This window comes from Spea bombifrons, chromosome 10 (assembly GCF_027358695.1).
Source record: "Spea bombifrons isolate aSpeBom1 chromosome 10, aSpeBom1.2.pri, whole genome shotgun sequence".
NCBI classification, from domain to species: Eukaryota; Metazoa; Chordata; class Amphibia; order Anura; family Pelobatidae; genus Spea; species Spea bombifrons.
In genome coordinates this window covers 33,364,988-33,496,856 of record NC_071096.1, presented here as the reverse complement: position 1 = coordinate 33,496,856, position 131,869 = coordinate 33,364,988, and the positions used below count along the sequence as shown (strand labels likewise).

The following is a 131,869-nucleotide window of genomic DNA, read 5'->3' as shown; positions in this document are numbered from 1 at the left end:
GAGAGGGAAGACGTGTCTCGTGTATGAGGGAAAGAGAAGACATGTCTCGTGTATTAGGGAGAGAGAAGACGTGTCTCGTGTATGAGGGAGCGAGATGACGTGTCTCGTGTATGAGGGAGCAAGATGACGTGTCTGGTGTATGAGGGAGTGAGAGATGTCTGGTGGATGAGGGAGAGAAGAGGACGTAACTGGTGTTTGAGGGAAGGACAAGACGTGTCTTGTGTATGAGGGAGAGAAAAGACGTGTCTGGTGTAAGAGGGAGAGAGAAGACATGTCTGGTGAATGAGTGAGAGAGAAGACGTGTCTGGTGTATGAGGGAGTGATCTGAAGTGTCTGGTCTATAAAGGAGAGAGAAGACATGTCTGGTGTATGAGAGAGGGAGAATTCATGTTTCGTATATGAGGGAGAGAGCAGACGTGTGTGTTATATGAGGGAGCGAGAAGACGTGTCTGGTTTATGAGGGAGCAAGATGACATGTCTGTTGTATAAGAAAGGGAGAAGACATATCTGGCGTATGAGGTAGCAAGCAGATGTGTCTGGTGGATGAGGGAGAGAGAAGACATGTCTGGTATATGAGGGAGCGAGAAGACGTGTCTGGTGTATGAGGGAGGGAGAAGACATGTCTGGTGGATGAGGGAGAGGGAAGACATCTGGTGTATGAGGGAGAGGGAAGACGTGTTGTGTATGAGGGAGCAAGGAAAAAATAAAAATACATCAGACATGTCTTTTCGCTCCCTTATACACCAGAGACTTTATCTTGCTCCCTCATACATCAGACACATCTTCTCTCTCCCTCATACACCAGACACCTCTTCTCTCTCCCTCATACACCAGACACATCTTCTCTCTCCCTCATACACCAGACACATCTTCTCTCTCCGTCATACACCAGACATGTCTTCTCTCTGCCTGATACACCAGACACACTTCATCTTGCTCCTTCATACACCAGACATGTCTTCTTGCTCCCTCATACACCAGACAGATCTTCCCTCTCCCTCATACACCAGACACGGCTTCTCAGTCCTTCATACACCAGACACATCTCCTGTCCCCCTCAAACACCAAACACTTCTTCTCTCCCCCTCATACACCAGACGCATCTTCTCTCTCCCTCATACAGTAGACATGTCTTCTCCCTCCCTTATACAATAGACTCGTAATCTCGCACCCTCATACATCAGTCACGTAATCTCGCTCCCTCATACACCAGACATCCCTTCTCCCTCTCTTATACAACACGTCATCCCACTCCCTCATACACCAGACACGTCTTCTCTCGTACACCAGACACATCTTCCCTCGTACACCAGACACATCTTCCCTCGTACACCAGACACATCTTCCCTCGTACACCAGACACATCTTCCCTCGTACACCAGACACATGTTCCCTCGTACACCAGACACATGTTCCCTCGTACACCAGACACATGTTCCCTCGTACACCAGACACATGTTCCCTCGTACACCAGACACATCTTCACTCATACACCAGACACATCTTCTCTCTTCCTCATACAACAGACAGTTCGTCTCTTTCCCTCATACACCAGACATGTCTTCTCTCTCCCTCATACACCAGACACTTCAACTCTCTCCCTCATATATCAGACATGTCTTCTTGCTCCCTCATATATCAGACATGTATTCTCCCTCTCTTATACAAGAGACACATCTGCTCACTCCCTCATACACCTGACACGTCGTCTCTCTCCCTCATACACCAGACACGTCTGTTTGTTAACTCATACACCAGACACATCTTCGCTCTTTATCGTACAAAAGTCACGTCTTCTCTCACCCTCATACACCAGACATGTCTTCTTGCTCCCTCATACACCAGACATGTCTGATGTATGATGTATGATGGAGCAAGAAGACATGTCTGATGTATGAGGGAGTGAGCTGAAGTATCTGGTGTATGAGCGAACGAGAAGACATGTCTGGTGTATGAGGGAGCAAGATGACATGTCTGTTGTATAAGAAAGGGAGAAGACATAGCTGGCGTATGAGGTAGCAAGCAGATGTTTCTGGTGTATGAGGGAGTGAGAAGACACGTCTGGTGTATGAGGGTGCGACATTACGTGCCTGGTGTATGAGGGTGCGACATTACGTCCCTATTGTATAAGAGAGGGAGAAGGCATGTCTGTTGTATGAGGTAGAGAGAAGATGTGTCTGGTGTATGAGGGTGAGAGAAGACGTGTATAAGGGGGAGAGAAGATGTGTCTGGTGTTTGAAGGGGAGAGAATATGTATCTGCTGAATGAGGGAGAGGGAAGACGTGTCTCGTGTATGAGGGAGAGAGAAGACGTGTCTCGTGTATGAGGGAGAGAGAAGACGTGTCTCGTGTATGAGGGAGCGAGATGACATGTCTCGTGTATGAGGGAGCGAGATGACGTGTCTGGTGTATGAGGGTGAGAGAAGACGTGTCTGGTGTATGAGGGAGAGAGAAGACATGTCTGGTGGATGAGGGAGAGAAAAGGACGTAACTGGTGTATGAGGGAAGGACAAGACGTGTCTGGTGTATGAGGGAGAGAAAAGACGTGACTGGTGTATGAGGGAGAGAAAAGACGTGACTGGTGTATGAGGGAGAGAAAAGACGTGTCTGGTGTAAGAGGGAGAGAAAAGACGTGTCTGGTGTAAGAGGGAGAGAGAAGACGTATCTGGTGAATGAAGGAGAGAGAAGACATGTCTGGTGTATGAGAGAGGGAGAATTCATGTTTCGTATATGAGGGAGAGAGCAGACGTGTCTGTTGTATGAGGGAGCGAGAAGACGTGTCTGGTTTATGAGGGAGTGAGAAGACGTGTCTGGTGTATGAGGGGGTGAGAAGATGTGTCTGGTGTATGAGGGAGAGAGAAGACATGTCTGGTGGATGAGGGAGAGAAAAGACGTGACTGGTGTATGAGGGAGAGAAAAGACGTGACTGGTGTATGAGGGAGAGAAAAGACGTGTCTGGTGTAAGAGGGAGAGAGAAGACGTGTCTGGTGTATGAGGTAGCAAGCAGATGTGTCTGGTGGATGAGGGAGAGAGAAGACATGTCTGGTATATGAGGGAGCGAGAAGACATGTCTGGTGTATGAGGGAGGGAGAAGACATGTCTGCTGTATGAGGGAGAGAGAAGACGTGTTGTGTATGAGGGAGCAAGGAAAAAAAAAAAAATACATCAGACATGTCTTTTCGCTCCCTCATACACCAGAGACTTTATCTTGATCCCTCATACATCAGACATGTCTGTTCACTCCCTCATACACCAGACACGTCTTCTCTCTCCCTCATACACCAGACACGTCTTTTCTCTCCCTCATACACCAGACACGTGTTCTCTCTCCCTCATACACCAGACACATCTTCTCTCTCCATCATACACATCTTCTCTCCCTCATACACCAGACATGTCTTCTCTCTGCCTGATACACCAGACACACTTCTTCTCGCTCCTTCATACATGCACCAGACATGTCTTCTCGCTCCTTCATACGCCAGACACATCTTCCCTCTCCCTCATACACCAGACACGGCTTTTCAGTCCTTCATACACCAGACACGTCTCCTGTCCCCCTCAAACACCAGACACTTTTTCTCTCCCCCTCATACACCAGACACATCTTCTCTCTCCCTCATACAGTAGACATGTCTTCTCCTTCCCTTATACAATAGACTCGTAATCTCGCACCCTCATACACCAGACATCCCTTCTCCCTCATCTTATACAACAGACATGTCTTCTCACTCCGTCATACATCAGACACATCTATCTCCCTCATACACCAGACACGTCTGCTCAATCCTTCATACACCAGATACTTCAGTTTGCTCCCCTCATACATCAGACATGTCTTCTCTCTCCTTTATAGACCAGACACTTCAGTTATCTTCCTCATACACGAGACACATCAGCTCGCTCCCTCATACGCCAGACATTTCTTCTCATTCCCTCATACAGCAGACATGCCTTCTCCCTCTCTTATACAACAAACACACCTATCTCCCTCATATACCAGACACGTCTTCTCCCTCCCTCATAAAAAAGACACATCTGCTCGCTCACTCATACACTATAGTTGTCCCATCCCTTTCACATACGACATGTCATCCCGCTCCCTCATATACCAGACATCTCTTCTCTCCTTCATACACCAGACATGTCTTCTCCCTCTTTTATACACCAGACACCTCAGTTATATCCCTCATACACCAGACACATCTGCTCACTCCCTCATACACCAGACACGACTGCTCACTCCCTCATACACCAGGCACGACTGCTCACTCCCTCATCCACCAGACATGTCTTTTGGCTCCCTCATACACCAGACACATCTCTTCTCCCCCTCATACACCAGACACATCTCTTCTCTCCCTCATACACCTGACACATCTCTTCTCTCCCTCATACACCTGACACATCTCTTCTCTCCCTCATACACCTGACACATCTCTTCTCTCCCTCATACACCAGACACATCTCTTCTCTCCATCATACACCAGACATGTCTTCTCCCTCTCTTATACACCACACGTCAACTACCTCTCTTATACAACTGACATGTCCTCTCACTCAGTCATTCATCAGACACATCTATCTCCCTCATACACTAGACACGTCTGCTCAATCCCTCATACACCAGACGTGTCATCCCGTTCCCTCATACACCAGACGTGTCTTCTCTCTCCCTCATACACTAGACATGTCTTCTTGCTCTGTCATACACCAGACATGTCATCCCATTCCCTCATACACCAGCGATGTCTTCTCGCTTCCTCATACACCAGACACATCATGTCTCTCCCTCATACAGCAGACACGTCTTCTTGCTCCGTCATACACCAGAGACGTCTTCTTTCTCCCTCATACACCAGACACATCTTTTCTCTCCCTCATACACCAGACACGTCTTCTCCCTCTCTTATACACCAGACACGTCTACTTCGTCTTATACAACATGTCCTCTCACTCCGTCATTTATCAGACACATCTATCTCCCTCATACACCAGACACGTCTGCTCAATCCTTCATACACCAGACTTGTCATCCAGTTCCTTCATACACCTTATAGAACGGCACTAAAGATCGTCCTACCTTAGCAGTGATCCACCTGAATGATCAAAGTCTGACATCTCAAACGCTTGTCATGACATAGAGTATTCCAATTTACCTCTGGATTGATGAATAAATATCCATCAACTTCTCTGAGACCTCTTTAAGCAACTGGTCAGCCACCGGCCGACATGGTCAACCTATAACCTATTGCGTGTCAATAGTGAGGTGCATTAATGACCATGAAATGCGTGTGTTATTCGAGCCATGGAACTCACCTGGGTATTTGAGAGACGGCGGAATAGTGTTTTGTATCCCATCTTCATCCAGCACAGCAACCTTCCCAATCTCTGCTGATGACCACCCCGCTGTTTTAAACAAGAAAAAATGGTAAGACATTCATAAGTATGTCTGCATTCGTGCCCATCTGTATTTTTAATCATTTGTCCTACATTCTGCCGTCAGGAACTGTACAAGATAAGATGAGCATGCGCTGCCGGAGAATTAACTAGGACTCATCTCCATGCCGGACGCGTTGGCAGGAGCGTTTTCCAGCACATCTCCACTGCAGGTGTTTCTCTCGCAGATGAAGTGAAGCACATGGTCATTCACATCATCAACATAAATGATCACATCTGTAAACCCTGTGAGGCCATCTCCTCCTTCATCTGTGGGAAGAACCACAGACCTCCAAAGAGCGTGTTTCTCGGGACCAGAGGCTTTTGGGCAAATATTCCTCCTTTCCTTTCATCTATGGTAAAAACATTATCGGCTCTGCTTCCATGCAGAGAATACTTCATGGTTCCTTGTTCTCAGTCATCTTGTTCTACAGCAGAAACCTTGACATGCGTCAAAGAGTAAACACAGTAGTATTGTTATTATTGGCCAAGAACATTGGATGAATACCCCGAATCCCCTTGTTCTGAGAGATGAGGTCAAACAAATTCTGGAAACATGTTCAAAGTACAAGAGAGGCCATTATGTGACCTTGGTACTCGTTCTGAGATTAAACCGGAGCCTCGTCATTTTTGTTCAACACATTGATCATGACCGTGGTATAACGTTCCTACTTCCCATCCGACGTCAGCACAGTGAGTTCATAGACAGCGCTGGTTTCTGGGTCCACATCCAGGGCTCCCCCGTTATTCCCAGCTGTGATCCCATAGCGGATCTTCACATTCATTCCTGTTATATAAACAAACATCCTGAGAGATTGTTCCAAAACAAACAGCTTCCCTTTAAACGGAAACCACTTGTATGTCGAGTCAAATGAATGACCTGCATTATGATAATACGGTTATTAAAGTACTAATCCGCACAGGTATGAGATATTACTAGTTAAGGATATTTCCTTTGCTCACCAAATTTCCCTTACATGGACTTTATGTAGATTAGCAATTTCTTCTCGGTACAAAAATTCAGATTATTACCATTCTCTTCACTCCTTTGAGAACTAGGGGTGGACACGCCTGGTCCAAGGGTACCAGTTGAACTATTCTTGGTCACATTCCTAGACCCAACTGAACTATCCTTGGTCACATTCCTAGACACAGTTGACCTATCCTACATGAATAACTCTTTGGGTGCAGAGCTCTATACCTCTCCTCTGCCACTCAGTCACACTTATTTCACCTTCGTCTGGATCGGTGGCAGCAATGGTTCCACGTCCTGGTCTTCCTGCACGTCAACATGGTAAGCGGGCTGAGCGAAGGCCGGCTGGTTATCATGACCCATGCACTTCACATTATCATTACGGCACTGAGTGCATGGCTGGCTCATATAACCTCTTCTGCCTATACGTCTCCAGGGGTCTCTTTAACATCGCTGATGAAAACGTGCACGTACTCAGAGTCTGCAGAGATGAGAGGCAGGAGATTAAAATAATTCACAGAGGCACTTCTGGCAGCCGCAATTCCTTAAACTGTCCGCCCGCACGTTAAATGAAAACTATTATGCAGACAATCCGTGGACAGACCCTGCGGCTCGGAATCAATTTATACAGCCGCGTTATTCCAAAGCTCTTGAAGATGAGATGAATGTGGACCGTAGTCATGCTGGTGAGGCTGTGAGGACCCCCCGAAGCGTTGTTATCTGTGGCGGTCACATACAGAACATACTCGGCTCCATGATGCTTTGGAAGCAGGGTAGAACCCAGACGGATTATTCCTGTTAAATGGTTTGAGGATAAATCAGTCCCATTGTTACAAATCCTTAACCCAGGGTAAGTGATACCTCCTACTCAACTACTTAGGAACTTCAAGTTACAGTTACTGCGACGGATTCCCGATGAGGAACTCAATTTTATCTGAATTTTCTTCTTAAGGTAGCAGAATATGCAAGAAATCGTCAGGTATCTGTAAAAAGCATCGGTGGTATTTTACAAAAGAAAGCTCCACGTACCTTTCTTGGAGTGAATAATAACGTTTCCTTCTCTATTTCCTTCCGAAATGTTGTAAGTCACATGATCTCCATCTGGATCAAAGGCATGTACGGTGGCAACCAGGGTGTTGGGAGCAGCTTTCTCCGATACAAACGTTCTGTCTCTGGAAAACAGTTCCCGGAGTCCATAATCAAGTCCCTCCGCAGAGAAACGCTGCCAAGAGAACCATTCGATGCTACCTCCTACCCCGAGGCTCGTCCAACACCAAACCTATAGGTGTTCTGAGCCAAAAACTCCGACACAACCCCGCAGAATATATGCCACGTGGGGCCCCCGACACAACCCCGCAGAATATATACCCCCGTGGACCCCGACACAACCCCGCAGAATATATACCCCCGTGGACCCCGACACAACCCCGCAGAATATATACCCCCGTGGACCCCGACACAACCTGCAGATATATACCCCCGTAGACCCCGACACAACCCCGCAGAATATATCCCGCGTCGACACAACACCGCAGATTATATGCCGCAGGGCCCCCGACACAACCCCGCAGAATATATGCCGCGCGGGGCCCCCGACACAACCTCGCAGAATATATGCCGCGCGGGGCCCCCGACACAACCCCGCAGAATATATGCCGTGCGGACTCCCGACACAACCCCGCAGAATATATGCCGCGTGGGGGACCCCGCCACAACCTGCAGATATATACCCCCGTGGACCCCGACACAACCCCGCAGAATATATCCCGCACGGACCCCCGACACAACCCCGCAGATATATACCGCGGGGGGGCCCCATTGCAATTTGATCTTCAGCCCATGATTTGAAATGAGAGCAGAACGCATTATGGAAATGCAGATATAAAGTTATAATATAAAGACGCAGATCTGCAGTTCTAAAGTTATAATATAAAGATACAGATCTGCAGATACAAAGTTATAATAGAAAGACGCAGATATGCAGATATAAAGTTATAATATAAAGATACAGATCTGCAGATACAAAGTTATAATAGAAAGACGCAGATATGCAGATATAAAGTTATAATATAAAGAAGCAGATATGCAGATATAAACTTATAATATAAAGACACAGATCTGCAGATATAAAGTTATAATATAAAGAAGCAGATATGCAGATATAAAGTTATAATATAAAGATACAGATCTGCAGATATAAAGTTATAATATAAAGACACAGATCCGCAGATATAAAGTTATAATATAAAGACACAGATATGCAGATATATGGCTACTATATAAAGAGCCAAATCCAGTGAAAGTAACGCGTGGCCGAGCCAACTACCCACAGCCATTAATATCACATTTGTTGCACGAAGTCAGAATTATCCGGGCAATTAAACACGGAACGTCCAGAACACGGCAGAGAACCGAGGGGCATCTAGGGGCGTGCGGGAGGCTTTAACTAACACATAGCAAACAAAAATGGCAGACGGCATTATTACTATTATTATTATTACTTATATACACAATATATACAACGTATCAGCACCAAGAACTTTACACACATGAGAGGGTAAACGGCACGCCGCGGCCCAGCGAGCGAATCAAACCCCAGAACACGGACATAAACTCTGCACAAAGAGTAAACGGCGCTACAATATTAACCCTCTGTGTTCCACAGCGGCGCGCGGCCCATCGCCAGGCAAACACAATCGTATTGTTAAAGACATATAAGCGAGCGGCAAACATCTCAGATGCTACATCACAACAGCATAAAACACAGGGTTTAACCTTTTCGGCCCAGCTTGTATTTTTTAAAAAAAACTATTTATTGATAAATAAAACCACATGTAAACAAGCCGGCCCTCCGTGTCCTTACTGTAACAGTTCAGCCAGAGTCTAAACAATCCCTCCATGGGGTAGATTTTGGTGTAATAATCCAGACCCCAGAGCTCCGCCGATCTGCAACCAATATTATATTCCAGGGCCTTGGCCTGCTGCTTGATTGAGCAGATAATTCCCCAATTCACCCCAAACAGGCTTTTCTGGGGGGCAGAAAATTGACAGCAGCCCCCCACGCAAACTTGTGGGGTCTTTTGGGTTTCCATTTCTTAATAGAAAGAGTGGATTAAGAGGCAACATCAAAGCAGCTCTTTGGAAATCACTGAACAGCCCAGCAGTCCTGACCCAGGTGGATCAATCAGGGCCGCCCTCTACCTGCAAGATCCACCTCCATTCCTACCAGGAGATCCTGACAGCCTGCGGGGGGCAGACCTCGCAGTAACAATACGTGAATAAACCGTGATATTCATCGGAGGACAGCTACAGGAGCTGTAACAGGGCACCTACCGCATGGAGAGGGGCAATAATAATCATTATTATGTGAACGATGTATAACGGGGCAATATCTGCACTTTATGCTATAAGATTGGACTATAGTATGTGCTATATAAGGTTTCAGACATGGCGTCTGTTCATCCTCACCCCAGCCTCAGGGGGCACCGGGAAATTAATGGGGTTCATTGTCAACCAACATATTCAATGATGCAACATTTTTTAAAAATAAATGATTGTAGTGATAACAATAATAATAATATTATTAACAACAATAACAGCAATACTAATAATAATAATCATAAAATATAACAATACTAATAGTAATAATATTATTAATAGTAGTGATAATATTATTAATAACAATAATAACAGTACCGTATTTGCTCGATTATAAGACGAGGTTTTTTCCAGAGCAAATGCTATGAATCGGGGTCGTCTTATAATCAGACCTCAAATAGGTCTGACTATGAGACTAAGATCCAGATCAACCGCAGCAATGCAGGGGACCTGGATCCTCCTGTGTTATGCCCCTCCCCCCAACTTACCGGTGCTCCTGAGTCCCTGGTGCTTAGTCTGGGCAGCGTGTAGAGCTCTACCCGATTTGCGTAGACAACTTCCACTTCAGCGGAACTTGTGTACGCGAATCGCGTAGAGCTCTACACGGTGCCCGGACTAAGCACCGGGGGCTCAGAAGCACTGGTAAGTTTGGAGGAGGGAGGGGGAGGGAGTGTTAAACGGGCGGCATAAGGCATTTCTGGAGGCAGAGTGCTCTGTGAATTGCCTTTTTACCCCCTTAATGCCACTCTGCCTCCAGAAATGCCTTTTAACCCTCTAATTTTCTTTGCTAAGAGGTTGGTTTATGGTCATAAATCTCTACTGTGTAATACATGTGGATACCCAAAAGGGATAACGGGGAAACCTTCAGCCCCCAGGATCCTTATTCCTAACTCCGCAATGTAAAACAATAAAGATTTCAAGTGTCCTTTAGTCTCTAAGTATCAACAAAATACTGTACGCGCGTATAGAGCGATAAAGTGATTATTATTCATTACTGATATATATAGCACCATCATATTCGGTAGCGCTGTACAATTGGCAGGTGTATCACCTAACAAGGTACTCTCTGTTTAATAAAGAGAGGTCTGGAAGGAGAACTGCATTTCACTGTTTATTAGGAAGGGTCCAATCCCGGGGGTTTCCTCCAACAAGAAAGGTTGAGCCCTGTATAATGTATAACTCAATAGGCGAGGAGAGTTTGGAGAAATCTCATAGATTTAACTATACATTATACAGACAGGATCTTCCTGCAGCAAAAGCACACCAGGGATGAGCATTTATAGTGTATTAAAATCTATTACAGAGCCACCCAGCTTTGAATATGAATATATATTGCCCTCAGCACAGAAATCCTAAAGGCAGGTCTGTGCCGCCATATACCTGCAGCCTACAGCATCAAACAACAGATAAGTAGCTTAGCAGAACATATTTTGTGCATGCGTGTGTTCATTCCTGTGAACATGCACCAGGCTATACAGTTAACATATAGCGCCGCCTTGTGGACATAAAATAAAACGACCCTTTAAGGCAAACCTGGAGGTGTTAATTGAATACATTTGAATTTGGGGGTGGAGATGGGGGTAGATTATATAAGTGGCTGTTTTCGTCAGCTTAGCTTACTTGGTTGCGTGTGTGTATGCGTGCGCTACTGGGCTTTAGCCGTCTGTCGCTTTCTGGCTTTTCTGTTTTGTTTTTCTGGCTTTCCTTCTCCCCCGCAGGTTGGTGGGTTGACCGGGACATGGAGGAGCTGCTCGCCGGCGTGCGGAAGGCTGCGTTGGAGCATGGATCTGCGTGGCTGAGGGAGCAGCTGGGCTCTGCACTGGAGCCGGTTCGAGGGTCTGGAAGGCCGGTGAGGAGGACTCGTCCGCCGCATCGGTTGAGTTCTGGAGAGGAGGAGAGGCCCGGCGAGGATCGTGGTGCGGCCTCCGGAGCCGGACCAGGCTGGAGCACCGGTATTTCCCAGGGCGGCTGGGATTTGGAGCGGAGGAGGAGGCGGCGGCGGATGGCAGGCGGCGGTGGGACGTTCCGGAGGTGGTGGAGACCCCGGCCGGAGCCAGCTTGCTCCCCAGACAGAGGATCCAGCGTCCGGAGCTGCAGGAGAAGGAACAGTCGTGCTAGGCCTCCGGGGCCTAGCGGAGGCCCGGATCAGGTGTCGTCTGGAGCAGAGTCCCTGGATCTGGAGACAGGGAGGAAGAGGAGCCGGATGGATGGCCGGGTGCATCCTGCATCGCGGTCTGCATGTGCTGGGAGGAGAGAATCAGTACGGCCAGACAAGTACTCAGGGCAGCAGGAGGTGGTGGGCTGTACTCTGCTGTGGGAGGGGGGGTGCTGTTGCAGGTGAGGGTCATAAGGGGGGTCATAAGGGGGGGTTGGTTCAGGTAGGGGGTCTGTGGGTATGTCTGTTTCTCCTGTGGGTAGTGTGCCTTGGAAGCTTTGTGGTGCGTCAGGTTCTTCTGCTGATTTAGTGGGGGCCGGGGGTGCTGGGCCAGCAGGTGATTCTCCCGGGTCTGGTGGGGCTGAGGTTCTCAGTCGCTCCCGTAGTCGGGCGAGTGGTGCATCTGGCCGTTCTCGGCGGGTTAGGTGTTCTCGTTCCCTGTCCCGGCGTAGTTGGTCGGTGCGTCGTTCTTCTTGTGATAGTGGGGGTTTGCAGTGTTCGGGTCGGGATGTTCAGATGGTGCGGGGTTGTTGTTCTGTGTGTCGGAGGGTTTCTCGGGACAGGGCTACGGGGGTGCAGGCTTGGGGGGGTTGTTTAGTTGAGGCGGCGGGAGAGGTCGGGGGTTTGTGGTCTTTGGCAGCACATTCCAGGTGTCTTTCTGTTTCTAGGAGTCAGCGGGATGCTGAGGATCGACGGCAGCCGGCCTTACAGCCTGTGAGCGCGACTTCGGGGGCAGCCGCTCCACAGGTTCCCTCGACGTCAGCGCAGGATTCTACGGCCCAGCGGTTCGGTGCAGCAGGTGGATCGGTCGGTGAGTGTCTGTTGCAATTGATTAGCGCGTTGCCCAGGGCGCCAGTGGGTTGGTTCAGGGTTTGTTGTAGGGGCTTCGGGTTTTGGTGGAGGCGTATTGAATATTTATTCACTAATTCACAGATAATCATTCACTCCTTCAGATATTCATTCATACCTAGATACTCATTAATTCCCTCATTCAGATACTCATTCAAACATTCATTCACTCACTCCTTCACAGATGCTCATTAATTTACTCACTCAATCTCACATTCTCCTTCATACAGCCTCCCTAACTTGAACTGATGTCCACGGAAGTCTGAGCGGAGCGTACAACCTGTTCTACTGCACAGGGGAAGCAGACGTGCAGCAGGGTCATGTGGCGATGGCCAGTCCGGGCCTGGATATGGGGGTCTCAGTGTGAGCTTGTGTGGAAGATGAGGCGTTTGTTGGAGCTGGTTTGTTTGGTCGGAGATGATTCCGTCAATTGGCATCATGCGAGGGATAGTGCGGCTATGGAGCGTAGCCGTGGTAAGGTTAATAAGCTAATGGCGAGTTTTGTGCGTCGGCGTTGTGAGGTGGTGGTAAGACATGTTGCATTGGAGGAGTTTTGCCCTAGTTTTAGTGGTAATGGGGTACATCTGTCGGACTTGATTTCTTTAACTTGGCTACTACAGAGGGGATAGAAAAGGCCTTGTTTTTTCTTTAGGGGGGAGTCCATCCGGCTTAAGGTATCAAGGGATGGGCTCTTGGCGGCAGCTTGCCAGGTATCCAGGGGGTTAATTTGGTGGTAAGTGAATTGTTGGTAACATCTAGTGGGAGGTTCTTGGCTGTCCTAACCTCAGGTCAGGGTGGGGGCATCTGGGTATGTCCCTTAAGTGGTATTTGGTTATGGTACCTGGATTACTTGGCAAGCTTGGTGTGTGCAGCATTGCGTTTATTGTATATATTTTACATGTTTGTGTCTCGAATCATTGTCCTTGTTAACGCACCTATGTTTATGGTTTTGGTGTGACAATGACTCAAATAAAATTGGCTGTGGCCTTTTCTCATCCATATTCAATGGTGTGTGGTGTCATTATTGGGGTTAATGGGGGGGGTTAAGCCTAGCCCGGAGAATCGAAGCTACAACTTCAACTACAACTTGAAATAATAGGCAAGGTGCGCGGTTCCATCCATTCATATGTAGGAACAAAGAAAAAGTATCTCTCACACAGCTCACAATAGTATTGTCTTACATATTTAGAGCAAATACTTTTACATAGTGGCATAAAAGTCAGGTGTCTTATCGACCCTTTAAACTTTCCATGATTCCTGACCTACACAGGAACTCACACATCCACACACACCAACACCACAATGTTTATTTGAGCTATCCCTGAACTACAGGGAGAAATGTAAAAGAGAGGTGCAGCTTAGTGAATGAGGGGACAAAGGGACTCTGGGGATGATTACAGGGGAGAGGACCTCCCAACGTTACAGTATGGTCACAACGGGGGAAGACTGCATTAACTCTCAGTCTTCACTTAGCCAGTGTGGCAAATATTTAATTTGTTTTTGGCGTGGGAGCAGAGGGAGTGATTGTATGGAAGGCCCAAGTTTTGTTAAAACATTACACTGTTACCAGTGTTTAATATATCACTGTACTTGTTTGCACTTGCATATAAACAATCTCTAATTTAAAATTATCGGTAGTTGTTTGTTACAAGACGTTTTCCTTACTTTTATGTGGGGTGACAGAGCCAGAGTAATAGTCTGCGCGGGGAGCCTGAACATTCTAAACTTAACCTTCAAACAGGGGGCAGAACCAAACTTTGATTGGGGTCAGCTGTCATTCAATTAACACCTGCAGGTTTGGCTTAAAGAAAAGTCATACAACAGTCGGAAGATAAACACGCCCTCATTGAGTTGCCGTGACTCAAATTCAATAGTTTGATGTTATTTTCCTTGTCTCCGCTACCATAATGGTGACAATGTAACTATATAGTTGGGGTTAACTGCACCGTTCCAGATTTTAAGGGTCGTTTTATATTATGTCCACAAGGCGGCGCTATATGTTCACTTTATAGCCTGATGAAGCCATTTTAAGGGCCAACTATGACATTTTTCCATTATTTTTTCAAAGAACTAATAGCTCATCCAATTTCCAATGAGCAGAATTATTTGTAGAAGGTGGCACAATTAAATACGCTTAATATGCTGAACGTATCTCACTCCGCCACTATTTAAAGGGCTGCCGTAAATAACCTTTTGATTTGGGAAGGAATAACTTTTTTGGCCTTTCTGGAAGCCACACACACACACACCATTCCTATAATGTTTATAAAGGCTCTAATTTTCTTTGCTAAGAGGTTGGTTTATGGTCAAATCTCTGTGTAATACATGTGGATACCCAAAAGAGATGACGGGGAAACCTTGAGCACCCAGGATCCTTATTCCTAACTCCGCAATGTAAAACAATAAAGATTTCAAGTGTCCTTTAGTCTCTTAGTATCAACAAAAATACTGTACGCGCGTATAGAGCGATAAAGTGATTATTATTCATTACTGATATATATAGCACCATCATATTCTGTAGCGCTTCAGGTGGTAATCCCGATCTTTGGCCACTATTTCTGTGCCCTTGGAACCGTTTAATGCCTCTTACTGTAATTACTGTTCCTTCTCTGCATGCTGTATGACCGTCCCTTGCAGGTGTCCTGTTTTTTGTTAAAGACAGAACACAAATGCTGTCACTTTATGTACTTTTGTGTTTTGCGCTACATTGTGACTGGTGTGTAATGTATGTTTGGTACTTGAATAAACTTGATTCATTGTTTCTGAACTAATCAGGATGCTGTTTAAATGTCTTCTACAAACCCAAAACCCATGAAATTAGGAAAGCAATCATTCAAAAGCAGCTGCCTCGCTCTCAGGCCGGGTGATAAGATAATTCAGCAACTGGGACAGAACCAGCAACCATCTGTTTTAGAGGCACCACACCTTACCTTGAATCCACCGGTGATTCAGATTGTCCTCCTCCCCACGGATATATGATCCTCAACTGCTCCACCTCTACGTACATGCAGCCGCTTTAAAAATAGAGACTATAACATTATACAAAGACATCATCATGGGATTGACCAAGCAACCTCCTGTATCGAAGATACTTCTTCTAACCTATACGCCACCAGATAGTTACACATTATTCCGCCCCAGGAATATATGATGCCTGACTGCTCCACATATACTCATTTGCACCCACTCTAAAAAATTACAAATAGCGACAACAACATTATACACTTCAAAGCAAATACATCACATCTGTATTTTTCACATTGCTTTTAATAAAAGTTAGGTTTTTACATTTTTATTTCTTGTGAGTTATACACAGACTTTACTTCTTCAATTGCTGTAAAGTGTCCTTAAGAAATGGGGTACCCCCTAAGTAGAGCCCCCTTCACTCATTGTTCGAGGTCATAATCATTATCCACTGCCCAGTTACAACATACGGATCATCTGCGTGGCACCAGGCGCATCTTATAGCGTTTAGGGGCCTGTGAGATGCCAAACACCGGCGTGAGGTCAGGAGTAGATTTGGGGTCTGGCCAGTGGACTTCAAAGTGAGTGAGCAGAGCCGTAAAAAAGAGGAAAATTTCCATGCGAGCGAGATTTTCTCCAAGGCAGCTTCGTGGGCCTGAGGAAAAACAGAGTCAGCTTTAACAGGAGAGTTCTGGGCAAAGTGTCTAAGTGGAACAGCACCTTTAACTACACACAAAGTTATTTGTAACTCTATTGTGTTAAGTCGTTTTTTCTTCAGGTGTTTTTTTTTTAGTTTCTATGTAAACCCCTGCTTGTGCATCACATACCAAGTGATCCCATCCAGAAAATGTGAATGAGGTCAAATTATTCGATAAAATAATATTTCTGGGAAAGAACCTATCGTTGCCTGCGTTTGTGTCACCATTTCCAGAAAAAGAAAAAAAAACACCTGGATCCAACAATTCCTCTAGTAAGGGTCTGGGTGTTGGACGGTGTAGGGAATGCTCCATTATTACATTGAGCCGGTTGGGTGAAGCAGAGCCTTCATAAAGAACATTCTGCTGCTTTCTCTGTGTTTTGTTTTGATTCCACTTACCTTGAAACACAAATGTTACAATGGTTACTCTCCCCTCGCTGCTATATATCGGGGTAAGTAATCTATACGTCTGTTTGCAATACATATAATGATCATTCCAACTTGTTACGATTCAGTCTTGATGTTACAAATTGGGTGATATGGTATGGTAATACACGACTTTGGATTCGTGTTTAACTTACAGCGGTATATTTCAACCTGCATCAATCTTATTAGCGGTATAGAAACAATATTATTACTTGTTTACTGTCCAAAACACACAATACAAAACCTTTCAGGTTTTACGCCAGCGCAGGTGCATGAGACACATTCTTACTAGCTGTTTCCACATCAGATTTGTTTAAAACAAAATCAAAATCTGGGTGTCACCTGAGCAGTAATGCTCCTAGATGCTCTATTATGTCCACCAGGTAACTTGGAGACCTTTTCATACACATACTGATATGCGTCCAAGAAACTGAAATGGCAAGATAAATATCGCACCTAAAAAAAAAATAACTATCTTTTTCTTTTTTTGCCAGAGGCCTATTAACCTACTGTGATCAGGGCCGGCCCAAGACAAAATGGCACCTGTGGTGAATTTTAAAATGCCCCCCCCTATCTACCCCCTTTATCTCCCTCCGTTTCACTTTATCATTTTGCTGTATAGAACATGCCTTTAGTCATTGACCGTTTCGGTTTGGTCGACATGATGCCAACAAAAAGGTCCTTATGTCACGCTTTCTCATCCGTCTGTATTTGTGGACTGGCTGGAACCTGCACATGTGCGATACCCAATACCACCAGTGTCCTACTTGAACTTTGGTGCAGCCTTTTTGTCTGCTTAGGACACGTATGCTGTATATCATAAGTTATAACACATAAAAATAGAACACGTGTGACAGAGGCACATACCTGCAGAGAAGGGTAAGAAGGATTCTTGTTTCAGTAGCTCCCCATCCTCGCTCAGGAAGTTCTCTGGATTAAACTCGTTTGGATACTTCCAGTAAGTCTCATCAAAGTGAAGTGAAGAGAGATCTGTGATAATGGTGGTTCCCTGGAGCAAGACAGGTAACGATTTATCATAAACAAAGAGCCTGCTAACTAAAAAAAAGTAATGTTTGGGGCAGAAGTACCATGCACGTCTCTGTATGTTAGCATACGGACTTTACATCTAATTCTTGATGACATAGGGAGCCTTAGTTGAGACGAATCGAAGCAGAAAAGTAGTCAACTAGAACTTGGTGGGTGATGAATAACTGCAATGTTACGCGAAAGTGGAGAAAATAGATTTATGGTATAAACTTCTAAATAACAGATGGAATACTCAGTATGAGCTGAACTCATGATTTGTAACAGTGCTGGGGTCCCTTGATAATGTCGCATTGTATGTTTGTGTGTGATATATATGGGTGGATACATACACACACCTTGGAAAATTACATTTCACAAGAACACATTTGACAAAACAGTCTACCAACTGTATAGCCCTGTGGTTTGCGGTAATACACACACCTTTGGGATGGTGAAACCATTAAGCTGTACATCTTTTGTTGTTCCGTGAAGTACTCCTAGAGGCACTATTGAGCTGTAACGTTGTACTTCGTGTAGAAAAGCTTGTGTGTATGGCATGTACACCCGGTCCTCATAATTAAGCCTGCCCCGGTCTCCATGAATCTTGTCTATTTCCTTTAGACATTTCTCTGAAACACAGCCAGAACGCACCTTGTTAAGAACGCTTTAGACTGTTCATTTCCACGGGGTGTAAAGGACTTACAGTACAGGATCTGGGGAGAGGGGTTGCCAGCCATTTTTTGTACATTAGACAACACAAGTATTATAAACGCTCCACGTGGCAAGTCCCTCTGGGTGGTGTCCCATGACATCCTCATCCTGGGACCTCAGACTACAGTGGGAGCGCCACACACATGATGGCCAAGGTGGAGCAATGTGTACAGAGTGAAGTCACTCCATTTTGAATGTGGCGCCAATGTCAAATTTGGTGCCTTTCCCTTTCTATTCCCTATATTAACCATCAGAGAACCATTACATATTGCCCTCTAAATGGCACACCTATGTTGACCATAGTGTATTCTATTGCTCTTGCTTAACCTAGATTGACCCATGGCCACTCAAACGCAAAAGGCTCAATGCGACGGGGAAGGGGTTGGAGAGTGAAGAACTCTTCTGAGACTTACATGGGGGACACAGCGCCCTATCCTGTACCAGCGTCTCCTCTATTATGCTGTGAGTGACGCATACCTTGAATATCTGGAAATGCCATCATGTAGAGCAGGCCCCACTCCAGGCTTGAAGATGTGCTCTCTGTCCCAGCCACAAACAGATCAGACACGCAGGTAAACAGATTCTCATGATCAAACACCTTCTTGCCGTTCTCCACTTCTTGTTCCTAAATAAGAGACCCCATGAAACAGACTGTGCTAAATAGCACCTGAATGCACAAATGTAGGTCGAGTTATTTTTTTCCCACAAATCATCAAGCACTGCTAGGAATTGTTTTCTTAATTCACTGTTTCACTTTGTAAACCTGTTCATGATCACAACACCTTGTCCAGCTCTTCCAGATAACAATCTATGTAGTCTCTGGATACACCGGGTGTCCTGGTTCTCTTATGCTCCTCCAAGATCCTTTCAAGAAATCCAAAAACAACATCTACGTTTCGGATAATCCTTCGGTGTGGCAGCGGGAGATAATGGACAAATCCAAATGCGTTATACAGCTGAAAGTTGGGGGGGAAAAAATGAAAATGCCTGCCCACATATACAATTACAGATCAAGAACAAGATATTTTCTCATCCAATGTGATTTTATATGCATGGTGTATATTACAGATTAAGCATCACAATCCTCTGCAGACAACAAATACCAGCATCTTTTGTATTATAGCATTGTTCTAGCTTCCTTCAGTGCAACAATGTATCTTGCTATACAGCCTAAAGATACTTCATCCTTCTCATCTACTCACTATAATCAGCTGACCACGCTCAACCAGTTATCTGTGGCACAAGGTGAACGCTTACCCAATTACCGCACAGAACTTCCTCACAAACTATTCTCAAAAATAATATTTTATCATTTTAGCAATGTTACTCATTTGATGCTGGTGCTTTTACATACCTGTGCCCAAAAGCTAGAAGCCATCTTCATGTTTTCATGGACGAGATTAAGAATGTCACGGAATGTAGAATCATCATAATCATACCGTCTCCCAAAGACAATGGAACAAATTATGTTGGACACAGCATTATCGATGACAAAGTGAGGGTCGACCAGGTTATCTGAAAAACACAGGCCAGGTATATCACTGAAAGGGGATCACTCAACCTCAACAAGTAAGAACAGGCCACGAACAAGGCTCTCTCCTCACATGAAGCAACAGCAGCCCAATCAAAAGGAATTCTTGAAAGCAAATGGGGTGCCACAACTACTACTGATTGGAAAACTAAGGATTGGATTAACCATTACAATAAAATCATTAAGTAAAGTTATAGTGGACTAAGCTGTTGAAAATATCAGATATGAGCATCAGATCTTTCAGCATCTTGTCCACCACATGATGCTGAAAGATTAAGCAGCAATTGATGTACGCCGTTACCTTTGTTCTGTTTCATATACTGGATTAAATGCACACTCTCCTCGGAAATCCTCTCTTCCATGGAATTTTTGCCCAGGCCAAAGTTCCTTAGTGTGGACAGAGTGAAACGTCTGTGCTCCTTCCAACCACGACCATAAGGGGAAGCAATTAAACCTGGATTGGCACCAGAGGTTGAAGTGGTGATGTTTAACAACATCCTTATCACAAAGATTATTAAACAACAATGCCCCAAAAAGATGACGCACAGTGTACCAAAATGAGGTCTTGTTAGCATCATGTTGGTAAGAGACAGCCTTGAACCAAGCAACGGCTGGCCAGGAGTCATCACACTTATTAAGGAGTAAGACTTGAAGTTGGTTCCTTTACTGATATATCTGAAATGTGTGCCTCCCTGGAATGGGGAGGTGTCACCCCTCTTGTGTCAAAGGATCCTCAAAACAAATATATACCGATCATCCGTAACATTATGACCAATGACAGGTGAAGGGAATAACACCGACCATCTTGTTATCATGGCACCTGTCAGTGGGTGGGATACATTAGGCAAGCGAACATTGGCTTCAAAGTGGTTCAAGTGGTTCAAGGAAGGAAAGGCAGTAAACGGGCGATAGGGTCACGGGCGGCCAAGGCTCATTGATGCACGTGGGGGACGAAGGCTGGCCTGTGTGGTCAAATTCAACGGGCGAGTTACTTTAACTCAAATTGCTGAAAATGTTAATGCTGGTTCTGATAGAAAGGTGTCAGAACACTCCGTGCATCACAGTTTGTTGTGTATGGGGCTCCGTAGCCTCAGACCAGTCAGGACGCCCATGCTGAACCCTCAACTGCCGAAAGCTCCTACAATGGGCACGTGAGCATAAGAACTGGACCACGGAGCAATGGAAGAATGTGGCCTGGTCTGTGAATCATGTTTTCTTTGACATCACATGGCACCAGGATACATCCATGGAGGCCGCGCCTCGCAACTTACAGTTAAAGGATCTGCTGTTTTCATCCCAAAACATTTTTTTTCTGTTTTCTGGGCCATGCCACTTCTTTAATCTCAGGACCTATGTCCATATGTATCTCATACACAGCAGTCTTGGTGCCAGATACCACAGCACATCTTCAGAGGTCTAGTAGGGTCCATGCCTCGATGGGTCGGGGTTGTTTTGGGGGGGGCAAAAGGGGGACCTACACAATATTAGGCAGGTGGTCATAATGGTATGGCTGATCGATGCATTTTATATAATATAGAAATGACATCCAGAGTTAGGCCACAAGGAGTGTATGGGGCTTACCTCGTGTACCAGAGAGGAGCTTAGTAAGTCTGTTCTGAGGTCGGTCTGCAAACTCGTTACCCCTGGTAACCAAAACTTCTTTCAAATCCTTGATACCTCGAACCACCACAGCTGGTACAAAACCCAGTTGTAGACTGTACACTGGACCATACACCTTGGAGAACTAAAAACAAAAAGAGAAGCCTTATATTAGCCTTTTATTAGCGTGTGCGTGTACAGTGATATCTTAGGATAAGCTTTGTAAGAGCACATGTGATTTTTAACCATGTGACCACCACATTCTATTTCTAGCACTGATGTAACTGATTGCATTGTGTGGAAGTAACACAATCAGTGTTACCGGTACACCATGACTACATGTACCGCCCCATGCAACTGGCTCCAACAGGAAAAAATCAGTCATTGCAGTCAGGCGTACAGTGCAGAGGACAAGGTCAGTACACAGCACGCATTGCTGGGATACAAAGGGGCCAAAGAACACTTTACATCATAGAACGACGGTAGTGTATTCACAAATACTTGTGCATGCACACCTAAGTGACAATGCAGGATTACCTATCAGTTGGCAAATAATGGATATTAAAACCTCATTGACACCATGTACATTCAGTCATGTAAAAGCATGTGCTGTTTGCCCCTCTTGCACTTATGTCCCCTCATTAGAGACGTTTCCCCGGCCCACTCCAATGTCTCAATACTTGTTAAGGAATAGCAACACTTAACTCTCTGGCTGTTGTCAAACTATTCTGTCGACTGTGTTTATTTACACTTCCATGGAATCATCTTTAAGACAAAATACAGCTTCTATGAACCTTGGCAGAATATATATATATATATATAACCAATTTCAAACGTCTGTCCTGGACTAACACATACGATGCATTGCGCACAACCCCAGAGACCTCTCACCTCCTTTATATCCTTTAGGGGATTGGAGAAATTAATCTGCAACAAGTTGCCAATGATGGGCAGCGCCAGTGGACCCGGAGGGAAAGACTTTGGTCGAGATATCTTCCACCACAGGAAGCCCAACAGGGCCAGGGAAAGCAGCAGTACTTGGCTGAACTCCATGACAGCTGATTCCTTCTCTTTCAAACAGCGAACACACCTTCCAGTTTCTTCTACAAGCCAAAGTACAGCCCACAGATTCTCCCACACCCAGAACGAACAATGAGAGTGACTGCAATTGAGTTGCACAATACCGTGCCTTACTTCCAGCATTTGGAATTTCAGTAATATCTTTCCAATGGGCGGCCCAGCGGGCGTTGGAGTCCACGGCAGACGAAGAGCCGTAGGCTGCCATTCCTGAAAGTGATAAAACAGAGACGTAAAGTGTGAACAGAGTTCTCTGCATTGAATATGATGTGTTCAGAGGATACAGCTCCGCTCAAAGCAAAGACATTATGTAATAACACATATAAAAATACTAAGTAGGCAACGCAACAGAGGACACATATGGACAGCAAAGAAAAGGTGCAAGAGCTACAACTGGTATATATATCAAACTATACAGTGTATAAAACCATCGATAAACATTAACATCCTGGTATTTTTGGAGAAAAATGCATTTGGCATGATCATAACTTGATAAGAAATTGAGATGGAACAGAACGTTTCGCTGTTCTCCTCTTTAACCTATCCTTTAAGCTATTTAAGGGGGGGCCCCTTGGCCTCGAGAGCTTTTACTTCCACCGATTTATCATTTTGCGTGGGACATTTCTGCTTTTCACGCTTTGCATGCCCTCTGAGTGGAGCAATGTTACACTCCGCAGACGCACAAATCTCTTGCTCCTTGCAAACATCTCCTAATCGGGCATGAGAAACAGGCAAACATTGGGGACAGAGGGTGCTTTTTTTTCTTAATTATCTCATTAGTAAGTTTGCCACCAGGGGGCACCATATCACCATGTACATGCAGGCATTAGCGTGTGTACGCGCACGCTCGCTCGCCACCATGATTTTCCCACGTTTCTCATATCTAACCGGAGGAGAACGGCCAGCAGATCATAGCTAAAAACAGAAGCCACGAAACAAGAACATGAAAGCAGAAACTAGGAGTTTGTCTGTCCCATTAAAATTAACCTTTTCAGTGCCTGAGTTCAGAACATGTTTTCCCCCATAGGAGTCTGGGCCAATTTTCACCATTTTTTCCTATAGTTACATTTAGGTGACAACCTTAGAAATAACTTATACTTTAGGGTAAAACCTACATATATTTTCAGGACAAGCTAAGCTATAAAATAGTTTAGGGCACATCGCGCATATAATGGTAAATATACAAAAATAAAATAATATTGTTTCCCTAAAAAAAAAAATCTTAAATGCACCTTCTTAACCCCTTGGGTGGTCCCCTAAACCCATTGAAAACAATGCATTTTGAGCCTGTATATTGTACGGGCTTTGTCATTAAGGGGTTAAAAAAAATATCCAGGGCTTGTGTTTGCTGTGTAGATATTGGGTAGTTTGCGCCTACACAAGAAAGGGGTTAAATTTCACAATACCGCTAAACAAACGAAATATAGGGGTCAGGGTTATTTCCAGCATTCCAGCCACATCATCTTTTATACCTGTTCCATAGACCCGACCGCCACCTAAAGTCAGAGATCAGATTTATTATTAACTTTAATATATGTTTTAGAGAAGATGCCAAATGGGTCACAGGCCTATCAGCAGCTTCTCTTCCAACTAGACAGAGCCTCGCGTTTAAGAGTAAATGAGGACATCTGTCTTTAACGGAAGTCTTGCATGTACTCTTAAACTTGCCAAATTTCCATCAGGAAATGGCCTTCCCTGGGCAGCTATGGAAAAGTAATTTTGGAGATCGCTAAGAACATGGCTGACAGCGCAGCTATGTAGGAGATACATATGGACATAGGTCCTGAGATTAAAGAAGTGGCATGGCCCAGAAAACAGAGAAGAAATGTTTTGGGATGAAAACCACATTCTTGCAATGAGGCTGTTTCCACTCTTCCATTGGACAGAATTGGGGACTGTACAGTAACGTCTGTCACCTACCACTCCCAAAATCAAACATTGTCCACCCCTTCTGTAAATATCACTTTAACAATACAGGGTCGACTGATTCTACTTCACGTACAATGGCAGAATCACGTTTTCCCGACATTACGATAAAAGGTCCTCTTTGTGTTTCAGAAGGTCACAGTGACCTTTAAAAACATGCCTATAATTGCAGACGATAAGAGAAGCGTAAGTTTTACATAACATAGTTATAAACTATAACACAAACAGAGTTATGCGTGGCAACATTACACACAAGACAAACTTCTAGCATAATCCCCAAACCCTAGGTCGTTTATGGCGAACTAAAACTCCAAGAGAGCCCACCATTAATTTTAAAGAAAATAATTGGCGGGTTATTGGGATTTATACATAACCCAAGTACCAGATTGCAGACAGATAAAAAAAAAAAGAGCAACGGGGCTATTAATAATTATGTATAATAAGTTATTTAAAGTGTTTAGTGTAAATAAAAGAGAGCAGAATACAATACTTAACGTATGTTTAGGCAATGTTTAGGCAGTTCTTATCTCCTCTATCACGGCGTCCATTCAAGACCTATTGAAACAGCTGTGGTGGAAGAAGGCACTATTCCAGACGTCTGTTAGGTCTTATCAATACACAACAAACTCAATTAACTCCAGCAACCTGTAATATAAAAATATGCTGCAAGTCCATAGGGATTATTATGTCATGAACTCTCATATTAGCCTCTTGTCATCAGATTTCACGCAGGAGCGTGCAGATCAACTTCTAAGCATTTGTGGGTTATTAGGGACATCTTCCCTGGACAAATTACTGGGCGCTGATGTTTTGTGTGGCATTCTGCTGTGTAACGGTGGTATTCCAACCAGGTAGATTTCTCAGCTATACTATAATGTTATATGGACGACCATCAGAGCGTCAAGTATCCCGAGTTTCTGAGGCTTATATAAAGCAGGGGAGAAAAGGTCCAAAATCAGAATTTCAAATGGATTGACGTCACTCCATTCAGGATGTTCATTGCGGATGTCTTGTGTGGCGTGGCCACAGCCAGCCACTGTAGTGTGTGGAAGGGGCAAACAAGGAGCAGCTCCCGTCGGAAGATGCAGGAGGATACATCAGACGGCGTGGGGCACAAGAAGTTGGATGTGCTGTATGGTGAGGCAGAGGAGCAGACCCTACTGAGATAGGTCTACCCCGGCGTCGGACCCGTACTGAAAACCGCTCTACTGTTTGAACCGAACAGAATGTATATATTCTCTTTGTGGTGCATGTCTCTCTACCTCTCGATAGGTTATACGATACCTGCCTGCTTCTGCACCAGTGACTCGCTATGGCAGTCAAGGGTCTATGAATACCTGGATATACTGCTAGCCAGGTGCCAGAGCATTGTGCTCACCGCCATGTTTGTATCCTGAGAATTGCTGTATTTCTACTTGGGCTTGGACATTGGGTTTACCCATTTGTACCGTGATTGAGCTGGACCATCTGGACTGAATCTATATTAAAAGATCTATGATATTTGCTAGCTTGGGTCTGGACTTTTTTTTCTGAAATAGGATTGCATTACAGTTTTTTCAAGATTACCTTGCTTCAGTCAAGTATCTCCAAAGAATTATCATACATAATTCATAATAATAATAATAAAGTAGTATCAAAAAACTCTTGAAAGTTTAAAGTTCTTTGATAGTATTTGACCTGTCCCAGCGTAGTACCAAGCAGATTTGCTTTTGATGGGACTCATTCAGAAACAACATTCCACTTGTTTGTATTTACCAGAGAGATTCCACATTTTCTTTCTTCACATTGGCCTGTTTTTGTCCACATCAGTTTTTGTCCACTACTGGAAATTGCAATATTACCAGCCAGCACAATGGGAATAGATCTAAAGCTGCGAACTGTCCCTGAAAAAGAATCCGGAATGTCTGGTTAACTGTGAGCATCCTTTCACTACACGATTTAATGGTAGTTATTTATTTTTAGGATAAAAACAAGACGGACATGACTGTGAATTCATAAGTATTTTGGAGAGATATTCACAAATAAACCGAGAACCAGTGTTATAGTTTCAAATGTCAGACGGCATTATGTGTGCAACCAGAATCTCTACAAGATTAAAAACATTGATCGCTTGCACAAACATTACGGATGGCATGATGTCAATACATGATTAAATAATCTGGAGATGAAATGGATACCTAAACTGCCATTGCATTGAATGCGGGGAAGCTCTCCAAGATGAATTACATTACCATTAATTTGTATAATTCATAGAAGTGTTTAGATTATTTTAAATGAAGACGTGGAAATCTATAAATCGACTTGGAAATCATTTGTAATATATGTAATTATGATTTATTATGTTCAGGCACTGGGGGGCTCAGGAACCGGCTAAAGCCTACTTTTAATTTTTAAAAAAAAGGCTATAAAAAAGGCATCTCGCTCTCTTATCAGAGCTGCAATAACCTTGAAAACTGGAAAGGCAGGGGAAATAGTTCTAGAAATAGCATGAAAAAGTACCTGAAGTATCTTCAAGGAAAGACACTGCTTAATGCCGTTTATAAAAATATTCTCTTTTGTATAGTCAAATGAACGTATAATTCTTCTTTCCGTAAAAATATATCTGCATAATGCATTGCAGACCAGTGTTGTTTGCAATTGTTTATTTGCATCTAAAAGTATATTCTACAAACAGGTCTTTCTGATTTATCTTTAATCTACTATTTTATTGTCTAATATCTTCTATAACATCAAAGAGAAGAAACGCAAACATTATTATAAACCGTTCCACATCACAAATGTTATAAACTAAGTTAAAAGAAACACTATGCTTGATTAACATATCTGAGAAGGCTCAGGGTTTGACCCAGAGTCTCGGGTGTTTGCCCCAATCTCAGGGTCTAGGGGGAAGGGGCAGATTACCAGGGTCACACAGCCTGAAACCGAACCGTTCCTTTTCTACACTGCTGTGATTATATATAAAGACTCCCAGTTGGTGCTTTTGCTACCAGTATGTTATGACCGAAACCCATGTGTGAATGCAGGTGACCCAATTAAATGTATCTTTTGAATAATGGCAAGCCAAGGTTTCCATGAGGACCGGTATTAGAGCCATTTGGGTTAATATTTCAGGAGTCTCAGAGTCAGATCCTTAGGAACGTTCCTAGGCATGGTGATTAGACGTTCACACCATTGTCTGCGACACTAGCACAAAAATGCCTCCAAAAAGAAAGAAAAAGGCACCGTGTAACGCTTAAGGACTTGAATAAAGATTACATCAGAGAACAAGCCATTGGCTTTCTGATTTATAAACCTGACATTTAATGAACAGGAAGCTACAGTCGCTGTTAACCAGCCAAGGGTTTAACAGACTTCATGGTGGAGATTTGTCTAAAAGTCACCATGACCTCCCACAGTCATTGACACGCTGCGTGTGTACAGATACTGCCCACCCCAATCTCCAGCACTTCTCTCCAATATCATAGCGCCAAGTTACCGGTTAAAGACACATGCGCTGCTCATACTGCAATGGGGTTCTACTGGCTGATAACATTTATTGTTAGCCAGACCACTGATAACTCGCCTAGTTTACATTTCGAGGCTTTTCGCTGTTTGAACATTTGAACTTTGTGTTCAGATAGATAATGTGCTAGTTAGTCTTTTTACTTTATTATGTGCAATGAAGCAACCAGAGATACCATAGTGTGAAATGACTTCTATAGAGGTGTAATTGGCCTTGGAGAGCCATGGAAGGCTGTCACAGAGAGATAGCAGGCAGACGCGCTTGATGTGCCTAATTGACCATGGAAGGGACCCTTTTTGGTCATATAACTGTAACTCCATAGTGATATTAGAGGTGTTTAAATGTACAGCTCCCCTGCAAACTCCCTAAGTACACACTACATAGTAAATGGAAGAACAAAGAGGTTTTTTTTTTTTTTTTTTTTTTAAATAATGCATAAAAAACAGATACACTATATATACAAAAGTATTGGGACACATGACCATTACACCAACAGGGACTTTTATGACATCGCATTCTAAATACATAGACATTAATATGTAATTGATCCCCCTTTACATGAGTTCTTCCACACCAAACTCATCCAACCATGTCTTTATGGACCTTGCTTTGTGCCCTGGGCGCAGTCATGCCGAAAGAGAAAAGCGCCTTCCCCAAACTGTTCACACAAAGTTGGAAGCATATCATTGTCCAAAATGTCTTATGTCCCCTTCAGCATTTGGGACAATGCTATGCTTACAACAAGACATGGTTGGATGAGTTTGCTGTGGAAGAACTTTACTGGCCACACGGAGCCCTGACCTCAACTGGTCGACCAACTGGAACAGAGATTGTGAGCCAGGCCTTCTTGTCCAACATCAGTACCTGACCTCCCAAACGCTCTACTGGATGAATGGGTGACAATCCCCACAGAAACTCCCCAAATGTTGTGGAAAGCATTCCCAGAAGAGTGGAAGCTGTTATAGCTGCAAAGGGGAACCAACTACATATTAATGTCTGTGTGTGACAGGTGTCCCAATACTTTTGTCCATATAGTGTATGTCATGGTTGCTTAAGGAGATTAAGTAAGCTATTGAAAAATCTATATTCTCTGCGAGAATTCCAAGAAGCAGTAACATTCATGTAAATGGACATGAAGAAAATTATCTTGTACTTCTTGGTAATGATGTTATGAAATGTAAACATATTATGCAAATATAAGCGCCTGAATCCTTTTAAGATGTTGCTAGAGCTTTAATGATGACTCAATTCAAACAACTTGATTTTTATAAACTTAAGAAGCAATCTTTGATCTCCCCAACTGGCCAATATACCCTATGGAGGGTGACAAGTGGCTGCCATTAATATATATTTAAATGTGATTATGTTGATAGAGGCAAAAATGCCCCAGTTGCCTAACTGCCCATGCCTACAATACCCCAGGCATGCCCATATATGTGGTGCAATTATGGCAAGGCTAAGGGGCATTATACAACTTATGATCAAAGCTCAATAAGCTAAACAAGAACGGAAAATGTCATCATTTATCTAAACCTATTATCTCTATTTTAATTGCTTTGGTTAGTGAACAGTTGAACTCAAGACACTATTTTGTTATATTTTACTTCCTTTTTTCCCCCTCTGACTCTAAAGGTCTATATGCTATATGCTGCCTTTTTATGGTAGGGCTATGCATTTGCTTTTACAAAATAAAAAAGACAGCAGCTATTGCGACAGCCTTAAGAGATTTCCCAAAGAGGTCGGAATAGATAAGAGCAGCAAACGCAATAAAATGAAATAACTTGATTATGGGAAAAACAGCAACTTTATACTAATAGCTTACGCAATATGAAATAATATTTTACATCACTTTCACACATTATATATATATATATATATATATATATACACACACAAACATATAATTTTGCATAGACAATTTTGTTTTTTTTAAGATTTAGAAATTCAATTACTCATTAAAAAATGCAGAAAAATACTCGCCAGACTGCAAGCAAATGCAAACATTTTGAGCCCATATATACGTTTGTGAACGTAGAGATGTTTGTAATTTTTGACATATGTTCCCTTGGGCTGGTCTTGAGCAGCGGACTCACACCCTACTAACGTATGTCAGGGCGTCGCGTGCGTATACTGATTCTGCAGCTACAGGGAAGAAACGCTTCTAGAAAAATATTTTTTTTTTAAAAAAAAATCCTTGACTAAAACCCTTAATGAGTCCCTTTAAGTGAAATTCCACGCTGTGGTCTAAAGAAGAAAAGTCTGCATTTTGCATTTTTTCCATACAAGTCACATACCTGTTTTCAGGCACGTGAACTCAATAATATGCCTACCTGTCTTGTCTCCTTTCCTGTTCACAGCGGCTTAATCTTTTTGCTGTAGTATTTTGTATTTTTACCAGGACTTGGAAGCATTTGGCCAAATGCCCTTTCATATAGAAGACACTTTGGTTTTAAATATAGTTTTCTCTTATATCCCTTTGGGAAGTGACCTGATTTGCCTCCCTTGAATCGGTAGAGCAAGCAATATACCAATTACGTAAAAAAAACTGTCTCCGCGAGTTGACACATATTTGAGGATATTCATTAAAAATCTATCTAATGGGCTCGGCGATTCTAAAATCTGATGTTTTACAAGTTCCATTACATGTAACGCTTAAATGAACGCATTGGTTTTTCAATGGTTTGCCGTCATACTCCAGTTCTCAAAACGTTCAGCTCTAACAAGACGCATCCACAGATTTTTTTTTTTTCCAGCTAAGCAAATGGGCAAGATATACCGGTGCTCACATTATTCATTACACGACGACAACTTGTCTAGCGCTCTATGGAATAAGAGTGGCAGATGTGCAATAGTCGTGGAACGTAGGCAGAGATCGGCATTGGCCAGTGTTCCTCAATCCTGTGGACTGAGACTATCGGAACAGGTAGCTTTGTCTGGAGCCCCTTACCCTGGCTAGTTAGATTTAGTTTTACCTGTATATTCATGCCAATATATTCATCAAAAGGATAGCTACTGAGAAGCTATAGTTTTGGGGAGACACCGTGAACGCTGGTGCCACATCCTCTCTTCTTCTCTTGCGCGTCCAACAATGCTGCTATTTTGACTTGGGGACATAGACTCTAACACACTAAGTTCATATGACATTACACAGAACAATTTAAGTCAAAACATGTAGACCTTTGCCAAGACTCGTTGCAGTATCTTCTAGAGGTTCAAGTATCTAGACCTTGAACTTTGGTGTTTTGAGAGACATTTCCCCTAACAAGTGATTATCATATGGATGCCTTAAGCTACCTACACAATTTGGATATTTAATACAAGCCAAACCCTGCTGCCTATAATACCAGAATCACAACTAATTTGGTGTCTTTTCTGTGACAAAACAACACGCGTTTTGATATAAAGACGTACCAGCAGCAATGATTTAGCCAAGAGTTTTTATAGTTTATAAGCACACGTGAAGACCTTTTTCTGTATGTTTCTCCTTTTCATGAAACTTGTGTGTTAGAGAGCTGAACCCCTCTGTTTGGTTCAGGTTTGCCCTGGCATGCTATTAAACAGCATTCTCACGACAAATGCCTGCTGTGTGGGGTATAATTATGGTTTTATTAACGTGACAGCTCCCATGCAATTATTTTTTTTTTTAAATGAAATGTGCCAGGAATAATAGAATTAATAATAAAAGCAGCTTATGTAATATGCCGGAAGGATGGCCCAATAGTAAATGTCACAGAGATTATGTTCGCACAAGCTCCAAGTATATATATATATATATATATAGATAGATAGATATAGATATATCTATCTATATCTATATATATATATATCAGGCATCATTAAAATATATATTTCACATGCCACTCAGTGTCTTGGGTCATGGAAGCTAAATAATAAAAAAGTATAACACTTCACTACACTGTGAATATATGTTTAGGTTTGGAAACCTGACATGCTTGGGTTCCATTATCAGTATCAGAAACAGAGGTAGGATATACAGAGATTCCATAACCTTGGACATATTGCAGAAAGACTCAAAAACTGCCCTGTCATGTGTATGAAAGGGGTTCTGTTGGTCAGATAGGGCCTCCAGTTCATTTCACCAGGACCATTATGGCCACCTGATGAGCTGCATCTTCTTATCGAGGTCTCATGTACATTCAACTCACATTTGAATCACTTTTGGATTGGATAATGAACTTGTAAATAAGGAACAGTGCCATCCATTTGTGCCTCATTGTATGTATCTTTAAATTGCATATTCTTATTTTATTCTTTTATATAGCGCATGTCTACTGGGAATATGTGTGCATGTGCAGAAGAGCTGATGGTGCTGTGTGCCAATAGACATAGTTGAGCCATCCGTTAAATCATAACTTTCCAAGCTGAATGCTGCTTGTTTTACAGAAACAAAACACCAAAAAGTAAAGATCTGAGGCAATGTGAAGAAAGGAAAAAAAAAAGGCAGCCATGTGAAACCATGAAAAGGGTAGTTATGTAAAAATGTTATGATTACGAAATAAATGTTTTTGGTCATTTAGAAGAATCACTGTGTCAGTGGATGTTTTTGATTGTTTTAAATTGCAGATTTGGGCTGTTTTGGGGGTTTCTAAAACTTTCATCATTTCTTATTGTGAAGGCCTGATAAGGGGTACAAGTGGTTCTCAGGCTTAATGAAGCAGGTGAGTCCTAAGACCATCTCCTGTTCAAAGACTTAACTATTCAAGGAGCACTGACATGTGATATACATACACTATATGGACAAAAGTATTGGGACACCTGACCACTACACCAACAGGGACTTATTATGCCATTGCATTCTAAATACATAGACATTAATATGAAGTTGTTCCCCTTTGCAGCTATAACAGCTTCCACTCTTCTGGGAAGGCTTTTCACAAGATTTCGGAGAGTTTCTGTGGGAATTTTTTCAGTAGAGCGTTTGTGAGGTCATGCCCCGGTTTTGGATAAGGAGGGCTGGCTTGGAATCTCAGTTCCAGTTCATCCCAAAGGTGTTTGATGGGGTTGAGGTAAGGTCTCTCTGCTTTCAGTCAAATTCTTCCACACCAAACTCATCCAACCATGTCTTTATGAACCCTGCTCTGTGCACTCGGGCACAGTCATGCTGGAATAGAAAAGAGTCTTCCCCAAAATGTCTTGGTATATCCCCGTCAGCATTTTGGACAATGCTACCAACTTTGTGAGAACAGTTTGGACAGGTCCTTTTCTATTCCAGCATGACTGCGTCCCAGCGCATAAAGCAAGATCCATAAAGACATGGTTGGATGAGTTTGGTGTGGAAGAACTTGACTGACCGCACAGAGCCCTGACCTCAGCACCATCAAACACCTTTGGGATGAACTGGAAGGGAAATTGCGACCTCATCCAATATCAGCGCCTCACAAACGCTCTACTGGATGAATGGGCAAACATTTTCACAAAAACACTCCAAAATCTTGTGGAAAACCTTCTCAGAAGAGTGGAAGCTGTTATAGCTGTAAAGGGGGACCAACTACATATAAATGTCTATATATTTAGATTGCAATGGCATCAAGGCCCCTGTTGGAGTCTAGTGCTCTAGTTGGAGAGCAATGGATGTATTGTTGGCACTAATGTTAATGTAAGGGAAGTCTGCTTCTTTAAGTGATACGTGTCATGGCTTTCTTAGTTTGGCAGGTTTATTCCAAACGGACAAGTTGATTTTTTGGCAGGTCAAGGTAGGTTGATGCTAAAGCCTGGGTGTGACTAGGGAATGAACAGAAACCGCAAGTCCTCTTCCCTGAACAGGACTTATGTTAAAAAAGCAAAGACTGGAACAAACACAGCTTAACTGTCTGTTTAGTTTGGTCTGGCATGTGAAGTTTGGCATTAGTTGTAATACTTAGACTTTGTTTTATATTGAGAGATTTTGAGTAGAAGTAATGTGCTTCTCAGGCGTATTTGCCATTGTACTATGTGTTATAATACATATAAGTACTAGGATTACTATGCTTTTTGCATTATGGTTGTTTTTTATTTTTAACTGTTAAGTGGCTTTATGTTTTGTTTTGTTTTTTAACAAAATATGTCAACATACAAAACATAGGCACACATCACTCAACACCAATGTGTTCACCAATTCTAAAACAAGTAACTTATATTTAGGGAGGCACAAAGTAACAATCCACTTTCAAAACATGTACTCCAACAGCAAAGTCATGAAGCCCAGACCAGATCGTGTAGAAAAAAGAAGCAAACTCCAAAGTCACACGAGAGGTCAAATGAGGTCAAGAGCGTAAGATGAAAAGCCACAATAAAAAGTAGGACGACATAAGAATAAAATCTAGCGGATTAATTTGTCTGCTGGGTTGATTGGGCTGATAGGGATTTAATAGTCATATGGGCACCGGACTAGTCAGTTAAGACCGTATTGTACAAAACCCATTAGAAAAAGGTTTTTGGTTTATATTAGCTTTAAAATTCTAAGTTTTTATCTGAAATTAAGATGTAACGTTTTTTTTTTCTCATTGCTCCTCAGGATACGTGACTTGGTTATTACATAATTTAAAAAAATATTCAGTTTTTATAGCCTGATCTGGATAAAATCTAATATATCTGTGCTTGGAAATGGTAGCCCAGTAAAGAGCTAAAAGACTCCCACATAAAAGCTGAGGCCTGGAACACGTTCTTTGGTTATACAAACCATGACTTGGACTCTCGTGTGGAATGTGCTAATGCTTTATTAAACAAAACTCCACTTTCAGTTTTTTTTTTTTTACATGGAACGTCACAGCCCTAGCACGCAATGAGAAGCCCCGAGAAAGGCATGCGAGTCTAAGTTTAGATCTGGAAGTTCTAGAAGATTCAGCGAGCATCTCGATTTCACAGACACAGCTGGATCTGAATTAAACACTCCCAAAAATAGATCCGAAGCTTAACACAAAAGCATGCCTCTTGAAGCGGGGTTATGGAAGAAGATCAGAAAAGAGAAAGAGACGCCCCCCTTTACGTAAACTTTTTTTTAAAGCCCCTCAATGTGCCACCATCACTGATTTTATATATAATTTTTACACCCACCTAGGATGTCATTTACCCCCGGGCTGTAAGCAGCCCTTCCCTCTACACTTTCAGCTAACTTTTCCTCCTGTTGTGCGTTCACTCTCTCTCGTTTTCTTTTGCTCTCTCTCCCCCTTCCTCTCTCTCTTTCCCTCTCTCTCATTGCCCTCCTCCTCTACACTACCTCCTTGGGAAGGGCTTTCCCCTCCCCTGCCTCCTCACATTGTCTCCAATATCCATGCATGCTCTGTATGTCATGCTGGTTATGTCACCGTAGCCCAGTCCATTCATAAGCGAAGTAACTCGAGCCTTGCTGACTCATGCTTATGGGATGAAATTTGTGAGCCCTTCCTCTAATCCTCCGCTCCTCCCCTCCCACGACAGCTACCTGTTACAGCCATATATAACAGCCAGCACACTGTACATGGCTAGAACATACACGAGCCTTCGGGTCAGAACGCTGCCTGCATTTCTCATCTGGTGTTGCATCCAACTTTAGGTAAGAACATTCCAAACCACTTCCACCAGCACCGCGCTATTAATGTACAGTACATGAAGCGCTAGCAGAAAAGGCAGCGCAGTACAAAAAAAGACCAGACCAAAAACGTGTCTACCATAAGCAGATAATGTAATCTAAACTAGGAGACTCGGAGCTGTCAGGGAGGCTTATCTCAGTACGACGCTTGGCGTCTTACAACTAGGATTATGTTGCAGATGTAAAATGCTGACTAGATCATCTATTCACTGCTACCCTTTTCTGTTTATTCATACGTCTGGCAAGTAACTAGAGGCTATAAGTAGTATATTAAATATTAATGATAAAGCATAATATTGTGATAAAAACCATCATAGGAGATTACATATTTTAACACACTGTATTGCTCAAGGGCAATTTATGTACTCGGAGTAGGTCTATGATGATAAGGGAGGGTTGTAGGACATATGAATTAAATTCCTAATCTGTATGTCTTCTGCTGAGCTACTAACTGTAGAGCATCATGGGAACTGTAGTCCTCTGTAGAGCTACAGTTTGGCAACCCATGCTGAAACATTCAAGAGACTTAACGCCATATAGAGCTTGAAAACGTCTTAGCGTGCATAATTAAAGAAAATATTGATACTAGAGATTTTGTTACGTAAAACAACGATTGGAATTACATAACAAAATGTTTTAAGAAATGTTGCGATTGCTACTTTAAACTAAAGAGGGAAATCATGGGAAAGGTCATAGCAGATACATTTTCATGTGTAGATAACTTTAAGGATCTGAACGTTTGCTTTTTGTGACATATTCTGTATACCAAATATTACCCAATATTTCCAAGACTATAAAGCATTCGTAAGATTCTAGGTCTGATTATTCAATATTATGCTTCGGTGACTCAATGAGGAGCTGACTATTACTTCAGTAGAGTCGAACTTTCTTTTGTTACCAGATAAGTGAAGCCGTTGGTTTAGTGCATACCTCCCCCAGGGCATTTAATCCAGCTCAGAGTCATTTGACAAGTGAGAATTCCATTTACACATCGCGGGCCAGATGCCTCTAAGGCTTTGCTGGTATGGGACACTAACCAATCTATGAGAACGTGTCGTTTGGCAAAAACATAGCATTTTCGTCGTTATGGTCCAATTGTTGCCACGAGTTTGTTCCAAGGAAAAATCTTAAAAGCGCTTGTTAAAAGAGATACATACAGTATCTGTTTGGCAGAGCAGCTCACATGTATTAGCAGAGGAGTACATTTATGCCTGGAATTTGCATCTTATCAATTTACACATATTTATTTCTTTCATTGACTTTGTTCTGTTACATACATTGACTGGTCCTCTTTGGACCTGGCAGATCAATGCAATCCCTTAAGTACCCTGACTTTATAAAACCCAGAGGAATAGGTTCACGGCTAAAGCTCGCAATCCCACTTTATCCATGTATTTACAAAATGTGCTTAATTAAGTAACCATGTTTTCCTTTTTTTTATTTTTTACTCATCTCTTTAACACTGCCGGAACTTGCCGGATTATTCGAAACTTACTCAAAACATATGTAATTGACATTGTATGCATGTCAATAGCTTCTTAATGCTGACTCAACGTTAACATCCCAAAAGGTCCCCATTAATAATGTCTGCTTCAAACCTTTGGTTTCCATACTATGACCTGTTGGGAGTAGGAAGGGACACATATGCAGAGCCCACAGCCCTGCACAATGGGTTATTTAAATGCTATACTCAGTAAACAAAGGGCACACTGTTCTGCATATTATATAGTATTTAAAGCTCTACTGTATATGCGATTTTACACTTCAATGCCTGTACTAATAGTGTATACCCCCATTTCTTCTGACGCAAGAGTATAATTAATAGAGAGCACCGTTTAAAAAAAAAAACAAAAGCATGTAGCCACTATTTACAAATGCGGCACCCAGGACCACGTGCACAGAGAGGGTGTGTGTTCACATCTGCATGCGAGATAACCATTAACGTGAAGCACGAGATCCCAGAGTCTATAAAGTGGAACGGTCTGCCCCGGCAGCTAAAGAGATTTTTTTTTTTAGAAAGTGCCCCTTTAATGTTACCCCCGAACGACTGCTGCGGCATCCCAATGATTAATGGGGTCTCCTGCCAGTCTAGGTAACCAGAGCTAAAATGGCACATATAAATTTCACCTCCAGAGCCAGGACTTGTAAATGTGCCCGTTACTGCCAAGAATATACATTAATCTCCTATCAATTTACTTTGGGTGTCGGGTAGAGTAGGAACTGCTCTTTAAGTAGTTTTAAATAGTGCTTTTAATAATACGTTTAATGCCCTTTTATGTAGTTTTTTTGGCTACATTCTGGAATGTTCTAAAAATCTGTAATTTTAGAAAGCGGCATAGTTCCTGCTTTTAAACATCTGCCTTTGCTGATAAGTTCCAGATTGTATCCTTACTTGTTTGCTCTGTAGGGAGATAGTGAAGTTGCCCGTCTGGTCTGCCCTTCTTCAATCATTTCTTATTTTTTCTTTAGGATAGCTTCACGGCTTCTTCGGATTCCTTTACGGTGTTTGCTTCTAAGTATTTTCTACGCCTTCTGTAAAAAAGAACCAAGCCATCAGTCTCCCATCCCCTATTTTTAAAATGCACCCTTTAGCTTTGATGCTACTTTTTGACAGTTTTTGACAATCTTTTGATCTTATTCAAGCCATGGTGTCCAGAACGGGAAATAAGTTATCCTCAGTGGTCTATAAAGTGGCTTTACTGCCCATCTCTTTTCCTACGCAGCCTGGCATCTTCTAGTGGCATTTCCACTCCGCTCAGCTTCAAATCTTTGAATACAAAAACAACCAAATCTTTTTTGTTAGCAAAGTGCCATTTAGTCTGTATTTTGTCCTTCGATTTCTGTGTTAAATGCATTATTGTAGACTTAGCCACGTCCAGAAAAGACTGGTTTGTGCTTCCATGAAAGAAGCCAAGGCTAATATAACCTTAGTTTAGTGCATTTTAGAACATAGTGAAATGCAGATTTTGGCAGTGCTCTAGAATCTCACGAGAAACCAGAACATTATTTTCTAAATTATTTCCAGATGTGTAATAGAAGATTTGACCCGAGTACGTTATAGAATGTTCTAGTAAGGGACCAGAGCATTATTCAGTAACGATCCAGCAATATAATAGCTATTGCAATCACAGTACATTATGGAATATTCCAGACTGGGATTCCGGTTAGTCGTCGTAATGTTGTAATCTAACAAGTATGCGGTATAACATGTCCTAGCGATGAACTTTGGACAGCATTGTCGTAATAGCTTTTCTGATGTCAAACATTAATTTTCTAAATGATAGCACGAGATTGAAAGTAAAAATCAAACTATGCCTTGTGAGAATTATTCACTCTTATCACAAATACTATACCTACAATAAAAACAATGTAATATGGATCCCTTTGGCTCACAAGCCTGTCAAGGACGCAGTAATTCTCCAAAGATAGTATTACTGGTTTTAACAATGTCTCCCTCTCCTTAGCCATGCAATGAATTTATGATCATAAAACATTTCATGTACACTTCAAAGAAACACGTCCGCACTGTAAATGAGCTATGTCTGTTTTAAATGGCAGATAAGCAATTAAAAGTGGAATAGTCTGATTATAAATGTTCTGTAAAATAGAAACATAAAGCATCTTTTTACCGGTTTTGGGGAAATGGTGAAAGGGGCTTAACCCTTATACAGTATTCCGTCAAGAATAGAAGCTATCTTATCTCATACAGAAACGCTACTGGCGCTTCTTGCCAGTAAGTACTGCCTTTCTATAGTAACTGACCCTATCTAACCTCTTTGGAATACATCTATTCACTGTAGAGGTTAAATACCAGCTCAGACATTTACCAGTTCACTAGACATTAAGATAGAAACGAACAAGCTACTTAAAGTCCAACTATTTAGCATTCTAGTAGAGATATGCAACAACTCAAAAGGTAGCCAAGTAGGGGAAAAATGCAGCACAGACTGTGATAGATGCTTATGTGGCTTAAGATTTTTCATTGACGTGTTCCTGATCTTAAACGGTGTGAAGTGTTAGCCTGTGTGAAGGTATACAAGGCCAGGGGACACTTAACCCTCTATGAAAGACTCTAAAAAGGCGCAAATGAGGTTAGAACACCATAAACCAACATATAAAGCTCATGTTATGTGCAATTTATGAATAAGCAATCTAAAATATACCATAAAGGTAATAAAAGTAAGTACAACGAACAAACACTGGGCACTGTTCATAGAGCGGCCCCCTGCTGTTACTGTCTACATGTTGAGTGATGTCTCTGACATTCTAATGCATGGGATCCGAAGCACGTTAGCATGCGCATGTAAACCTGTGGCTGAATGGCATCATCCAAATCCATTTGTTCTTAAAGTGAAATAATAAAAGCAGTGATGGCTTTCAGTTACTGCAGAATGTCCCTAAATGCAACTGGCGTGAGCGTGTTGAAAGTCATCGTCGCTAATGGTCTCAGTGGGGCCACAGCTTTTTACCCTTGATTAGATTTAATCTTTGTTTGCTGGCCTTCCAAGAAGAGTGAAAGTGTGTGTGTGTGTCAAGCATGATCATATGTACACACCCACGCATGTGTGTAATTTATATTACTACAGTTGTACCTTCCTGGCATTAAACAGAACTTGGTATGTCAGCTGCATCATGTTCTGCATGTACTTGTTATCACGGTTGATCTTGGCAGGAGTACTACAGGTGGAGACACAAGAAGGACAGGTAGAATGACAAGAAGAGATTATGGGATTATGCCCATGAGAGGCAGTACCTACTGTTGCTGCCAATAGTAGGTACTGCCACTCATACATGGCACAGACAGGTCAATGCTTATGTTAATGGGCATGATAGATTGGAAACCTGATGAATAAATCTCGCCTCCAGGCTACAAGTAGCTTCATTAGGATTTCTCAAGACATGAAACACCTTGGAGAAGAGAGGGAATGGCTACTAAAACATACTTAAATATATAGTAGCAAACAAGACTTGCGTTTGGGGCGTTAAATGAGGTATAATTTCGTGAAAGTATTGCTTTAGAGAAATAATAGAAGATATCTGGGATGAAAACCATGTGGTAGTTTTAGAAGAAAACCATCTGATAACGTGTCCTAATCCTTCTCAAAAGGACAAACTTCTGTTTAGTTGGAGGTGGGTTTGTTCTGGTCTGCTATCATGCTATATATTCCTGTGTAACTTCTATAGGTTCATATAAGGATTGATTGGACATCACGCTTTATACATCACGCTTTATACATCACGCTTTATACATCACGCTTTATACATCACACTTTATACATCACGCTAACACTCTATGGCTTCTTCCTCTCACACAGACTTATCACAAGCTATGTGGTTGTTATGATGTGGTGAGGTCATATCTTGTGGTCAAATAATGCATTTGTTTTTGTTGTTGTTATGAAGATAAAAATAGTTTAGTTAAAAAGATAAAAATATGTTTAATTAGTAACCAAACACCCTGCTTATCCTGTCATTCCAGAACTTTGGACTTGTCCGTTGGCCAAGATGCCCGTGGGATTAAAACACAATTCTACCACCCAGTGGACTCCTATTCCTGTCGCTATAATAGGTAAAGGTTCCTCTAGATAATTGCTTTCTGGGGCCATGGGACACAAGTGCACACAACAGGAGGAACTGTCCGGTATAATGGGAAATACAGATGTTCCTACAAAGTAACGATTGAAGTTGGGTGGTCACATACTGAGCGGTTACCATTTATTGTACAAAAATACACATGCCTGTTTGTAGTCACATATTAGGTTACAATAATGACACATGTCGTCTCAACATGGCGGAAATCTCCCCATGGTAACCATATAGCCTTCAGGAAAGTTCCAAGGCATTAATGTATAGTACGATATCCCCTCAGCAGACATGAAACAACTATTGAACTGTAAATGTCCAATTCTGCTATATTTGGCACAGGCTCTCAATTTTAACATTGCTAAGCTTTCCTAGTTACCATGAATAGTGGTTTGTGGACAAACAAGAGCAAGTTATAACCCGCTGTAGCTCTTGTGAAATATATAATACGTAAGCGTACAGCGCCCTGCCTTACCGGGCCGAGTGTGATTTCACCCTCACGTTCTGGTGAGATCATCTCTGTCTATAAAGTACTTTCATAACTCAGTGCGCTCTTGGCAAGAAAAGTGCAGACCTACTGCCCTGGTTACTATCAGCGACCTTCACAATGGCAAAAAATGTCGGCAGGAGAGAGAACCGCACAGTGGGTACAACTGTCAACACAATGAGACAAGACAAAAGCAGTGCGGGGTGAACATTTTAAAGCACATGTAACATCCTGGCATAGCGACTAAAAGGTTTCATTACAATATCAACCCAAACCCCCTAAAACGGAGCAGAGTGATACTGTTACCGATCATATTATATGTGCACCATTCCATGAAGGGAAATCTGTCTGCTCTGACATGGTAATTGTAGCTCATGCTGTTCTCTCCTCTTAGGTAACGGTCCCTCCGGAATCTGCCTGTCGTACCTGCTGTCTGGTTATACTCCGTATGTAAAGGACGGAGCCGTACACCCAAACCCCATACTTCAGAGGAAGCTGGAGGAATCCCCTCGGTCTCCCCTCACACTGCAGGTTTGTTTTAACCCAAAATTAGTATTGCAAGAAATAAATGCTACGTTAGAAATATTCTAAACGATTGGGCCACTGCACAATACAGAAAGGCTTGTTTGTTCCTCTTTATCCAGAATACTGAAACCTTAAAAGGTCAGGTCAGAGCATATTCAATGCTTATTCTGTACTTTTCTAGTACACATGCTTTGATCTTGTATACAGTCAGCTTACATCCTTGTAGAATAACCATTATGTCCCAAAACCTCATAACTGTCCCTTTAATAAGGCAGTGCTTCTATTCAGCACTCCCTTTGGTATAACAGGTAAAGCACGTTACACCTTCGTTTCTTATCTGCAGCATATCTGGTAGGTTTGCAACTTTATGACTGTCTGTAGCATTTAATGACTCCTGGCAAATCATAGTTTATCATTAACACTATGTAAAGATATAGATCTCATCTGATCTCATGAAGATACCTCTGAGGTCCGAAAAGCGTATGTTTTCCTATGATGGCCCAATCACCAATATCAGCTTTAATTAAATTAATGCACTGGTAGCTATATGTAACGCCAATGTGTTTTTCATGCAGGATCTTGAGTACCTGTCGGAAGGTTTGGAGGGACGATCGCACAGCCCCGCCGCTCTGCTCTTTGATTCTCTCCTTCGGCCAGACACAGATTTTGAAGGAGACGTGGATTCTGTGCTCACGTGGAAATTAGAGCCCCAGAATGCCATAACACATGTGGTGTTGGGAAGAGATCCTCCTGGGGGTGCATGGAACGTAAGTTGTCTTAAATAAAAAAAAAAAAAAAAAAACACATACCAAGTACATTCCATATATAATTAATATATACGCATACCTTCTGTGGGAATATGTGAGAAAAATGATTCTCTCTTCACTGTGTGAATCTATGTGACCAGCGCTGTCATTGTGTTAATCGTGTAGCATATGCTGTTATTAAGATATCCATTTTATGTTTTAGGCTATCGAGGGATCAATGATCACACTGAGTCGTGGGGACTGGATGGGTCTTCCAGACTTATCTTTCAAAGACTGGACAAGAATAAAAAGGAGGTAGGCATCAGCTGCCCAAAATATCGTCAACGGGGCATTACAGAATCTGTTCTATAAATAAAATGTAACGATAACAGTAATAATTCTTAAAAGTATTGTTATTTGAGTACTCCCCACAAAATTAAAGATTTATGTGTGTGGATTGATCAGGGCCACCTCGTCATCGGCGGACGAGTGACACTAAATTGAGCAAGTGTTTGCTGCGACTTTTGGATGTGGCATTATTCCTTCAGAACTAATAATCTGTTTTGGTTTTCTCTTTAGGAAACTCAGAAATGATCGATCCACCGCAGGTGACATCCTAAATTATTACCAATATTATGTAAAAAATAAGGGACTGGAGGACAATTTCATCTCAGGCACAACTGTCACATCTGTGGTAAAAATTGACAAGCATGCCTTGAATGGTCACGAGAACGAGAAACAATATGAGGACAGCACAGAGGACAACAGCATCTTTCAAGTGAATGGTTACTTTGAAGATGAGTTTGGTGCCCAGCAGAATTTCTCTCTCCACGCAGAGAAAGTGGTGATTGCCACTGGTACGTACGACAGCCCATCATGGTTGGGAATTCAAGGAGAAGAGCTCCCATTCATTTCACACCAAATATCAGCCTTGGAGGAGGCTATCAAGACAAAGCTTGTTCACCCGCACTCAGACCCGGTGCTAATTGTTGGGGCAGGACTGACGGCTGCGGATGCCATTCTTCTTGCTCATCACTATAACATTCCTGTGATTCATGCCTTTAGAAGACGTGTCAACGACCCAGCACTCATCTTCAACCAGCTTCCACAAGTCATGTACCCAGAGTATCACAAAGTACATCAGATGATGAAGGAACAGTCTGTTTTTCAAGATAGTCCATACCAAGGTTACCTCAGCCTCCCTCAGCACCATGTTACCAGTTTCCATGGTGACAAGAAGTGCACCTTCAAGGACAAGCATGGACAATGCAAAGTTTTTAACGTTTCCATGGCTCTGGTTCTTATTGGCTCCAACCCCAACCTTTCCTTCCTTCCAGACAATGGAACCAATCTGGCTGTAGACCCTGAGCTGCCTGTCACTTCCAAAAGAAACCCTCTGGACATTGACCCATTCACATACGAATGCACCCAGGAGAAAGGACTCTATGCAGTCGGACCCCTGGCTGGTGACTATTTTGTGCGATTTGTACAAGGAGGTGCCTTAGCTGTTGCAAGCTCACTTATAAAGCTGCGGAAAAGGCCTCCTTAATAACTACATTCGACTGTCCTATGATATATTCAGTTGCTTCTGTGTAAATCAGCAGCTTCCACCCAGGGTTCTTACAAAGAGGGTTCCTCGATGTCTAACCAAGGCCGTAAAGCTTAAAGAGGGACGTTAAAGCCACCCTGGAACAATGGTGCCACATATACATAGTGCCTCTCTACCTCCAGGGGTTCAGCCGGTTTACAACGATTTCACATAAAAAAGTGCTAGAAGATTTGTTCCCTAAAACATTGGTTCTTTTGCATAGAAATATGCATTTTGTGTTTTCTGAGGATATATATTCTTTGAGATTTAAACTATTTTAATAAATTATATATTGCGCATATATATATATATATATATATATATATATATATATATATATATATATATATATATATATATATATATATATATATATATTAGGAGAAAACATTCCACGAAATGCAAACAAACAATATATTTTATATGTTAAAAACACAGAATAGTGATTCTCTATATGTCAGCCCCAATCCTCACTTGAGGAATACCGTGTGGTAAACTACCATCTCTAAATGTTATTGTTTTTTTTTATCTTTTACTGTTTCTTATTTTTGTTTTCTTATGTTATTTCAGTATCTTTTTTTTTTTTTTTTTAAAGAAAGCTTAATAGAAACCGTTACATTGTATCACATATACAAATTCCAGTTTTGTGTTTTTAAAAGCCAAAACATTGTTAATGTTTACCACAATTTTGTAAGTTATGTTTTTAATATAAATAATTATGACATTGTATTCCAACCAGTTCATATTTTGTTTCCAATGCTTAAAAAAAAGCAATGTAGCTGGGTTTTGTATGCAAGTAAAAAATATATTTTTAAAATAAAAATCATCATCTTGACGCACTCGGTCATGGTTTAATCGTACAGCTGGATCCTCCAACCAGTAGAGTCTGCGAGCAGAAGCATACAGGGAGTGTTACTGAGTGGCAGGGATGATTTGCCCCATATGTAAAGAAATTGAAAGGGGGGGTCCCAAATGGTTATCTTGCATAGCACCTCATGGACTGTTAATCCTGCTCTACTTTACCAAGGACTATAGAATTGTACAGTTTAAGAGATAATTTAACTTAAAATCAAACAGAAGAATGTGATATAAACCAAAATCTTTTTCTTTGTTGCCCCAATAAAAATATATCACAATTGAGTAGACACTCATTCTCTTGGACCAATTTAGTTATATTAACTTTCATACTAACCAACGTGCTCCTCAAAACATGGGTCCTCTACCGTATGTTATCTTAGACTATACAACGTATGCGACATCTTTGTCTGTGATCCTAAAAATTATGAGTTTACCAAGCGTTGGCTATAAAACACATACAACTGAAAAACACTATCCATCAAACATGTTAAATTCTATTTTACTCTTGGCTCTGTTTTGGACCGTGTCTAGGAATGCACATCTTACGTGTCAAACAAGCTGAGATCTGCAAAATTTACATAACAGCAACTAATAACGGAGACTCTTTTTCTTCTAATTTGACAAAGTATGAATAGAATCTCACATACGCAGCCATAAATAAGATGTGTGTGTGCAAACGTGAGTAATCTTGAAGCCAAAAAATCCATGCCAAAAGTAAGGATGCAAGTATTACTCGGAGCAGGTCTTAACAGAGTATGACATATAGTTATACGATATATCTTATTAGTTTACAAATGTGCCCTGCTCTTTTACATAGCCTTAACTTGAATGACAGAACAATAGACTTCAGGTCAACTTTTGTTGACTTGAAGACCAGGGTTTCATTCTAGATGTGGCCGTATGGAACATCTGGTGTAGGGTTCAGCCAGGTCTAACTATATCCATTTTTCATCTCAAAAGGCAATAAACACACAAATGGTCAAATGGTTTGCTAGTCTCTGCTGAGACAAAAATCCCCCATAATCCATGACAACTTCAAATGTTTATGGTTACATGCAACCTCAGATACACAGACATTGGCAAAAACGCGTACCAATGTCTGTGTCGTAACATAGAAATGCTATTCTTTATAAAAACATCTTAAATACAAATGGGAATGCAAGAAAGGTTGCCAGGGATAACAATGTTCCACACAGGGCCAACTCCTGCCATCAACAGGTGGTGCCACCACATAAGCATTCACCCAAGGCAAAAAAACTACATAATGGTAGGGCCATTATCTGCATATACAGACACGCATGGAAGAATCCTTGGAAATGAAGGTTATTTGGACACACGGTGACACATCGTACACATAAAAAGGAAGTGACAACGTATCAGAGATGGATTTAGTCCAGAAGAGAGAGAATGATTCAACGAGTCTTCCAGGGATTTATGTATCAGGACATGTGACACTCACTGACTACGACACACGCTCTCCTCTAGCGTCTCACTGGCATAGAGTACATGCGCTATGTCAATCCATTCCTACAATCCGAATGGATTCTAGGATAGATAGACATTCTTTGCGGAGTTTATGGCAAATATATACTACATTAAAATCAACATTATCATGGGGAATATTTTTTTAATTTGTGTGAGGCCTGGTGAAATCAATTGAGTGACTTATTTTTCTGAATTTTATGCACGTGGACTACATGAAAAAGTAGCCTACTCAGCCACACATAGACTCCAGAAATGTCCTTATCAGTATATTGCGTCCTATATTATTTTTATTATGTTTACAAGAAAGTTAAGTTAACTAATACTTATCTAAGTCAGCAATAGAGTGGTGTCATAAAAGTGAAGAATGACAGATAAAGTGTTTTTTTTTTTGGCTACCCCCCACACTAGCACACAACGTACAAATAAGTCATGGAACGGGTCACGTGTACTGTGCAGGGCATGGAAAATTACCGCAGTCACATACTCCTGGTTAGCAGTGACATTTGTGGCTTCTTGGGTCTTCAAATCAGAACCAGCAATCCGACAGCCCAACTGTAATTGGAGTGTGAATCATTAATCTTCCTTCAGCTTCACTTCTTAAATTAGTTTCCCAGGTTATATAAATAAATAGCAAGTCATCAGAGACGTATTAACTAACACTGTGCTGTGTTCTTTTCACTCTAATAATAATAAAATCTCCTGTTTGTAGAGAATCCATTATGTTGAATCGGAAAACTATTCCACTGAAAGTAACCAAGGGGAATTTATCTCAGAGATCTCCTTTCCCTGCCTCGAGAGATGGCTTGACGAGAAAGAAAAAGTGGGGATTTTTCGGACAACCTTACAATAAATTATAAGGATATTTATTGGGACTCGTGCATAATTGGGTAGAATGTTGACATTCTTAATATGTGTTTACTATTATAATAAAGTGGATTAAAAGATCAGAGCAGCTGCTGGAAAAGGAATATTGAAACGATTACGTGATCACCAACAGGAATTGTAACATTAATCTTAATTGATCACCATTTTAGCTTTAAAGATGAACAGTGAACATTAAAGCATTAATCTAAATTGATGAGGTGATTGATTTTGTTTGGAATACAAACAACACAATAGACATAAACCAGAGCTCACATCTTGAATGTGTTTGATAGAAGCAAAAAAATAAGTCAGAACACCAAAGATGGGTCCCTAAAGCAACTTGGTACGCTTCTGTAAAACAACATAATTACACAAAGTAACAGCAGATAGACCTTGTTACACTAGAATCACTATTCTCATTCATAAAGGTCGGAACCCTTAAGTTTTTGTTCCTGTCATAACACACTTGTTTAATTGATAGTCTAGGACAGGTTTTACTTGTATCCTTTCTTATGTATAAAAAAGATTTTCAGGCAGAAAACCCTGAATCATGCTCCAAATGTAAACAGCGTAGGTAGGGTCATTATGATCTACAGATATGAGCTTCTAGACCAAAGGTACGACGCATAAAAATAGCAGGAATTTTCCAGCCACGCTTGGTTATGGCTGGGAATATGACAAGATACAGCAGAGATAAGCGATCTAAGACATACTATGAAATAAAAATAAGTAAAGACGTAGTAACTGAGCAACCATATAGTGTATTAACGTGGAACGTGTGTGTTATAAAACACAGCTTTTCACAGATTTTGCATAAAGCAAAATCTCCCAAAACTAGCCAAGAGTGACCAAAGTACCAAAAGATATAACACATGTTAAAGTTTCTATAATGAATAGCATTGCCAGAGATATTAACTCACATGACTTCATGACTTTAGCAAAGATGGTTAACTTAAAGCAAACTATAAGGAGGAAAAAGACCCTCATCTTCTTAGCATTTGATAAAAAAAAATGTATAATTTTCAAGCTTTTAGATTACTTTGCTTGGTTCGTTTCTAATTTAGAAACATCTCTTTATGCATTTGGCAGCAGCTCCCAGATTGCGATCAAACAGTATTTACCGATCACAGGAAGGTGCTAGAGGTTTATTGACTTTTATCCAGCTTTCCCCGCATCTAGGTGAAGCCTCTAGGGAGTCTGGCAGGAGTCTCAAAATAACCTTTTATCTGCCACATTGCATTATGACCTCCGCAGTAACCACTCAATGGGAAGGTTTTAAACTAATAATAATAACATGACTATTTCCACTAAGTCCAAAAATTATGAAACTAACACATATATTTAATATGCATAATTATCACTGACAGGTACAATGCAACCTACTTTAACTTTATCAGCTAGGCATGTATAAAAAAAACACACCTTTATCATACTAGCTCCAAAACATTGATAATTACATTCCGGCTTTTATATATATATATATATATATATATATATATATATATATATATAAAAATATATATATAAATATATATATACGGTATATATATTTCATTATCCTTGACAAGCTGTAGTGTACTCAAGTTTCTCTTGATTTCTCCTGATTAATGTACTTTTTCAACAAGCTTTTTAGAAGTCCTTACATCACCAGGTCATCCAGAAGCACTTCATTTTCTCCTTAATTGACAGTCCTGACATGTTTTGATGCCGTTGTTTATCTATACACATCTAAAAGCAAGTGATCCTACACAAATAAGCAGTGCTGGGACAGCTGCCCTGGACCATAGAAGTGACACAAGGAGGACTTACCCTTGGTAGGTAGTGAAGGATCTTGCCTCCAAGTTCTTCCAGCTGTTTATGTCATCTGGTAGAAGAAGACCATTCTCCTCAAGCCAAGCCAAGCATCAGTCTTGATCGAAGCAATCTTGATCCCCCAAAACCCTGATATTTGGTGTGATTTTGCAGAGGGTGAGTTTAGGTACCAGGATGTAGGTTATAAAAATTGGGCCTTTTTCCCTTAAAATGGCACCTTATCCCTTGCTGGCTAACTTTCCATTGTTGTTTGTATCTGTAAATCAGTTGTTTCCCCTATCATAAACAAGCATGGTTACATTTGAGGGCTATTTAGTTCTAAGACCCGGAACAAAGCAAACAAACATTATATATAAACATACACACAATAAATACACTAGAAACACACCATGTTGCCCAAACAGTGAAGAACACATGATAAGTGGGTAGACATTTAAAACGGACTTACTAAGACTCAGTGAAAGAAGTGAAATGAAGAACCCTAATAAATATGAATGTGATAATAAAACTGGAATGTAACTTTGAATGTGTTTTTGAAAGTATTAAGGTAAATGTGAAAATAGACCCATCCATGTATAACGTATAAAACATGGGGCTGTATAATGAATAACTACTATGGTAACTTAGCCAAATTTTGGTGTTTGCTTTACAGTATAACTGTATCATGGCCAATACCCTTTAAACCCCAGTGTTTTTTTTGGCCTGAAATCTGGGATAAAGGTGGAGTACATATCTCTTTGTCAGGTAGACCTGCCATGGTCGCCTCCGCACAAAGCCAAAGTCTGAGTCATGGGATCTTTAGGGGCCACACGGCAGAAAATAAAATTAGGGTGAGGTTCTTTATCCCCATTGTCTCTTGGTGCCTGTGATGATATGTACAGAATCAATAGGCACACAATGCTCTCTGGGGCATTGCATTATGGGGCATATAGTCTATAATATAAACTAGTACCTGTCAGCTGTATCATTACTACTCAAATGACATTTATGACTGTCACTTGTATGGGCCCTGTAAATTGCACGATGTCCCTTTAAACATCATAGCACAGGCCTTTTTCCTGACATTTGCGGATTAATTTGGCTCTAAGATTTGTAATCTGTCCATCATCACCCCCCATCCCTCTTCGCTAATGGAGAAAGAAAGAAAAAAACCCGTCCCCATTCAAGTCTAAAAGGTTCTGTTACTTAACCTCACGCTGCCTAATTGATAAATCCATAACAAATGCCATGGATGGGATCCAGGCTCTGAATCTGCAAACATACTTATTTCATTTTGATAAAGTGAAGGAAGGAACCTCAAGCCTCATCAGTAAACGCTGATTCACCACAATCAACCTCATTCCGAGGAAAGCCATATTGATTCCCACTTTCTTCTTGTCACCAAAACCCGACATGTATATCTCATATCACATAAGTCATGGTTCTAGTCTGCCACTTGTTAAAGCAATGGGCTGCTGCAAGAATTAACCATCTCCTTGTCTACAGCTTGTATGCAAAAGCATGAAGATTCTGCTTTAAATGGGTTTTTGGGGTTCTAATAGGAACAATAGTTTATTAGACTGAACATTACCGGGTTATTATTAGCTTAAGCCAGGGGTGTCCAACCTGCGGCCCTCCAGCTGCTGAAGGACTACATCTCCCATAATGTTCTTTCAGCTAAGGAGCTGGCTGAGGAGTATGGGAGATGTAGTCCTGCAGCAGCTGGAGGGCCGCAGGTTGGACACCCCTGGCTTAAGCTATACTTGTGACTTAGATGTAGATAAGATCAAATTTTCATGGGAGTTGCAGTGCAACAGCTGCTGTACCGATGCCACATTGGCTAGCCCTGGTATAGAGCAGGGTTTCTTTGACCTTTCTACACATTTAGAATAAATGCCCCATGCATTGTGGAGGCTTCTATTAGACCCCTGTCAGGTACCAGAGCAATGTCTACACAGCGGGGGCATTTACTATGGTCGCTGCCGGTGCCCCCTAGTGCACTAAGATTAGCCTTGCATTTAAATATATGTCCCCACGCACAAATCTGTTCTATTTTATACGTGCCTTCCATTAAGGCAGAAGTCTAGCCCACAAGCACTGGGTTTATCTTCTGCAGTCCGCAAACCAAGATATTGCAGGGTTACAGGAGCTGCGCACAGGTGAATTAACGAGCCACCTGTGCTCAGGTGAGGAGCCCCCCCCGCAATGAGCCCGGACCCTGTACACTAAGTTATTAAATATACAGTGCAGTTTGAAAAGCAATCTCATCACCATAGCAAACAATATAATAATAAATAACAATGACCTTGCTGGCTGGCCCAATCTATTGGTTTCCATGGTGATCAGTTTTTTTCTTTCCTTTCCCCCCCCCCCCTTGAAACCATTTAATGTTTATTTTTTATGCATAATATGTCCCTGCATTACTGGACAAAGAGTCAAGTTCCAAAGCAAAATACAGTGCTCTGTATGTTTAAAATCTCGACCTATTATCAGACATAAAGGAAATGTGAGGGACGCTTTGAATTATCTCATTAAATTATCTCACATCAGAGATTCAGCTTCAAGGAAAGACAACTGAAAATCATTCTTAACAATCTGCTATTTGTACGTATTTGTGCAAACGTATGTAACCAAAGTTTTAAAAAGTTTTCAGAAAGTGCCGTTAGTACAAATGAAAGGTATCAGAGAATTGAGGTTTTTTGGCGGTGCGCACCCTTGGATAACACACAAAGCAGTTTTGTAGCACATGCTAGGCCATATCTATAAACTCTTACATTTGGAGCACTCACCCCAGCAATTAATAATACAATCCTGCTTGTTCCAAATGTAGCACTCTCAGCACATGCCTCAGTTACAAAGTATTTATATCACATATAATAGACAGCGTTTATATAAACATGGCAATGGTTGTTTACAAATATAGAAACTGGTAAATTGGCCTAACTTACAGGGCCAAACTGAGCTGTAGTTAACGCTGGTTTGCCAACTGCCCAAATCCTACCATAATACCGTAACTCAAAAGAACTCTGCTTCATAAAAGAAATAAGGATTCTATTTGTATTACAGACACTTTATCTCCCCATCAGTGATATCTGTTTAATCTAATGAGACTTTGTATAACTTTTCCCCCCATTAAGGTTAAACCCCACTTTCTGGTCCCGGTCCAGACCTTTTACTAGGGTAGGGTGAGCTTGTAACAGGCAGGCGGTTTAGTTATGCAGCTTTTAGCCGGCAAATGCTAATGAACCCAGCTCTGTTGGGAGTAAAATAGTACCTTAGCTTTGAATGTCTTCAACACAATTACACTGATTGCAAACTAAAAAAAAAACCCATAAGTGTCCCCCCCCATATATAAATGATTTTATGCTGCTAAGTGCTGTGTAGGTGACAATCGTGACATGCCTGCTTTAATGACACTACAGGTCTCACGTGGGACAAGCTGCTCGAGCTGTGAAGATGAAGACGTGAAATACAAGGTAATGTTTTTTTCGTAACTTGTAAATGAGTAGATACAATACACAATAGTAATTATTTTCGCTACGTATCTGGAGTGGGTTTATTTAAGAAAAGCTAATGCTTCGGTCTATGCGAAGAAGCTCTTTAAAAGCAGACCTGCGTTTCCCTTAAGTGTTGAAGCTTCATTAGTCCTCTATTACTGTCTGATGCTAGCGCTAAATCTTCCGCCAAAATGCCGTTGTGTGATTTGGGGGTTAAAGTGAAATCATACATTGCATTATGTATGATTGAGAAGTCTCAAATACACAGGCCCAGAAGGTTACAAACAGGCTACTTGACCCCAGGTGGATTAATAACTCTGGTTAGAAATGGGTCAACTGATCAAGCAAGAGAGTTATACAGATCCCGTGGTTTGTATTTGGAATATGGAACCTTTTAAGCGTTTCGGTCTCATGACTTGGTAAATAAGTGTGTGCCCTGCACCTAGAGTCTTCTTAGACATACAAATACTTTAAGGCTTCACTTACTTTTCTTTCTCGGAGCAGAGATGGATATTCGAGCTGAAAAGATAAACTTTTGTAAAGGATGAGCAAATATGTCTGTTTCCTTCTGCTATGGAAAGTGGTTTTCATGGAAAATGGCAATTGTGTGCATAGAATCATATGCAAACTTTTTACTTTGTACGTGGGGTAGATCAGTACGGCTGGCAGAGGGTCTCCTGTTTGACTAGCTGGTGTTTTAGACCAATTACCCCAACAGACCCCTGCTGTGGTACACCCGATCGGAGTGAGACCTGGAATGAGACCACTGAGGCTGGCGCTGCATTTGGCAATGGTTTCACAGCATGTTTTGCCACTTACAGCCACCTGGTAAACGGAGGATTCTTCTCTCATGTATGAGTTTAGAGATGGAAGTCCTTATTTTTTTTTTCTAAAGGAAAGAGTACCTTTTAAAGACCACTTTACCTCCAAAAGACTGTCCATAGAATGGCACCATCTAGTGGGCACGCCATGGCAGCACATGAATGCCTCTGAGCGTTTTCAAAGTGGTGTGAAAGCATCTGAGAAATCAAATTCTATTACAGCGAATAACACCTCTGCTCCCTGACTGAGCATGCTGGGAGTTGCCATCTGCGAGAACGGGTGTGCTAGATGATACTGATCCAGAACGCTGTCTAGAATATTATAAATCTAGACGACAACTAAAAAGGGTTATTTTACTGTATGGTCTGCAGCGGCTAAGGGGTTAAAGGCATGCTAAGCGCCATCCAATATTGCATAGAACAGCTCCCCCGCCTCAAAAAACTAATTTTCCTCTGTCGCAGATAGTAGGCCGTGAGGTGAAGTGTGTGCTTATAACAAAAGATACAATAGCGGGTGCAATCTGTCATTTTTTTAATTGCTCTGTGGCACCAGTGCTTACGTTTTAAACGACAGAACAAGAATTTCAGATTACAGATAAACATTAATGAAAATGAATAAGTTGGAATCTGACTTAATACGAGAACAATTTGTATATTTATGGAAGCTTTAAGTGCAATACATTATTCTGCAGTTATTAAGAAATGCTTTTCATGTAATAGATGAGGCTGCCCGGGCCACTGCTACTCAATGCAATTTTGAGGATTAAAAGGGCATAATGTATTGATTAGTCTGAAATACACGGGGCAGGGCCCTCGCTGTGTACCTGGGATGATTCATTGCAGCTTGCGCAAAGGTGGCAGCCCTTATGTGGGGACCCTGTGATGTGCTGTCACCGTAATGAGAAAAGGTAGGGTACATACATTAAAGCACAAAACATATGAAAGGAGCAGTCAATCCCATTAAACACGAAATGCTATTGAAGCCTGAGTGTAGTTTGTTTCGTTTTTATTTACTAGGGCTACTGGGCTTCATTGCCAGGGACACGGATACGCACCGCCGGCTTCATTACCGAGGCTATTTTTAAAAGGTAGAGTACTGTACACAGTCGCATGCGCAGGTGTGTTCCCGTCTGCCTTCGGGATGAAGCCACCTGGTAAGGTCTCAGTGTCTACATCAATAAAAATGGGCCGAATGGTTCTTACCTGCCGTCTAATTATGTGTTTCCATGTTTCAGTGCTGTGGGTAAAACGTGCTCAGACTGCAAAGAGACAGGGGCAGGGAGAATCTGGGTACACTGTGACTCAACTTGGTCCTGTATTATGTACCATTATGCCCCATTGCCTCACAAATTTGATTTAATTCCATTCTATGGGTAATATCCAGATTATCCCTCGTGTACTTTAATGTGTATCATAGCAGTGTCCTTTTAGGTTCCCCCCCCCCCATTGAGCAAATCTTTGGATCGGTTTCTATCAGAACCCATTTACACGGTCTCCACCTCTTCGCACCTTCTTGGCTTGAAAGAGATGTGTTTAGGCCAAAGTAATCTCCGGCTTACGATTATGCATGGGTGGCGTACTCACTGTCAGCCAGCGCTGTCTCAAATAAGATTTCCAGGGTATCGGACAAGACACCGCACCAGGGACAGGTGGTGTCCGTGGCAAGGTTTGTGAAGGTCCATTGAACATCATTAAATTGCCCATCACAGACCCCGCTAACTGCCCCCTAGCCGATCCCTTACTGCCATACAATCCTCAGCTAGACCATAATATCTACTTCTGATTCATCAACAATACTTCTATAGAAAGGAAGCTTCCGCTGCAGGACTGTTTCCTAGAGACAGGGTTCTAAAGCAAATGAAAGTGCAGTTGTCATTTAATGCTTATTGTAGATTATAACCAAGTTATTGCCCCTGTAACCTTGCATTTGCCATCCTTTTCAGCTGCCTGTCTATCGGTTGCTTTTGGTTTTTCACATCCCACATTGTATAAAAACATACACAGTAACAAAATAAACAAACTTCACAATAACAGCATTTACATTAATGCAGGAGACTGAAGTGAATCGAGTAGGAGTTGGTTTGAGCTGAAAACAGATTAAGTGTTTGTGTGTATATATATATATATATATATATATATATATATAATGTGTATATATACACACACACACACACACTATATGGACAAGTATTGGGACACCTGACCATTACACCAACAGGGACTTTTATGACATCGCATTCTAAATACATAGACATTAATATGTAGTTGGTCCCCCTTTGCAGATATAACAGCTTCCACTCTTCTGGGAAGGATTTCCACAAGATCACAAATGTTCTACTGGATGAATGGGCAAAAATTCCCACAGAAACTCCCCAAAATCCTGTGGAAATTATACCCAGAAGAGTGGAATCTGTTATAGCTGCAAAGGGGGACCCACTACATATTAATGTCTATGTATTTAGAATGCGATGTCATAAAAGTCCCTGTTGGTGTAATGGTTTGGGTGTCCCAATAATTTTGTCCGTGTACTGTGTATATAGTGTGTATGTCGCTTTGGTTAATTTAAGGGCAGCTGCAAATCTAACCCCAAAATTTGGAAAATGTTTACTACAATTTTACTAGAAACCAAATGTTAAGAAAATAATGTAATTGTGCAGAACCAGAATTGTTTCACTTGATCTGAGTAAACTCACCATAACTGGTGGGTGGGTCATCATGCTTCTTCCATTCGGCGTGCCTGTGTGCGGGAAGAAAAGGGATGTGACGTCATTTACCAACGCTCAGAGAAAGCTATCACCGGCCTACCCTCTCCTACACCAACAAAGATTAGGTTAATAAGTGTGTGAGTATACAAACTGTGTATGTGTGAGTACACATAAACTGTATGTGTGTAAGTATGTTAGTGTGTGTGTGAGTATATATAAACTGTGTGTTATTGTGAGTTTAAGCAAGTTACTGTATCTGTATGTGTTTAGTGTGTATGTATATGTGTGAGTGTGTGGATACATGTACTGTATGTGTTAGTGTGTAGGTATGTGTGAGATACTTGTAATGTATGTGTGTTAGTGTGTAGGTATGTGTTGGTGTGTGGATACATGTGCTTTGTTTGTAGGAATACCTTGGGGGCCTCAGCCTTGTGAAGAGGTCCCTTCATGCATGTCCCTTAATTACCTGTTAACGCCTTAACGCACATTACCATCCCGCCACTCTGGAACGCGTTGCGGGCGCCCCGCGGGGGAAGCGATTTTGTCGTTGGAGGGGAGGGGTTACTCTAATTAGAGGCGGGACTTAGAATTAGTAGGCGGTGCTTTGTGTAGCGCTCGGAAACTTCTCCTCCAGTCCGCATCAGACACGTGCAAACCTCTATTGCAGGAGGCGTGATCCGCTCTGGAGTGGGCGTGTTCCCGGGCGGTTTGGGCGGGTTTACATGCTGGGGGCGGGCTGCTCTCCCCCTCCCAGTCTCAGACATGTGTGAGCAGGCAGCCCGGTACTGCAGGGACAGCGTCCACAAGCTCCTGAAGCAGCAGCCGCCACAGGCCCGGGGACTGGACGGTCTGCTCCGCTGGATCGTCACCAAGATGAGCGACAAGAATGAGCGAGAGCTGCAGGGAGAGGAGGCTGGCACCGGGGGGCAGGACAGCAACAACCCGGGCACCAGGAGGGGCATCTCCGTGATACTGGATGTGAGTAACGGCAGACCGGAGAAGTGTTCGCGTTAATATGATTAGTGACATTACCGCAATAATCGGTACAGACACAGGCAGATGTGTACATATATGTTTAATGCATGCCATCATATACATCTTATTAAAGTAGCATACTTGTGCTGAGCATACAATAACCATTAATATAATAGCGATACAGAGTGATAATACAATACATACATACATATTAATATCTGGAAAATGGAAAGACTTCTTCTCTATAGGTGATGTACCTATAGAGAAAAGATGTCTTTCCATTTGTCCATTGAATGCAATATAAAGTGTTTAGTAGTATGTACATATTATATGAGAATGTATTACATCAGACACATACCTTATAAATATATATATATATATATATATATATATATATATATATATATATATTATTATTATTATATTATTATAATCTCCATTCACTAAGTAACTTTATAGTGTCACAGATTCTGGGTACTTTTTCAGTAACGTCTCCACAGCTCATTAGGAAAATACTGGAAACTTTTTGTTAAAACATATGCTGTATGGATTGGCAGAGTTTTTGAAAAATCTAGAAAGAAAAATACATTTTATATATATACGTATATATATTTTCTAGATTTTTCGAAAACTCTGCCAAATCTATACATGATGCAGATAAGAGACGCTTAATGTCACGTAACGTTACAAAGAGGCATCCGATCCTATTGGAAAACCTACAATCTACGGCATGTTAAATGTTTTTGCCAATATTCTTTACGGGGAGGAAAAATACATTTTTTGCGATTTAATTAACACAGCCGACATGGAATTCCCTGAAAACCGATTAGTTTGATTAATTGTGTGATAAGGAGAATTCACTAATGTTGTACAGTCTATCGTCGCTTTAGCCATTCTGATGCAGAGGGATTTAATCTCCTGCTTTATAAAACCTCTCTGGCCGCTGACGTTTTACCGAGTGCTGGATTTCTGTATGTAAGGCGGAAACTATAAGACACAGAAACGCTCAGCCCGTCCGGTCTGCCCGTTATTCCCGATTTAGAGACTCGAACCGTAACTTGTCGTTGGTCCCGTCTTAGATTCGGGAGCCCTATGTCTCTAACGTGCATGTTTAAATCCCCTTACTGTATTAGTCTCTACCACTTCTGCTGGGAGGCTGTTCTGCCTCTTAGTAAAGTACAATTGCTACTTAAGGTTTGTCTACACTGGGGTGGAATAAATCCATATACCTTCCCCCAACTTTTATCCATCCGCATCATTACATTGGCAAATTAAACGAGCGTCGTGAGTTTTAAAGACCAGTTGAGTCAGCTTCGAGCTCCATTCTAGTTGCGAATTACTCAACATAGCTCTGGAGATCATAAGCAAGCCTGTGTGTTTCAATTAACTCCAATTCCTATAATCCGTGGGGGTTGACATTGATAGTGTAAAATCAGAGTGAAAAACGCCCAGTATCTGCCCAAGATTCTGGATCCGCCGGCAGCATTAACGGGTTTGTATTTTATTTTCTATTTTAACCCTTACCTGGATTTGTAGAGCTGGTTCTATTAGAATGAGTTGCGATCCTCCTCCTCCTCCTCCGCGGCCAGACATTGCTGTTGCACATGGCAGGCGAAGGGTTAATTCTAGGCTAAGAAGCTCTTGTGTAATGTCTGATATTCCAGAAGCGGGTCCATATAGCAGAAACGGGGCCGAAAAATGTCACCGGTACGCATGAAATAATAATAATAATGGGTCCCTGTGATCCTTTGGGGAGAACACGTTAAGAGCTTCTTACATGTCAAAGCTGTACGTGGAATGTCAGAAGAAGCAAATTAGAAGCATCAGATTATACACGTGGAAAGAAAATAGTAATGTGCGAGATCTAAAACTCAGCCCCCCCCAGGTAATTACCACCAGAGCCTAGAAACAGTGAGACAGACATTTAAAATAGCTAAGGTGTTAACACCCCCCCTGTTTTTTTTAACCCTTTAGATACGTCGAGACTGTAGAACATTTAACTGTGCCCTGCAGTAATACTGCAAAATACTGTAATAAAATGTGAATTATGAAGTTTGTGGTCCATTTGTCCTTCTTTTCTCTTCTAAATGGCTGTAATTTTATATAATATTAAATCATGGCCGGGGAGGGGGGCATTTCCTGAACTACAACTCTGATGACTCTCAGCAGAACTAACGCTGCCGGGAAATGATCTGTTTTGGGGGGGGGGGCAAAGAGCAGCAGAGCAGGTGTATCGTTCATAAGAGATTCATGCATCGTACAGATCATGGCGACATAAGATTAAAGAACTCCTTTTATTTGGGTGCTGAATTAACTTAAACTATCCATAGGATGATAAACCCGACACTAGATTCTATCATTACTCCGAGACACACAAGATCTATATACCTTTTTTTCAACTTGGACCTTGACTGTTCCTCAGGCTGTTCCCAAACCGACTGAGAGTAATGGGAGTTGGCAATCAGCATTAGATTGTCCGTAACCCCGAGTAGCTGATTTATCAGTTCCATTCCTCCATCGGTTTATGTCTCATGAGGATGGATGCCCACTCTAGAATAGGTCTAATTAAGTAATTACCCTCCTATTCAGAGTCTCTCGCGTCAAACGATTTCCTTTCTTCGAATTTGATGGGTACGTTTCTTACACTTATTTTTTCTTTCAGATCTTCCGTCGAGCAGATAAAAACGGTGAGTACACATTTTTTCTTAATAATTCATATCAAAAGTGGTGACTTTTCAGGGTGTCCAAGGTGCCCCCCAATGTACCTGTAAATACTGTATATTAGAAACTCTTCCCCATCTTTACCCACATAAGAAGATCTTAACGGTATTAATGTATTTTCACTTACTTGATCAGATGTCCATTGGAGTCCAGGGCTGACTGTCTTCTTGGCAGTTTATTGAAGGAGGTGTTTAGCTCCTGGAGAAGGTGACATGCCATTGATAACTGAAATCAAGAAAAGCTATTGTCTCGGTGATGAGTGTGATGATTGAAATCATAATTTAGACCACAGTGACACATGAACATTTTAACCACTTATTATGCTTACTCATACAGATTAAGCATCGTCTTCTAAAATCCTTCTGCTTGAGCCTGAACCAAAACTGGACCCAACTTGTCCATCAAGGTTCCTGGCCAGTCTTTTTAACAATCAGACTGTGTCCGTATCCCATTTTACTTCCCCCCCCCCCAATATGTTCTGATCTGTGCTCAATCTGTGATCTAGTGCTGGAGGTTTGAGGACAGACGCTGTCCAAAATAATTTTGGAAAAAAACTATATAAATACGGACACAGTCGGCTTTGCCAAAATTGTGTGTTGAAAGCCTGCGATGGTTTTGGAAAGAAACCCAACGTTTACGTCTCTGAACGGTTTCTATGTGAAACGAGCAGCTGCGAAGCATATTGATATATTTTGCTCTTACGTGAAGATGGCCTTTTCATTAATGCAGCTGGTCAACACCCTGCAGATAAAGGAAATTACTGAGGGGCAGGGAGAGGTAGCGTTTTGGGGACCCCTGTAGATCTCCATCTTTGGTTCTCCTGGGGGAAACCTGCTTTAAGCATTGATCAGTCCACTTGGCAGCCAATTACAAATCTGCGGTTTCCTAAAAAGCTATCGATCAGCACTCTATCAATAAGGAAGAAAGGCGCCATGATGGTCGTACTGTTCTCAGAAAGGACTGTTCAATGTAAAAAGCTTCTGGGGGGGGCAGCAGCTGTTGTTTGTTTATTGTTTTATTGGATTATATAAAAGTTTCTATTTTAACTATGTAACTATAAATGTTTTCCCTGGAAGTAGAGGTTCTAGTGTTGTTCGATCTCTTTAACACCTTCCTTATTATGGGATTAGCCATAGCACCTTGCCAAATATTTTTAACGCATATAAGACATTTTTCAAATAATGTTTTTTTATTTTATAAACTTCACTGTATAGTAATAATTTATGCCAATTTAAGCAAAAAATAAAAATACAAAATGAAATGACTTTTTCAAAACGTACTCGTTTTACCCAGATACAGAGATGATTAAAACAAAGGGGTAACTGATTCTTAGGTGTCTTTGTATTATTTATTAACAGAGGAAAAGAATTCCTATTGCTATTTATACCGTGTTGAGGTGCTAGTGTTGTCTTTGACAACAGCAGCGGAACACTTGTGTCTTTAATATTGTGCAAAAGTCATAGAACGTACAAGGATGGAACATTTGTGGACCTTGTCCTGGTTGTCCTCTCTCTGCTGTGAGGGGACAACCTGTGCCTGGAATTCTGGTAGCACAGCACATCATTTCTTATGCTTTTATATGCTCTCTCCAAACGCCGTTTCCCCTTTTTATGGAGCCACCCCTTCAATTTGAAATCCGGGTTATTGGTTCTTCTTTGTTTTACTGCTTGTGATACTGTGTATCTACTGAGGTTTTTTGGCCGTGTTGGTACTCGTGGGACCTTATTAAACTGATGGAGTCGCATAACCTCACGCAGCCACAGGGTGAAATTCCCCCCGACAGCCGCTGTACTAAACCTTCTCCCCCCCTGGGCTGGCTGTAACCATTTGTCATTTATATCTCCGAGAAATGTTTCTAGATCTCTCCGAGAAGTGTTTCTAGATCTCTAATATCTTACAATGCCTAAAACTGGACAAATCCGGCTACTTTTCCATCCATTTTCATTTGAATTAAGCACATACTTATCAACAGCCTATATGATCTGTTGGCCTCTAGAGTTAGAAGACTTTCCCGAAAAACCAATAAAATGGTTTAAGGGGAAGAAAAAAAAATGTCTATTAAAAAACACCAGTGCAAGCTAGTGCTAATGACTTTGACAGTGGAAGGTTTAAGACAGGTTGAACTGAAAGTGTTAAGACAATTACCATGGTGTCAACGGGACCTATGCTAATTTCTTTATAGTGTATGAGTTTTTATGTATATTATATACAGGCATTTACATTTTTCCTTTTATATTGGTTCTAAATTATGCATGAATATATATATTATGCTTGACATTTTATTAAGCATACGCTTGGAAGCATCTTCAGGTTTTACATAGCTTTCTGTCTTGACATATAGTTCAGGCCGCGAGCCTTTGCTAAGAAGATGTTCTTAGATTAAAGTCCCCAAGTATAATTTGATCTTTTCATGGGATTTACGGATACCTGGAATTAAACATGAAAATCTCCGGAATTCTCCTTCAATTTTGAAAATACCTTTTATTTTCAAATGCATTTTGCATTGTTTTACAGTGGAATCTGGCTGGCGAAGTTCAAGATACATGTTGATATGGTTCAGTTTTCTCTTCTAGTGTAATGCTGGTAGACACATATGCTGGGTGGCCAATTCTGAAACTCCACTCTGCTCCTGGCATGTTCCTGAGGTCCTTTTTTTTTTTTGTTAGATTTTCCTGGCATTTAGAGAAGGAAAAGATAATTACACAATCACTTTGATCTTCATCACAGAGCAGTAGAGAAAGGACAAAGGCCACAGGTCACCCACAATAACTCAAAGCTGGGTTGGACCCAACAGGCAGCATCTCCTAGCTTTGATGGATGCCAATTACAGCTAGCGATGTAAGATGAGCTATAAAGCCCTAGTTTCAGCCACCCTTTTTCAAAGCTCATCTCTGCTCGGGAAAGTCACTAATGAGTGGGAATGGGTAGAGGGAGATTTAATGGCTGTTCCACAAACAGAAATTTGACAGCTATCCACAATGATTTTTCCAAGGGACTGGAGAGGGAGGGGGGGGGATCATTAACAAAACAGTACCAAGAATTTCAAAAAGATTCTGCAAATGCCAGTGCCCAATCGAGGACTGAGTGTGGAAGATCATCTCTTTGAAACACCATGAAATGCTTTCATTTCTACATGAAAGCAAATCCACCCACTGCAGATCCGACCTCCGTCCATAGTGTTTGAAGTTCAAAGCGAAGGGAACAGGTTGTAGAATATAGTGATATAGTGTATCCTATAACTCTCCTGTACCTCCCTCTTCCGTTGGGTCTGTTGTAGAATATTCATTATAAATAAAGACTTTCAGCTTGCGAGCCGGGCCCGCTTTCCCTAATGTGTCACTTAGTCTGTTCTAGTATCATCAGACGCTTTGAATATATGGACTGTAAGAAGCGCCGCAGAGGTCGTTGGCACCGTATAAATAATAATTATAAAGCACCCATTGCGCCTTGGTCACAACTAAAGATGACAGAGACCGCCTGCCCACCGCTGGTTACTGAGCACCAAAGTGTTGTTTTCTGTTTGCATTGTTAACTTGGATGCTATTGAGACGATACAACCAAAGAGATTTTTTTTGGGCCGGTTCCCAGTACAGTAATTAAAACAAAGGCAAAGTTAAACAACTGACAAATTAATGAGTTCATTTGAAATAACCAAGAGCCTGTTCATAGCCGCTTCGGCTAAAATTCAGGCAGAACTGCTCCTTTTACCGCCTTCCGTCTCCGGAGGATTTAACTCGTACATCTTTGTTACGTGCTAAATCCAGAACCCCGGAATATACACATTTGAGGATAAATGAGTCGCCCCAGGCTGTAACTCATTTGCAGCTGAACGCGAGACGCTTTCTTAGAATAATCTTGGGAGGTTGAGATGCTGAAGGTGCATATCTTGGCTGAGTGATCACACGTTACTTTTCAATAATGCCACGAAACAATTGGCGCCGTTAATGGATCATAAAAGTTCCTGAAAATGTTGCTCCGCGGAGAACACACTCTGTTAAAATGATTTGTTCGGAAGTATCAGGCTCAGCTGCCAAAGCCGTTTTCGGCTTCTAATATCTAAATTACTGAATGGATAAAGGAAATTGCTTGGCTGTGGGACAGGGCTTTATACAGGGCAGGGGGTCCTTCCTTCTGGCTTTAAAAATCCATGGTTTAACCCTTGGAGTGTAAGGAGGAGCAAGTTCCTCTAAGCGTTAGCCACTAGTATGTACCGTGCACACGCCTATCATGTTTTTGTACGTTACGTAGTTCTGGTCATCACATGTGAACCATGTAGACCTCGAAGGACAACTAGTGCTGATTTCACGTTGACAGTTTTACTAAATCATGGCCCAAAATCGAGTGACCCGTTACCATACAGCAGCCCCTGAGGACAAGTGGTGGAGATCACAAATGTTCTTCTGCATACACCGCACCAACATGGATAACTACATTGTAGGACAGGTATAACCTGAAAGGAGGTTAATGTTCAGACATATTCCAAAATAACTTCTCGTCACTAGTCCCACGCCAATAATTGCATACTCGCCTACACAAAAGTCTTTCATCTTTGTAAATGGCCATAACGCTCACTTTAAGATGTTTTTGAAGGTTCCAAGGCATGAGAGGGAGTAGTGATCTTTGAATATCCAATTATCCCAAGTAGCTGTCACCGCTATACAAATAGGCGTTAGTTTTAGATGACTCTACGGTTAGACTCGGTATTACAATGTAGATTGAACTATGGCTGTTTCACAAGCCGCATTTGGTAAAATATGGATCCCCGCTTCTAGGGAGCGTCCATAGACTAGTCTTTGTTTTCCAGTTCCCTTTCTCCATATCACACAATGGTGCAGGTATCAGGCATATTTTGGTATGAATGAATCGATAACCCACTCATTTTGATTCATTTTCATACAGAAGAGGTACTTTGATCAACAACGTCTGGAATCATACTCTTGGTCATGTCAAAATTAACACATCCAGAATAAGGGCTTTCTTGGTTATAGAATAGTTTTTGAGGTTTATGTACCTCATTACCAAGAGGAATATCTATTAGAGCCTACTCACCAAAAAATGAGCAGATATTCTCTATGGTAATCTGATGTGTTGCTACCAGAGATCTTTACTTCTAGAACATAAGCTTGCAAGAAGGGGGCTCTCTTTACCTTGTGAATCTGTATCTTTGGAGTATGTTGTACCCCACGATCGGTGTAAAGTGGCTAGTAAATAGTTTGTGCTCTCTATATATAAATTATAACATATCATTTTATTCATTCCCACTGCCCAGGGGTCTGACTAACACTTTCACATTTCAGTGTCGCCATGGAAACCCAGTCTCCCAAATACGCCTGCTTCTGGAGTTATACTGGGAGACTAATCCTCTCCTTTATGTAGCAGGACCCCAAAGACGCATTAACCGCTCGGTCTCCTGCGGCAGAGTCTTACGGGTTTCAAATATTTCAGTAGTTGAATGTTCTATGGATCACTAGTATCACAATCATATTCGATGTAACATACATATTTACACCACTGGATACAGTTTCTTAGAAAAATACATTACGGATATCTTTCAGCTGGAAAGGTAAACAATTTAAAAACAAAACAAAAATTTTACATAGTAGGATTCATAATTAGGTTACAATAGTTATTAGGACCATGATGTTGAATAATCATTACATCTTAAATGCAGGGAAGCCACTGCATTGATACTTTGGGAGCCTTATAGAACATACAATGACTTCTGTATTGAATTAACCCTTAGTGCTCTAGAGCCTGAATCCCAATGCAGTCGTTTACTCGGCACAGCACAGAATGGGGTAATTGATTGACAGTTCTGGGAGTAATATTCACACTTTTCATTTTCTTTTAGAGGGAGGGAGGTATTACACCCAAGTACAAAATCAGAAACGTAACATTTATTTCTATATTGGGCATATCCACGGTAAGCGTGATTTTACGGTGTTACTGCGTGCCTGACGGATCCCTACCTGTTCGGAACGCCGCTGCGTAGTCATCTGCCTTGTTCTGCACCAGACCGAGAGTTTAAATTTAGCATTTAGCAGAATTCTAAGAATATCCTTTCAGCGTCCCTAGTTCATCTTCTAGCATTCTTTGCCTTGGGTAGCTGCAGAGACTTTAAATCGGATAGAAATTATTTGCAAGGAAGAAATAGGGTGTAAAGTAGGGACCTGTATGCCCTACTTATGCCAGCTTCTTTTAAAGGAGTAGTGGAGAACAGAATAGTACAGTAGGCGGATGGAAAAACGACAATTAAAACTGAATATTACATTTTCAGTCTTCCGGTGCTGGCAATTATCCCTTTTACACGTTAAACCAAACTATGACAGAGAACATTTGTTAACAAAAAAAACTTGGAGATAATAAATAGCGCGCTGATTATTGTGAAAACCACAGTAAGTAACAGAGCCAGGAACAGGCTGTCTGATGTATGCAGGAAGAGACTGTTTCAGCCTGAAAATGAGGGGCTTGTGGCAAACCCATAAATTATCTGGAATGCTTTAATTTCTCCAGCTTTGATTAGTTCATTATGCAGCAAAGGGGAATCGGTTAATCTGCTGACTGAAGCTGAAACGCAGAATAATCGGCAAGCAGTCAATAAATCCGGATCAATCTGACTCAGCAATCTCCATTCAAGGGCCCTGGCATTCAGCTGCATCATCTCTAGCATTGTGACCAGTTTACTGAAGAAGTGATATTGTTGTGGCGTTACCACCCAGTGCTGGTGGTATAGATAAAAGCGTGAGGCTTACCTCCTGTACTCCAGGTTATATGTATCAAATCTCCCACCCAAACCATAGTTCACAAAGGGTATCTATCCATCACTGTTGTAGAACAATGACTATATGAAAATCTCAACTCTTTAAGGAAGGGATAAATTATTGGGGTTTTGTAACCATTTAACATTCATCCAATTTGTTAAAAAAAATGGTGGATTTTGATCGGTCATTGTCACCCGTTAACAAGGTTAATACATTCTTAGATGATAGCCGTGGGCAGCCCTCGCACTCTGAGGGTCTCCCCTCATCCATCTCTATGGCTATGAAAAGGGTTGTTTGACGGGGCGGATGTCCTTAGTGATCTAGAAGCTAGCCTGGACATCATTGTCCACACCTACCCAGATTCTTTTCCTCTACTCCTTGGCTGATCCCCCTGTTAACCCACGTACCAAATTATTACAATAAGACCCTTCAAAGCGTGCATCTTCAGGACCCCAGTTTCTTATGCTGGTTTCTTTGCATGACCCCCCCCCCCCCTTTCTAGAACCCTAGAATGTTGGATTTCTGGGGCAGGTCTAACTTAATGACATAACCCAAAAAATCAAGAACTTACAAAGTAACATAGGTCAAAGTAATAGCCAATCTCTGGGCCATGCCTCCATCTCCACAGGTCAAATATGCACTCCCTCCACCCCTATATAGAAGAATATGTTTGCAGGTGCGTACTTGAATACACATAAATGACGGACAACGATTTAGCCAAGTTCTGCACTGGTTTTATGGGGGGGTGCGTGAGGCTTACATCCAAATAAATACTGTATTTTTATCCTCTTTGTATGCCCCGGTCAAAAACCCTTCCACTAAAACCCCGGACCTTGCTCTATTTTGCGATTGTGACCTTTTCTGAGTAGATTAAACAGAGATATGTGTATTCAATTAAGTAAAACAGGCTATGCTTTCTATGTACATTGTTAATTACCCTCCGCGGGGCTCCTAGTCTTCAAGGAGACTCTGGAATGAGAATCCTGAATTATTAAACTGTACAAGTGGTGCTGTGTGTTTTCTGTTACGCTGCGGAAGACGTTTCAGTGGCTGTAAAATGATACTGTGAAAATTTCAAGGTCTGGAATATGGGGTTTTCCTGAGCCAGATCGGCTGGGCTAGTCCCAAAAGCAGGGTATACATCTTGACTGGTGGCCATCCCAACCATTCTCCTGGTTCTTAGGAAGAGACTGAGCCAAGGTGTCACTAGTGGAGTAGAATGTGCTGTCATTGTCACTTGTGTGACCTCGTACACCATTGGATGTCCCAACTAAGGGAACCCAGAAGTTTGCAAGTATCAAGTCGTCATTTAAGTAAAGTGTTTTTGTGTATTCTAGTTCATGGACAGTGTGTTTGTATGTCGGCTAAAGCAAAGAACGGTATAATTCTCTGTTTAGCGGTTCTGTGAAGCTGTGATTTGTGTAGCTGCTCAATCAAGTTAATTATGTATATTGTGGCTTCAGTAAAGTGTGCTTGCTGTGGATGTTGGCTTAAGGAGCGTCTGATTCCAGCAGATCATGTATTTAAGCTGTGTGTATCTACGGTCTGTGTATTAAAGGGATTGTTTTAATATATCTATAGCGTGGCCAGTAATCTTGTTAGGATCCAGAAAAATGGCTTCTGGCTGGCTTCCATGATCTAGGGCTTTTATTATATGTGTGACTAATACCAGGGATTTGTAGAACAGGCTGTGTCAAGCATGTTCAAACTATAACCTAGTACTTAACTGGAGCATTACATGAATCCATAGATACAATGCTCTACTGAGTGATGTTTTCCAACATTAAAATTCATAGCATTTTTCTATTCTGTTTTTTGAGAATGCAGGGTATTTTTGGATGGATGGAGATTAATTGTGTAACCTTGATGCCTGGTGTTATATCCCGAGACTCTACAAGGTTCTTCTCGTGTTCACTGCATACATTTAACTATCTTGTATCTTTCAGATGATGGAAAGCTGTCTCTGGAGGAGTTCCAAACCTTTTTCTCAGATGGGACACTCAACGAGGAGGAACTCGAGAGACTGTTTCACACCATCGACTCTGACAACACCAGGTAAGGGACCCTGGTCGGGTCTACTCTTTTAATTGTTCATAGATGGGCAAGGCAAGGAACAATTTTACCCCGGAAATATTTGTAAAAAGGGGATGTCAGCCATGTGCTGCAAGAGAACCTAGGTTGCTGTGTTGGAACCTAGTTGCATATATGTATAATACTCTCTATGGGCAAAGTATTGGAACACCTGACCATTACACCGACAGGGACTTTAATGACATCACATTCCAAATACATAGACATTAATATGTAGTTGGTTCCCCATTTACAGCTGTAACAGCTTCCACGGATTTACACAAGACTTTGGAGTTTGTGGGAATTTTGGTGAGCATTTGTGAGGTCAGGCACTGATGTTGGATGAGAAGGTCTGGCTCACAATCTCCATTCCAGTTCATCCCAAAGGTGTTCGATGGGGTTGAGGTCAGGGTTCTGTGCGGCTGGTCAAGTTCTTCCGCAACAAACTCATCCATCCATGTCTTTATGGACCTCGCTTTGTGCACTGGGGCGCAGTCATGCTGGAATAGAAAAAGGACCTTCTCCAAACTGTTCCAACAACAGAACGCTGAAGGGGACATACTAAAACATTTTGGATAATGCTATGCTTCCAGCTTTGTGGGGTCAGTTTGGGGAAGACACTTTTCTATTTCAGTATGACTGCGCCCCAGTGTACAAAGAAGTCCACAGAGCCCTGACCTCAACCCCATTGAACACCTTTGGGATGAACTGCTTGGAGACTGTGAGCCAGGCCTGCTAGTCAAACATCAGTGCCTGACCTCACAAATGCTCTACTGTATTAATGGGCAACAATTCCCACAGAAACGCTCCAAAATCGTGTGGAAAGTCTTCCAAGAAATGTGGAAGCTGTTATAGCTGCAAAGGGGAACCAACTACATATTAATGTCTATGTGTTTAGAATGCGATGTCATAAAAGTACCTGTTGGTGTAATGATCAGGCGTCCCAATACTTTTGTACATATAGTGTATATGGAATTCCATTTGGAGCATTGCTTCTGGCGCCTCTTATATGCCCTTATATTCTCTAATGTCCTGACCTTATGTTACATGTCACTTTATTTTGGTCCCAATAAATCATATCACCTTCTGCATTACTACAGTGGTCGGGTTGGTGGGCTATCCCTATAAGAGGACTTGCACAAAAGACTTACAAATGAATTGTATAGAGGGATTTCCTTTCTTTGTAACCCGTACATTTAAAAAAGGTTTTTGTTATCATTACTTGTCTTTTAATGCCATTAACAAGTCTGGGGCTGTTTATAATTTGTAGCAGACTAAAATAACTAATGTCTGTGTTCTAAATTAGAACATTGTGCATCCAATCTCTGATCAGTGGGGCACAGAATCCTCATTTTGTTTAAATTGCCTCTTTTTTGGCGCACCTTTCTTCTCTGCATTGTTGCATTTATAAAAGGGACTGTCCCATATACTCATGCGGTAAAACCTAGATGTAGACAAAATAAATTGTGCTCATCCTTTCTGCTTTCTCAGCTGAATGCTGCGTAATTCCTGCAATAACTTCTGATTAAACATTTATTTGTGTTTAATCTGTCGTATTAACCTTTTCATAGTTACATACAGTTTTGCTGGGGTATCATTAACGGTTTCACAGCTGGATAAGATTTCGCTAGCGACTGAATGCCTTGTACATAACATGTCATTTCTTTTTAAAACATGCTTATGCAAAAAAAAAAAAAACTCTTTAATTTACCGCTTTTCTAGAATCTCAAATCTCTTTTTGGACACATTTGTTATTGATGCCTAGAACGTGAAGGCATTTTCTGTTTTCATGCGTTGTTACTCCTTTGCTGGCCAGGGAAACATAAACCTCAAACCTCCCAGGGCAGCTATAGAGCTGGCATTAGCATTTAAGCGTGTTTTATTATCTCTTACCAAGGCTTAAGGTCATTATTTTAATTGCTTTCCATTTTTCCCTTCTACATCATATGCCCTCCCTTATTCTCCCCTGTAATGACAGTGTCGGGCATTCAGTACTTTAATTACCCAAAGGTCACCTTTTTTTTTTTTTCTTTTTACTTCCACCCCTCCACTAACAGAATAAATACCCCGGCGGTTTTCTATCCGGAAATCCTCGCACTTATAGGTGAGACAGACATATATAGTTTTTACATGACGTTTATAGATAGATATAGATACAGATATAGATATATCTATATATATATCCTGCCATAGATCAAGACCACCGCCTGACAAACGTCAATACAATATTGTATAATTGTGTCTGAAAATAAACAAACAACTTTCTAAGCTTGGTTTCCTAACACATCATTTTGTAGACAAACATTTTCCTGCTTCTAGCTGCTTTCTGGAGATTTATCTATAAACTGATCCAGAAAAGTCAGAGTTCTGGAAAAAGAGTCAGGAATAACTATAGATAATGGGGATTTGTTTTTGAATACACGTCAACCTGTCTGATGCATTTTACACCGCCTGCCCGTGTGAAGCAGCTGCAGTATTTTAGGTAGAAATAGGATTGTGGCTGAAGTAGTGAAGAAGCGACCTTATTCCGTGATCGGAGGGTTATCTGCACTAACCAAAATCTGGATCCGGTTATGTTCATTCTAGTGTACAGAGGAGTCCTGTTTAATCAGCCCAAGTGAACCAGACATGAGCTGCTTTCTGATTGTTAATTTGATGCAATTAAACTGATGAGCCGAAATTTGACAACAGCTGTCCATGAAAGTTTCCTATAGCTTTGCACATTTTAGGGGGGGGGGGGGTCGGAGTACCGTAAAACTCTGCAGTGACTTGTGACCCAAATACAACATATGCAATTCTTTGTGCGTGGGCATGAAAAGTGGAGCTATTTCCCCCTTGGTCTAATACTTCCCTCTGCTCCTGTATGCTTTGTAACAGAGTTTTGTACTGCTTCCAATCTAATAACGCTTATGAGTTGGTGCCCAAAATTGAACTGCATATGCTAAATAAGATCTAACTAATGCTATGTATAGAGGCGTAATTATATTTTCAGACCTTGCATTGATTCTTTTGTAATGCATGCTAGTAGTTTGTTAGCTATAGCAGCTGCTGCTTCACATTACATATGGTTACCGAGTTTGACGTCAACTAGTATGCCCAAATAGTCTGCTTTTATACTATATGGACAAAAGTATTGGGACACCTGACCATTAGAACCAACAGGGCTTTTATGGGATCGCATTCTAAATACGGTACATAGACATCAATATGAAGCTGGTGCCTTTGGAGCTATAACAGCTTTCACTCTGGGAAGGCTTTTTGCAAGATTTTGCAGAGTTTCTGTGAGAATTTTTGCCCATTCATCCAGTAGAGCGTTTGTGAGGTCAGGCACTGATGTTGGATGAGAAGGTCTGGCTCACAATCTCCTTTCAAGTTCGTCCCAAAGGTGTTCGATGGGGTTGAGGTCAAAGCTCTGTGTGGCCCGTCAAGTTCTTCCACACCAAACTCATCCAACCATGTCTTTATGGACCTTGCTTTGTGCACTGGGGCACAGCCATGCTGGAATAGAAAAGGACCTTCTGCAAACTGTCCAAAATGCTGAAGGGGACATACAGGACATTCAGGACAATGCTATGCTTCCGGCTTTGTGAGAACAGTTTGGGGAAGGCCCTTTTCTATTCCAGCATGAATGCGCCACAGTGCACAAAGCAAAGCCCATAAAGACATGGTTGGATGAGTTTGGTGTGGAAGAACTTGACTGGAAGCAGAGAGCCCTGACCTCAACCACATCAAACACCTTTGGGATGAACTGGAATGGAGATGGGCTCATCTAGTCTGCCCATTTCTTTATGCTGTAAAGACTCAAACAGTAATTGGTCCTTGGTTTAATTTCAGGTTCAGGAACCATATGGCTATACCATGCATGTTTAAATTCTCTGTATTAATACAAATGACTTAAGATATACTTGTATACAGCCATCTCCATTGTAATATTCCATCCTCGTATAATTGTATGACCTTGCTGTATATACCTCTGTTACCCTGTGGTGAGCCCTACCACCATTGCCCAGTTTCCTCTGGGCTGTCCTACATACTGTAGCTGCCAGCCGAAACCCCGCTGTCATCCCAGGTGTCTGCATTAATGAAGATATGATGGCTACTACTGAGATTTCCATGGCATTTGTTTCCATGGTAACGGCGCAGTGCATATCCATGCGAAACAAATAACCTGCAGTTCTGGAATACTCTCCATATTACAGCATACAACAAATCAAATTAAATCTGAATAATAGGCACTTGCGATCTACCTGGGCTGTGTGTGTACACAGTAATATTGCAAGCGAACATTGGCAAGAGGCGCAAGCCAAAAGAGGCTAACCCAATCGCAGCGATATAAATAAAAAGTGCATCATATCAGGCATGTTTCACTGTATAGACATGATGTATGCCATTTTTATTTTCAGGCTCGTTTATACACTAGACATACTGTATGTACACCAATATACTTCAGCTTGCTCCAATCTCCATGTACTTGACTTTAAAGCTAATTAGTTTACTGGCAACAAGACCCAAAAAGTTGCAGGATAAAATGAAGCCCATTCCAAGTCAGGTAACATGGTAACAATAACCAAACTCTTTAGAGGGGACAGTGTCTTTGGACGCTAAGTCTGTCTATTTTCCTCCCTGATGTCCCTTTTTATGTCTAGGAGCTCAGAACGCAGGACAGCTCTTGGACCTCGTTACCCACCCTTGAATTAGACTTATCTAACCCAGTGTTAGTCTTCTTAATAGACTGATGTAATAGCAGGGGGATAGAGCTAATAAATATACTTTTTTCAGATCTGTAATTATCTATTTGTGTAATTTTGTATGCATATGTGAAGCATAATTATTTTCTATTTATAGCATTTTATTAAATTCTGCAGTTACCCGGGAAGATCCATTATTTAATGTTGCTGCAGTTACAGCACAAACTAGAATCCTAGTAGGGGTTCAAATTTACTTCCAATGAACATAATACCTAGCGTAGAACATGACAAGAGACTTAAACTCTTTGCCCAGTCCTGTGTTTTGTGCACTTTGGACCTAAGTAATGCAGTTTTCAAAGCCCACACGTCTGACCATTAGGTTTTCATTATTAAACTTGAACGGTCAAAAATGCACAGCCAAATGTTTCAATGAATTAGTAAAGTGAGCCTATGATGTGCAAGGTACATGTACGCTCAACGCTTCCTACTGCTATGTCACCAGAGGACCACAGTAACTTCCACCAGGGTAACAAGGTGAATTACCCTCCCTTCTACTTACAAGGTGACAATGCCCCCCACAAGTTTTTGTTAAAGGGCAACCCCCACCCTTTAGTCTTGTTAATGGTTTAAAGCAGTTTGCATTCAACCCTCGTAAAAAGGCTTGTTTATTTCTCTGCATTTTAGTCCTTATTACAGAGTCCGTGCTCATTGCCTCACAGCGGGGATTCTAACTCTCTCCGCACCTCGGCTGTCAGTAAAAGCTTGTAAGCTCCATACATTGCTATGCGCTGGGACAGATTAGGGTTGCAGCACCCAAAAGAGTGCGACTGAACATGGCGTGGATGCAGGGGCAGTTTAAGGCTGTCATAGAAAGTGTGTGTGTGGGGGGGGGACTATGGGTCTGATTCCAGAAAATTCATATATTATCTATTTATGCCAATTAACAATCTGGGTTCACTCCTGGGAATTTAACTAATCATCCTGTATGTTATGAAATTGCTTCAGACAGAAGCCTGCGTGAAATACAGCTCCGGCTTCCGCACATTCTGTTGCTAACCCTTTGATTACTGAAAAGCTTCACCAACTGAATTCTTATATTCCCACCAGAATAATTTATTTTGGGCTCAGTTTGGCATTAAATGGGTTATGGTCATAGCTGAAAACGTATGTTTGTTACCCTTATTTTAGTGTCATAGGGTGAATTGGCCAATTCCAAGGGTCCCACAGTCGGGAGCGGACTCCTTCTTATTCTATTGAATGATGGCTGAGTATTCCAATTGATGCTCATCTCACTTGTATATCACAATCTGAATCCCTGCCTGAATGTGGGTGACTTCAGAATCTCACAAGAAGAGATATTAGAACCAATGGTTGTGATCACTAGTGGTTGGCTTTAGACATATTGTGGTGGACTATAAGACTTGAAGGTCAAGGAGTGTTGTAAAGTAGGCTCCTAGGTATGTTTATAAGTTGCAGTTCTTGCCACATTGGACCCGGTTCCTGTGATAAGAGTCGCTAACAACTTAATGTACATAAGTTATGCTTAAATTAGCATACTTAGAGACGTTAAAATAGGTATCTACTCTGAATTGTTGACTTCAGTTAATGGGAAGCCAAAAAGGTCATCATAGCCAATGACCAGAAAATCAAAACGGGATATCAATATCAGCCCTTTGCCTGCTATAAAATGTAGCAATAATGACAAAACATACCCAAACCCTGAAACATTTCAAGTTCTGCTAATGAGATGTTTCTTATGCACTGACGCATTTCTTCAAACCTTTAAGAAAAACTCATTGCAGGATATTGCATGTTTTCGGGCAGATGACTGTACCCTCTCTGCTACTAATAGACATAATGTCAAAAGCACTCTTTGGTTTAAAGTGTACTTAAGGGGTCCTGGAGCAGGTAGGTTGAAGATTGACAATCTGTTATGGTGAATAGTTATACGGACTTGGTACAGCGTGTTCGAGACTCAATTTTACTGATGAATCCACCAGTGAAGAGCACTCTTATCTTCCAGCCTTCACGATTACTGCTAGTAAATTATCTGCTCCGCATGGAGAGCTCTTAAGCCAGAATCCCATTAACTTTTAAGAACGCTTCCATTATTTATTTATTTGCCATCTGTGTTTAATACATTCTCTGCATTCTCTGGTAGGATGCAACACTCCTGAGAATTTTACATTATCTGCCTTTTTACCCTTTTTGAGTGTTGTGTTGAGATTAAGGTAATTTTATCACAGTATTCACCCTACAGATGTCTTGGTCCCGTGTTAATCCTAAAAACTTGTTAGAATGCTGCGAGACGGTACAGACTTTAATCCTTCTGTTCCTTTTAGCCCTGTCTTATTGGATTTAGAAATTTCCTCCCTGTGTTGTACTTTAAAATGAATTCTGCATCATGACTTCAAATGCTCAGCTCACAAACCTATGCCACAGTCTAGGGCTAATATTCACTTTTTCATTATTTATCCAATATTTAAAGGTAGCATTTGGTGCTATACATTGCCCGAGCAATAAAAAAATAAAAATCCAGTTGACGGGACATTCCAAAATAAAGCGTGACTGGCCGTAAATTGTGGAGTATGCTATTACATATTACTGTATATTTCATTGGTCCTCTGTCACAAGATACGCAATATTCCAGTTCAAAACGGACATTTGAGTTGTTGAATATATATACACACGCCTGACCAGTACACCAACATGTTTTTTTATGACATTGCATTCTATCTTGGTGTGTCCCTTTCAGCATTTTGGACAATGTTACGCTTCCAACTTTGTGAGAACAGTTTGGGGAATACCCTATTCTATTCCAGCATGACTGCGTCCCAGCGCATAAAGCAAGATCCATAAAGACATGGTTGGATGGGTTTGGTGTGGAGGAACTTGACCGGCCGCACAGAGCCCTGACCTCAACCCCATCAAACACCTTTGGGATGAACTGGAACTGAGACTGCAAACCAGGCCTTCTCATCCAACATCAGTGCCTGACCTCACATATGCTCAACTGGATGAACTGGCTAATATTCCCACAGAAACTCCCCAAAATCACGTGGAAAGCCTTCCCAAAAGAGTGGAAGCTGTTTTAGCTGTAAAGGGGTCGGGGGAGACCAACTACATATTATGTATTATATCTATGTATTTAGAATATGATGTCATAAAAGTTGTGTAACGGTCAGGTGTTTGTTCATATAGTGTATACAATATATATGTAACGTCTCTTTTGTCCCAACATACCACCTCTGATATTTCTTTAGTAAGCAGCCAGCATTAAATGAAACAAATGCCATTACAGTTCCCTCTGGACCATTCTGTAGTAGAGCACATATTACAGACGGGGAAACCATGCTTTAGTGCTTGGTGCTTAATGTATTACTACCCTATTTCTCTCCCAGTGAGATAAGGGGATTCTAGAAGGTATCGATTTAACCCCTTTTTGGCTGCCAGAGAGCTGCAGTGGTCTATGTGGTCATTCCAGATAATACTGAGCACCGCCACCCATCAGCAATGCTGGCGTAATTAGATTGGCGGCAAGCGTTGAGGACAGGTGAATAAGCTCAGGTAATATCGCTTTGGCTCTGCTGTAATTGGGGTCTCTAGGCAGAAATCCAATTATCTTTTCAATCCTTGCCATGCTCTCATTGTAATTGTTTCTGTGACATGTTTTGGATCCGTGGACAGTTTTTCTCCTCTTACCTCGCCAACCCCCCTGCCTTGTCAAGCCTCCTGACTGACGTTTCATTTTGCGGACCCAAGGTTTGCTGGGGCTTAGGTATGACCCTGGCCGTGAAAGTGTTACGGTCGGAAATATTGTTTGCAATTCCGATCTGGGTAAATTATCTGCTTATAGAATGAAGTCTGCGAAACCGATCCTAATTAATCTGCCACATTCATCATTGCAGATGCATAAAAAGTAAACGCTTGGCCACTTACTCTGTCTATAATGCTATGAAAAACGACTTGAGGCTTGCCAGCAGTGATCTTTTCATATCCCGGACATTGACCCCTTCTGAATTAATAGTGACTGGAATACCTCAGCCATTAATTAGTATTATAGCCAATAAAATTAGCAGCGCTTGTCTTATTCTGAACACCTCAGCCTTATCCCAGGTTTACATCCCCTGGGTTCGTTCCTTGCTGCTCTTTCCCTGTATATAATATAACTACTTGTTTTCCTTTCTGTTTCCCCTCCTTGCTACCTCTTCCAGTAATGTGGACACCAGGGAGCTCTGCGGTAAGATTCTAGCTCCTTGTATCATTTCAACAAAAGATACATCATAGGCAGATAGCATTAGGGTTATATAATCTTAGGTATTTACTTGCTAGAAAGATCGCACACGAGTCTAACAGTACGAAAAAAGAGCATGTGGTGACAATTTAAAGTCAGCATCTTCTGTGTATTTTCTAAGCCAGAAAAAACGGCCCTCGTTGATTTGGAATGATGCCGCTGTAAATGGTCCTGGTAGAGTTTAACAAGGGGAGGCTTTAGTAAGTCCTCTAAGTTCCTGCAGTGGAACTAATTTCCCAACCCATCATCCATCTTAAGATACTTCCTCTGTCTCAATACAGTTTCTTTAGCCTTACACCTTGGCCAAAATGTCATGATCCTTCCGGTCCCTCAGTGCTCCGGTGGGGGTCTTCCCGCTTTGCCTTCCATTTCCAATGTATCTTAAGTCATCCACCTCCCCACCTAAAGCTCTATCTCGTGATCCTTCCATTTCTACACTGCCCACAGTTCATATATCCTCTCCATATTACTTCTCTGACTCCTTGTATCCAGTTTATAACCTAGAGTTCTATTTCCACAGACTATTTTGCAGACCATATGGGAGATTATGAAGATGTCCTGTCTTCTCTCGAGACCCTCAACCTGTCCATCCTGAAGGCTATGGATTATACCAAGAGGGTGAGTTACCAAAATGGTGCCATGTATTTTAGTATCACTGACCTGAGGTTTGGCAATTATTGTATATGAAAAAGAATCATAAGGCTAAAAAAGATCACTTGACTGGGTGTTTAAAGAGATCATCTGTAACACAAGATCTGTATGCTTGTTGTCGGCCTGTTAAAACTATTTGCCTCGTGAGAAATTAATTTGGCTTTTCGGGTGTTGAGGCCACCTTGTGTATCACACATCAGCCAGGCTTAACCTAGTGCTTACACTCTTTTGTTATAAAACAAACAGAGTTGTCAGCAGGTCATACCACAATATTATGAGTCCACGGTATGCTGTTTTCCAGGGGACTGACAGTGAGTACTCATCTCTGGTGCATTATCTAGAAGGTAATTTGTCGAGGTTTGCAAAGTATTTGTCAAGACAGGCTGTTTCAGCATCCTACCCGCATCCATTAGCTACAGTGACCTCAAAACTCATTCCAGGTTCTACTTGGAAGATACAAAGTCCCCTTTCCCTTGTGCCTACTAGTCATTCTAGAACACTGTTTCCATCACAACAAACTAAATTACACTGATTATATATGTTGCCATATTTAGAATTTATATAAAAAAAATTTGCGCGTACATTTTGCAAATGTCTCATATCGTAATTCATGTGTTTGTGGGGAACACACTGAGTGATCCTGTCTCAACCTGGGAGAACAAGAGAACCAAGCTTCCCTTAATTTTTGACAGGGATGATACTTAATGTGTGACTGTATGAAAGAAGGGGGCCCAAGGGAGATGCAGAAAAGAGGGGAGGTTACGGAAAGATGCCCAGCATCAGGAGGCAGGGAAAGTTGTTAAGCAACGAACATATGTGCTTGTCAGAAAACTGACAAGTGTTTTGCATGACACTTTCTCAAGCTTTGAAGAAAAGTCTAAATAAATAAGGAGAGATTTGCCAACATCTGACTAGTATGCAAAATAAGTATTAGGACACCTGACCATTACACGAACCAACTTTTATGACATTGCCTTCTAAACATATTGACATTAATATGTAGTTGGTGCTACACCAGCTCTCCTGGGAAGGATTTCCACAAGATTTTGGGGAGTTTCTGTGGGAATTTTTGCCCATTCATCCAGTAGAGCATTTATGACGTCAGGCACTGATGTTGGATAAGAAGGCCAGGCTCACAATCTCCATTCCAGTTCATCCCAAAGGTGTTCGATGTCTTTATGGATCTTGCTTTGTGCACTGGGACACAGTCATGCTGGAAAAGAAAAAGGTCCCCCCCAAAACTGTTCCCACAAAGTTGGAAGCATAACATTGTCCAAAATATCTTATGTCCCCTTCAGCATTTTGGACAATGCTTCCAGCTTTGTGGGAACAGTTTGGGGAAGACCCTTTTCTATTCCAGCATGAATGCGCCCCAATGCACAAAGCAAGGTCCTTAAAGACATGGTTGGATGAGTTTGGTGTGGAAGAACTTGACTTGCCACACAGAACCCTGACCTCAACCCCATCAAACACCTTTGGAAAGAACTTGAACGGAGATTGTGAGTCAGGTCTTCTCGTCCAAGATCAGTGCCTAACCTCACAAATGTTCTACTGGATGAACGGGCAAAGATTCCCACAAACACTCCATCTTGTGGAAATCCTTCCCAGAAGATTGGAAGCTGTTAGAGATTAATATGTAGCCCCCCCCCCCCGTTTGCAGCTATAAGTGTTTATAATGTGATGTCATAAAAGTCCCTGTTGGTGTTATAGTCAGGTGTCCCAATACTTTTGTCCATACAGCATACATTATCTTGTGAGCTGTAACACACTCCATTAATATTAAAATCATATACCTAATATTTACATATTAAACAAAAGTGATGTATTTGCTGCTTGAAATAGTTATTAAAAATATCTCTAAATGTATTCTCTCATTTATAACTGTCTATAGTGACAAGCAAAAGGGATAATTTAAGCTCTAGAAGCATGTATAGCTTAAAGCAATATATTTTTATTAAAAAAAAAAAGGTGCATTTTATTCTTTGAATATTTTAGTATCGAGAGCTTGCATAGATGAGCTTATGTTTTATTCTACAACAAATAGTATAATATATAATATATATCTATGATATAACTACGTACAGCCCACCTTTTAATTTTATTCAAGACGTTACCTTGAATGGAAATGTGTTAATTTAAATACCATTTAGATGGTTAATGACATGACTATGTAGATTATATAATGTATATAAATTGCATAAAAGGGTTCTTTTGTCTGAGAAAGCAGAATAAACCCTTTTTTTAACTTGTTTAATTACATGAAAATCTTCCGTACTTTTTGTCTGCTGCTAAATGGCAGTTTTGCGATCACGCAGCTGCTCTGTACCCCCTCTTGTTGCCCTATGCCCCCCACAGTTTCCTTGATAGGCAGCCAATTAAATTACTGCACAAACTCTCCTGTCTTGGGCTGACTTGTTATTGCTGCCCGCGGAGAAGCAGGGATATAAATAGCAGAAGCAAAGGCTGTTGGCGCTCACCGTCAAAAGGTGCGTTCGCTACAAGTCAGAAACAATTTATCTAATAAAACCTGAGTCGAAGAATGCCCTGGTGTCACTCGTACAGCAGGATTTAAATCCGGAAAATCTTTTCTAGTAGAAAACGGTTTGCCACGTTATTTTTAACCCGTTGATTCCTGCGGGTTGTCTGATCTCAGTTTAGTTTTTTTGCCTTTTTTGTGTGATCTTCCACAATACAGACACTTTAAGTGTTCGTGGTGAATCTCTGCATAGAACATAATGTATTATATACCCCTCTGGGCTTCAACGATGGACCATTCAAAATATCACTTATTATGGTACATTACCCCGATTTTAAGGCTTATATGTGCGATATCATTGATGCCTCATACATCACGTTTAGCATTAAACCTTGCGGCGAGTATATCTAACCAGCTCTCTTGCCTCCAAACTTCTCTCTGAAAGGGACTAGGTTGACCCTTTTGAAAAATCAGGTTTTTTTTGTCTGGCATCTTTCAAACTATCTTTAATTCTCAATAAGCTAAGAATCGCCACTCGCAAAGACAAATACATTAGACATATTGGAAAGTAATGCATATGCCGATACTAAAGGTGCTATCCATTATAGACAAAACATTAAATGCCCACGCCAACGCAGACCGATCGGGTTATGCAATAACGCGATAAACATAAAAAAACGCAAACCTTTAAGCGACATTCAGCGTCTGCTTTTGCATCACGCGACAATTAACCATTCCCTGAAAAGCTAGGTCAAAATTTGTCATGATTGAAAGATTTTTGCGGGGATGGGTTGGAGTGTGCGCCATTACTAGGAATGACGTTTCTAACGTGGATTATTATTATAAAAGTGTAAAGTGCAGCAGGGTATAAGGAACGCCTTCTAATAACCCGGCTTCTGTTTATACAGTCCTAGACTCGCAAGAAGATCTAGTGCAAATAACCCAGATAGCCTTCTGCTGTCAGATCATAGAATCTCGATAATACCCCTGGTATTCTCTCTTCATTAAAAAAAAAAAATCACAGAAGCAGACATATTTGTTCACTGATTCTCAAGCAAATACATTCTTGATTTAAAAACCCAAGTTTAATCAAGGAAAGCGCCCCAGTTGCTGCCGAGCCGAGTTTCTAATAAGCTCAAGCAGCTGAACCATGGATCCGCAGGTTGGGAGCCGTAGTCCGTAACAGCTCAGAAAGCAGACATTTCTTTTCCTTGGGCTTAATGAAACTCTAATTATGTCACAGAGCTTCTCACTATTTTAGTCCCTTTAGCAAGACAATGAGAAAATAAGTGTTCCGAGGATTATTAATCAGTTTAAAGCTTGTTAAGTCTCCCGGTCTGCTTGATTGCTGTGTAGCATCCCAAGGTGATAATTTTACTGGCATTTAACCACTAAGATGTGTTGCGCTTCTTCACCTTCATTAGCAGCCGGAAGAACAACTGTAGCTTCACATATACCCAGTGTGGTAATGTTTTCAAAGGGTTAAAATCCCAGCAGGGAAGCATTTTTAATATATATATATATAAATAAATCTACAATATTAACTCTAGATAACCTGATGGTGGCTTTGAAAGCTGATGTATCGGTTGCCATAGATACTAAATAGTAATCCCGTAGGAATAATAGGGAGGCATTATAGGAATTGGGCAGAAAGCAATGGTGATGAACAAACAGGGGGTTTGGAAAATCAATTGGGACAAGTGATAGTCTTCTCTAGTCGGTTGATACGAGTAGAATATGGTGAGATGTTAGCGAGTCGATGTGACGTGCGGAGACAGAGTAACGCTCGCACAGAGCTGTGACTGAGGTCACTATGGAGCAGTTATTATAAGCATCGCCGTAACGGGATGTATGGATGTTACTAGGCACAAGCTACAGAATCTACTGGAGCTCTATAAATAAAATGTAAGAATAATGAACAGATTTTTTTTTAATTTGCATTACAGACTGGCTCATAAGTCGCTGTTAACGTATTGCACGTTCATAGAGTGTGAGCTCAGAGGTGTCCCTTATGATTCTATACCTTTTGTATGTTTTTTTTATTAGTATAGAAGCGCTACTTTATGGCAATTGTAGATTGTAAACTCGTTTTTGTTTCTGTAAGTCCAAGATGTTATGTGATGCACTACATGGTATGCCCCGTTTACCTGTTGTACAGCGATACACAATATGATGGTGCTATACAAATCAATAAGTAATTGTTCCAATGAAACGCCTTATCAAACGATTAAACTAGAAAACGTATTATCTCCCACTACAGTCTGGAGTTTGCATTGGTGATTAGGGTAAAGAAAGGGTAATGACAATCATCCAGCGTTGCTTTACCCGCAATCTTTTTAGCAGCATTGTGTGAAAAAGGTAGTAATGCTGTGTTAAGTTACTCACTCAGGTTATTCATATGTCATCCTACATGTACCGTGTTTTCCAGAGAAGCCTGATTTTTGATAGCTTGTTGAGCTTTGCATGTTTTCCGTGGATAGCAGTGGTTCTTCGGAGCTCTAACCATAGAATAGGAACAGGTCGCTGTCCAAGTGCTGAACTCGTCTATAGCAACAAATAACCAGAAATCAGCTTCTTGTAGAGGTTACGTATTCCGCATATAACTTTACTGTATAATTTATAGATCTGGGGTGGCTTTCACTTTGTCTGTTACTAATTAATTTGACTATGTACGTGGTTATATTTCCCAACCCTAAATACACTACATGGGCAAAAGTATGGGATCACCTGACCATTATACCAACAGGGACTTTTATGACATTGCATTCTAAATACATTCTAAAGACATTAATATGTTGTTGGTCCCCCTTTGCAGCTATAACAGCTTCCACTCTTGGTTGGTGTAATGGTCATAGTTGCAAATGTAATAATAATAAAAAAAAAAACATGAACTGCTTACAGTAGTATAATTTACAGGAATTTGAACAGAAAGGCAGACAATGGAGGTCTTCGATTTATTGCATTAGAAGGCAATGCAAACATTCCCTTTATCTTGTGTTACAACCATCTTGCGTTTGCATCATAGCAGTACACCTGTAAACCATAGATAGTTTGATCTACTATGTAGTTAGCATAGTCTCAAAAGGTTTATAACGGAAATAATCGGAATCACAAATGCCGCTTTTTTTGGTATAGGGGTTCCATAGGTATTACATTTGCGTTCCGTGGCTATATACATTTTCACCGCAAATCTAGGATACGTTTGCTGTATTTAAAAGCCTGGCTAAGATAAGCTTTCCTCTTTCTTTATGTAATTCTCTAAAGATACAGCTATAATTATAGAATAAACCTAGGCTGCAATTACTTCAGATTATCACACAGCAAGTACACAGCTCTGAGAAAACATGTTCTCTCTCCTCTAATATGTCACCGCTCAGTCTGTTAGGGCGGTTAACGTAACGCTGAGGTTTAAATGAACTGCTTATCTCAATCTCATCGATAATACACTTATGATTGTGTTGTAGTGTTAAGCATGAACCGGTTATTGTTTAACAGTTTCCTATGATAGCAACGATATGACTTATGTATAACAAATGGATGTCCGCTCCTCTTAGAGGCAAAACTCATATATCCCATAGAGTGGGTTAGCCAAAAGGTAGGTCACTGGTTACCTCCAAAGCGCATGCATATACTATAAATATAGAGCCAACAACTCGTTATTCCCCTGTGTCTTATGGTCCTACTCTACTAGTCGCCAGTAGACGTCAGCCAAGCCTTGTCTTAACATCTAAATAGTGTGCAATGCAGGGTCTCTGATCACCATCGTATTGTAAAGACAATATTTATTAGGGAAATAATTGTTTCTGCAAGGTAATCACACAATTGCGAACGTTTTTGTTTTAGATCTGGACTAAAACCTAATCGTTCCCCACTTAACACGGCCCGTCTGAATTTATTGCACTTCTTTTACTCGTTGTGCCAGGGATCTGATCACTAAAGATACCTCGTTCTGCCCACTCAAATAGTTAATCATCTTGCCCAGCGTTCAGGTTTATTTTTGGTACAAGAACAACCCCCCAAACCCCCCCCCCCGTTCCATTGAAAATGAAAAATCTCCTGGCAGCTCTTTATTGACGGAATAGAAGCAGTAAAAATATCCTGTCTCTATAACAAATTGCAAAGTGAAAACATAAAATAACAGGAACAAAAGAATCAGGTTCTGGCAGCGAGCGCCGAGCAGACGGTAGCGAGCAGAGTTCAGCTGGGTGTTTGTTTTACAGAGATGATTAGCGAGGAGACGGGTTTGTTTTATCCAGATAACGAGCACAGGAATTTTATTTCTTAATTAGAAATTGGAATCAATAACTGCAACTCACCGAGATAACCCTTTCTCCGCGGAAATAGCCAGAAACGTGCAAGGGTGTCTGCTTTTCTGTTTTCACTTATTCCGTCGACTAATGGTTTAATCGGTGCCTTTTAGCATTCCCTGCGAATGAATGAGGCAAAAGTTGACATGATGAAACTATTATCTCTCTTTGAAGGGTATGGGCTTTGAACGGTGCTCGGAATGATGTTTATAATGCTGCATTTCGTTCTAAAGAATACAATTCAGTAGGGCAGGTGGAATAGCACATCTACCTAGTTTTCAATATCAAAGGATCGGATGCATAAATGAATTTATTTAAAATTCTTTTCAGTGCAATCTGTCTTCTTCCCTACCAATTAGCTAATTCCCCTAAATGATACTATTTAACTATGTACAAGCCATATCTTTTTAATGTATATTTTTATGTAGAATTTGGGGAGGGGGTGATCCTGACCGTAAACCTTCCCCCAACAGGTACTAGAACTGTAGTAAGCTCCATGAAATGTCTGGGGAAATAGTGCGCTATGTTACCCAGACCTTCCTTTAAATAGCTCCAGAAACTATTTAATTACTTCTTTTTTCTTTTTTTTTTTATTCCAGGTTTTTAGTAATCACTGTACATCGGGGCGCACAAAGATTTGTTATCTATCCGCGTAACTAATTTCTAAAACTTCACACAACATTCTTCTCGAGTCTGATGCTGTCTAGGAGATAGTCTGTGTGTGGCTGAGTATGTTGTGTGTGTCACTTGGTTGCATTAGTTAATAATGAACATGTTATTACGTTCTTTTATTTCTGTGCAATCCTTTTGCACAAATACTTTTTGAAAGGTCTGAATGTACTTTGGTTACTAATTTGAGGGGGGGAAATGAAATCAATTAAATCACAAAAATAAATTGATGAACCCAGTGCAAAGGGGGGGGGGGTAGTGATAATCAGCTGTACTTTACCTTGCATGTTCTTGCTGTTCCTTACAGTGTGTTTTTCCTTTAAAAGGTGTATGAAAGAGGTTCCAATGTCGACCAGTTTGTGACACGCTTTTTGCTGAAGGAGACGGCCAATCAGATACAGTCTCTGATGAGCTCGGTGGAGAGTGCTGTTGATGCAATAGATGAACAGACCAATCAGACCAGGTGGGTTTCAAATGAAAAGGGTTTAATTAGTTACCCTGAATTTCAGACAGAATGGGTGATACATGTATACACAGGGGACTGCTATGGCTCTGATACAGAATAGAAATGTGTAGAGGTGTGAATGGGACTTGCAGACTTGGTGGTGGATGCACAGCATAGCCTAGCAGTAGAGGTGGTGGTTGATTAAAATAAAATTGATAATAGTGTCACTAGCAGTTAACTATTTGCCAAGAAAGATAAGTGCAGTTGGAATACATGTTGCCATTCCTCCACCGTATGGGCAGGTTGCGCAGGAGGGATACAGTGGCCCAGAGTGGCATTAACCTTTAGAGACTGCCCCAGCATCAATGAGTGTCACAGGCATGCTATCTCTTACAGCATGCAGACCAAAGTTTGATGCTGGGTCATGTCTCCATAGAGATGAGAAATCCTTGGTAACCATGGAAACGCATGAGAAAAACTGCCTAGATAATAAACATGCCACTTCTATTCAAGACCAGTATGGCTCCATTACAGTACCCAAATGTGCACGCTATGCAGGATTCAGATCTCTGTGGCCAACGTGCGCCGATGATGTGTGTGTTAAACTGGCCTTCCTATGTTAATACATGGTCAAGCCCGGACCTAAGGATGCTGTATGTTCCTTGCCGACCATAGGCACAGGGAGAAATAAAAGCACTGGTGAACGCTGTAAGGGCCGTCCCAATGCCTGCAACACACCACAAGACTGCCTACAGCCTGCAGGACCATAGGGGTATAATTAACTGTGTGTGTATGAGATGCGGGAAGACATGGGCAGGAGAAGAAACCAAACAAAGGCTTTTCACATGTAAATTTTACTCAAATTTCAATGAAACAGGGAAAGCGGGGCAAACTCAAATGGTTTGACTAGAGTGAGCTCAAGTGTGGCCACATATGCTTTTTCAAGTAAGGGTATTGAAGGGAGAGTGATCCATACTCTCCGATCAGTCCCCCAATGCTGATCATGGAGTGCTAGTGTGTGGCTGAGTATGTTGTATGTGCCACTTGCTTGCATTAGTTTGAGGGTGGTGTGTGTGTGTGTGTGTGTGTGTGTGTGTATGAAAAGGTAAAGACTGCCAGCCCTGTTGGTTACCTCCAAAATGATGCTGTGTTAATAACTAGGCAAATTTGATACTTTGCAAATTTGTATTGCTTAGTATAATGTTTGCGTTTCAAAGGACTTTGTTTATACTGAGGTTTTAGTATTGTTACTGTTTCATAATAGTGTATCATATGATTCAAAAAGAAAAAAACTAAGGCACCATCTGTTTTATTGAATTATTCACTGGCCTGGCAGTAAAGTGTTTCCTATTTGGCATCTATATTCACAATATGCTCGCCACCTTGGCTGTATTTTACCTGGAAGTCGGTAAAAAACATCCTACGGCCAGTGATATCCCTGCACGTAACTTGTCCAAAAAAGGCTGTTAGGCCAAAATAGTAGTTTTTAGTTGGTGAAATTAAACTAGTTATACATTCGTCATGGTTCTTGGAGGAAGCTACAGATTTTTGTATAAGATGCATAATGTTGCTCTCCCTTTGCAGCTATAACAGCTTCAACTCTTCTGGGAATGCTTTTCACATGTTTTTGGGGAGTTTCTGTGGTAATTTTTGCCCATTTATCCAGTAGAGCGTTTGTGAGGTCAGGCACTGATGTTGGATGAGAAGGCCTGGCTCTCCGTTCTAGTTCATCCCAAAGGTGTTAGATGGGGTTGAGGTAAAGTTCATCCACACCAAACTCATCCAGCCATGTCTTTATGGATCTTGATTTGTGCGCTGGGACATAGTCATGCTGGGATAGAAAAGGGTCTTCCCCAAACTGTTCCTACAAAGATGGAAGCACAACATTGTCCAAAATGTTTTATGTCCCCTTCAGCATTTGGGACAATGCTATGCTTCCAACTTTGTGGGAACTGTTTGGGTTAGACCCTATTCTATTCCAGCATGACTGCGCCCCAGTGTACAAAGCCAGCAACATCAGCGCCTGACCTCACAAATGCTCTACTGAATAAATGGGCAAAAATTCCCACAGAAACAAATCAAAATCATGTGGAAAGCCTTCCCAGAAGAGTGGACGCTGTTATAGCTGCAAAGAGGGGACTGACTACATCTAAATGCATAGAAATTAATAATACGGTCTCTGTTGGTGAAATGGTCAGGTGTCTCACTACATTTGTCCATATAGTCTGTGTATATACCATGAGGATAAAGAGGAAAGGGCCTTGATTTGCTTGCATAATACAAGTCAACAAAAGACAACCATACTGTATGAACAGTGACATATAGGGATGAAGTTGTACACTCTAGTCCAAAAGATACCTTTGTAAATGCACAGAGAACCTATAGCTAGAAACTGGTGCTCAATGCTCAAACATGACATAAGAAAAGTGAGGAAAACCATTAGTGCTGACTACAAAGAATCCCTGTAAAAACACAGATGTGTAACAACCTAGGTTCTGGTTAAACTGTGCAGCCACTTGACATTAAAGATGCTGAATACATAGATCAGAGATTGTAGTATAATGAACACCGAAGAGGAGCTTTCCTCACAAGGTGTTTGACAGTAATGACCATCATCTATTCCAGGCAATGCCACAGTAAGCCTGGCCAGGGCATGATGGATGGCTGGTATGAGAACTCAACGCCTACCTACCCGAGGACCATAACAAAGGACCTGAGGAGGAGTATCAAAAGTAGTGAGTAGATCCCACAGTTCTTTTTATGCACATGGCTGTGAATACACACAAACGTGTGTGTGTCTAACCATAGGGCTATGTTTATTTATGGATTCATCAATTGATGCTAGCGATTATTTGGGGTTCAAAGCATCACGAAGAGGTGTTAATTAACCCAATAGTTTACAGGTGAGTTGTTACTCTTCTGCAAGAGTACACATCTATGCAGCGGGTATAGCAGCCGGTCCCATATTCAGCAATTACCATTAGTTTGCATTCATCCCTAGCTTCTATCAAGGTTCATATAACTATTCTAGTATTTCCAACTCAACTTATTCTGTTAATTTATGTTCCCCAAAATCTCCTTGATAATTTTACATTCAATTATTAATCCCAGTGAATCATTTTATGCTCTATATAGAAATGTTATGGCTATCCTTCTGGGCATAGGTATCCTCTTATTACTATTATTACTCATTACCGTTACTACCCATGCCAAAGACCTGTTAACGCTGTATTTTTATATGCCATGAAAGCCGCTATTTACTGATAACCCCACTGCGTGTTGTATGTGTGTACAGGCTGCTCGGACATTAAGGAGGACGGACTGGAGGCTCAGATTAACCGACTGGCTGAGCTGATCGGGAGACTGGAAAATAAGGTGAATCACGCATCCATAATTTCTGGACCAGGCTGGCCCCTGAGAGCTGAAAAACCTTTTCAATGTGACGTCTGCTTTGTATATCATAAAATGGGTCAGATAAGCGGCATCGCTGGGCCAGGTCCCTGTTGATTTTGTAGGACAGCTGATGTCTGCCCGTCTGGCAGAACTGTGAATTGGGAATCGGTATTATGTTCAAAGATGACATTTTATATTTGATAGGAGTATAAACAAAGGATGGATATGTATATTCTAATTGGTTATTCTTTCTATTCTCCCCTGTATACGTTTTCTTGGGAGGGGGTTGTAGGAGACAATCTAAACAGATACCACTTTACATGTAATAATATAACATCAAGAGAAAAAAACACTTCTATATATATATTTTGTACGGGGATGGAATTTAAATTTACCGCCTGCTCATAGCATCTCTGGCCTGTGTAGTAGGTTTCATCAAGGGCCGCAGAGGGCTGAATGCCATAGGAGCAAGTTGTCGCTTGCCATCTAGTGCCCTCTGTGTCTAATATCCATTTCCATTTTTTCCTCTATTTTTATCAGAACATTTCTATTTTACGCTAGTTTTCCTCTGAATACTTTATCTGACCCGTTATACTGAGATTTAAATAACTGTCCCTCTCCTGTGTCCTCATCCGCCAGTAAATTGGATTGAAACAGACCCTCTTCTGCAGAGAAATCAGCTGCGTGGGGAAATAAAGCCTATTTGCCGAGTTCTGTATTAACCTCCGAGCATTACAGTCAGTGTATCTAGTAGAGAGGATTCAGGGTGGGATTGCCGCTAATTGGAGGGCATTGGCCCAGATACTAATGTTTAATGCATAAGGGTAGAGCTAATGGCTCGGTCTCCCCGACGTTTTTACAAAAGTACCTTTTTTTCGCCCCACAGTCTGCCGCAGCGTCTCATTATGAAGTCCTTTTTGCTAGTTACTCGGCTCTTACTGTCGGGCTCATCCTAATGTCCACTTTATCCGGTTTGCGCATCCTGTAAGAAATAAGCCCAAAATGTATTCAGTCTTTAAACTCCGCGAGCACAGAGTGGTGGATTAACTAATGTACACGGTGCTTTAGTTCAACATCTCTGAGATTCTGCCAGCTGAAATAGGAAATTGTAGAGCTTCCTCTGGGATACTTCTCAAAGTTTTGTAGTTTTCGGTTATTAACTGTAGTTTTTAGGTTTAGTTGTGTTTAGATGTATACACAAAAGCTACTTAGGTTATAGTCCCCTGCAACCAATCTTACAAATGCAAAGTATGTTATATCAGCAAGTTAAATGGTTTATACTGCATGGTCTATTTCTAATAAGTGGTTTGGTCAACTCTAAAAGAACCCTATAGTGTAAAATACCAAAAAATGTTGCCACTTGGAGTTATGCAGAGTGTATATTATCATACAGCACAGTTATGTCTTTCATGGCCTGAATCATCACGTTAATTTTACTTTTGGTTTTTAGACCCTGTCGTTTGATTTGCAGCAGAAACTATCTGACAGTGAAAATACTTCCGCTGCGGTGAGTAGGAAATGATGTACTAGATAACTAAAGTTGGTTAATGCCATTGCACGTTAAAACCTTTAAATTGTGGTGCGGGAAGCTTAGCCCATGACTCCAACGCACCGACAGTAAAAACTAGTACTGTCACTTTAAGGTATGTGGCCACCTGATGATACACCATCAGCCTCAGGCTAAATGTACAGCTGCACACTGCCACCCCAGCGATGTGACAGTAAGTGGGAGGCATATAAGGGGACCAGGTCACTGGAAAGTTCCTTGATGGCCGACATGGACCTGGTGTCTTTCAACTAATACAGTCAACATGAGAAACTTACTGCACTAACCATTCTATCTATTCATAACTTGCAATGGCCCCAGGCGCCATGGTTGCCCACTGGGCATTTTCTAGCAAACGCCAAAAGGTGTTGTACAGCAGGAGCAGAGAACGGCTACATTAGCTTTAATTCACTAGACTGAGGCAAGATTCCATATTTCGCAGACTTACTATTTAGGGATCAGCTGGACATGGATAATGCATAGTGAACGTGATGGTATTGTAAGTTCCGAGAGTGGAAATGTTTCTACATACCTGCAGACCTTAGCGGATAAACCCCCTTCGCGCTCCTGCTAAAGCCACGTGAAGTGTCACAGCTGGTTCAGTTAGTGTCACTACTAGCTTCCAACGTTCTTTCCTGCCTCCCGGCTGCCCGCATTTATCTTCAACTGTCTGGAAATGGTATTAGACATTTTAACATCTTAGTTCTTCTTCGCTCCATTGATTATCTTGACTCTCCTATTTTGGTTCATAAAATAGGCTTGTCAAACCAACTGTGTGTATAATACTTACAGATAGGCTGTAGCATGCACGCTTTCATTATGTACTTTTATAAAATGGTTTTCAAAACTAATTTTCTTCAATCTGTCCCCACCTTTTGTAAATTATACCATTTTGCAATGACATTTTATAGAGCCTACCTCCAAGTATACGTTGTGTATTTTTTTTTATGCTATTATGGAAGGCTCTTATGTGGTGCTACAAATGAACTGTTGGATGGAGATAACAAAGGTACACTATATGGACAAAAATATTGACTTTTATGACATTGCATTCTAAATACATTAATATGCAGTTGGTCCCCCTTTGCAGCTATAACAGCTTCCACTCTTCTGGGAAAGCTTTCTGGGCTCAGGTCAGGGTCTTCCATACCAAACTCATCCAACCATGTCTTTATGGACCTTGCTTTATGTACTGGGGCGCAGTCATGCTAGAATAGAAACAGATCTTCCCCAAACTGTTCCTACAACAGAACGCTGATTGGGACATACCAAGACGTTTTGGACAATGCTCTGCTTTCAGCTTTGTGGGAACAGTTTGGGGAAGGCTCCTTTCTATTCCAGCATGACTGTGCCCCAGTGCATAAAGCAAGGTCCATAAAGACATGGTTGGATGAGTTTGTTGTGGAAGAACCTGACCGGCCGCACAGAGCCCTGACCTCAACCCCATCAAACACCTTTGGGATGAACTGGAACAGAGATTGTGAGCCAGGCCTTCTCATCCAACATCAGTTCCTGACCTCACAAACGCTCTACTGGATGAATGGGCAAAGGTTCCCACAGAAACTCCCCAAAATCTTGTGGAAATCCTTCCCAGAAGAGTGGAAGCTGTTATAGCTGCAAAGGGGGACCAACTACATACTAATGTCTGTGTTTAGAATGCAATGTCATAAGTATTTGTTGGTGTAATAGTTTTTTCCCCCAATACTTTTGTACATATAAGGTCCTTGCTCTCTGTTGAAATTTAATTTGACTAATCATCATGGGGAACACAAGAATGTTTCTGCTTAACGTTTCACTTAACTTTTCAAAGATATAACCAAGTGTGACAATAATATAAAATATATCAATGTTCAACTGCAGAATTTGCTGTTCTGATAACCAAACATAACCAGGACTACAAGATTCACCTTATACACTTTATATTATCTTTGTTGGCCAACCTATCCATTATGCATCAAACTAGCTAACCTGTTACTGTTCAGTCATTACCCATTAAAAAATACCATCTCACGTGACTAAAACATTCGGTAAACTGCACCACCAGGATGTAAATGTTATAACCGATTTCAACACAAGGCGGTAGCTTTCCAGCTCTAATCATTAGGCGATACACATGCATCAGCAGCTTAACCAGGTATATATATAGGCGTAGCATTATACTGTACCAATAAAGCATCTGCTGTCACCTATGGTATTAATTCAGTTATTAACTAATCTCTCTCTCCTCAGTATCTTTTCTTGGTGCGGCAGGAACTGAAGGTTTCCCAGAATGGTTTGGGAGAGTTTTGCAGCTCTCTGAAGCAATACTTGAAGAATGTCTCTGGCCAGAATGAATGCTTCCAGTGAGTAGATAGAAACCCTGAAATGTGGAGTCTGTTCTCTATATGCCACCATGTGTAACAGTAGGTGTTTCTATTGACACTAGTCATAGGGCCACCAGTTGTCCTGCTGCTTTCGTTGAGGTGTAATTGGCCTTAGGTTAAATTACTGGTCACACTCCTAGCTACTCTCGTCCCATTAACAGTTCAGTCCTCTTAAGCTTAAACAGGGGTTCTAGAAAACAATGTTTAGAGCGCCGCAAACAGACAGGGGATTCTCAGTACCTACTCCGTAACGCGGTTAGGCTGGTAGTAATAACATTTAGCAATAATTCCCCAGTGGATGTGGAAGTACCTTTTTCTCTGCCTTCTTTTACTGCTTTAGAGTATCTTCCCCTTTCTAGATGGCTGGGTGTGCACATGGCGGTGTATAACGTATTGCCTATCCCAAACATCTGCTACAATAATGAAAATGTCCTTACATCTCTCGCTTTCATTTATCTTGAGTATAGATTCATTAGTAATAATACTCTACCTTTCCAAAACTGCCTTGAACATTGTATGTCTTTACAAGACCAAGCTGTTAGAATATTTAATCTCACAACACAGCGAACAAATCTTACCTTAATTATGCGTTATGGTGGGGTCAACCATGGTTGGTTTCTTCTAGAAAAACCACCTCATTGAAGACATAAAATGTTTGGTCAAACCTGTAACTTAAGATTTAGTGAACAGCTTCCTTACCTGTAGATGTGTTATTGTGGGTAGATTGGTGCAATGTACCATCCATAGGCTCTCATACACAGGTTGCAGTCTAGTAAAGTGTATTAACGATGAAAGTAACTGATCGCGATATTGACTGCTCAGGTGTTATTTCGTTATTACAGTGTCGCTGCTGTACGGCTACCAGATAGCGTTACCTTCATTGTGTATGAATTTTGGGATAATGAAGAGGAGTGGAAAAGGTGAGTGGTGGACTAGAATACAAACTACTGGATAGCATAGAATAATTGGCAAGAGGCAGCTATAGAATAACACATTATACATTATATAGCTCTCATAAATTGCAACAAAATGTGCAGTGTATCTATCCTCCATCCTACGTTATGAGCCAATGAACCAACTCATCTTACTTGATAAACCAAATGATGGAAGTAAACACATTAATAATAAGTTGGTAAGTAGGGCATTTTGTTGAATTGGAGGTCCACAAATCCAATTGCGAAACATACATACATTGTTTCATTATATCACCGATTTAATGGTTTCCAGACCCTTTGCTTACAAAACTTTTTTGTTTCTGTGCCAATCATTACCTGCTTTCTCCAAAACACACCACTTCTTGTAGCTTTAAAAACCTTCTCACTGTTCTACATCTGTTTGAACATATACTACATGGGAAAAAGTATTGGGACACCTGACCGTCCCTGACTTTGATGGCATCAAATGGCTGTTATAGCTGCAAAGGAGGGACCAACTACATATTAATGTCTATGTATTTAGAATAAAAGTCCCTGTTGGTATAATGGTCAGGTGTCCTAATACTTTTGTCCATATAGTGTAATTTTTTTGTGCGGTAAATGTATATTTAGACGCTAAATACACTTTAAAAATGTAAACACTATAATATCAAAAATGTTGTTGTCAACAAAATAACCTCTGATCTCATTTAATGGGTGCAGTTAGAGTGGTGTTGGATATAGTTGACACCTTTTGACCGTTAAAGTGTTTTTCTCCCCCAGACATTTACAGAGTGAACCATGTAAGATCTTTCGGCATGTGAAAGTGGACGCTTTGGCACAACCAGAATCTATTTCGACTCTGTCCGTTCCAGGTAATGCCTTTATTTTACCTCTGTCTTCATGTAAATCTGTCATCTTAATAAGGGATGTGGCAAACACACGTATTTGGTTTAGAAAGAGAATAAGATTTGTCCTTGTTTTTAGATTCTCAGACAGAACCATAGTCTCTTTTACGCTGCTTTGAAATGGTATATTTTCATGTAAGGCGACAGCGGTGAGAATTTTTTCCTCACTTGCTCTTTGATAAGCTAGCACAATAGGTTTTTTTTATTCTCTTTACACATAAAGTTCAAAAACCTGAGCATAAAAGCCTTCGGTAGAATTTAAATAAAACAGACAGCTGCCACATTTTACAGTAAAAGCGTTTACAAGCCTTATTTTGTAATGTGAACATTTTCTTACCTCCATACTGGTATCCAGCAGAAAGCTATTCACATGCAATATTTGCTATCGGCCATTGCAGTAGATGACAGAAAATGATTCTGATTTATTCTACCACAAAACAAGACATTGGTTCAACTTTGCCAGGTCTCGATCTCGAGGATACTTGACTATGACCTAGCAATAGCCCTTTTAGTTTAGAATAAAATTACTCGATGCTCATGTTTGAGGAAATGGTTATGGATAACTTGTGAGCACAGAAGTTACTGAAGTACATGTTTTATAATTATAAAATGATAAACTCACATACGCTGTACTCTTCTGATTCTATTCCAGCGGCCTGGTGCACCCTGAGCGCAGATTGACTGGGTTTCTTCGTGATGACAGCCCAGAGCTGGCCGTTGTATCTGTGACCTTGTGTCTCCATCCAACTGGGAGTCCTTGTAACTTATGGACGAGATGCTTTGTACCAAGTGCTGTCTTTTAAATCCACTTAGTGGAGAATGTATTTGCTTCTAAAAGGGATACGCCTTATACCCCATTCTTTTCCATGCTTTAATGCCTCAACGACATGGCATTCAGTGATTGAATGGTAGCCTGAGAAAGTGAAGGGCAAAATCTGCCAACACCAAGGTAACCCTAAACATTTCCCCCAAGAGAACAGTCTGACATGCTAAGTCTTTTTTAATCAGACTGTTCCCACATCATGCAATTTGTTCATAAATTCCAATTTTAAGCATCTGTAGAATTAAACAAATACATAATGCAGTTTAAGAATCTAATGCCTAGAATATCTTTAAAGAACAAATCTGGCTTTATCCTTTTCTCTGCGGCTGAAATGGTCAGTAAGAACTAACTGTACCTCAATGTTACCCTTACTGACCCTCTACGGTATGCATTGACTTGCACTTGAGACGTCTTGATGTTCTAGACCCCCCCCCCTTTATTCCTCAGGTCACAAAGTCCACCTTCCGATAAGAGGTCTGCCCCCCTTGGTTTGTTCTGTTTCTCTCTTAATGATGCATGGTTTAGAGTAGACGTAAAGTGCTCAAGGAGCCTTTGTAGCAGCTCCTGTTTTATTCAGTAAATTTGTTATTAACCAATAAGACGGAGATATGCAGAAACTTATTGGAATGTTTTTTCTCTCATTGTAATGTTTGATATATAAACAGAGTGGTCTGGTTTTTAATGCTAACTGCAAATCAGAATGCTAGGAAATGCTATTTTAAATGAATTATTTATTATGATATGTACAGCTGATAATATACCTAATAAAACTCTTAAAGCATTTTGTGTATTTTCCATGAAAACATTGGTGCGTCTCTCCTGGTTAACTACATTTAAAAGGTGTCCCACCTGTCTGTGATACAAGAACTGACCAGGTACTACAGGCATGGAATACGTTGAAGTTGTCCCTGCTTCTAAATGTTACATTATACGAGAATGTTTTGGCTATTTTACACTAGTGGTATTTAATGCCAATACAATACTGCAAGTTGTACAAGTTCAACGACATAAGCAATGTGTTATTACCTTAGTGGCCAGAAGCCTGTTACATTCTCGATCTTATGCCCCTCCAATCGTGGTACGTGAGCAATTACCTACCGTACAGGTTTATCCGCTTAAGCAGGAGGGCCGCACCTTTACGTTACATAGCTATGCCACTAAAACCAAGCCTCAGAGCTCTTGGTACAACTTTGGATCGTACCCAGGTAGAAACAAAAACGCAAATATTTAGAAATGAAACTGGTAGGGATTCTGGAAATAAACGTATTTATTGGTAAACTGTTAACATTTAAATAAAAATAATAAGATACATATTAAAACTTGCCACTTCTACTCCTGACCGCAGCGGTTGTGTAGCCATAAAGTTCTCAGAATTTGTCCAGAAACTCTAAGACAGCGATGGTTGTACTCTGACCAAAAATAAAGGCTCCGCAAAGGATGGAAATAATTCCCCAGGTAATAAGAATGTTCCTGAAGAGGCAACAATGTGTAATGTTAAAAATGTCCTCCTTGCGGGAGCACTCACAGGTACATTTACTACACACGGAAGAATGGTTTAGGTCAGCTATATTACTACCGATGTCAAAAGAAAAGTAAGTTGATAGAACTCAATGAATTCATTATTTTTATCTACCCATCTTGTCTGAATTAAAACAGGATTGGGTAAAAACTGTAGGTGGTTGTAAAGGGCAATAATGGGGCAAACAAGGTTGGAGATGTTCTACTACTCAACCATTCAAAGTATGACCAGTTCATATAAAATACTGGTCAATCCTGAAGGCAATTCTCAACATCATGCAAAGTTATATCCCTTCTCTTCCATTTGGTAAATAATTTCTCAATCCAAAGAAATAAACACACACTCACTTTTTCCTTGGGCTCATTGGTTCTACTTCCACAGCACAAATCAGGCAGATACCTGCAAGATATAAACCAAATTGGTATTGTCCTCCAAGTCTGAAGGAAACTCACTAACATGAAACAAGGAGATATGCTGGTGAGACATCAAACACTAAGAGTGAACCTACACTTCTGGGCAGTAGCCTGTGGGTATTAAAGCCACAAATTTTACTTCAGAACGCAGAAGTGATCAACACAGAGGAATCAATACACCCACCTACCTTTACACAGCGGCTGCATGCAAAGGAGATACACAAAGAAAGTACATATCATGTGTGTCACACGCACATAATGCACAAGACCTACAGTAGATATGAAAAGCAGTGATCTGCGTACTCTAAATGGTCTGTGCACAGCAAAACATTGACTGGGACTATATGCCAATGAACCTGCATGCAGCAGTCATCAGGTGTAGAGTGGGTCCAGAGTAATGGAAGAGTAAAAACTTGGCAACCTTAAGATAAGAATCTTAAGATAATATCTGTTTTAACAATATTATAGATTGACATCCCTATTCAAATCCATAAATAACGATAATTATAATTTAGTGAGATGTGCATGTTCGTGTCCCTCTCCTAAATGTGCATACACATACAAAACAGAGCTAGGTGCCCAAGCAACAACTAAAATGTACCTGGGAAGATGAAGATGAAGAAGGCGCTTATTCCCCCGATGACAGAAATCACCTTGCTAATGTCAGGAACAAATAGGGAGATGATCAGAGTTATTAGGATCCAGAGGACTGTAAGGATGACCCGAATTAAACGTTCGTACGTCGTGTAGATGTAGCTGGTCTTATGGTCCAACCAGGCTTCTTGCAGGACAGTCCTTAGAAGAAGAAGAGGTGGTGATAGAGTAAATACAGATGCATGTTAAACGGTACAAGTGTGGAACAAAGAAAGCAGAGCTACCAGAATAGGGTTTAGATTGTACTTTCCAATCTCTCTTGCTTATACTTCTCAGCTATAATTGGTATACGCTGGAATAAATCACATATTGACATCACCCTCTCATTCCATGGAATATACTTGAAAACTAGGCAATATGAAATGTTACATCAGGCATTGCCTAGATGGGCAAAGGAACCGCAACAGTCTTATTTTAACTGCACAAGAATTATATAAAGACTTATATGCTCCAGATCAATACGTATTGTGCATAAACCCATTATAAATTCAGACTACACCACACTGGGATGAGTAGATGTCAAAGGTTTTACCTGCCCAGTAGCAGAATAATCGGGTAGATTGTTATGATAGAGACAGCAAAAAGTAGCCTGGCAATTATAACAACAACGTCATCCCCAGGATAAGACATCAGGATATCACCAGCCACAGCTTCCCCAAATGTGAGGAACCCATACAGACCTGTAAGGAAAACATACAATTGGAAATTTGTAGGAGAGACAGTGGTCCTAAATTTAAAGAGTTGAGCCATTTAAAACTTTTTACAGCCAGCTACAAGACACTTATGGTATATATTTATGGAATATACGAAAGCCATCAAATAGTGTTTTAACTTCTATACTTTGCTTGTTACCAATATCCCATTCTACGGCTGTTCACACTCTTCATCTTCTATCGTTATAGGAGTAAAGTATAGTTACAATTTATTGGGTGAACGTTTAATGAATTCGCCGTCTCAGTTGAGGAAGCCTTACATAGGACTTCCATCTGTGCCCTTCCATCCCAACATTAACTGGAAGCTGAGCTACTTTCACACAAGCATCCAATTCCTAGACACTACCATCTACATTAAGAACAAGTCCATTCAGACTTTACTCTACCAGAAATCAACAGATAGACCAACATACCTGAACCACAACAATTTACCAAAAACTCCATTTACAGTCAAGTCCTCAGATGTAACTACATTTGTTTGGATTCTATGGACCGGGACAAACATCTTCAAAATCTCAGGAAGGAGTTAATCAACCATGGCTACAGTATAAACATCACAGACTCCCAAATACAGAAAGCCATTAATATCACCCGAGATACTAACAACCACAAAAAAGGCTTTGAGTGACATTAGTTGTAACCTACAATCCACAGATAGAAATCCTACGCAAGATCTCGAGGGAACTACAAGGAATTCTACACAACGATGAAAGCCTCCGGACCACTACTTTCATTCAAACAACTATAACTATATGTTTCTCTTGGTTTTCAAAGGCTAACTTAGTACAAACCTTTTAATAATGTCATTATATGCAAACATTTCCATAAAACTAATTTTATTTTAACTTATTTTGGCTGACCATCACCAACGAATACACCTACCTGATTCTAGTATCAACCAATGTGCAAACAAAAGCCAAGAAAGTCCAGGGTGGCACCATCCAATCTGTCCATTCACACAAGAAATAGTATCTATGCTCCCCTGGGGCAGTTATTGAGTTGCTGCCTTCATGGTGAATCTCGTAGAACTCCTAAGTTATATAGATCTATGCCAAGGGAGTACAAATCTATTCTAAACCACTACCAAGGGGCTCACAACAAGAGTCGCCTGCCACCAACATCGATTCACAGTTAGCCATCTACAGCAGTGCTTCATCTAGCAGCTCTCTTACCTGTGAGGGAGTAAATCAGCAGACAGATGAACATGGAGACCACAGACACAATCACCCAGTTTGAGAGACTCTTGTTCCTCATGCTGCTGTAGATAGTGACACATGCTTCATGGCACTAGAAGTAGAATGGGGAGATGACATTTAACCATGTAATAATATACAAAGTTTTGCCTCTGTTGAGAATAACCACAAGTTATGTGACCAGCGCTAGGGTCCATTAATGGCCAAAGTTTCTCCATTGTTATGGTAAAGAACCCCGCAGTTTATAATAATTCCTATAAGGCATTTGGCTACAAAGCAAAACCTGTGAAAGGTGAACCGATGGATGGATAGACTGAGCTTCAACACATATATAGTGGTGTTTCACCTGAAGCTACCCTGCTGTATTCAGGATGTAGTAATCAACAGAAAGTAACCTGTTAGTTATACAGTATACAAAGTTAGCATTTTACATGCGCTGGAAAACATGGCCAATTGGTCATCCTATGAATACCGAGTAATCCTGCTAATTGCTAAATCGCTCTCTACACTACTCCAAGGTAAACCTGCATTTGACAAAATTAATATTTTATGTAATCTCTAAGACAAAACTAAAAGGATGCATTACCACACTTAGCACAACCAAATCAGCCCGTTCATACGGTTAAAGGATTACAGCTGATTCTGCAGCATGACACAAAGCTTACATATTATGATACAATAATTCCTAAAGTGAGCTACTTTTGTTTGTTGACAACCAGAACCCCCCCCCCCACTCATCATTTAGGACAAATTCTACATCAACTCGCGTCAAAGAAATAATCAGGATAATACCTGGAAGCCGAAGCAGATTGTGGGAATGACACTGAACATGGAGGCCAAAGAGGAGGAACTGCAGAAAGAAGACAAACTGTTACGGCATTTGTTTGACTTTGTAACATTGTGCATCTAAACTAGCATTTTTCAGGAGGGGTTCCAAATGCTATATTCTATCAAGATAATCATTTTTTCTACAGTATTAACAACACAGATGCCTGTTAAACATTTCACCGAGGGTACAATCTCTAACTAGTGCTAAGTTCTGCAGGAAGAGGGGTCCTCTTAGGAGATGATCGTGGTCTTTAAAGCACAGTGAAAGTGCATATATATCAATTTTGTGAATAACGGTAATAACATAAGTTTCTTCAGGAGTAAAATAGGGCTATATGTAGTGGAGCTAAATAGCATGTTACATTTTTAGATTTGCAATAATGCTTGCGAATAATATCCTGTCATTTGGCATCGCTTTTTATACATCAAAGTAACTTATTTCAAGGGCCGAAAAGAAATTTAAAAAGGCCGTTTTTTTATTCTGGGTTTATAAAAAAAAACCAAAAACATTTAGTTCTGCAGTTACAATATGGAGCTACGCAGAAACGCCAGAAATAAGGTAAAGTCTCAGCTTACTATGTCAAATAAAGATCTCAACTTTTTAGGTGGAAGCACAAAAGGTTCAGATCTTGTTTTGTCTCTCTATCCACGCTCACAAGCCGTACCCCAATGACAATACCTTGACGGAGACTTGTGTTCGTGGACAACAGGATGATCCATTACATAATATTTCACGACGATCACCACCGTCATGTAACAGGCAGCCAGGGTTCCAAGTATGCTGGGGGGGGGGGGGAAATAGATATTTGTTACAATTAAACAACTTGAAGAAGTGTGGATGTGTGAGCCCAATGGTTTTTTTCTTAAGCATCCCTAAAAAAAAATCTAAAGTTTGGCATCAACTTCATTGTGACAGACGGCTTGCTTTTTAGGATATTACATTAAAGAGACACTTAGCTATAGCTGAGAGCTCCCTTTAAATGCATGTGGTGCCCACCTTGTTAATCCTTTCTGCAGAATCCCCCATATGCCATTTTGACCACCCCCTCTACAGCCACACAGAATCGGTGGCGAGAATCATCGGACGTATGGGGAAGAAAAGAGGTTGCCAAGGACATTAAACTGCCCCTTTAACCGTTGGAGCGGCTTTGGTCAACAGAAATCAGAGAAACTGTATAGTTTCCACGAATGGGTTAATCAGGTCCTTCAAGGTTCCTGTGGCGGTGGTTTGAGTTTGATGACTTACTACCACACTGCATTTAATTAACATAAGCCGTAACAAGGTCAGGAAATAAAACCATTTCATTTGCGTCTGAAGAGACATCACTTCCTAATTAAACATGACAGCGAAGTGCCTTTCAACAAGACAAAATCATTCCGTACAGTAGAAGACGGAGCGGACTGAAAGAGAACGTCCAGAAACAAAGCTTCCTCTGATAACCTATTAAAAACAGACTACGGATGAGGTTTCCTATCGTCTGTTCTCAGAGGAGGCAATACGGTTCTGTTATGGCGTAGATCGGTCTCTTTGCTCTCTTGACATATTCCTATGAAGCAGACAAGGTGCATAGAGACCCCCTTCTTCTGAGTAGAGGAATTTGGTGGCTATTCTGACCAGGCTTTGAGGTTTTTTTTGTTATATTCTACTGCTTTTTGCTCATTTCAGGTTTTTTTTCTCCATTTTATTATTTATAATTATTTTGTTATAGGACAGAAAGCTCCTTTACACTCCAGAGCTTTTCCCTAATGGAGATATATATATACACACACGTACACGCACTTGCCTTTACGTTTAACACTACCCCCAAAATCCACGATGCTCCTACCTATCATCGCAATGACCCTCCACTCCAGCATCCCTTCTCTTTCCATGCACAAAGAATAGCACCCTAAAACGGAGGTCCCCAAGAGGACACAACGTGCCTTTGCAGCAAAAGAGGTACGACAGGTTGCAGGGATAAAAATATCTAAATCATTATAGACTGAGAACAAACTTTAAACCGGAGAACATACATACACGCTTATGCTTAAATACAAACATGGGTAACAAAAATAAACGAAAGCCTAAGGTGTTTAGTACAAATAAAAAATGAGAGGAAAAGGGTATAATCTCTAAATGAGCAGCCCCAGAGACTCTAAAAATATTAACCCACTAACAGCCCATCCTGAAGACTCTACATAGCAAATATGTTACCCTAAAGGGTCTGATACAGGGCCCCATAGAAACCTTGACTTGTCATCATTTAAAGATACACTTTATTGAGTTACCTGCATTCAAGCAGGGATATCACCCATAACATACTAGTAGCAAAGGCACCAACTGGGTCAGCTCTAGACCGAGTGACCCTGAGATTGGAGCAAACCCCCCCAGACCCAGGTATGGGTACACAGGTTTAAATTATATAGTGTTTAGACAATAAGCTATGAGTACATGTGGTTGATCTTCCTTGAGCAGACGCAATCTGGTCAACCTCATCGAGGCTAGGGGGTTTATTCACTAACAGAGTAATGATTTCAGACTTTGCTGACCCTGTAAAGTAAAGAGTTAAAGCAGCAGGACTTCTTCAATGTCATCACAATGACCCACGCACTTCTGCAGAAGCAGCTCTGGGGGGTTTGGTTTTAATAAAGTATAATGAAGTCAGTGAGATGAAACTCATCACCTCATCTGTCAAGTACAGCTTCGGTAAATATTTGGATATGCTTGCATAGCTTCTGTTTTGATAAATTGTTTCAGGCTAAGTTACAGGTTGTTTTAGGTTATTAGTGATGGGGCTTATATGGCAGACGATGCACTAGTGGGACTGCGAGGGTGGAGACTGGCACCCAATGATAGGCGAGTCTAGTGGGTAACCAAACACGGTAGTTAGTCTAAACAATAAATACATCTAGAATACATGGACCTCTCGCTGGGAGATGATCAATATGGTTAGGAACTCTAGGAGGGTGATCTTTGCTTGTAATTTCAGCTTGGTCTCTGCTCAGCATGTTTTTGCTTCGGAGTTAAGAGACCAAGGTAAGGATAACATAGCAGACGTAATATTGCAAACTTATCAGACACTGCCGAGTTTCTGGGGACTTCCACAGGGATTACAGTCTATGAAAACAATGACAGCGTAGATTCCCTACAGAAGCCTTATTAATGACCTCAACAGATACCAACTTTTCATGTTCTCCCCTCCATCCACATTACCTTGTATATTTCTGAAAACCGATCTCCTTGGGTATGGAAAGAGGGAGGATGACCACCAGGCAGAGGAGGGTCATGATGAAGCGCTGGTCCATGTACCATGGTTGAGGCATGTTGCTCATTACATGAATGGTCTCATTCACGTTCCCAGACTCACATACTGCCAAGAATTTTGGGGGGAAAAAAGACGATAAGCCCAAACTTAAATCTGTCTATAAGAACAGATATAACTATCATCTTACAGTAAATGTTTGTTTTTTTTAAATTAACAAAAATATTTTTGTAGATAATGTGGATAAATCACACTCTCTCTCTTGATAGAAAGCGATCAGTCTGCTTTACACAAACTAGTTAAAAAAAGTAACATCGAAGATTTGATTTTTTGAGATATATAGAAGCAGGTAAAGCTAAATTACATAAAAGCATAACATTTGACAACAGTTAAGACCCTTTCTGCTTGTCTAGTCTGGCCATTTTTCTTGATGTAGAGATGAGGCGTGAAGACCAGGGATTGATTAAAGTCCGCCACCTCTATAAAACTTCCTTACTTTACATCTAAACCTCAGACCTTCCAGTTTTCAACTATTGCCTATCGTTTGAATATTTCTCCTCTGAAACGAGGCAAGCATTTTTAAATAATAACTATGAAATTTCCATTATAAAAACAACATTATAAGTGACAATTATTTGGCATCTTTTACGTTAAATCAAAACTAATTTTGAAGATAATTTCATGCAGAAAAAACCTAATATGATCATTCTTTAGGCCCTAGCTGTTACGTTACAGTGATAACAACCGTCTGTAATCTTATTTAATTTAAATATCCCACCTTCCAAAAGCTTCAAGGCAAATCTAATAGACCGCTTTATTTATTAACATTTTAACAAGGGGTAGGACTGTAAACCAAAATATTTTTTTTTTTTTTTTTTAGGTATCTCACGTTTCTCCAACTGGTCCTCCACCACTCGCAGAAACGCCACAGAGATCATGAAAACGTTAAGTATGAAGCACATTCCGCAGAGCTTTCCGATGGCCGGGCCACACACGGCTCTTACCACCCCCTGGTAGGTGGTCTGGTTGGTCAAAGACGAGACGTATCCCAAAATCACCAGGCCGCTGATCAGGAAGATGAGGGAACACTGACAAGAAAGGAGAGATGGAGGAAACCATGAACATCAACAAACAATGCGACGAATGTGGATGAATGATCGGTACACGTGGAAGATTTATCTGATTTTAATACCCTGAAAATACATTTAAAAAATAAAAAAATGATCCTGACAATGAGAAGAAAAAAAAAACTAAGATGAGGTCCTATTAACATTGCCATCAGCTGAATGTGAAAATGGTTTGTACGGGGATTTGATCATTCTTCAAACCCTGCACCTGGTTCACAATCTGAGTCATCTACAGCGCATTCATCAGTTTTCAAAAAAACATTTGTATTTCCGATCTCTGGAGAAAACGCGGCTATGAATGCAAAGCTTTGGAAAATCGTGATTGAGATGGAATTGGGAACGCGTGCGGCAGCTAGAGAGACTCATGCGTTCTGCGATGGGCATCTGGCGGCAAAAAACAATAGGACGACTCCGGGACAGTGAAGCCATAAAAATACAATCGGCACAGATAAACGTTAACACCTTTTCCAAGGAGTCGTCACCAAACGTTAACGAATGTCAGAAAGTTAGACAAGCGGGGTTCTTTATAAAATATTTACAAAGCCTTTTCCGGGTTTCCTTAGATGAGAATAACTGAGTTTGTGCTAAAAGCATTCATTATCGTTTCATTTGGCTAACCTGTGGTCACCTTAACAATTCCTTAAAAAAAGTACTAATACGAGTTAAGGGATAACTAATCATTACTGATAATTAAGTAAAAAAGGTTTGTTTTACAGCGATTTAGGTCAGTTGATACCTTAACCCGTGTTAAGAAATTGTTACCCATTGTGCAGCGCTGTGGAATATGATGGTGCTATATAAAAATATAATAATAATTGTATGAACATGTGGCATTTAGATTACTTTAATAATCTCTATCTAACCAACTGCTTAAAGTTGAAATGACTAAATTTCTGCCCAGTTTCCAGCACATCTCATGGACTAAATACAAACATAGATTTTTCATTTCGCATAAGACTACATATCTATAATTTAAAACGAGGACACCTACACATCGCAGGATAACCTGCGCAGTCACCATTTAAAGGAGATATTAGGCGTTTCAGCGATAACACATGGACAGGTGTATAAATGCCAACTTACCATCTCCACCGTGACGGCTATATGCGTGCCACCGGCTTTGTTAAATGCCCAAGGAAAGTTCAGGAGCCCAGCTCCCAACGCAGACTTCAGCATGATGAAGACGGCGCCCACAGACGATAAATTAGGGCTCTCGCATTCTGCGCCAGGCTTGGCCAGCAGGCTGATGCTTCCTTTAGCCAACTCCTCCATCGTGGATGCCCTCTCAGCTCCGGCACAGGGAGATCACACGCAGAAGCCAAAACTTCTCTCTGAAGGCACGTTGTACAGAGCCCGGCAGGGCCTTTTTGTTATTGGATGGCAATGTTAACCCCCGTGCTGCTGGCTGGCTCAGCGAAGGAAAAAAAATATTTAAAACTTCCTAAAATTAAAAGTGAAGGCGGAGGGAGGTGGGGGGTTTCAATCCTCCAATCAGGTAGATCCGACTGTCAGCTTCTCGTGCGATGAGTGATCAGTAGGGGACACTAGATTAATTAGCGAGATTCCACAGTACAGGATAAGCCATCTCACAAGTGTGTGCAATATTTTAGGGTTAAACACACACACACTTGCCACGAACATCTCTGCAAACAGACATTTTTTACATGAAGTTTTCTTTTCTAGGAATCTTATAAATGAGCTCACCCCGAGCCTATTTTAACTATTAACTGTATCATAGACTATGATGATTTCATAAAGTAACACGTCAGTGGCGGTATCGGGTCGGACCTTCCATCAGTAATCATCTCCTTACAACACCTGAATCGAGTGTACACGAGAACAGAGCGGACATTTCAGCTACTACGTGATAAAGAGCCGGTGGGAAGGCACGTTTAACTTTACATATGGGTGGGAAGCCATAGCTCGGAGATTATGGGTTCTTATAGCCGATGGCGGTCTACTTGGGCCATACAAACTGTGATTTACATAGGGTTTGCATTCTCCCAACTAATGGCTAATGTATATATAAAAATGGATGCTTATGCGGTTTTGAAAGCGGCCCTATCACCATAGCAACCAATGGAAAGTTCCTGCTGATTGGAGCATTCCATTGGTTGCTCAAGTAATAAGATCACTTTCCAAACTTTGCACCATAATCACATACATATATAATAAAAACATACAGCTCACACATTATAGTACATGGTTGCTACACTAATTGAAACAGTTATCACTTACAATACAGTAATATCCCAGTCCTAATATTAAATCCGTAAATTTAGATTTCTCACATATGCTGATTTTTACTTTTCAATGCGATCACTTAACGCACTAATGCCATGCTCACCAAGGCGGCATTCACACCGAAGCACAAAGTCACAGAAGCAGTCTCGATCATTGTTTGCCCCCCTCTGGATAGAAGTTTTCGTTTTCCTGCAGAAGTCTTATTCCATCTTACCTCCGCCAGGCATTAGAATACATAATACGAGGAGTTACGTATAACAAGGTGCTTCAGGCAAAAAAGTCCAAAGAGGGGTCTTATTGTCATAGCAAACACTTAAATGTCTCAGTCTACGGGGACATTCTATCGGTTGCTATGGGGATAAGACCAGTTTTTAGACTTTGCCAAAAAATCTGTTTTTATACACGAATTGTATATTTTTTAAATGGTGCCCCTTTTATATATTAGACCTGCTTTGAAGTGTTTGCGATACAAATCCAGGAGCAGATTTATTCCTTTGATCTCAGCTTTGCCCCTCCAGGGAAACCTTCTGTAAATGGTTGTACGAGAATGTTTGTTAAGACTACAGCTCTCAGGATGCTGAGCATTGTAGTCCGGGGAATACTGCTGCTCGCTCTGGGTTAACCCATTCCCTTGATAGTAATAGACAGGGGTATCTTTTCTAAAAAGGCAACCTTCTGACCACATTAGAGAGGATAAAGAGACTTAATTCAGCCGCTTTAAGGAATTACAAAGGACTAATTGCTGCTGTCGCCTCGATTACCGTCTCGGCGTGAAGGTGTGGGCAGCCATTTTAAGTGCCCGGCTCCTCATTAGCTCTGCTCAAAGGAATTCCAAAATAATTGGCTTGTACGATTTTAAAATAATTGGCCATTGGGTTGTAAAAATCCTGCCAACAGATAAGTGTGTGAAATCCCGCCGGACCTTTGATTAAAAAAAAAAATCCCAGGATATCAGGCTGATCGTTAGTGGAAACACAAGCAGGCATTTGGCGGGGTATTATATCGGGTATTTGAATGCTCTGGAGCAGTGGGGGACCCTGCAAGTTATCCCCTGGAAGACCAGAGTTGGTTCTTCAAATCTGTTAGGCATCTATTTGATATTACATAGAAATTGGGTTTTTATGCACAATACTTCTAGATATAGAATCCAGTTGTTTGGATCAAGAGGAGACCGGCTGTATTCTCCGTATTCAGCCATCTTCATTGCCTAAATGTAACCAAAGCTTTTAATAACACGAGTAGGTCTATTCACTAAAGTCCAAGCTTTGCGTTACTGCAGAACAAGTTCGCCTCACAAACCGTTGAGTTGATTGCCAAGTCATTCCGTTGAGTTGCAAAGACATTGGTGTTACGGTTTTGTTAAGCTACCAACTTGTAAAACTTACATGGAAGTAATGACTTCCAATACCTTTATCACAACCTTTATCGAGTTAACGCAAACTGTGGTCAAGTCAGCAGTTGCGTTGACGCCGGTGGACAAATATGCGTAGCTTCAGCCAACTTGACACACAACGAAACTTTATCAATAGACCACAGAAAGAAATACGTTTCTCGGGGAGCAAATACTTATCTCCAGCTCTTATGCCCTCTGGTTTGTATTTCTAAATGTGTTGTAAAGTATTTGCTATTATTGAAAAAAAACAAAGTGTTATTTATTTCACACAAGCATGGGAAGAACTAGATGTTCATCTACATTTGCTCATAGGAGGTTTCCTTGTAAACCAGTACTGTCAAGTTACCAAGAACTTCTCAACGTGGACATTCATGAACCCGCTTAAACAGACTTTGGGGGGTCACAAAATCACAAAAACAGATTCATCTGCGCACGCGAGGCAATACACACACAATCAATTGAAGCAGAAAAGGACTGATGTTCATAAATCAGTCAAAGGAACTGAGAACTTTGGTTCCATACATCAGCCTTCATAAATTCTGGTGTCGAGAGGACTTTTTTAAAAAGCCCATAATTCTAATTGCATCTCTGTTTTAGTTTATTACTTTTTTAGGACAAAGAACAAAATGTGTCCACAAGAGAACCAGCAGTATTATACCAGGAGCATAGGCGGTCACCAGCTTGATCCATTTGTGGATACATAACGGACAACACAACCCACGTGCCGTTTGGGGGCACTTAAGGACTATTTGGGAAAAACGTAGAGCAAGATGTGAAAAAAAGAACGTAGGAGAATATTTTACAATGCATGGCTTATAAAACCCTTATGATTCCAGAGAGTTGTGGAGCAAAGCCAACTCAGATAGGAAACGGGCTCCCGCTGGGTCAGGCACACCGCACAAGCTCATATTTGCGATCCAGCGGGTGCCAGGCAGAGGGAGTACTTGCTTGTCTGGGAAGAATCCAGCCGGACAGGTCATGTGTCGGGTCAACTGACCTCCTCCTACAAAGAATTTCATCCACTTGTGGATGCGGAGTGGGGGAGGTTCCCACACAGCTCCGGGGATAGACATATTTTCACACAGTATTTATTCCAAAATGGATTAGATATGGGGAGGGAGGGCGTAATGGAATTCAGATCTCACTACAGTCAGGCAGCAGAGGAGAGACTTTTTGGTTGAAGTTGTTAAGATTATATGTAACTTCGGACAAGTCATTGTACATTAACTTTTTTTTTTTTTGTTAAAAGCCCCAATTCTGCAATCCATACGTCTCCTCCCCTACGGACGGTTATTTAATACTACTTCACTACTACTTTAATACTATTCCCTCCTAAATTCTGCTTCCATTACGAGAACACCAAGGATTGCTGAGCTTCCACGTACTTCTTCAGGAGACGATATATATATATTTTTTTTTAAATATGTTATACGAACCAAGATTAAGATCAGTAATTCAATACGTTGTGCTTCATTAGACGATGCTTATTTATTGAAAACGCTTTCCACCGATAACGGTGAAGTAATGACCAAAAATTAGAAAACTTCCAGAGATATTTATAAAAATAAAAGTCAACGATCTGAGTGAAAACCCTTTTCCAAAGGTTCCTATGTCTGGTCTGCTTTGGTGTGCTCTTGCACATGCCCTCCTATTATATTGCATATCACCCGAGGTCCCTTTTTGGTAGAGCCAAGTCTTTCAAGGGCTTTTTTTTGTTTTGTTTTACATAATAAATATAAAAAGGCGCGATTCCTACCAAATACGTTTGGTCAGCTAAAGATCGATTATCATCCCATGCAGGAAAGTTCATTAAAAACGTATATCCTTGGAACCCTGTGATGGAGCTATAATGTGGCCCCTGGTCAGATCACAGCTCCTATATAAAGGTACATGTCCAGATCCCAGCTCTGTTCAGACAGACGGGGTCTTTGGTTGGTGAAACTGTTGGAGGAGCGGAGGTCGCTTGACTCGTGGTTTTCTTCTCTTTGGCTTGCTCTTGGCCTTGTTGATTTGCACCACGAAGAAGGCCAGGACCACCATAGCACCAAGAAATGCAAAGACCGGAATAGTCTGGCCAACATCCTGGTTATAACGGCCAGGCATAATCCCTGTGGAGGGGAGGGCATGCAAGAACACGCAGAGTGTGATTTTTAACGGAGGTCAACACTACAGAGATAGGAAAACTGACTCATGATCCATAAATACTATACTGATGACTCTATAAGGGGGATGTTTACTTATCCTAAATGCTCAAAAGTTATGCAAAACATGCTGTTCTCAAACATTAACTGCATTCTCTGGCATGTTGAGAAAGTCATTCATTTTATAGTTTCCTCTGAAGGATTAATCGCTTGACAACAATTCAGAAGCTTTTAAGAAGACTTATCCGCCTATTAGTGCCGGCTTTTGTGTCATGTGCCCATTAGGTATTCCCTGAAAAATTATACATTATACAAAATTTGACACGATTAAACAACTATTTCTATGAAGCATATATCTATTCAGCACTACTAGGAAATATAGTTCTAAAACTGCCTTAAGTACAAAAGTGCTAAATTCAGCAGTGAAATAACCTGTGACCCTCAGAGGCAAAGTAACCAATCTCATGCCATGACTCTTTCAACTTGATCTATCCAACTACATTTTATCTGAAAGCCATTTCTTGCTTTTCTTCAAGATCAAAGTTCTCCTAAAACTCATAATATGTTTCTTTGATGTTTGAACGGGCCGACTGGAAGAAATGATTTTCCTAACACATAACAATTGACCAACCTCCAGGAATGTCCCACGCTCCGCTCTCACCCGGGGACAGGGGTCTCACTTGTGGCCGGTTCTGCTGAAAGTTAGGCAGAGCCACCTTTTCCAGGTCTATTGACAGCAGCTTCTGGTGCTTCCACAGGTTACTGTCCAAAATAAAAAAAGAATTAAATACCGGACTCGATTCTACCGGTAACATACAATCGTTCTAGTCAGTAGTAAAGCATACTATTTAAAAGATATAGCATGCTTTACGCCTTCCAAACCATGGATTCAAAAATATACTCAAATCAGAGGAGTAGGAGCTATAAGAATAACCATACCGTCCTGTAAAGTATATAAAACTTGGTGACTTTGTTAGCAAGAAAAGGAAGGGCAGTCCAAGAAGCCAAGCGTGTTGTAGGTGAACAGTTATGTTAAAGTAGCATTTTACAACTCAATGGTATATCTGTCATCAAGTAGCTCAATTGTATCTCCCATTTTGTCCCTGAGTGCCTGATTAAAATTACCCCACCGTAGCATTTTAGTTAAAGTGATCACATTTCTTCTTCACACTCTAATCAACAAAACTCCCTTCATGGTTCAGCTTCTTGATGTCTGCATAAATGCCCAGGATGCTCATGGTCAGAACCCACTATATTCATTAGAGGAGCCACGGAATACTAGAATGTTTATCTTCTCTGAGATTTGGGGACAGGGAACACTGTTTATTGCAATGATACACACCTGGGAGCAGTTTCATTGAGGGGAATTGGTTTGGCCCATGAGAGGTGTGGACAGGCCGGCAATGGTCGTGGTTTTGGGTCTCCAAGATGAGCCTCCAAAACCTTGGAATATCTGTGTAAATGGTTTCCTGAAAAAAAATAAAAAAATTAAAGACCACAAAATGGTCCTTCGTAACATCGTTTGCATGAAGAAATACGGAGATATCCCTGTACCAGTTACAGGCGGCACGAGCAGACAATTAGCAGGTACATGCAGGACCTGGAGCTGGTCTGATCTCAAGTTTAATCTTTTTTTTAAAAAACTGTTGACATTTCACACACTCATGGCACATTAGACAAATTAGAGCCTCCAATTTCACAGCAAATAAGCATAGACTGCACTTTGCTTAGGTGTGCAAGAAACGCACACGCAGCACAACCACATCAGTAACAGAATGTGAGGGCCAAATGGAGATTAACAGGAGACAATCATTTTTTCCTGTACAGGAGCAAGTCCTTTCTACGGATCAATTAATTCTAAAATTTGTCCTTAAATCCATCATCTTCCTGACTGCGTGCTGTTCGGATGGGGGAGCAAAGCAGCAGTTTTGTACAAGGTGATATTTTTTAATCTGTCATTATCTCGATTTTTATGAAGTTTGAGATTAAATTAAAAGAGCTATTTATGCAAATTCCAAGTGTAGTGGCTTAACCCCTTCATGTACAGGCTCATAATGCATTGTCATTAATGGCCTTAAGAGGTTAACTCTCTTTATTCCTCTCCACAGGTGCCTTAAATCAGGCGTAAAATTAAGCAACCAGCTGCCACAAACGTTTATTAACCATTTACGGTACCCATTTGTCCTCCCGCCAAACCTAGGAGAAAGTCTCATCAATTGAAGCCATGCCTGTCCATACCACATCCTCACTTAAATAACTGTAGAATTTGATGGCAGGCGAGCACCCAAACCATGATCAGGTCCTTGGTCTTGTCTCAGATTCAAGCCATATCCCATGCTTGTTTAAATTCCCTCATTGTATTAGCTTCTACCACTTCTGCTGGGAGGTTGTTCCCATTATCCACTACTTACATATAATTTTACTACAGTCAACACAGTTTCAATGATCGCAAAAAGCAATTACCTTCCATCCTCTCAGGGGCGATGACACCTATTCCTGACGGTGGCTTCTGCCGGTTTTCAGAGTGACTGAGGCTTGCCGGCATCACTCCATAGGATGTATATTGCAGCAAGGAATCCAGCAACCAGAAGCAATCTGCAAATCAGATATTGTGTGTTTTTAATAGACAAAATAACACAACAAGGTTAACAAAAGTCACAAGCATGTGGTTACAAACAGGAAATGGAAACAAGTGTTACCCTGCTGGGGGGGGTTATAAAAAAAAAAAAAAGAAAAAAAAAGCATAAAAACCTCTTTGCGTGTACACATACATCCCACACGCCAGTGCAGTAAGTAACACATGCATGCAGATCAAATATCAGATAAAAAATAAATCTTGAGATAAATTAGACTAGTTGCCCCGGCTGGCACAACACATAATACGTAAAACCAGCCAAGGCATGTTTATCGAGACACCTGCCATGTGCTGACCTTTCCATAGCAGCCGCGTAATGAAGGTCAGCACCTGGGCTAGCTGAGAGCGCCAGGTGCTGCGGCTAATTGCAAGCAGCTGGTCACGGCCATGCGTTGTGTCATCCCAGAATATTATGGACCCAAATTATAAAAGCAGGACAGAGATCACAGTGCCTTCCAAACAGTGAGGATCCAGCAAGGAAAGAGTTAAGAAGACCCATTAAGAATATTGTATAGTGGATGGTTGCAATATCTTAGTTTCCTAGTTTGAATCCATCCACCTTACAAGTAGAACGCTAGCAGAGATTCTCCACCCACTACTCCAGGAACAAAGGATGTCGCCAGGGAATGCCCATCAGCAGCGAGTGGAAGTACCTTTCTGGCGATGGCTGTCATCCAAGCAATTAGAGTCCCCATACAAGATTATTCTGCCCCCATTTTCAGAGGGGGTCTGATAGAGTCCTAGCACAGGAACATTCTCCACCATTGTGGTATCTTGCTTTAAAACTTCAAGCCCTGGGGCGCAGCAAAGGAAGAAGAGAAAGAAGGAATCAATGCAATACAATAAGTAAAGCTGGCACACAAATAACTACTAAAATATGGGGAGAGATACAGGCGATAAAAATAATTAATAGATGGTCAAGGTAAAACAAAGAGGGAATCCTTCTAGACTGTAAGCTCGTTTGAGCAGGCCCCCCCCCGTCCCGTTTCTGTAAGTCAAATTGTTATGTTATATACTACGTGTTATGTCCTGTCTACTGAGTTTGATGGCACTATATAAAACAATAAATAATAATAATAATAACTAGTAGTTATAAATACCTTGGTCCTTTAGTGTTTGTGAAATAACTGCGCCATCTTCTGGAAACTTTGCGATGCTGCAGCCTGAGGCATAGTACACTGAAACAATGATTTTTATCAGACGAAGCCCATTAGATTGAAGTTTTTTGGAGATACATTTCTCTTTACTGTATTAACTACTTACTGTCATGATTAAGCATGGAGAAATCCCCTTCGTAGATCCCATCGCTAAAGGCCATATTCCAGACCGACAGCAGATCATTCAATGCTGGGATGTTAGAACCTCCGGTGTCGGGCATCCACCACTGCCTGTAAAAGCCAAAACATAGTCAAATACACACATTGGCATACATCATTGCAAGATTCAAATGGAAACACACACAAGCCGACACACACGCACCTTAACATCGGACCATTCGCATGATACAAGGCGGTAGGTGCAGGCATGGTAATAGGCAACTTGGGGAAATAGATTCACAGCGACAATTGTACTGACCTGGTGTTTTCGTCGTAGAATTTGACCTTCCTCATTACCGACGTGTTGTACCAGTCACTAAATACGACCAACGAGAGTCCGTTACTCACATCTCTGTGAAGTTTGGAAATCTCCTCTGGGAAAAACTCTTCTTCGCTATCAACCAGTAGGAGAGTGCCTAAAAGCAACAGCAGGGACTATTAATCATGCCCTAAAGCACCTCCGCTACTCTTAAGAGCTTGATTCTATGAGCTGAAGCTGAAAACTTGTATATAACCTTACCGTACTGACTGGCATCAAAGCACGTGAATGGGGAGCCCAGCACCTCCACAAAGTAGCCCATGCTCCTCAAGTGCTGGTACATATCACGGAAATTTGTATGAATGTGGTCACCGTTCCTGTTTGGGTGACAAGTAAAAAAGGTATTCATTGGCTTCCTAGCACCTTTGCGATATACAGATTGACTTAATTTAGGCAGAGCGGGAGACAATGAGTATCTTCTCACCAATCCAGTGGGTCATTCTTCATCCTCAGATTGTCTCGTGGGAAGTAGCCCGGTGGGTACCTCAGGTTGTGGTACTGATCCCACAGGACCCTCTTGCTGCGAGGTGGTGTGGGAATGATCTTTACTTTAATTGGCAGTTTGATGGTAGAGAACTGCTCTGCCCCATTTTTTAGCTGCATTAAGAGAATAGGGTACGTCAGCCTCAGTAGGATCCAATCCTCAAGACACGTATTAGGCTATAATGACACATTATTAACGTTTCTCTGTGATGTTACAGATTACTGGGACGGATTTATATTTTAATTAAAACTGTGTATCCAGCACATTAATGTCAGACAGACAACACGTCTTACATAGGTGGGAAAATGGATAAAAAGGTCACTGCATAAAATGCACCAAAGAAGAAACACGTGGAGGGGTAACCCCTGATCTAACTCCGCACTGACACGTGCTGGTCGTTTTACAGCATTTACTGCCATTTATCCAAAATGAAAAATTTAACCTAAAACCTGAGAAATCAAATAAATGCGTACATGGGTTCTGCAGGGCACGCTGTTTTAGCGGGAGAAAAAGAAGTAATGTACAGCAGATTCACAGACAGCACCGTAGGAACATACACCGAAACCAACGTTTCAAAATATCCAGACATTACACATAAGAAAAATTGAAAATTGAAAAATTAAAGCAGCATAAAAACAGCAGACACTAGTGCAACCAGACCAAAGTTAGCTGGATTAATGCACGTTGACAAAGATACACTGCAAAACCTACAAAAGTTCAAAAGACATCAGAAACCCAAAATCATTTGAATAAAACAAGCACAGACCTCATTGTCATCTGGAGATGCGATGGTAATCATCACGTGACCTTGAGCAATACCCTCCCATGAAGCTGCTTTCTTGGCCACAGAGATGGAAATGGCTAGATAACCAGACCATGGCCACAGCACTGAGGAGTATGAGAAGGCCACCTCAATGTTGTCTCCGTTGTGGGGTAGGTATGGCTGCCAGTCAGGCTGTAGAAAATGTGAGAAACATTGGTTAGATTACATTTCATCAAGCTTTAGATTAACAGTGTACACACAAGGAGGTTCAATGCAGTTTTAGAGAAGAGATTAAGTTGCAAAACATTGCAATATACCACTATAAATCACAACTTTACAGTGGTCTTTTCCATCTTTGGCCTCACCTTGTCAACAATCCTCCCAGTCACCCCCATGCCATTTAGAATGGTGATGTTTACGATAGTGGGCATCCCTCCGTAGTAAATAGGCTGAGAGCAGTACGGCCACATGTATGGGCATTCGGTCAGGTCCACGTAGCTGGGACTCAAACTGGAATCGAAGTAACGTGGAAACAATGTCAACAAACAGAATGGAGGTTTGACCAAAATGCTTCATTGCATCCAACAGTTTGACAAAGTAAAGCACTGAATTCAGGTCCATGCTGGCTGCACAGTGAGAAACAGAAGGAACCAGGGAAGGAGACATATATGCGTGGTTTATGTGGTGTTTACTTTCTACTGATGGATAAATGTACACCTGTAATCAGCATAGGTGATGACAAAAGGAGAGTTAGAAAAGGTCTGCAAAGTATTAAAAGTACCTGGCTTGGGGTTTGTAACTGTTCAGTATCTGATAGGCTCGCAGAAGGTCCAGCTTGCCATGGCCTTGCTCAAACATGTTGACTCCGGGAAGTCTCCGTGCGGAGGCAATGAGCGCCTGCTTCATGCTGGCTGGATTCACCATTTCACGCTTCTGAACAGTGCTGAAAAAACAAGCAAGTTTAATATCAATTAGTTTGAACCAATAAAAAAAAAAACAGGACCATGAAATAAGAGAACGCTGAACATTACAGGCTATGTAAAATGCATAGTAGAATTATACAATCCAGTTATTTCTACACATCATTGACACTTTACCTGCCTATCGTAACCACCGATGATACATAGTTAGCAATCTATAAAATTCATCCTCACCTGACAAGCAGCGTGACGGCTCCAGCCACAACAGGAGATGCCACACTCGTGCCCGACAGGGATCGACACCCGCCCTTCACGCCAGATCCTCGCACCCCGGAACCATAAGTGACAATGTCTGGCTTCATTCTTCCATATCCGGCAGGCAGTTCCTAAAGGGAAATCAGAGCCGTCATTCCCGCCTCGATATCACACGATGCATTAATCGCCTTTAAATAAAGTTTCTTCTATTGACATTGAGCAGTTTTCTTATTCTTCTTTAAATCAGTTACTATACTATGACGAGTGCATGGAGCCTCACCCAAGTGGTCATGCCCCGCGATGAGAAGCGAGCTATGTTGTCTTCAAAGTCAATGCCGCCAACTCCGATGACATCCATTTGGTCAGCAGGATTGTTGAGAGTCCTGATTAAGAAAATAACATATGTTGGAGGGGGGTATGTTTAGAGTGTCGTACTGTTACATAGAAATGTTAGCTGTTCTATTAAAGAGCAAAAACACTACCATCCCTAACATAATAAATGAAGACATTTTACTTACATAGCTGAAGTAATTTCTTAATACAGCAAGGAGTTTGGTTGTAGTAATTAAAAACATGATTGAACATGTTAATTGCGACAGTAAACTTTCTAAATTATGGCAAAACTGGGGCAGGGTGAGGGAACTGCTTTACCAGAAAAACTATTATGTCATATACACATTATGTTCTGAGTACACAGAACAGCCAAGAGCATTTCATGATATACGCCGAGCATTCCAAGTAACAATAGTTAAAAATATACATCTTTGTCCACTAAAACGTGGGAGAGATTCCATCCGTGCCCAGAGCCTCCTTCGTGCTTGAAAATGTCAAACTAAGGATTTCTACAATCAGGGACTTTGTTCTTACCCATACAGTGGTCCATCGTTCCCTATGGCAGAAACCATGATGACGTTGTTGGCAGTCAGCTCCCAAACCTATGGATGACAAATAAGGAGTTTCTACTAAGTATGTGGTGGCCGACCCGATGCTTGCTAAGAACGACTGTATACACATAGCTGTGTGATCTAGAATACACAATAAGGCTAAAATCCACAAACCTTGTCGACAAAAGGATGGTCCATGAAATCTGGTCCCCCAATGCTCAGGTTCAGCACGTCAATCTTCTTAAGGATAGCATAGTTAAAGGCATCCAAAAACCATGATGTGTAGGATACCTGGAGTTAGGGGGAGAAACGGGTAAATCCAGGGCACTTACATGGCCTTTAATATGGTGGGCACATCCATGATCAAACTGGGCTAGCCATTTATTTTATAGAAGGTTAAGTGGAAAATATTTCTAGATATTAAAATAAGGCTTAAAAACAGCTCTTGCCAAAACCTTCTCGCCCACTGGGTGTTACCCAGTTGTAGCCCTAATGAATAGGTAACATGGCAAGGTGTCAAACAGAAACACAATACATACATGGAACCGAAGCGAATACATGGGCAGGTAGACAAAATAAAACAAAGAACGTAATGTGCGTTTCCTGAGCAGGATTACAATATTTGTTCTCCTGTCTGAACCCAACAATACATAAAATACATATTTCTGGCGCAGCAAATTAGGAAACCACGTGAAAAGCGGGAAAAATACATTATCTGCCATGGTAAAAGTTTTAAAAAAGCAGGCTCTGGGTTAATTAGGATTTTAAACGTAAATGAGGCTTGTGCATTTTAGGTGACAACGCCAGGGCCACTTACTCTTTAATACAGTTTTATTTTATTGAAGAAAAAAAATATTGTGATTTAATTATAATGAGATGTGTATAGACCACATTCTAAAAATAATATAAAACCTTCAAACAATTCTCGGCAAAGTGCAAGGAAATAATACGTTTCAAACTGGTATCACATTAGTGCAAATTAATATAAACCCAGGACAAAGCTCCGGATTAAAATCAATGATTTTTAATTGAAATCGGATTCTTTTGATTTATATGAAAATCATTTTAATGAAATGCTTTTGGACAGCTTTCTGGTAAAAATACATTAGATTTCTAAACGTGTAATCCAAGATACGAATAGTTTTGTTATACATGAGGTTATTGTTTTAGTTAAATTAAAAATGAGAGATTTATTAAACTAAAATAATCTCAGATAGAGCTGCTTTACTAATCTGACCGGTTATTATTCTAATTATGGAATCATTTGGGTGCAAAGATTAAAGATTATAAATAGCAGCAAGAATGGGTCTTTACATTTAAAAATCATGATTTAAATTGTGATTGAAATCAAATCTACCTCAAGTTTAAGAGAAGCACTCAAGTTTTTTTTTATTATTAAGAATAAGGAAAAGGTAGCCCAGAACTGGAAACGGGCAGAAAAGGCTCATACAGAAGTGTTTCGGAGAACGAAAACCAGAGTGTTTAGACAACAAAGCACTTCTGGTGAACCGCAAAGATTGCCAGACTGGGTATAGACGCTTACAATATATCTGGATATACCTGGTTATTGGTGAAAACCCTGTATATGTGAAGCTCGGAGTCCGGGGCAAATCCTTGACACTCTCTCATGCTGGCTATAACTCCAGCAACAAACGTCCCATGGCCCAGACCTAATAGAAAAATAAGACACCTTTAATTAAGAGAAATATAGGAGCAACAATCGCACTGATTAACATTGAACAGAGAGTCCTCGAGTAAACAGAGCATGTATAATGTACAATGTTTAACATACACAGGTGGAGCACAGCGTGATATGTGCTTTTATTGTGAAGAGAACAGGAGGAGGGGAAGAACATTGTGTTTTAATTAACGGAGAACTTATATTGAAGTAGGTATTTTATGTTCATATTATGAACAAATAGCGTATAGCACAAAAAATACTCCTGATAATCCAACAGTAGACATTAAAAATTACTTAAAAAAACTACTTAGACATTCTTAGCATATTTAATAAACCCATTAATTATAAGAAAAAATAAAAGCCATAACTTTAAAGTAATAGTACTACAGAAAACATTGCATCGTTTTTATTTATGCGCAGATGGTGCGTCTTACCGTCATCCAATGTCTTCTCGTTGGTCCAGTTTGTTCTTTCCTTAACATTTTTGAAGTGGGGATGTTTTTCGCTTAACCCAGTGTCAAAAACTGCAACTCTCACGTTACTACCTGCGGGAAGAGACAGCCAAAGCTTAAGCTAAGACATCCTCAGTTTTCTATCAATTTTTTTTTCTCAAAAATGCAAAAAAAAACCAAAATGAATAAAAAAAGCAAACAAACAAATGAAAACGACATGTTAGGTGTAGAGCAGGAGGACATACCTGTGTATCCCAATTGCCATAACACATCAGCTTGTAGAGTCTGAGCGACTTGACGTGGGATGGCTCGGAGGAGCCGACGGCTGGAATGCCTCCCCGTTGCATGCCAAAAACCGGAGCTTAGAGACAGACTCGTTCTCCGGAGCGGACGGGAAGATTGCCATTTCTGGCTCCACTTTGTTTCATTGCATGGTGCAAGCGGATCACCTGCTTAATGAGAAGAATTTGACAATAAGATACAGATTTGGCTGACACTTTTATGTGTGTGATCGCAACACATAATAATCAAATGAACGTCACAAAAGCCTGTAAGCGTATAAACATCATAAATCAAAATAAAATGACTTTCAAATTTGTTTAAGAAAATGCATGCGACTTTAATGTTAGGTACAGAATGAAGAGGTTATGAAGTAATTATGGTTGGCTAAACACTTCCAAATCCGCTAAGTAAATTGACCAAATCCGAAAACGTTGCAAGTTGTTTGTTGGAAATAATATTAGCGTTCCTGGGGGTAGGTGGATATTGAAACAGCAGTAACATCCAATAAATCCCAGATTACTGATTGAGAACAATATATATTGAAATTTTATAGCATGTGTGCGTATAAAATATAATATAATTATATATATATATATATACACACACACACACACACACACACACACTATGGACAAGAGTATTGGGACACCTGACCATTACACCAACAGGGACTTTGATGACATCATATTCTAGACATTAATATGTAGTTGGTCCCCCTTTGCAGCTATAACGGCTTCCACTCTTCTGGGAAGGCTTTCCACAGGATTTTCGAGAGTTTCTGTGGGATTGCAGAAACTCCTAATCCATTTTGTTTAATCATTTCAGCTCTATTTGTTCTGTAGGTCACAGTTAAATTGACACTTTTTCAAAAGCTTTTTGTATTTTTAAACTAGATACATTTTATGCAATGTTTGCAAATCCTGTTGGTCATCCGGTGTGAAACATTTAGTGAAAAAACAAACAGATAAGGGAAGTTTTAAATACACAAACACCATACAAAGAACATGACCTAGAATTACAGACACATATGATTGAACAGTACTTTTTATATTGTTATAAAGATGCGTGAATATAGCTTATGGACAGCCTCTCTACCGACGAGATCTCAGTAGTTTAATAGATTATTACTTTACTTACTTACTACTCACATATGCAAGACTGAACTACTTACGTTCTACTATTAGTATGATTACATCTGCCTTTTTTGCCCAAGACTATACGTTCACACCACATTTATTCAGCTATGGGGTTATGTACTAAGCAAATCATACGTGCAATAGGGAGTTTGTTCCAGTGGTCCAGTCTTTCCTACGGTAGTACAAGAATATTTATGATAATTATTGGAAACAGCGTCAACAAGAACCAATTATTCAACATAGAAAAACTCAAGTCCACCTCAAATTTTTATCACGCAGTAATGTTCACTTGTAAAGGCTTAACGTAACGGCTATGGTGCATATAGACTATGTATTCTACATCTCTCTCCGATACTCTGCTCCCTTTCCAAGTTCTGTTTTTAAATCGACTTCAGTGTTTTTCATGTTTTATTTCAAAACCAGACATGTACTGTCCCCTATGACAAAAGTTTAAAAGCACATAGAGTGGGAATAGTGTGTGTGTGTGTGTGTGTGTGTGTGTGTGTGTGTGTGTATATATATATATATATCTCATGCACTTAAGGAACCATCTCCAACTGCTACTTTGACAAAAGACATGAGAAGAACATATGAGGAATGAAGACAGGGCCGTGTTGTGAGAAAGAATGAGTAATTTCCCATGAATACGCACACTTGAAATATCTTAATTATGTCAACTCCAGGAATTGGAATACAGACGGCCTTGTTCAGACAGACAAACTTCTTAAGGTAGCACCACCAAGCGATGATCGTACCAGACAGTTGCATGTAGAAGACTATTATGACAGTACAAACAGCACAACCTATAGACATTCCTTCCAGAACTCAATGGGATAAGCACACCACCGGGTGAGATCCTATGTTGCCAATAGTTCGAACATTATACACAGATAAAACTGAATCAATATGTTTATTAAAAATAAAAGATTAATGATTTATGAGGAACACAGCAGATAGCTGCAGTACTACAAACCCATAAACAAGAGAATCCGTCTACATTTCAAGGTAGAGCAAAGTGCATTGATTATTAAGAAAGGATTGCTTCATTTTATTCACGCATAGCAAGGTGAGTCATTAAAATCCAAGTCCGAGCGCAAGAATGAAAGAGGCTCTACATGCGATTACCTGCCTAATCTTAACGAAATTAGCAAAATCTGCCCCGTCCCCTACCGTACACTTTACATTTAAAAACAGACTCGATGTCTGTGCATCTCTTGAAGAATAAAAGGTTTACGTTTAAGCATGAACAGAGGGAGCCGACGAGGTGCAGTGAGTACATAGCCTCCCACCTGAGAAATACAGATTATGTTCTAAAAATCATCATAAAATAGAAATTCTAAAAAAATGTTATTGATTAAAACTTTGTGGCAAAACTTGATTCCAAATCAAAGCAAGTTTGCTTTTCTAAAAAAAAAAAAAAAAAATCCACTTGATACAGAATCACAATTGTGTTTTTTTCCCCAAATTCAGTGGTTCTTTAAAAAAGTGCAATCATGCTTAATAAACTTGAACGAACGATACTGAAGCACAATACGGCATGGGGGAGGCAGACATAGCATCCAGTGGGCAGGGTGAACCTGATGTGGAATGTTTGCTTTTGCCAGCTGGGTACGGAATTAGAAGAACAGATGGGTTTTCTTTGCAAAAAATTGTTTTACAACACTTTGACCAGCTTGAAAAACAGCTTTTTATTTCCGTGCCGCCTTTAGGAAGCATCGTAAACTCTGTCACAAGGAAATGGCCAAAAGACACCAGAAACGTAACCAACAATAAACCCGTCATCAACTTTGCTATACACTATAAACGCCCAGTCCTGCAAGAACTGAGAAGACAACATAATGTTTTACAGTTACATCTGTGAGAAAACCCTTCAGAAGTATCACCAGTTTATCTATGCATTATTCAAGGCCAGTTCAATCCTCCTTCTAGAGAAACATCTTGGTGTTGGCCTTCTAACGTATAGTGAAGCTGGTGAGCTGGATTTCATCGATGTAGACACACATATAACGTTGTTAGTAGCCCCTATTAAATGGCTTCTCTCACTTACCGTCTACAAACTTCAGAGAACGGACGACACGCTTCTGCGGGGTGACACGCTTGATGTTTGGGTGGTTCTCAAGGGTTAGTATGCCATCCTGATGTTCACTCCGGAACTTAATAAGCTCAAAGTCACTAGGGTAATCGCTGGCAGGGTTATTCCTAGGTACGATCCTCCAATCCTCGATGCCCCGGCTCTTCAGCGCGCTGGATATAAACTTGCTGCGAGCTTTTGCAGTGAAGTATCCCTTGAAAGCCACAATGTACTCTGAAATAAGAGAGATTATATCAACAAGTCTGTTACATGATACTAACCTGTAAAAAAAAGACTTATTGTGGCAAAAAGCAAATCCAAAAAAAAACAAAACTCCCGACTCACTTAGAATCTGTCTTTCTCCATCTCATACAATCAATTAATGCTTTGAACTACAATAACCCTCACCAAAGCCAAGCCATAGTCCGACTGTCTTCTTAAGCCAAGAGGAACTCTCCAAACCCCAGTTCTAATCACTTTAATGTTTAAATTCTAACATATCCACCTAATCCATGAATTATCTCCTCGCGTGGCAGCCATGTGAATGCTCCTCTGCTTCAACTCATCATTTCCGTTTCGCGTGCTCTTTTTATGCCTTGGCAGATGTGCTATGCCTAATTGACAACAGATAAAAGTTCATCTGCTCCAAAATGTTTATTAACAAAGTTTCCAACTGATCTAGCTTTCCTTGGGATGCCCTGCCTGAAACTTACATCACGCATTCCCCGAGTCACTAACTACTACGTAAGGTGTCTATACACAAACCAGTCTGCAGCAGACCCATAATATCCTCCTAGTCTAACTCACTATATTCCATTCTACAACAGATTTTCTTAACTTTGTCCCTTCTAAAAGCATAGTTATTGATTGAAAGAGCACTTACAATGGATCTACCCTATCTATACATAGTCCTAGTAATTAGTTTACATGTTTCTGTCACCGTCGACACAAAACACAACCTTCTACTCCAAGGAGTTCATCGCAACCTTCTAGGAACTGCCTTTTCCTGGTTCTAATCATACATATCTCAAAACGTCTTTTCCCTGACCTCCCACTTTGCTCTTTTATCCAGTCTACTACATGTCGGTGCTAGGTTTGCCGATAGACAGCGTGGGCATATGAAGAACGCCCATGGATATTTTTCCCTTTCGTGTTGTCTCCCTCCCTCACTCAAAAGCGCCTGCCGTCTCCACCACCTGCTCATGAAACCTTGCAGTCCGTATTTGCTGGACATCGAATCTCTCAAGATTTTATATAGTACTAGTCTGCTCGTAGGTCAATATATTAACATTCATCAGCCTTAATCTAATCTTTATGTCAGTGTTGCAGCCTTTCTAAGGCATTTGTTGGCTTGATGTAATTTCTAACTTTATCCTCAATCCAGCGCCAAATCATTTACCTTAAGCCTTAAAAAAGTATCTTTCACACAAAAAAAGTTTGCATTCACCTGTCTTGTGCTTATTCTGTCATGCGTATGTAATGGCTTCTCATACGAGTTGCCCATAACCCTTCCCTTTCATAATAAATATCACTACCAGACAAATCCTCCTTACCCATCTCTTCTCATGCATTCAGCTCTATTTTTATACGGCTGCCTTTTGCCTGAAGGATTAGATTAAAAACCCTAGATCTGAGCTACAAAACTATGCAGTAGTAACCCATAGCCAATTTCATATACGTTTACCATATAACTATCTGTGATCTAAAATATGCATTAATTACTAATGTATACAAAGATACAGCACTAACATTAATTTGTCATTCAGAATTCTTCCCAAGTCTTTACACAGAAGAATAGAAAAAAAAAACCCCTAATAAATGCTATTTTTATTCTCCATCAGTTCATTTTATGTGTAGAAAATAACTCAGCCTAATAAATTACTCTAGCAGTTCTGTAACTCCATAACGTATGCGGTTATGATCCCCCTAACCACAGAGGGGTGTATCTTTACCTCTCGTGTAATACAATCTAGAGAGCTTTAGGGTGTAAACTCATTTGAAGGCCCCCAACTTAGCGGTTTCTTTAAGTCAAATTGTTATGTCCTGTTTGGAGGTCACTGCGGAATATGATGGCGTTATATAAAACAATAATAAATAATAATTGGGTAGAAAGCCTTAGAAAAGATAGAATTGAGAAGCAGCCCAATTAAAATATCTCACCATGTTCCACAACGGTAGATGAGAATTCTACGCTAAGTGTGAGATGAGAGCAGCCATCACAATACTCGGACTCATGGGATGAATTTGCCGGCTTAGTGCTGTGGTGCTTTTTCATACAAAGTAAAATAACAAGCAGCTGCAGCCAGAGGCTTGACAATTTCATGTTCGAAAAGTACGGTTTCAAATCCATAGGGCTAAGTCTCTGCATACAGGGTTAATGCACCGCCGTTCAGCGGTGATCAAGGAAAAAGAAAAAAAAGTAGTTTTAAGGATTCGCAGAAGTCCACATTTCAGCCATTAGCCCGGGTGCATGGCTTTCATTTCTTTCTGCGTTTCTTCTCCATGGTGGCACCGACTCCTCGCTCACTCAGCGTGGAAATGAGAAATCCTGTGACCCATTATAAAAAAAAAAAAAAAAAAAAAAAAAACCTCCAGAAGCGCTCTGCAATGTGGTTCTGTAATAATAATAAAAAAATGCAAAAAGTTACATAAAACGACAGATTAAAATTACTGCGGATCAGGTGTCAACGAAACTCCTAGTCAGGGGGATTCCAGGTATTTTCAGGCAACTAGAATAATAGGCGACATGCTAAAGATATACGAGTACGAGGTTGCTTGTAAGGCACGCATTACGGGAGGCATTTAGAAGGTTGCCGGCATGAAGATTCCGAGTATGAAAAACTACTTGCGAGCAAAGTTAGAGAAGTAAAATTACTGCGGCAGAACTATTATTGGTTGCTATGGCAATAAGACCACTCATGAAGCTTAACAATAGTCATTTGTTTACACGTAACCCTAAACATTTTCTATTACACAAAGCATACAATCCCACTCATGTGTGCATAACAAATACAATGAACACAACAATGTATCTATAAACAAACATTACATACTATGTATAATAAAGTATGAGTGACGGGTAAAGCCCTGACAGGGCATTCAGTTTGGGCCCTCAGGTACCTGAGTATACACGAAGCCCTGGGGTCGCCCAGACCCCTCACACTAGCCAAATGTGGCACAAAGCTGCAAAACGTACCAAGTGCAGACGCTCTAAGAAGCCCGTGGGAGTTATGACCAGCCAGAAGCCCCACGAAGTGCACACAGAGACCACCACAAGCCTACCTCCCCCGCGACGGACACAGCGCCGCAAACCCCTGCGTGGACCGTGTATCCGCAGCGCCTTCTTCCCTCTAGTGCCCGCCGTGCGCTGTCGCCATCTTGCGTTGTGTATTTTTCCTCCTTTCCTAAGCGCTGGGCCACTGACGTCACCGGAAGAGAGACTGCCTGAAAGAGGCGGGTTCCGTAAATGCCTTCCCTCTCGCCTTTTCTTAAATAAGAGACGCTGCGCTAGTCAGGCTGTAGAGGGCAGCAATGTTGAGGTAAAACTCTACAGGGACACTTATGAGGTACTGCCGTCGCTGTCCCTTGATGCCCCTCTTTTGTAGGAGCTCAGAATGTGTGCTGAGTATGAGGGTATGACAGGCTTCCCTAAAAGTCATTATTATGCCTATACAACAGCCATTTGTAAAAGGGGTTGTGTGAATAAAATACATTATGGCTGCACAAAGTCACATCAGTAAATAATAAGTAACAGCGACTCATTCTTGCTTTCCTAGGGTGGGAAAAGAGTTTCCTCACAGAGCGTGCGGGGCGCCACAGTGGGAACCTGCAGGCCCGCGTTACACGTCCGTCGGGCGCATATAGACTGCAATAGACTGCTTGGCCGGCCCTGGACCAGTGAAATCTGCAGGTGAGGTAAGGGGGTACAGGAGGTGAAAGGGTGAGTAAATGAACATACAAGTCTTTAGGGGCGGGAATGGCACAGGCAAGCTGCATAAGGGGCAGAGGTGGCCCAGGGCGTCTGCTTAGGGGGCAAAAATGGCACAGGCAGGCTATTAAGGGGCAGAGGTGGCCCAGGCAAGCTGCTTTAGGGGCAGAGAGAGCCTAGGCAGACTGCTTAGGAGGCACAGACAAGTTGTTTGGAGACAAAAATGGCACACTGATTGGGGGCAAAGATGGCACTAACATGTTGAACAGATGGCTCATACAAGCTGTTGGGGGGGCAAGGTGGCACATGTTGCTTATGAAGTTGGGGTTCCCAGGGCAATTTTCACACCAGGGCCCTGTGGTTTCTAGTTATGGCCTTGGGGCACAGGAGCCTGATAACACAATAAAATACATGGGGATGGCATCAAAATATTTCCAGGGCTGCTTTTCATTCAGTCCAGCCCGATGCAAATCCAGGGCCAGTTGGCTCTATTGGGTGATCGTGCTCCCCGGCATAATGTTGGTCGAGGGCCCCGTTACTATTGAGACTTCTGATCTCCTCACCAGCTGACCCACTTACACTTTGGAGGACCGTGCCAAGCCAGCACTGCCTCCGTAGCATGCTGCGCCCCAACACATGCTTCCTTAACCACAGAGACCTGTAATTCCAGTCAGGAATTAGTGATATATCCATTTTAAAAGATGGCTCAATCACAGATGCCTTTCATGTGACCATTATTGTACATGTATGTAATAAATGACCTCATTACCTCTGTAGAGCAACCAGGTAACAGAAAAAAAAAAAAAAACACAAAAAATGAGTATCATTTAGAGAATTTAATTGGAACAGAAGGTATAAAGTGCACTCGTTATGTCAAGTTTAGAAAAGAATACTCAGAAAACAAATCAGATATAAATGCATTGATGAGATCACAGGGTAATCAGTGTCATCACAGGCTCACAGCAGGTCAGTTGCAGCAGCTGCAGGTGTCGCATCCTTTTGTGCATTGGCAGCCCTGGCTGCATTTACTGCATCCGGCAGGACAGCAAGAGCAGCAGCCTACGAGAGAGGAGGAGAGAGTTAGTAGATTTAAAGACAAGAGACCCCCAGGGGCCACAATAGTTATACACAAAAGAACCGGACCCTCAGATACAGCACAAATGTAACATGGCCAATGGTGTTTTATATTAAATAACAATTATGTAGAATTTAACGTTTTAATGCATTTCTCTTTATGATGTCATAACCTAAAGACTTCAGGAAAGGCAACAGCAGGCAACGTATGGCCCCGCACATTAATTTAGCCAGAATAGCGGCCACAGCCTTCATTGTCATACCAGAACCAAAACTAGCAAAGCAACAGTTGTGTAAGCCTGAAAGGATTTCTAGTCCATTCAGTTCACAATATTACAGCATGCCCCCCCCCCACGGTGTGTCTGCTGCTTAGGCACACATACAACACGTCCACACTAGGCCTACATTGTTGCTGACCTATCGGATCGCAAACATATTAATTAGATTTTTCCATGAACACCAAAACTTACTTTTTTGGCACGATTTGCATTTGCAGTTTTTACAAGTGCAGCTTCCTCCGCAGGAACAAGAGCCTCCTATGAAAGAATATAGCAATTTATAGATAGGGGTTTAAATGCTTCCTATAGCGAAGGGAGAATGTTCCCTATACATTTAGTATGTCACACCATTATATCAATTATCAGGGCCCCTACAAACCAAAAAGCTGCCCCAGACATCATTCTTGTCAATAGATAACATGTTACCCAATCACAATATCTAACAGTATGTTATAGATATAAGCAGTACTCCCTGTATACAGATAACAGGGTATGTACTCTTATGACGATCTAGAGCATCCTTTTTTATAAGTACTTTCTGGACTTAAGGATCTGAATAACTCCAATGCAATAAGATTTTAGTAACCTCATATACAGCTAATCATTAGGGGGGTACCCCGCTATCCAGACCCCCCCATACAGAGATTAGGCTATGGCTTGGTATTTGGTAAACCCTCCATACCTGCGGCACACTTGCAGTCTTGCGGGTCCATCCTTGTTGTTGTGATCACTGGTTCTCAGCGTGCGTCTCTGTTTATGCTCTGTGAGTAGTGCTATGAAGCTACTGTCTCTGCAGCACCTTTATATACACCAGACCGGGACTGAGTGCAAAACCCAGACACGCCCACAAACACACTCACTCTCCGCGCGACACCCCACACCACGTGTGGAAAACTCATTGACAAACATTGTATTGTGTCACGGCACACAGAACTAGCAGAGTCATAGTCATGAGCAAGCAGAAAGTGAAATGTTTGGGGAGATTCCTCCCCTTTCTAGTCAGATGTTTGGAACGAGGATCTCATCTGCTCCCCTTCTAGATCACATACAGACAGAATAAAACTATTACATCGAACATATTGCGCCGGACTCCCCAGTGATACAAGCATTAGCACGCTACTAGCATGTCGTTGAAGAACATGCTAAATTAA

General features: G+C 41.1%; 5 protein-coding genes across 6 annotated transcripts; 2 read left to right on the top strand and 3 right to left on the bottom strand.

Annotated features, from left to right (window-relative positions):
- Positions 1-16,042: 16,042 nt before the first annotated feature.
- Positions 16,043-22,826, bottom strand: LOC128467285 (cytochrome P450 2J6-like). The gene is made up of 9 exons (XM_053448869.1): positions 22,639-22,826; positions 21,730-21,892; positions 20,450-20,602; positions 19,972-20,132; positions 19,400-19,573; positions 19,095-19,242; positions 18,348-18,535; positions 17,748-17,889; positions 16,043-16,412 (listed from the first exon to the last, which is right to left on the bottom strand). The coding sequence occupies exons 1-9, from the start codon at positions 22,798-22,800 to the stop codon at positions 16,231-16,233; spliced, it is 1,473 nt and encodes a 490-aa protein (XP_053304844.1). The 5' UTR covers positions 22,801-22,826; the 3' UTR covers positions 16,043-16,230.
- Positions 22,827-35,671: 12,845 nt separating this feature from the next.
- Positions 35,672-44,978, top strand: OSGIN1 (oxidative stress induced growth inhibitor 1). Its single transcript, XM_053448868.1, has 6 exons — positions 35,672-35,783; positions 41,299-41,388; positions 42,284-42,420; positions 42,990-43,181; positions 43,384-43,475; positions 43,740-44,978. Exons 2-6 carry the CDS (start codon positions 41,325-41,327, stop codon positions 44,707-44,709), a joined length of 1,455 nt encoding a protein of 484 aa, XP_053304843.1. The 5' UTR covers positions 35,672-35,783; positions 41,299-41,324; the 3' UTR covers positions 44,710-44,978.
- Positions 44,979-57,531: 12,553 nt separating this feature from the next.
- On the top strand, positions 57,532-97,034 carry NECAB2 (N-terminal EF-hand calcium binding protein 2). The gene is made up of 13 exons (XM_053449485.1): positions 57,532-57,747; positions 60,407-60,431; positions 69,173-69,281; positions 78,199-78,224; positions 78,799-78,896; positions 86,708-86,844; positions 89,452-89,561; positions 90,122-90,201; positions 91,670-91,726; positions 93,995-94,107; positions 94,971-95,048; positions 95,826-95,917; positions 96,603-97,034. The coding sequence occupies exons 1-13, from the start codon at positions 57,532-57,534 to the stop codon at positions 96,629-96,631; spliced, it is 1,170 nt and encodes a 389-aa protein (XP_053305460.1). The 3' UTR covers positions 96,632-97,034.
- A 988-nt stretch (positions 97,035-98,022) lies between these two features.
- On the bottom strand, positions 98,023-107,852 carry SLC38A8 (solute carrier family 38 member 8). Its single transcript, XM_053449312.1, has 10 exons — positions 107,546-107,852; positions 106,225-106,423; positions 105,287-105,443; positions 102,773-102,874; positions 102,058-102,115; positions 101,245-101,359; positions 99,892-100,039; positions 99,307-99,500; positions 98,640-98,691; positions 98,023-98,243 (listed from the first exon to the last, which is right to left on the bottom strand). The coding sequence occupies exons 1-10, from the start codon at positions 107,732-107,734 to the stop codon at positions 98,141-98,143; spliced, it is 1,317 nt and encodes a 438-aa protein (XP_053305287.1). The 5' UTR covers positions 107,735-107,852; the 3' UTR covers positions 98,023-98,140.
- A 3,716-nt stretch (positions 107,853-111,568) lies between these two features.
- On the bottom strand, positions 111,569-128,860 carry MBTPS1 (membrane bound transcription factor peptidase, site 1). 2 transcript variants are annotated; one of them, XM_053449306.1, is made up of 23 exons: positions 128,721-128,860; positions 127,599-128,053; positions 125,415-125,672; positions 122,195-122,401; positions 121,932-122,042; positions 121,377-121,486; positions 119,991-120,107; positions 119,800-119,867; positions 119,213-119,315; positions 118,912-119,063; positions 118,539-118,700; positions 118,123-118,267; positions 117,761-117,949; positions 116,935-117,107; positions 116,712-116,827; positions 116,451-116,607; positions 116,139-116,263; positions 115,976-116,053; positions 115,529-115,669; positions 114,704-114,835; positions 113,583-113,709; positions 112,872-113,002; positions 111,569-112,207 (listed from the first exon to the last, which is right to left on the bottom strand). In XM_053449306.1, the coding sequence occupies exons 2-23, from the start codon at positions 127,804-127,806 to the stop codon at positions 112,011-112,013; spliced, it is 3,207 nt and encodes a 1,068-aa protein (XP_053305281.1). In that variant the 5' UTR covers positions 127,807-128,053; positions 128,721-128,860; the 3' UTR covers positions 111,569-112,010. The 2 variants fall into 2 exon arrangements, with proteins under 2 accessions (XP_053305281.1, XP_053305282.1); XM_053449307.1 differs by having other exon boundaries at positions 122,195-122,398.
- Positions 128,861-131,869: the final 3,009 nt, after the last annotated feature.

Excerpts from the sequence above, each read along its gene's own strand:
- SLC38A8 (XM_053449312.1), bottom strand. The coding sequence starts at position 107,734 with ATGGAGGAGTTGGCTAAAGGAAGCATCAGCCTGCTGGCCAAGCCTGGC. Across the intron at positions 102,116-102,772 it reads GAACACAAGTCTCCGTCAAG|TTCCTCCTCTTTGGCCTCCA; the intron begins GTATTGTCATTG and ends TTCTTTCTGCAG. Across the intron at positions 101,360-102,057 it reads CAATCTGCTTCGGCTTCCAG|TGCCATGAAGCATGTGTCAC; the intron begins GTATTATCCTGA and ends TTCTACTTCTAG.
- LOC128467285 (XM_053448869.1), bottom strand. The coding sequence starts at position 22,800 with ATGGAGTTCAGCCAAGTACTGCTGCTTTCCCTGGCCCTGTTGGGCTTC. Across the intron at positions 20,603-21,729 it reads GCTCCTCTCTGGTACACGAG|GTTTAATTGCTTCCCCTTAT; the intron begins GTAAGCCCCATA and ends GTGCCAATCCAG. Across the intron at positions 19,574-19,971 it reads CTTCTAGCTTTTGGGCACAG|CTGTATAACGCATTTGGATT; the intron begins GTATGTAAAAGC and ends CCCAACTTTCAG.
- MBTPS1 (XM_053449306.1), bottom strand. The coding sequence starts at position 127,806 with ATGCAGAGACTTAGCCCTATGGATTTGAAACCGTACTTTTCGAACATG. Across the intron at positions 118,268-118,538 it reads AGTTACAAACCCCAAGCCAG|TTTGAGTCCCAGCTACGTGG; the intron begins GTACTTTTAATA and ends CTTCGATTCCAG. Across the intron at positions 116,608-116,711 it reads CTTTGATGCCAGTCAGTACG|GCACTCTCCTACTGGTTGAT; the intron begins GTAAGGTTATAT and ends TGTTGCTTTTAG.
- OSGIN1 (XM_053448868.1), top strand. The coding sequence starts at position 41,325 with ATGCCCGTGGGATTAAAACACAATTCTACCACCCAGTGGACTCCTATT. Across the intron at positions 41,389-42,283 it reads TATTCCTGTCGCTATAATAG|GTAACGGTCCCTCCGGAATC; the intron begins GTAAAGGTTCCT and ends CTCTCCTCTTAG. Across the intron at positions 42,421-42,989 it reads GGTCTCCCCTCACACTGCAG|GATCTTGAGTACCTGTCGGA; the intron begins GTTTGTTTTAAC and ends TTTTTCATGCAG.
- NECAB2 (XM_053449485.1), top strand. The coding sequence starts at position 57,532 with ATGTGTGAGCAGGCAGCCCGGTACTGCAGGGACAGCGTCCACAAGCTC. Across the intron at positions 78,225-78,798 it reads GGACACCAGGGAGCTCTGCG|ACTATTTTGCAGACCATATG; the intron begins GTAAGATTCTAG and ends CTATTTCCACAG. Across the intron at positions 95,918-96,602 it reads TTCGACTCTGTCCGTTCCAG|CGGCCTGGTGCACCCTGAGC; the intron begins GTAATGCCTTTA and ends ATTCTATTCCAG.